Here is a 139,023-nt window from a genome sequence, read left to right as displayed (position 1 = left end):
GATGAGGCCTATCATTCATGACCATAGTTCAGTGCAATAATGAAATGAAATTAAATGAAGTTTCATCAAACTTTATTTTCACAGTACAAACAGTACAGGCACAGATATATTGCACAGTATAAAGAGCTAATGTAAATTGTGCATTATGTAAACAATGGACATCTGTTGGCTCCTAAATAAGGCTGTTCATTTTGGTTTTAAAATGCTGAGATATTTACTGCAGAACTGTAACCTTCCCTCAACAAAATCATCAACAATTTTTGAGCATTCCAGCATTTCACTGGTTCCAGGGGTGCAGATCTGATGTCAGGATTGGGGGGGACACCAACGTGATTTTAATTACGTGTCAGATAGGACTACACAAATACACCCAACAGTTATATGATAATCCATTGATCCACCAAATTGATTATTGAAAAGGCTTCGTTGAAAACAGACACATACGACCGGGAGGAGGCAGGAAAACAGCGGAGAATTGAGCCACATGTTGGCTACGGGCAGGTACGAATGTAAACAGAACGTTGACAAAAAGTCATTGTCGAGCCCGTCAAAAATGTTAAAAATATTAATTCAGACAAAAAAAAAATTATGGAGTAGCAATACTTTCATTCTGTACACCTCAAAACGCACCGTGGACGTATTATTTTTTTAGAAATATATTTTTAATCAATATTCTACATATTCAACCTTTAAGTCTGAAAATACATTTGTTCAATGTTGAATAATTAAGGGTATTTTTATTGGGGGGGACAATTCATGTTTTTCAGAAATTGGGGGGGACATGCCCCCCCCCCCCCGGGATCCAGGGGCGTCAATTGGGTATGCCAAGGTATGGCAGCCGCCACACCTTGGCTTCAAGGGTTAAATGTAGGTGTTTGTTTTATTAAATACATTTATGGAATTACTCTGTGTCTCTTTGTATTGATTATTATATTACTTAATACATATAGAATAACTACAAATGCAAATCAGAACAACATGATTTCACTAGTTATTTTACACTGCAAAAACTCAAAATCTTAACAAGAATATTTGTCTTATTTCTAGTTAAAATGTCAAATTTTTTGTCAAAAAAAAATCTCATTACATTTAAGACAAGACTCAAAAACAACCATTTTCACCTGTTTCAAGTAGATTTTCACTTAAAATAAGTAGAAAAATCTGCCAGTGGAACAAGATTGTTTTGCTTGTAATGAGAAGATGAATCTTGTCCCAGTGGCAGATTTTTCTACTTATTTTAAGTGAAAATTTACTTGAAACAGGTGAAAATTGTCAAATAACAAGTTCTTTTTCTGGTAATGACTCTTGTTTTAAGTGTAATGAGATTTTTTGACCAAAAATGAGACATTCTAACTAGAAATAAGACAAATATTCCTGGTAAGATTTTGAGTTTTTACAGTGAGCGAGAGTGCATTTGAAAAAGTTCCAATTTTCTTGACCACACAGATAAGCTCCATAGCAGACTTATGTGATGAGTATTTGCTGGACGTGTTGATTGATACTCTAGTTAAGTTATGTGACTCGTAACCTTGCCATACCTTAGCTTCCACTGAATTGACGCCACTGCCGGGATCTGCACCCATGACTGGTTCTGTCCGTCAGTGCAGGCAAGCCCGGTTTTCCCCTGTCTCACACATCCATGGTCTCACAGCGTTTTCTACCTGCAAGGCTTTTCCCAGCAGAGAGAAGCAGCGTGGAGGTGCGACAGCGCCGCCCCGGTGGTCGGCGGTACTGCAGGCAGCGCTGCGGTTGCCATGGTGCGGCGTCATCGACACCGAGGACCAGGTACTGAAGCAAACGAGTTTACTAGTCGCTGCTTCTCAGCTTCATAGAAGATAAACTCAAGATATTGTATATTTTAGACACTATTTTAGTCACTTTTTACTTCCTAAGAGGCTGGACGACGAGGCTTTCTTACACTGAGTGGCTCGAGTAGCCTGCTAGTGTTTTAAGCTGGTAGGCTAACATTAGCAACCTGAGCTGACAATAACAATGCGCTAAATGTGTTTTAAAGAAGTGTGAAAATGTACAGGTTGGTGCTAAAAGGCGGCCGGCGGGGGCGATAAAGGACATCCCACCTGTTGATTGTAGTTTTGTTGCCATGTTAGCAGAGATGTGTCTCTCTCAGCACCTTAGCTTCCTGAAGAAGACATTTGCTAATGACTCGTGTTTTGTTATTAATTATACATTTAAAACAGAGGGTGCTCTCTGATCTGCACATGGCTGGAGTATTCGTTGCTCTTTGAAAACAGTTTGACAACAGTGTACCTGTGAACAGCACAGGCCTGTTTTAATCCAGTCTCTTTTCCAATACCGTTGTCATGACACTGGTTTGTTTAATTTATTTTATTCAGCACTTGTGATTAACTGCGTATCTCTCTGGTTTTTGGTTGTTTTTACTGCAGAGACCAGTCGTCAAGTGACACAGATGGCGTAATGAAGACGACAGAGATGATATGATTTATGTGGTAAGTTTAAAATCTTCATATTAGATGGGACGGATGTATATAAGCATGTTTATTTAGGCAGAATCAGTGATAACTTCAAAAGAATCTGTCATCAGATATTTTTTATTTTTCAGAAAGTAATGTTTGAAAAAGAAAAAAGTTATCATGGCAACATAAAGTCTATCCTTCCAGTTTATTTGTTTAGTTGTTTATTTAAAAAGGATCCCCATTAGTCGTCACCATGGGAAGACTATTCTTCCTGGGGTCCACACATAGACATACAAAAGATTAATAATACAATAATACAACTCAAAAAAGGGTGAAAAACATTCACTAGAATTCCTGAAATAATAAATTGAAACAAAAATAAAAGATTAAGTATCCAACCATCCACATCTTAAGTAACAATATTTGCTACTATCACCAGATCTGTTCCACTTTTGAGCAAAATATTTTGCAACGACTTTATAATTTATAATATACCCTTACCTCTATTTATAGTAGTATAAATATACTACATATCATTATATACTCATACATAATAATAATAATTATAATATAATAATTATAATAATTATAATACACTCATACTACTATACTATATATACACTCATAGCCTACAGTGATTTAGAATATATTTACTATTACATTTATAATATACTTACAATTTGCACAATAATCAAATCCAGTAAGGTGATGCCTTCCCAAAATGCTCCCTAAATGTAATTCTTAAACCTAAAATCCATCCATTTTCTATACCTACTTTATCTTGGAGGTCAGGGTCTATCTTAATTGTTTGGATTGACACCAAAATAAACACATCTCAAAACTGATCTGAGTTTAGAGATGATGATGTAGATGTTGGGCAGTGTGGGAGTGTGGTAGTTAACACTCACCGGGCCGGCATGGCCATACTCAAAACAAACTTATGAATTATGAACTTATTGAATTACCTGTAGATGTGAGTGGTTGTTTTTTTTTTCAATTTTTTGCATGTTCCTGTGAATTGTAACAAGGTGAAATGGTCATAAAAAATATGGATGGATCAGCTGAATTAGACTGAAGTAAATTTGATTAAACCAATTTGTATCGTTATGAACAAATCTGTGCTGGATTGTGATGAATTTCAAATAAAATATCAACATAAATTGCAGTGTTATGTACTAAAGTGTTATGTATAACAGCTTGCAATCAAAGAAGGTTGATGTTTTGTGTGTTTTCAAATGAATGTTAATGTTTGTGTTGTCAAATAAACTAACAATGTCAATGCCGACATGATCATTCAAAAGAAAAAGAAATTTAATGGAAAATCAAGTGCAATCAGTTTTTGTTTTTTTTCCCAAACTCGCAAAAGATAATGGTTGAGACAATGAATTCATGTCATGATATTGTAGGTTCGCAAAGTTAGAAATAAGTACTTATAATTCTTTTGAAAGCCAGTTATGTATTTATGTATTGGACCTGCACTGCCTCATGTACAAAGACGCTGTTCCTCATTTATGATGATGTTGTTCTGTGTACTGGTTTTGCCATGGATAGTTGTCCGTCAAGCGATTCTGTTATTAGCAAGGCTTATGAGAGGGCTAGATGTCTGCATGACCTGAGTAAATAATTGTTTCATGAACAATAATTTATTCATCAAGGAAAAAAAGACTCTTTAAGGATAAGATGTCTTTTGCAAGAGTCTCATGACCAAGAAAGGCAGCAGATCAACCAGCTGCAGACAACAGTACACACTGACATGCACTATAGGTATAAGTATATACAGTATATATCACAAAATTCTCAAATATTTTATAACCTCAGTCTATTCTTGTCAAACAAGGATACATCTTACGGTTTGTACTCCTTCCACTGTGTTAGTTCTGAACGATATTTGCTTTCTCTACTTAGGAAGGATGAAAAAAAAACATATTTCCACTCTCACAGTTATTACAGTTAGGCTAAAGTGAATCGTCAATATGCAAGATATACTTCTCATTTTCTCCTCTTTATGTACTGTATAGATGTCCATAGTTCTGTAACTCAGAACTTATAATTTGGCTCCTTAAGAAGTGAGGAGGGCACACGGGTGGTGTAGTATTCTTCACAGTAGCAGTGGGGTTGGATAGTGATACCATGGTGAATCTAGTCTCATGTGCATTGTGGCCAAGTAACCAAGACATATAATAAGGGAAACCTCTGAGAAACCAATTAGCCTCACCGTTCTTTACTTTTTATGTAAGTCCAGAGAATTTTTCTCGTCAGTTGCACAATAGAAACATTAAGGTGAGTTAGCAGTCAAGGGGCTTTTAACGTAAGTCTGGAAGGTCAGGTGTATCAGGACATCCATAAAGCCGCCCTATGTAGCAATAACACCGGGGACAGTGGTGCATAGAGCTGCGGTTACAGGTGAGACTTTGTTACTGCTATATTCAAAGAAAATGTGAAAGTAATTCAAAGTCTTTTATGCTTATACCCAAATGCAGGAAAACTTCTACATGAGGCGGCATGGAATCTGAAAACACAACCGAATCATATAAAGATAACCGGGATCTGAGTCGCCAGTCCCATCGGACTGTAAAGAAAGATTCCCCAGCATCATCCGTGCAGAGGCACAAGAAGAACATTCGGGGGAAGATTAACAGTGAAGATGAGAAAGAAAGTTGTAGTGAAAGCAGATCAAGAACAAGAACGTGGCGCTCTGATCCAGATAAGGATCAGATATCAGACGGAGACGGAAAGAGAAGCGATGGTTCCTTTTATTCGGAGGACTATGAGAATGACACGCCTTCAGAGCGCTCGCTTTCACCGTTCTCCCAGTCTCGTACTCCATCCTCCAGCATGCGAAGAGAGATGCGGGCAAAACAGATTTCTAGAAACCCCCTCTACAAAACAGGTATGAAAAGTAAAGATGTGTCAAGTATTGTCAGATGAATGACTGAATTTCTAACTTCACTGTTTTAATTCACTTTAATGTCCAGGTGATGGCAGTGTAAGGTCAATATAACAAGCTCGTCTTATAAAAAGGAAACATTAGGACAGTTTTTGTTGCAGAGTAATTGTTTTAGGCCAAATGCTTCATCTTAGTGAAATTTTATTTTGTTTTTAATAGATTTTAGATTTATTTTATTTATCCCGTAGGAAGATTTGTCTTCACTTGCAGTACATGTCATCAAGACCAACGATACATACAACAAAGACGACTTAAATGACAGCACAAAAGCGGACAGACAGATCTGTTTAGGGCAGCTATGGCTGCAGGGATCAGGCTTTTCCTCAGCCGAGCCTTCTTAAACTTAAGAGTTCTGTACCTGCGCCCTGAGGGTAGTGGGTGATATGTTGGTTCAGTGGGTGAGTGATGTCTTGTGCTATGGTGTTGGCTAGATGTGAGATGGATTTGTTATTTAGTTCTGTGAGGTTGGCTGTGGGGTGACCGATTATTTTAGCAGCTGTGTTTGTGATGCGTGTGAGTTTGGCCCGGTTGGTGACAGATAGCATATTGAGGAAACATGCTGAACAGTACAGAAGGATGGGTTGAATGATGTTTTGGTACAGTAGTAACAGGAGGTGGGGTGCAGCGTATAGTCCTTTAAGTTTGCGCATGGCTGACAGTCTTTGTTGGCTTCTTTTTTGAATGTCCATGGGGTGCTGATCAAAGGCGAGTTTATTGATTGACTTAGATTTCGGTCAGTCAGTTTAAAAAAAAAAAAAAACATGAGATTCACTGTTTCATTTGGGATTCATTTAATTATAATGTCCATGTGTTTTCTCTTTACTGCCATATTAAGGCGGCTGTTTACATTTAATTTCCTTTTCTTTTTTTTTCTGTACAATCTGTGTTTCTTTCCCCTGTTGGCGGCGCAGGGCGCTGGGGTGTGTCTCGACCACAGCGGCCAGGGGGCTTTCCCCTGACCCTGCAGCATCGCCGAGGAGTCCGCTCACAAAGTAAAGAGTCAACACCGCCTAAAGACCTGGACCTGGTCACCAAACGGATGCTCTCAGCCCGCCTCCTGAAGATCAACGAGCTGCGCAACTCTCTCTCAGAGCTGCAGCACCGCACCGACGAGCTCAAGAAGGAGAATCGTATTCTCAGACAAGTAGGTCTTACTATATAGCCATGTTTGGTTTGGATTGTTGTAGGAAAAGTAATCGGAGTATTTGACCTTTTAAACTCATTTTCTTTATCCTTACTCTCAACACTTGTATGGCTTGAAAATGCTTTCCATGTTGCAGCTTCAGGTGCGTCAGGAGAAAGCCCTGCAGCGTTACGACGACACAGAGAGCGAGATTTCCCAGCTACTGTCGCGCCATTCAAGCGAGATGCACGTGCTGCACGAGAGAGTGAGGCGCTCGCAAGAGCGCGAACGGGCTGCAGAGCGCCGTCTGAAGGACAGCGAGGAGCAGTTGCAGAGGAGCCAAAAGACCATCACACGACTGAAGAAGCTGGTGGACCAAAGAGAGTTAGGAGCCAGAGATGAGCTGAATCGCAGGCTAGAAGAGGAAAAAACACGGGCCCAAGAGGCAGAACGGAAGGTTAAGGTACATTCATTACATAGTGATTATTTGCCCAAATACTCCTATATTAGATTATGTTTGCGATCATAGTAGTAGTAGTAGTAGTAGTAGTAGTAGTTGTAGTGTTTATTTCGAATATGAATCATATAAAAAAAGAAAGAAAATAAGACAATCGTCTTAACATGAGACATAACAAAGTACCGTACATATTCGAAAGGGAGTGAGAAGTAAAACTTATAAACTCTCACCCCCTCTCCTTAAATATGACTAGCTAACACATGCGAACATAACATTATGCAAACATAATTAAAAAAATAAATAAATAAATAAAAAAACAAAAACAATCAAAACAAGACAATAAAAACATTGTAGCAACATAAGCTACTGACTAGTGTAAGAAAATAAGGATAAAAATAGATAAATAAAAAATAAACACTGTATTATTGCACCCAAGCACTTTGCTCATCCCTGTACCTCTGAAAAATAATATCTTTGTATTTTATTTTAAACGGTTTAATATTTGGACATTGCTTTAATTCCATTGAAAACTTGTTCCATAGCCTCACCCCGCTGACTGAAACACAAAAACCTTTCCTGTTTGTGCGTATTAATGTGACATTAAAATTACTTTTGCCCCTTAAACCATATCTTCCCTCATGGATACTAAATAATTTCTGTATATTTGTTGGTAACAGATCATTTTTTGCTTTGAACATTATTTGCGCTGTTTGATAGCCCACAATATCCATAAATTTGAGTATTTTGGACTTCAGGAATAATGGGTTTGTGTGTTCCTTGTAGTCAGCATTGTGGATTATTCTTATTGCTCTTTTTTGCATTATGGTTAATGGCTGTAGAGATGTTTTGTAATTGTTGCCCCAGATTTCTCCACAGTATAATGTTGTGGTGTTGGTGAATTTTTCTTTCTATTTTGTCAGATGGCCACATTAAACTGTTTGTTTGTGTTTGAAGGAGCTGGAGCGAAACTTGGAGCTCAGTAACAGCAGTTTTCAGAGGCAGCTGGTTGCAGAGAAGAAGAAGACCGTCGGTGCTCAGGAGGACATCAAGACTCTGCAGGAAGAGCTGGAGCGACTGACCAACAAACTCAAGGTGCCACACATCTCATTTAACTCCTGGATTATCCATCACATACAAGTTAATCACTCACATGAGGCTTCAACCTGTTTTTTCATCTTTAATCAGGAAAAAGAGAGAGAACTAGATGTGAAGAATATTTACGCCAACCGCATGATAAAAGCCTCAGTGAAGAAAGATACTGAAAGTGGCACCAAACAGAAAGGTAAGTTGAACAAAGACTGACATGGCAGGGATGCTGTTTGGGATTTGTTATGCTCACCAAAAGTATATAAACTCATTATTTCACAGCTCTTAGCAGGAACATCAAAAAGGCAGTACAGACTGAGGACAGGACGCCGAGTCTCGATTTTCCAACGCCTCCCCCTGCCATCAGCGACGCATACGAGGGCAGCGAACCGGCACCTGACGAGTATCTCTCACTTAAGGTGGCACATCAGTTCTTTTTCTGGCTTCTTCTCACCTTTGCTGTCACACACCTCCCGTCTTTCTTACTTTTAATCATATTCCGTCGACAGGAGTTTCACAGGGTGGAGAGGCAGTCAGATGCAGGGGACCTGCCTCCAAACTGTGAAGAGCAGAAAAAGAGAGACAAGAGGAGACATGAAGAGAAGGAGGTGGCAAAGAAGCAAGAGCACAGACACCGACTAACTCAGGAGCTAAATATTGCTGAAGAGAAGGAAAAGAGAATAAGTAACGGTAAAAACAGACCAATGACAAGTAAAGTTTGTTTACAGGGCTTGAAATTCAGTTTTGGAAATTGTGGGGGAATCTTTCAGGACTTGTTTTGCATTAGGGGGATTTATGCACACTGGGTGAACTTTAATAAATTAATTAGCTATACGTTTGTTTAGGAATTTTCTGTGTTATCTTTGCAAAAACTGCAAGAGTCGATGAAATTAAGTGCAAAACCCCACAGTTCTTCACTGAAATTCAAGCCCTCGTACATACATTTCAGTTTCTTTTACAAAATACATAAAGAGAACTTGCTACGGCAACATTCATACGTTTGACTTAAATCTGACATGCTGTGTCTGTAGGTTTGGAGAAGGAAAATAATGAAGAGGAGGAGAGAAAGAGTTTCCTGTTGGACAGGAAGGAAGACGAGAATTACCGGAAGCGTGGCCTTGTCCAGGAGGAGGTGGCAAAGTGGAACCAGGAATCTCTGTCCAATCAGCAAGCAGCAGAGGAAGCACGGCGCAAGAAAGAGCAGCTGCTGGCTAAGATGCGTGAAATAGACAATCAGAACCAGGGAGCCCAGGACTCCATGTTTGTGGAGCCCAGTCCTCCTGAGTCCAGTAACGGCACCAGGGACTATTCTCCACGTCCACCCGACCACAGGGATCCCACTTCTTCCATTTTCAACCTGACAGAAGCAGAGGAGATGGATGGTTTGCATGCTGGAAGGAGGAGAGCAGGATTAGAAAGTGGAGCCGCTACAGGAGGAAAGGGGAGGAGAGTGCTGCGGTCTCAAACTTCCAGTGATGATTTGGCGTTCGGAGGCTACGCGCCTTCGTTTGGACGGCCAACTTCCAGAGCTTCCTTTGGCTTCCCGCCACCTCCAGGCGAAGAGGACAGGAGCTCTGCATTAGAAGCCATAGGAGTGTTTAGTCTCAAAGGTGTAGAGACGGAGAAGAACGGGGACGCGGATAAACGGGACGGGAAGGACAGGAAGCTGAGCCTCATGCAGCAGCTGTTTGGTGCCCAGGCCTTGTTAGCCGGTGATGGTCTGAGTTCAGCCAGTAAAATGGAGGTACTCGATAGTCCTCCTCCGCCGTCTAACGGAGTTCATTCAAGGCGGAAAGGACTCCTCAGCTTCAGCTCAGGCTCCTCCACTCCTCCAGCATCCTCTGTTAACACACTACATGTTGCAGACAGCAGACCTGCTGTCCGTGCCATCGCCTCGTTTGATGATGAGATTGAAGAACTCACTTTGTAAAACATACAACTGCAATAAATGTAGCTTGAAAATAGTCTTGGACGGGTAGAGAGAAAGCAGAGTGAGGGCATCATTGTTCTGCAAAAGATGTCATCAGAATCTCCTATTATTCAATCATTACACCTGTAATAGGATTATCAGTCTACACTAAAACTTTGCATGTTTTGTATAGTTCAAGGTTTCTGTTGTGAATAGATGATTTTTGATCCTCCTTTTGGTCACTTTCTAAAAAAAAAAATGTTTTTTTTTTTTTTTTTATCAAACTTCAATAATCTGTGAGATTTGTATGAGGCCCTGCCATGAGAATATACCTCTGAGTGGTGAGACAATCGGTATCTGAAGAGTACTTGTACAACTTCTATTAATATTATTTAAGTTGGGTCTACATTAAAAGCTGGACACCAGGGCTCCGGCACTTAATCTAAATGACAACTGGCACTAAAATGCTCCACTTTTTTATTTATTCATGTGACTTCTTATCAACATACACTCTTACACATTGATTGAACAATTTTGTAATTAGCTTTTCAACATAGTTGTGTGTTTTGTGTGTGTGTGTGCATTCTGTTTGTATAAAAATAAAAACATTTTTTTAAATTAGTAACGAATTTTCACTGACCAATGCACGCATGCAACAATATCCGTGCAGCAGGAAGCCTGATGGGGATTCCTGTGCTGTCTCTAAGCAACGGGTACATGACGCAAGCGCTCCGCTCCTCCCCCGGCAGCTCAGCTCAGAAACTAGTGGACCACGGTGGATAGAGGGGGGGGGGGGGCTGGCGGCCCGGCTCACGGTCCCCACTGATGAGAACGCTGGCTTCAATGATGGCAAGTTGGACTGCTGCTGCTGCTGCTGCTGCTGCTGCTGCTGCTGCTGCTGGAGGATCCTCACAAGGTAAACAAGCCTTATTGTTCACATGTGATGCTGGCTAAGTGTCTGTCTGAAATCTGCTGCTAGAAAAGCAAGACAAGAGTGAAATAATTACATAAAGACTAGATTACAAGGATATTGCTCAATTAATATAACACTAATTTTAAAACGGAGGATTTGAAGTCTCAAAAAGTTAACAAGCTTACCAGTATACGTGGAATTTAATTCCTTTTTCTATTGACAAAAGTAGATATAAAACAGGTCTAATAAGTTTTAGTTTTATTGAGTATTATTTCTAATGTGGAAACTTTATATCTGCAGTTATGGGAATAAATTGTTAAGTGTGTGGCTTTTCTAACATTGTATTACAAGTTTAAGCTTTACAGCTCCCTGATCTGCATACGGCTGAGAAGAACACTTGTTGACACCGAATGTGTGTAAAAGCGTCATTATTAAAGTGCTTAGTTTTATCATGGGCATGATGATTTACATGGGTAGTACTTGTACTCTGATGTGCATACCGTACGCGTATCAACAGTCCAAGGGCAGGACTGGCTGTGGTCATGTTTGTTATGTAGACATAAATGCTCCAGATACGGGAGCCAGGATTCCTAAGCTGCTCAGCCAGACCAGGTTTGGAAATCTCACATAACCCCAAACCACAAGCTGTATTTTATTGGTGCAACAAAAGGGAATTTGAAACCAGAGAAATCTACGGCTAATGATCGGTCATTTTGAAGAATGTAAGAAAGTGACTGTGATTTTTAAACCCCTTATTATTATGATCATAACTCATATAAAAACATGTATTCTTCTACATGTCCTCATTGCTTTGAATTTCCTATTTACAGTCTAAGTGTACACGCACAATCTTTACAGACTCTACAAAAGCGCTTGCCTCCTTTGTTGCTGTCCTTGAACTGCACAGTCTCGACATCGATTTATTTTAAAGAGTAAGAAGTGGATCCACTCACAGGCATTCATAAGTCAGCTACTTTGCACAGTCAGAGGTCTATTTTACCTTGTAGAACAGCCAAGCCGATCATTAAACAGGCCACAAGGGCAGTGACTTCACTGTTGGGCTGCTGTGCCCATAATGGAATAACTGAGCACAAACCACTTTGTACGAGAACACAGAGCAGAGTCTGCTGTTACGCTTTCATGTTTGCAGCAGGGAGTATTAACAGTCATCATTTTCTACAGTAGTTTTTCTAAAGACTGATATTTGGATTTGTGTGTTATATTTACACAGAGACGGTGTTCTGTGGTCCAGAGTAATTGTGCGTTCAAAGGTGTTTCGTATAAAGAAAATAATTAGAGTGAGAAATTTCTGCACTGGTCATGATCAAGTAACGCAAAAATTGGTACTTGGATCTTTTCTGGCGGCTCGACTTGCAGGCCACAAATAAACAGAGACTGTAAATATCTCATCGCCTGGACCACACAGACTTGCAAAATAAACCACAGCTATTCCTGATGCCCAGAGAGCTGCAAATATCAAAGAATAGTAATACCTACTGGATGAACCTGAAAAATAGGACTCATGTTTCCTCTCTCCTCATCAACTAAACGTTTTAACTTGTCCAGTATCGTTGTTTAAGACCAGAACTCTACAAGACTAATGACCTTTTCTATTAACCGCAGGCTGTTTTGGCCGTTTCCTCCTAATTAGCAATTAAGAGATAAAACATTAATAAAGGTAGGCTAAGTGGTTTCTGGATGACATCACATCTGTTGATCAACCTTTTAAACAGAGCCATTCAAAGTGCCTGAACAAATAAATGCACATCATTAAAATAATAAAACACAAGTACATAAAACAATAAAAATGCACAATAAAATACGAGAGTGGATTATAAAAACTAAAAGCAGCATGATACTTGAAACAAACATACAGAGTGCCAGCTCTCCCTCCCACTCCTTCGAGCAATCCAAGACAAAAAAAACCAATCCTCCCCCTCTTGGTTACTGGCTGGGGCATGTTTGTTATGATTTCAGAAACAAGCTGCCCCCACTCTGTTTCCATTTTATGGAGCCAAGACTGTGTATGAAGACCTTTTTTTTTTTTAAAAAACAAAAAAAATTACTATTACAGTGTACCCACAAAATGGGCAGATAGTGTGGACATATTTACTGAATATGACAAAAGTGTTCTAGATTGGAAAGACCATATAATTGCATACCCTACCTTTAATTTATGATCTTGCTTATACCCACAGTGTTCTGCTTGTTCCATGAAAATAATGCCAGCGTCATCAATATCCATTCCAGCTACCGTTTCCTAGTTCCCTGCAGCTTCTGCAGGTTGGATTGAGGCAATAAAGACTGAAAACAGAAGGTGGAAAATTGCTAATTCGTTTAGAGTGGATGTTTTGTTGATATGGAGACAATTTGTTTCTGTTTAAATGAAAATCCTTGAAGTGTGCTGCCCCACAAACTGCCGAGCCTGGATTATTTGATATTTGAGACGCCGAGTGCTTGATCTGAATCAGTGTAAAGTAATAAGGAAAAAAGGCAGCTCATACTTTGTTATTCTGTGGGATATAATTTAATTAGGTCCAAGCTGAGCTGTAGCCTTTCTGTCAATTGCTGCATTTAGTTAGTCTCTTGCCAGTTGGAAATTGTATCCAGGGGTTTTGTCAGTAAATATTACTGATCTAAAACAACATACATGGAAATATAGAGAGGAATGACTTTCCAGACTATCAGAAAAATTAAAAAAAGAGAAGATACTGCTTGTGTAAAAACACGAGTATAACCAGCCATGACTGAAGTCCAGAGACGTTTATGTTTTGACAATTTTTGCCTCTTAGCAGGTTAACGATGGATGCAGCCTCAGCTCCACAGGTTGTCGTGGACGGACCATCTGGAGTGGAGGAAACAAATTGTGCAGAAGGTATATGTTTGCCTTCAGATGACCATCTTACAACACTAAAAGCTCTGGCAGAGAAGTTAAGACTGGAGACCCGGAGACCTTCTTACCTGGAGTGGAAAGCCCAGTTGGAGACCGATCGCTTCGGAGAGCCTGGAACTGGAAAATACTCAACCCAAGAGGATCCCGATGGGAAACTCGTCTCACACAAACAGCCTGCATCAGAGTCAGATGAGCTTCAGCATCAGCTGCCATCTGGTGTGCTGAAGGGATTTGAGAACATCGATGAAGCCCTTGCTTGGCTTAGAAGAGAACTGGTGAGGCACTCCCTTAAGTCTTTATATTGTCAGTTTTTACATATCAGTTCTGGTTCTATATATTACAGTAAAGTTTTTTATTTCCATTCAAATTCTAATTCATGTTTCTTAAACTTAAAGGAGCTTGAGGCTGTTTTTTTTATTTGCAAAATGTGCTGCAATTCGGTCCCGATTTTCCCGCGCTGGGCTGCGGATGTGATGTCACATGACGCTGCATGCACGTTCTCCCCGTTCTCCTGTGCCGGCTTCACTGTTGGCTGCAGTACCCCCAACGGCCGTCGTGGTGAAGGGTGGCGATAGAGAGTCTCATTTCTTAAAAGCAGCCACAAGCTCCTTTAAACTTAAACTTTATTTATTTATATAGCACCATATCATACATTTGAAAATTGCAACACATGGTGCTTTACATGCAGAATAAAATGACAATCAGAAAACATCCCATACGACCCCACAGAGCAGGCACACCTCCCAGTTTGGACGACCCCCCTGAGGAAACACTGGAGCTAAAAACTAAAAGATGAAAAAAAAGTAAAAAAAATGCCTAAAAGTATAAAATGTTTAGAGAAATCTATACAAAACTTGATGAAGATGAATAATAAATAACATAAAATAAAATGAAAGTCATTAAAAATGGATTAAAGGTTTAAAGATAATAAAAGAGCTAAATAAATAAACACAATAAATAGATGAAAAGACTAGGTAAATGAGATCAGATAAAAGCCAAACTAAAAAGGTGTGTCTTGAGCCTCCTTTTAAAAATATCAACGTTCTCTGCGGCCCTGAGGTTTTCTGGCAGGCTGTTCCATAGATAAGGGCCATAATGGCTGAATGCAGCCTCACCGTGGGTTTTGGTCCCAGTTCGGGGAATGGTTAAAAGGCTGGTGCCAGAGGACCTTAGCTAATTATAATGCAACAAAACTCACTGTCCACTTGGTGGCCCTGATTGTCAGTTGGTGTGATGCAGACAATAGAGGTGCACAGAGTTCCTGCAAGTGTCATCATTTTCACTTTGCTCGATTACTCTGCACATTCAGCCGTGGTTCATACGTCTGTGTGCACAAGAAGGCACAGAGGAAGACACGCTTCACGCAGCATGTGTGTAAAAACGTAGGACTCTGATAGTGGGCCTTAGTATCCGGACTCTGTTCTATTGGGTATTAGGAAAATACAACCTCAGATTAACCTTTTAGAACTTTTTCACCACTTTGTATTCAACTAAAAACTAAACCAAAAAGAAAAGAAATATTAATAATTTGGCCGATACTAAGGTCCCATGATTCAATATTAGTAAGGCGGCCAAACAACTCTTCGATGTCCATGGGACATTGTTCCAGAAGTGTTGTGGTTTGTTCAGATGCATTTCGTGCTTCCTTGTTATTTTTAGACGGAGGAGATATTTCTCCTGGCAACCTTTGTAAACGAACTGTACTTGATCTCTCCCCACTGTGCCGTCAGGAACTTCAACATTTAACATGCTTAATTGAGCATGTAGGGTCATGTGGTTCAATTTGCTGGGAAGACTGATCTGTTGTGAATTTCTACTTGTGAATGATCGTTCTCACCGTTGGATTTTGAAGTCCAAATTGCTCAATTCGTGTTGATTCTCTAAAACCATTGCTTATGTTCTTCCATCTTGGCATTTGGTTAACATACAACTGAATGTCTAGATCAGAAAACTAACAAAAATTGCTGCTTTTATTGAGGTTTTCACCTCTACTGATAACCAATTCATCAAAGTGTAATGATGAAATTTACCCTTAAAGGGGTGCCGGATGGTTCTTTTGCTTTTTGGTTTTATTTTTGATAAATAACTAACTGCATGATGAAAACAGTAATACAGTATTGTTAGTCTAATGTTATAACAAATACTAAAAAAGTCGGCAATGGGGTTATCTTTTATTATGATTTTACACAAAAATAGGATTGGGTGCTAACTTTTGTCGAACTTTTTACCATTTCCAGTGAAATGATTATAAATAAAAAAAGAAGAATGTTTCTGAAAACAAAATGATTCCAACGCTGGTTTTCTTGTCCTCGTTTTCAGACCGATATGCGTTTGCAGGACCAGCAGCTGGCGAGGCAGCTCATGCGGCTCCGGAGTGACATCAACATGCTGAAGATCGAACAGACGTGCAATCTGCATCGCCGGATGCTGAACGATGTCACCTTTGGCCTCGAGGAGAAAGACGAGCTGTCCGACCTGCCGTGCGAGTGTCCTGTGACCCCGGGCCTCGGCCTCTCGTCCCCACTCAGACTCATCGGTGTTACCAAAATGAACATTAACTCTCGACGTTTCTCGCTCTGCTAGACGGCTTTTAAAAAATGGAAAAAAGAAAAAGAAAACCGCCCTAATGTGTCAGATACTAAACCCTGTTTAGTTTGGATTTCACAACAGTGCCACATATCTTCCACAGCCATCTATTAGCTGCTGGTGATATTATTGTATGTTTAGGAATGATAAAAAAGTTTAATAATCTGTTTACAGAAGTATTAATTAAATGTATGTTTAAGTTCAAGAAGGAGTTTCACTTTGACAAGTAAATCATGTTAAAGCCATTCATTATAAATAACAGCTATTGCTTATACACTAACTTCTTTGTCTTTAAAACTTTCTTAGATTTAGCCTCATTTAAAAAATGTTCCCAGTCCACCTTTTTTCCAGCTTTCATCATTTATATCTTTCCTGCTAATAATTGTAATGCAAAGACTGAATATTTACATGTATTTTCTCTACATATACTTCTGTTTGATGCTTTCAGGGACAGTCGTTTGAGTTTGTTCCACACCCTTTATCGTAACTTAAGCCTTTTGTGCTCTCAAAACATACGCCTTAATGATGTTTCAGATTGTTCACTTTGAACTTATTTAATCTTTGTAATGATTGTCAGATTCCACTAGTTTTGGGAGTCATGATGTTCTCCAGTAGCTTTGCTAAAGCCTGTCTCATTAAAGTGAGGTTCTCTTACGCTGTCCTGAGGTCCCGGTTGGGGGACTTTGCTCTAATGATAACTACTGCTTGCTTAAAAGATACACATGGTTTCATTTTCTGGACAGGCACTGCAATTTCCCTCGTCTTGATTTCTTTACATACCCGACGACATGATTATGCAGCTCCTCTTGTGACCCTTGTAATTTTGGACTTGCAGTTATATTTGGAGGCAACCACTTTTTTTTTTTTTTTTTTTTATCCAAGAAACCGGCTTTTAGGGGGGTTGACTTTAAAATCTAAGCATATGAAATGTGAGTACAATCCCAAACTTAAGGCCTTGGATGCCACTCCCTGTGGTTTAGGTGTTCTTTCACTTCAATGAGATGTTTTAAAACAATACATAGCCTTTAACTTTGTCCCATGAGGATGGAGACATGAAAACAGCCACTATATCGACTAAATCTTGTGGTACTGAGCCTATAATTTACTTGGGCATACCTTTTAAACAGGGCTGGTCAAACAAAACATCTTAAAAACACTTTACTTATTGTGTTTTATGTTCATGTCTGAGACATTCAACTAAAACAGGAAGAGAAAGGGTCTTTTATGGGTATATTCAAATTAAAGTGTGCAGTGATGCATGCACAGATCTGCTAGATGAGATACGCCTGCAATTATATGCAGGAGGAATACTTGTTCATAGTTTAATGTCTAATCAAACTATTTCAATCTGAAGTTGTTTTGGATATTGGCTAATTGGTGCGTTCGTTTTACCTCAGAGGTCGGAGGTCACAAGTCAGAATCAAGGGACGTCCGAGGTGACTGCGTGTTGGTTGCAAAGTCTTTCAAAACATCGGACGAGCTGTTGCTCGCGCGTTTAGCAGATAGGTGCTGTTCTGCTGCTGTCAATCACTCTCAAAGTCGGAATCGAGAATAAAGATAGTAGAGCGAGCTCAACACAGTCCAGTTTCAAAATTAGTAAAACAAAAATGCTCACAGGAGACATTAAATTGGTTAACCACGAACCTATCAAAACAGGAGACTGGCTGTCGCCGGCCTTTTGTAGTCATTTTCACTCCTACCTATAATATACGGGGCATTTAACAGTGTCAGAGCATGCTCTTTTGTCTGGAGAAGAAAAAAAAAATGCCTTAGTCTGAAATATAAAGCTTAAAGAGGACAAGCAACTTCTCTCATTTATAAGATACATTTTGGTTTCGTCCCCTCCAGACTGCCAGAAGCGGAAAACAAAGTGGATACGTCTTCTTGTGCTCCGCGCAGTGAGTTTTTATGTACACACAAAGTGGCGTATGGGACCTGGCGGCTACCGTTGCCCTATAAATACCACGCTAGACGACGTCCAGTCTCTCGAGATCTTCTCATCCAGGGACTCTCAGAACCATAGTTACCTACGTAACTTCTGTTGAGCACGTTAGGTTGGAAAGTTAGGAAAAACGTGAACCCTCGCAGGTTGTCACATTCGACTGACTGCCTTCACAGCAACATGTCCACTGATGAAAGTGAACAATAACACGTGTATGCGTGAATTTATGTGAATAACGTCAGACAAAACAGTCAAATGTTGTTGAGTGTTTTGTTTTGTTCAATTCAATTCAATTAAGTTCAATTCAATTTTATTTATATAGCATCTATTACAACAGAAGTTGTCTCTAGGCACTTTCCAGAGACACCCGAGCAATTATTACATAAACAACAATGTTGATGTTTGGCACCCAGTAGGGGAGATGAGGTTTCTCTCATTTAGGGGGCAATCCAGTTCAAGCATCTTACAAGGAACGTGCCCAAATGGAGCATACTGTACACGCTTAGAGCACTCTTCAAGAATTTATCTTTGTGATAGCAGACACTAATGTAAAACCGAGCTAAAGTCCCGATTAAGGCCTAACACCTGAAAGCCTCAATAGCATCTTTAAAACTGGTATCAGTCTTCTCATCTGCAGAGAATGAGATAAAGCACCATGTCTTTTCTTCGGTATCTCTCATTTTTATCTGGCTTCTGGGAATGACTGTTATCATCAGTGCATGCTGAGTAAAGGATCTGGGTTGACTGATCTCTGCATCCCTCTCCATTCATGATTTCTCTGCATGAGCTCCTGCTCTCTATGATTTCTCTGCGGCTGAAAACCCCACAGAGCGTTTAGTGCAAAGGGGTTCCAACAGGGCAGTCTCACATACATTTGCCCGATGAGCTGCTGGTAATCAAAGTGGTTTTTATTCACAAGTTGTCTTTTTTCTTGCTAAATTGCATGCTACTGCGATGAAATGTTGTATGCACACTCAAAACTCTGTTTGCATAAGAAAAGAAAACCTTATGATTGTTTAGAGTCCAGCTCTGCTTAACAGCTGCCCCTGCAATGTTATTAATTTCATGGATAAACCATCTCATATGCAGGCTACTATCTACTTGACAGGCATAAAATCCGATACGATATCAGCAGCTAAAGCATGAAGCCCAAGTACTGTGTGCACATTAAACAATAAGCACCATTGAGAGTAATAATAATATTGTGGATTTGGACCAAAAATACACAACATGAAGATTTGGATTTAGATCTTCTGAATGTGACATTCGCTCACATATGTTTAATCCTCAAGAGCAATATATCCAGCAGGAGTTGCCATCCTGTCTCTGTAACGTAACATCACAGAGAGGGACGTCTCATATGGCTGAGCTGCAAACTCAAGCATGAACAGCAGACAGAAACGTCACTGAGGTGAACCACAAAGCGAGACTGGCGAGAATCCCAGACTGCAGCTCACGAGCCTCTTGTGTAAGAATGTTAGTGCATCTCATCCTGCAAACGCACTGCAAAGATGAGGTGGGTTAACACCATGTCAACATGGCCCAGAAGAAATCTGCCTCAACAGACAAAAATCAGTTGAAAACAGTTTAATGTCTGATGGATAACTTTTTTTTTTTTTTAGATGCCTGCTTGAATGATGTGATATTTCCCTTTCTGTCATTCATGACATTTTGCAAATCTGAAACCTGTCTTCACCCCATGAAGCAATTTATCTGAAATTTTCAACAAGAAGTTACATTATTATTGTTGAATGGTGGAGAAATAATAGCTTTATAGGAAAGAAAAGAACGTGGACCAGCTTGTGGACACATATAAGCATGTCCAGAAGAGGAAAAAATCACTTTTAACACTGACGTTCTCTTGGTGGAATATTCATATTCAGAAAGCTTTTTCCATAACAGAGAATTCAGAAAAAAAAGGAAATCAGCCCATATATTTCTGCATCCAACAGCTATAAGCACATCGTACATTTGAAGCATCATTGTTTCATTTGTTGACACGTTGACCATTAAAAAAATGGTCACACACGGGGACATTAAAAAATGCAGAAATAACTACCGGTAATTGCAAAAATGGGCTCCGTAAATAATGCAATTCCCCCATCACCATGCCTCGTTTTCAGAGAGAACTGTGAACACACACATACAAAGCAGCTCTTTAAACAGTCCATGTTAAATGAATAATACAATATTAAACTGTTACTGAGCCATTTGAAGCCATAATATCAAATTTGTAATCACTGATCGCTGATTTGCTCCCCTGCGGTGATGAGAGCGCTCCGTCTCCCGTGCCAGAGGAGTGCATGATATGAGGAGTTCAACAAAATCAGAACAGTCACTGACAAAAACAATAATATTCAGCTGGATTTGGACACAACCAGGGTGTAATTATCGACAAAAAGCTGAGCGCAGTAATTAAAGGGTTTTCTTTGGCTGTTAAACACGGCTCACGTGCTGGCTCACCAGTTCTCCTGCATCGCCTAACCTTATTATCTTCAGGGCACAAAGAAACCTTTCATTTTTTAAGGGATTTTAAATAGCTTTATCCTGATGGGAAGTGGCACAGTTGCATGTGAGCTGCAGCACAAGGTGCAGACATTTGTCCACTTTGCAGTCACAACAGGTCTTTTAGGTAAATGATTTCCCTGGGAACTTTCTTACCCGTAGAGCTGTGCAGAAACAGGTCTGCAGGCCAGTGAGAGGTGATGCATGAAATATGCCCAGAAAAAGGGGATAAAAGAGGTTTTAAAATGAAAGTTTCTGTTAGTCTGGCCAGCCACACCCATTCCATTTGAAACATTGTCCTTCAGGAAAAGGGTCTGGTTCTGGATCTGCTTTCTTGTGCTTCTGCGTCATCAAATTCAGTGCTAATCAGATAACGTGGACATGGACCTATCCCAGAATTACCTTCATATCCAATAAAAATCTAAAGAATAGCTTATTAAAGTTAAAAAAAAAATCTATTTTAACCTCAAAAGTGTGGAGCCTAACGGATTAAAGTAAACATTAAGTGTGGTCAGATGTCATCTACGTTTATGTCAAACTGTGTAATTCTGCAGTCCTTTTCCATTCAAATTGGACATCGTTTTCATGTAAATATTGCTGTTTTTTTCCCGAAACTTTAATATCTTTCCCAAATAGAGGGAGCAAGAGGTTGATGGAGCACATTGCTTTTAATTCAATAAAGTGGATCTTGCCCTAATTTTGAACTAATTTAGCTTAATCGGCCTCTCACGGAACGTCTGTTTATCTAATCCCGACTGCCGTCACCTTTTCAGTGAAACAAGCAACAATTTATCTAAAGTAACGCCCGTCTCATTATTGTACGAGCAGTACGCTCATGCAGGGTGATACGATCGCAGCAGGGGCTCCAGTCATTGTTGCTGTTAATTGGCAAAGTCTTCATAAAACAGGCGACCCTTTAATGGCCCAATCAGACCAGCTGATCTTTTTCATAACTGCCTGTTTAAATGAGGCGGCTCCCCGAGTAGTTCTCTGTTCAGGCTGAAATTGGATTAATGAGGATTTACAGGAGGCCAATTAGGAGTCCCGAAGAACTGAGAGAAAACAGTTCAATTACACTCATGGCATGTCACTAAGGAATATCGGCGGTGTGTTTATTTATCTGGATATCTCATTCCCAAAGTTCAAACCCATAGAGTTGGAGCCGGAGACGCGACCTGAAGTCAAGTCACAGGTGGTCCAGTCAAACTGTCCTGTCTTCACCACCAGAACTGAGAACATGGACAGTTCCGACTTGCCTTGAGTCTTATTTGCCGGCGATGAATCATATAGAAATAAATCCATTAGGATCGTGCAGTAAACTCCTGCTGGGGAGCTTTACAGAACGGAATGTTCTCAACTAGGAGAGTCTGGCCAGATTTCCCGTCGCGGAGAATCTCAAGGGCAATTCAGCAACATCCAGCGTGATCGCTTTGATGAAACTGCTGAAGTGCATCCAAGCAAAATGATCAAAAGATACTGATGAGATTTAAAAATGACCACTTCTTGAGTGAATCTTAGTGTATTAAAGTAAAATTAAACAGAGTCAATCTCAATTCAAACTGCGTGCTAATGGGAGATGACGACACAGCAGATGAGTGTGAAGTAGGGATGGGCGGTATGGACAAAAAAAATGTATCACGATAATTTCTGGCATTTATCCCAATAACGATAAAAAAAATACCAATACAAAAAGTGTCATCAACGGGAATCTTTCTTTCTTTCTTTCTTTCTTTCTGGCATTTATCCCAATAACGATAGTTGTTTCTTTCTTTCTGGCATTTATCCAAATAACGATAGTCGTTTCTTTCTTTCCTTCTTTCTTTTTGGCATTTATCCCAATAACGATAGTCGTTTCTTTCTTTCTTTTTGGCATTTATCCCAATAACGATAGTCGTTTCTTTCTTTCTTTCTTTTTGGCATTTATCCCAATAACGATATTCGTTTCTTTCTTTCTTTCTTTTTGGCATTTATCCCAATAACGATAGTCGTTTCTTTCTTTCTTTCTTTCTTTCTTTTTGGCATTTATCCCAATAACGATAGTTGTTTCTTTCTTTCTTTCTCATTTCCTCAATTTATAGTTTTTACCGTGAGATGGCAAATTCTTACCGTGGGGAATTTTATTGACGGTTTATTGTGAACGATAAAATATCACCCATCCCTAGTGTGAAGGTCTGTTAAGATCAGTTTTGTGCAATATCATGACACATGCACACAATCTGTGTAAATTATCTGTTATTTAATAACCAAGATTTGCTGAACAACTGTAGTTACAGTTCCTAGTTACCTGCCTGCGTCAGACAGATGGCAGTAGTACTGCAGTGTAAAGGCACATTGACAAATGCGATATCACACGACATAAAATTACCTGCATGATAAAAAGGAAAATCTGAAATGAATTTACGTCAGCCATCATAACGTGGCTTTGTCAAATACAGTCCCCACCCAGACTTTGTTTTTACAGCACTCCCTTGGTCAGTTTGAAGAAGATAAAAAACATAAATGAGTCAACACTGATAAACAAATGATAGTGTAAAACAAAGCAGTACACAAATCTTACTGAAAAATAAAATTATACATAGCATGTTACACTCTCACAGCAACACAAAGTGAAATAAATGAAGAAGTCCTCCAGGTGTATGAAGCTGACCGATTTGTAGTAACACAAAAACCGCTAACTTCAGTGCTAACCTGCTAAAAACAGGAGCACTGATGGATTTTCTGGAGTCTTTGTTATGCTTACTTGAGATTTTTGCTACATGACTTATAGCAGTGGCAGATGCTGCCAATAAATGAGTATAAAACCAAAGTAAAATTTTTAAAAATAAAGCCGACACTGTAAATCTGAAATGCAAAAAGAAGCCAACTAACTGCTTATCGACCACAGTCTGCATAAGTGCATTTGTTGACTCAATAGTAACGAGTTGAGGTTTTCCTTGAGTGTTTGGGGACTATGAACGTCCTCTTGACAATTAGAGGAATATACAATTAAGCAAAGTTTAGGTCAGTGCTAAGGACCGCCTTCATCAGATCCGCTTAGCTCATGCCTGCTGCTTGTCAGTGCACGTCCCGCCCGTTCTCACAAAGCTACCTCCCTTTTATCCACGTCAGGGTGTCACTGCCTCCTGGTCCATGCTACAGCCCAGAGCTTCGATGTCGTTGCTGATATCCGTGATCATACGGTCCCATTCGTCGCCCTCCGAGGTGTCCTGGCCCTCGTCCGAAGCTGCGCTGTCGCTGCTTCCTCCCGCCGCTCCGTTGCCGTTGGTGGTAGAATCCGAAGCGGAGCTGGCCGTACGCCTGCAGCGGCCAAAACTGTCCGTTATGATACCTCGGCCGTCCTTCACTCCAATGGTCTCGAGGAAGTTCTCAAAGTGCTGGCTGTCCTTCTCGGGAATGAAGGGCCGTAATCCTGTCAGGACAAGACGTATCTTTTAGAACTAATGCACATTGAAGCGCATGCATCACTTGTTTTACACGTGATTTAGTGAGTATTGTCTAACTGTGCTAGAACAAAAACAATTTCAATTTCTGGCTAAATTTTGTGCTGGTGATGGAATATTAGCTTCAGGATGCTGTTATCCACCGAGTAGGAGGAATTTCCTGCTGTCCCCATAGAGTTGTCGCAGATTTATGCAGAACTCATGAATGGAGGCACCATTACGGTATTCATGGAGCAGCGTGGCAAACTGCTGGATCTCTTGTGATGACAGCTTTGTCCGTAACTAAAAGGAGAAGAAAAAGGAATAAATATTAGGAAAAAAAGTGAATTATATAAGCTTTCACTATTTCTAATAAAGATTAAATGCCATACTGTGGTCATATAGTCCTGCAACAGCTCTGCAGCTGTGGTACTGAGTTCGCCTTCACTAGCAGTCTTCGTTTGAGGGGATGCTGGGGTGGATGCAGATGGAGAACTTCCTTCTGTATCCATAGTGGCCTGAAAAGGACTGAGGAAATCCACGACTTGTAAGCAACAAGAAACTCAACTACTGTCAGTGAAAGCAACTTAGTGTCTTGATTGGTGACCCAGGAGTGATGTACTTACAAAGGGCTGCCTTCTGCCTCAAAAGCCTCTTTAACATCCACTTTACTTGAAGAGTCATCTTCGAAAATTTCAGAATAGACAAAACAAAAAAATTACATTTGAGTAGTTAGTATAAGTTCTGAAAGTTCAGCAGCTTGAGAAAATGGGGCGAAAATACCTGCAGAAGCCAAGTAATATTATAGTATATTTACATTTCATGACATTTATTAAGTAAAACAAATGTGGTTTTAAGTCCTTACCGCTGTACAGGGACAGGTGTCTGGTAGGCGTAGTTGCTCCGTCAAAAATGGCTCTGTCTAAGAAGTCAATAGTTGACTCTGTGTAAACAATTTGAAAAACCTGGCTGAGCAAAAGACACAACTCCTCTGCTGCAGCCTAAAAAAAACAAAACAGAAAAAAGGTCAACTTGACATCACCTGCGACAAATAAGTGCATCATGATTAGCCAAATTCTGCTTCTTTTCTCTTATTTACTATTACAAGACTTTAAACCAGTTTTCCATTTTCCTGGACTGTCCAAATATCAGTAAATCAAACTTAACGGGATCTTTGCCGATAGCTTCTGTAGTGATTTCTACTGTAGATCGCTTGGGATTTAAATTTATTGTGTGCAGCTCTCACATCTGAAATATTACCTTATTATCAACTGCCAACACAAGCAGACAACAGACTTCCACGAGCACTGCTCCAGTGTCTGATGGGGGACTCAGAGTCTGGGACTTATTGAGATCGGGACACGAGCTGGGACAGGGAGAGCCTCCACACTCCTGGGCTGAAAAACACGGGAGGAACAAAAACAGGGAGTCAACTGTCGATTTTTTTGTATAATTGTACGAATACATTTTGTAATATATGACTCCCAACCTCCATTTCATCAGTATTAAGTATTATTTTAGTTACCACAGTTGCATTTCCAGACAGCAACAGTGGCTGCTTTTTTTTTTTTTTTTAAATACCAGTAGTGGGAAATCTGTTTCTTTGAAAACACATAAATCTAGAGCTAGTTTGCTTTATAAATTACAGTCTGCTTGGAAACATGTGCAGGCTGAGCAGCCTTGTAGACTAGACGGGATGTACCAAAAAGTGAATGTAAGGAGCATTTATGGGTACAAGTCGGGAACCGGCCTACTTTACATATTTCAAGGGTGCTGAATCCAAAAAAAATGGTACCCGAGCAAAATTTTGAGTTTTTGACCTTCTAATTTGCATATCAAAATGGCCGCCAAACTGCCTGTCTTGCTCAGTCGTTGGACCATTTTCCCCAAGTTTTTTTGTAAGTAGGCATTCAAAGATGATGAATTAAGTGTCTAGATCTATAGTCTAGGGTCAGAGCAAGGATATAGTGGAGGCTCAGTGCCTTTTTATGTATATATATATGCAAAATACCAACTTTTAAGGTGAAATTAAGCATTATTTGTGTCATTTTTAAGGCCGACATAAATATTCAGTCAATATCACTCTTAAATGTTACCAGTGTGTATATGATATGTGATGTATTCCATATTACATAATAATTAAGAAAAACACCATTGCAAGTTGTCTGAGAATTCATTTTTTTATGCAAACAAAGCATAATGCTCTTAATTCAAAAATCGAAAAATTTAAGTGAATAGGGAAAAAAAAACATGAAACTTCCCTTGAACAGTTCTACAGATCAGATCTTGTTTCTGTATATTTTCTTTCATGTTTCTAGCTGAATTGCTTTGCTTTCATCTCTCTTCTTCTGTAAGTTCCATAGGTCATTTGTTTTGGTAAATTGTTTTTATACCTTTCTAGTTTGCTTGTGTGCCATTTGTCTTTGGAATTTCATTTTGATTAGTATTTCTTTCTGCAGTCCTTTTCCAAGTTCTTTGGTTACCCATTGCCTTGGTATGCTTGAGGACTACAACTCCACATTTAAACAAGGACATTGGTCATCACTCTGACATGTACACATTGCAGTGCATAACAGCCCCGATTTTCGGCATTTGGCTATAGGTGGCTGTAGGTGGTTGTAGGTGGCTATAGGTGGCTGCAGGTGGCTGTAGGTGGTTGTAGGTGGCTATAGGTGGCTGCAGGTTGCTGGAGGTGGCTGTAGGTGGATGTAGGTGGCTGCAGGTGACCATAGGTGGCTGCAGGTGGCTGCAGGTGGCTATAGGTGGCTATAGGTGGCTGCAGGTGGCTGCAGGTGGCTATAGGTGGCTGCAGGGAGCTATAAGTGGCTGCAGGTGGCTATAAGTGGTTGCAGGGGGCTATAGGTGGCTGCAGGTTTCTGGAGGTGGCTGTAGGTGGCTGCAGGTGGCTATAGGTGGTTGCAGGGGGCTATAGGTGGCTGCAGGTTTCTGGAGGTGGCTGTAGGTGGCTATAGGTGGCTGCAGATTGCTGTAGGTGGCTGCAGGTGGCTATAGGTGGTTGCAGGGGGCTATAGGTGGCTGCAGGTTTCTGGAGGTGGCTGTAGGTGGCTATAGGTGGCTGCAGATTGCTGTAGGTGGCTGCAGGTGGCTATAGGTGGTTGCAGGGGGCTATAGGTGGCTGCAGGTTTCTGGAGGTGGCTGTAGGTGGATGTAGGTGGCTGCAGGTGGTTGCAGATTGCTGTAGGTGGCTGCAGGTGGCTATAGGTGGTTGCAGGGGGCTATAGGTGGCTGCAGGTTTCTGGAGGTGGCTGCAGGTGGTTGCAGGGGACTATAGGTGGCTGCAGATTGCTGTAGGTGGCTGCAGGTGGCTATAGGTGGTTGCAGGGGGCTATAGGTGGCTGCAGGTTTCTGGAGGTGGCTGCAGGTGGTTGCAGGGGGCTATAGGTGGCTGCAGATTGCTGTAGGTGGCTGCAGGTGGCTATAGGTGGTTGCAGGGGGCTATAGGTGGCTGCAGGTTTCTGGAGGTGGCTGTAGGTGGATGTAGGTGGCTGCAGGTGGTTGCAGATTGCTGTAGGTGGCTGCAGGTGGCTGCAGGTGGCTATAGGTGGTTGCAGGTGGCTATGGGTGGCTGCAGGTGGCTATAGGTGGCTGCAGGTGGCTATAGGTGGTTGCAGGGGGCTATAGGTGGCTGCAGGTTGCTATAGGTGGCTATAAGTGGCTATAAATGGCTGCAGGCGGCTATAGGTGGCTGCAGGTGGCTATAGGTGGCTATGGGTGGCTGCAGGTGGCTATAGGTGGCTATAGGTGACTGCAGGTGGATATAGGTGGCTGCAGGTGACTATAGGTGGCTGCAGGTGGCTATAGGTGGCTGCAGGTGGCTATAGGTGGCTGCAGGTGGCTATAGGTGACTATAGGTGGCTATAGGTGACTGCAGGTGGCTATAGGTGGCTGCAGGTGACTATAGGTGGCTGCAGGTGGCTATAGGTGGCTGCAGGTGGCTATAGGTGGCTGCAGGTGGCTATAGGTGGCTGCAGGTGGCTATAGGTGACTATAGGTGGCTGCAGGTGGCTATAGGTGACTGCAGGTGGCTATAGGTGGCTATAGGTGGCTGCAGGTGGCTATAAGTGGCTGCAGGTGGCTGCAGGTGACTATAGGTGGCTGCAGGTGACTATAGGTGGCTGCAGGTGGCTGCAGGTGGCTATAAGTGGCTGCAGGTGGCTATAGGTGGCTGCAGGTGGCTATAGGTGACTATAGGTGGCTATAGGTGGCTGCAGGTGGCTATAGGTGGCTGCAGGTGGCTATAGGTGGCTGCAGGTGGCTGTAGGTGACTATAGGTGGCTGTAGGTGACTATAGGTGACTGCAGGTGGCTGTAGGTGGCTGCAGGTGGCTGTAGGTGGCTATAGGTGGCTGTAGGTGGCTGCAGGTGGCTATAGGTGACTGCAGGTGGCTATAGGTGACTGCAGGTGGCTATAGGTGGCTGCAGGTGGCTATAGGTGGCTGCAGGTGGCTATAGGTGGCTGCAGGTGGCTATAGGTGACTGCAGGTGGCTATAGGTGGCTGCAGGTGGCTATAGGTGGCTGCAGGTGGCTATAAGTGGCTGCAGGTGGCTATAGGTGGCTGCAGGTGACTATAGGTGGCTGCAGGTGACTGCAGGTGGCTGCTGGTGGCTATAGGTACCAAAGTGTGTGAAACTGTTACGATCCTCTTTGCTGTTAATTCACCTCAGGCAAAGGGTCCTCAGTGATGGGACTGACCATGCTATGTACTGATCTAAATATTCAACTTGGTAGGCTACGTTTCATGGTGGTCTCTTTTTGATTATTTTTCCCTATTTACATGGGTTTTTAGAGAATTTAGAGAACAAATGCTTAATTTGAAAAAAAAAAAAAAAAAAAAAAACATGAAATCTCAGACAACTTGCAATGGGTTTTTTTTCTTTGTTATCATATAATATGGTGTACATCATATGTCATATCAACAGGGAAAATTTCAGAGTAACTTTTATTTAATATTTATGTCGGCCTTAAAAAATGACACAAATAATGCTTAATTTCACCTTAAAAGTTGGTATTTTGCATATATATATATACATAAAAAAGGCACTGAGCCTCCACTATATCCTTGTTTGACCCTTGACTATCGATCTAGAAACTTAATTTCCTCATCTTGATTGCCTACTTACAAAAAAAAATAGGAGGAAATGGTCCAATAACTGTGCAAGATGGGCAATTTGGCGGCCATTTTAATATGCAAATTAGAAGGTCAAAAACTCAAAATTTCACTCGGGTACCGGTTTTTTTGGACTCAGCACCCTTGAAATATGTAAGGTAGGCCGGTTCCCGGCTTGTACCCAGAAATGCTCCTTACTTCTTATAAAAGGCCTTTTTTCTGAAATCCGTCTAGACTATTGTGTTCTGCTCTCTTCATGCCAAAGAAAATAATTTCTGATGCAGAAATAGAGTATCCTAAAACATTTTGTGGCCCTATAACACTTATTTTCTGCTTGAACAAGTAGCTTTATAGCAAAGCGTGTACAATCTAAAGTAGTGGTCACAATTTTAAAGTAAAACAAATATAATTACACTACATAAAGTCTGATCTGTTATTCTGTATCATTTGATGTTATATAGAATCAGAAGTGATGATAATTTCATTAATCCCGATCGTTAGAACTGAGGATGTTCAGACTATATCACGGGAAGGCAAGTCAGAGTTTCCAGAAACCTGACACGTCCAAGCATCATCTTAGCAATTCAGAAACCTGCACTACACTATTAACCTTGAGTGAAAATAAAATATGTAGCTACAGTGCAGCCCTCTTCTCTGCAGATACATGTACATTTCTTATGGAAAACATTTCAAAATGCACAAGCAAAATAGTTTGAAACATCTATCAAAGAATTATTTGAGAGGCTCTAACATTCTGTCTCTTGAAACCGTGCTCTCTTTTTTACCTGTTTTTAGCACCACAAGGTGTAGCGAGTCATCCCTGATGTAGGAGACAGCAGCGATATCATGAATGGGAACTCTCAGGATGATGTCCTCTCCATCTCGCCATACGAGCTTGATGTTGTATGCCGATAGGCTCACTACTGCATCCTGCTCTGTCGTCAGTTGGCCTGCCAACTGATGGGACTTCTGAAAAACAGTCAGGGAAAAATAATAAAACATTTAAATTCAGACTTTATTTAAAATTTTCCCTATAATTCATCACATGCACTCTCTGTATCTATATGTCTGCCAGACCATACTGCTTAAAAAGTGTGGAGAACACAAAAGGAGAAAAAAGAAGAAATAAAGTAAAAATATATAGGTCAATCTTCCAGCTCAGATACTTACTCTTGCATTGTCAATTAGCTGCAGAACCTCGGTCCTACTTGACGGGTTCAAGTAACCTGGAACTGAAGTCAGCTGCCCCAAGTACTGCATAGAGCAAAGACACGTTTTGTTTTAGGAAATGAGTTGCACCAAAAGTCACGTAGGAACAAAAACACAACTAAATAGCAGTGAGCAACGACTTAGGGCTGCAACTGTTTAGAGATATTCCTGTTTAATAATAACTGACAGGTGACTATCAAAATGTGTCCACAATGTGAAACCTTTTGAGTAAGGAGAAGTGAGGAGAAGGTTTACTTCTCTGTTACCAGCACTCACTTTGACTTCCTTCTCAATGTAGTCGTTAAGCAGGATGTCTGGGTCGATGCGGTGGTCAGGCTGAGAGAGTGAGACAGTATGGAGGGCCCTGCGCTCTGTGGACTTCTCCAGGGCCTTCTTGTCCCTCCCCTTCTCTCCTTTCAGGAAGACTCGCTTGAATGGGGACACGATGCCAGGCTATTGAAAACACACAGAGAGCAAGAATCAGACTGGTACGTTTAAAATGACTTGTTTTAATATAGCCAACCCCCCCCTGTTTAAATTATGAACCAGCAGCAATTTCGGATTTTGCGGATATATATACACACACATACATACAGACACATATATATACATTCAAAAAGATGTAGTTTTAATGGTCTGACAACAACAATAAGCACTTACAAATAGAACTATTAACTATTACTATTACTCAGAGGTGGGTAGTAACGAGTTACATTTACTTTAGTACGTTTTGGGAAATGTTGTACTTTTAGGAGTAGTTTTGGATCACTATACTTTTTACTTTTACTTGAGTAGATTTGTGAAGGAGAAACTGTTACTCTTACTCCGCTACATTAGGCTACGTTGAGCTGTTACTTTTCTTTTATCCCCTCCACTTACACGTCAATCTCATGACATCACTGAGTGATTCTTTGGGAAAAATTTTTGTTTTTGCATGTTTTGTCACATTTACACAGACTCAAACACACACAGAGTTTCTATGAGTTCATGGGCTTGTTCTAGTTCTGCCTGGTTAAAAAAAAAAAGTACAAAGGCTTGAAATTTTGTGCTGCTTGTGCTTAATTTATTTTTTTATTCTGTTATTTTATTAAAGTACTTGAATTTACTTTAAGATTATTTTAATTCAAGATATTTTTTATTTTGTATTAATTTTAATTTATTTTATTATTTCATTGATTTCATTTGCCTGAAGATGATTATTTTGTACTTTCGTCTGTTTGAATGGTTGTTTTAAAAAAATAAATCAGACGTTACTCAACAGTTACTCAGTACTTGAGTAGTTTTTTCACCAAGTACTTTTTTACTTTTACTCAAGTAATTATTTGGATGATTACTTTTTTTACTTCTACTTGAGTCATATTATTCTGAAGTAACAGTACTTTTACTTGAGTACAATTTTTGGCTACTCTACCCACCTCTGCTATTACTATTAATTATTAATAAATTCATGTGTTCTCATTTTTGTTGTACCCTGTCCGTTCACAGAACTCCAATCAAAAGAATTGTAATCCTACTCATTTCTCAATATGCCGCACACATTTCAGCAAATGTAAAGCAAGTGTAAACACAGTGAAGAGCTAGTACTCATTGTTCAAAAGATTGTAAAAAGCATACCTCGTTCTCCATGAACCTTGTCTTAAAGAGAGCTGGCTACTGAACAGCCACCTAACAGCGCGGCTACAGATGCTGCCCGGCTCAGCTATCACCTGTTAGCTCCACTGACACACTGACAGCTGCCAACTGCCGAGAGATTAGCAGGAAAGACCCAAACTGTTTATGTGAGGGGTGTGACCCCCAAAAAAGGAAGGAAAGTGTCGCTGACTTGATACTCAGGCACAAGAACAGGAAAGGAAGAAGCCACAACTTCCTGTGAAGACACGTGCTTTGACTATTAAGAAACATTTCTGCAGCAGACTTCTCATGTTGTTATGACAACTGCTTCAAAGATGCTGATGACAGACAAAAGCAGCAAATGAAATGCATAATAACTTCATCCCAAAACTTGATATAATGCCACAATGTATTTTGTCTCAACACTCTCAGAACTATGCAATCTTATTAAACTATGCAATCTTATTTATTTATACAACACTGCTAAACCACGGAAACTGAAGACGGAACATTCTGCTGCGTTAACCACACACGTCACATCTGCGATGCCTTTAACGCAGCCGATGCAATAAAGTGAAAAGCACAGACAATATGATCTAACAATATCTAAGAGGTTTACAGTATTATTACAGTTTATTTAGTACTTTAGAGCTGTGGTTCCTCGCCCATGCTCACCAACTCTGGTGCAGTAATATCAGTCAAATGCCCCGTGTGAAACTCTGGCAGGAAGCAGGACCACAGACACAGTGTGAAAAATCTCTTCTGCGTGAGAGAAGTGTGCTACTTTTAAACTGGACCTGTAGCTCAGTTCCTGTGCTGACATTTGATCAAACCTCACACTACAGAAGAACACAAGCAGCAGGACTACTGCATTATTTAACAGTGAGCCACCAGTACGGATAAGCACATTAACATTTTACAATTCCTGCTTGTGAAATGTGAGTCAAAGGCTACTACTGCTGACCCATGTGGCAGCCCAGAAGATAAATTGTGTGTTTGTGTGTGTGTGTGTGGCGGGGGGGGGGGGCACAACTTGAAAAACCTTCTCACAATTTAAATAAAATCATCTGTGACATTATGACTAGGCCTGTGTTGAAAAAATCGATTTCCCAATTCTACATCGATTCTCATATTAATTCCTAAAAATCTATCTATATTTTATTTATTTATGTATTTTTTTTCATCATTACATTACAACTTTTGGTTATTTTTTTGTTTATCCCCAAAAAAGGAATGCTTTGTTGGACACGAGAATAACTGGTGCCATGTTTTTGACTTTAAATATGTTTAAAGGTATGAAAACATTAAAGTGTTAGGTTATAATTGCATAAATTGTCTATATTTCATTACTTTATATACTGTCTTGGGGTTACATTTGCTAAAAATGCTAAAAACCAAATGCTCAAAAATTAAAAACCAAAATAGACCGAAAATGGAACAAATAAAAACGGATTGTGGGAAAAAATAAAACCGATTTCATCCGTGTCTATTTCCTCCCTGGATCTGTTTGATAATTCTGACCCACATGATGTTTCTGAAAGCAGTTCTATCAGCATTCTGGGAGCTGGTTGGTCCTTACAGCATCATTAGCTGCCAATACTTGCTGTTTAATCTCAATATAATACTAGTAGTAATATTTTACATAACTACAGTCATATAATTCATGCAACAGCTCAAAAAACAGTTTTAATAACACTAACCCAAATCAATATCGGAATCGAATCGGATCGAATCAAATCTTGATAATCGATTCTGAATCTTAAGAATCAGAATCGAATCGATTCTTGACATTTGAATCGATCCCCAGCCCTAATTATGACCACTGACGGGTAAACACTGCTTTATCTTAGGACAATGCAATGATCTGCTTGGGAAAAAGCTGCATCCTGGCATTGACATGCATTTTATTTTGCCACTTGGCACCTATAAAAACATTCTGCAGACAAAATTAACATTAATTCACTGACAGGCTTCAGAATCCCACAAAAGCTACTATCAATACACATGCCTGCATTACTGTTTCCCCCTGAATATGACAGCATCACTTCCATCTTCCCCAGTAGTCAGCAGTGAATCCCTCAACAAGTTTTTTTTGTTTTTTTAAAGGCAATCCCAATCCACAGAGACCCCATCCCCACAAACAGCATAGTTAGCATCCCAGTACCAGACTCTCCAGAACACCATAAGATGTTCTTTGTCCAGATTCTGACTCTGTCACAGATCTTTAGGGAGAACAATAAGAACCAGCTCAGTATTAAGCAGGTAATAATGTCATGGCTGACTGGTTTACATGTTAACCATTGACAATACTTTATTTGAAAAATTAATTCCTATACTAATGCTATGCGTAGGTTTCCTGACAAGATCGATGAAGGAGTTTACTTAAATTATCTGTAATTTAAGTGAAAGCTACCTGAGACCAGAGCTTCTTCTGGGCCAAATGCTATCTTCTAACAACACCATGTGGCACAAACAGGAACTGCACCTGGTGGGAGGCGCTCCTCCTTTGAAATAAAACTGATAACTGGACCAAGAATGTCAAAATAATATCAAACCTTTTTAGTGATAAAATGAATTCACAATGATATTAAGTAACCACATTTTCCATGTCCTAAAAATGAAAATGTATGATTACATGCACTATTTATGGACACTTTTTCTTATTTATAGCAGTTATGTAAATGATAAATTATGACTCAAATGGAAAATCCGGTGGAAATTATGTCTTATCAAATTAAAGTGAAGATTATTGTCAATGCTGGAAAAACATTTCCAGAAAAACCTCTGGGCAATTAAGATCTAAATTTCTGGAGCTAGAAAAATAGAATAGAATAGAATAGGATTTGTTGGCCAAGTATGGACATGCCGGACAGGGAATTTGTTTTCGGTTTTTTTTTGCTCACTGAACCGAGATTTAAATAGTTACAAACAGTAATAGACAAATGGCTCTTATTAACATATATACAATATAAAAGTGAAATGTGGAGCAGTATGAGGTAGACACGGTTATTGAAAGGTGCACTGTTACAGCATATGATTGTGGTTGTTATCTTTATTATTAATAAAAACGGTTTCTTCCTGACTGCAGCTGTCCTCGTGAACAAGGCCCTGGACCCCCCTCTCCCCCGTCTACCACAGACTGTCCCCCCCCCCACTCTACGTTACATTAACGTTCTGACCTTATGCGTCACATTAACGCACATGCCAGGTCATCTCATATACATTTCTTTTCCCCCTACAGACTCATCACTCTGGCACTTTAGAACCAACTTGTTGTACATTTTTTCTTTTAATATTATTTGCTCTTTTGTATTGCACCAATCACCACAACAAATTCCTTGTATGTGTTGAACTACTATTTGTAAATTTTTTGTAAATATTATCCATTTTTTGGGGGTTTACTATTTTTTTCTCTCTTGTACATACTCTTTTTCTACTTTTTATATTGCTCTTTTTATTATTTAACTATTTATTGGTTATTTCTATTTTAAATTTTTTGTATAAAGCGTGTGTGTTTTGGCTGCTGCACGACTGAATTTCTCCTCTGGGAGATCAATAAAGTCTTCTATTCTATTCTACTTGGCAATAAACTTCTTTCTGATCTGATTTTGATATTAACATATATATAATTTAAAAGTAAAAGGTGCAGCAGTATGCGGTAGTCATGGTTATTGAAAGTTGCATTGTTACAGCATATGATTGTGGTTATTATTATTATTATTGCACAGTGTTAAAAATAATAATAATAATAATAATAATAATAATAATAATAATAAACAATTCAAACTATTCTCTCGTGGAAGAATGGCATAAAAATAAACTTTGTATCAACACCTAACTTGTGTCATGTGGCTTTGGCTGAGCTTGAGGTGCCCTGCCCTTATTTACCCCAGAAACAGATCCGCCCATGAACAGTAGGAGCAAAAATAAAACGGCAGGTAACCATGGCAACAGTCTGCTGCGCGTTTCCACGTCAATGCCAGTCCACGCAGGTTCAGCGTGGACAGAAGCAACCCAGACGTCCTGTCCTGTGATTGACATTAATAACCTAATAACCACCTCCCCAGTCCTACTTGAGATGTTCTGGTCAAGACTATGTATTTATTTAACTTGTATTTACACAGGCAAGCACTGCTACAGACGATAACAGTCGTTTGTGCTTTAATGAGATATTCAACCTTCACCCAGAAAAAAAGTCAAAATTTGGCGGCAGCTCTTATAAATATTAACTATAAAACAAACACGTCACAGACGTTTATATCTAGGGCTGCCAACCGTCCCTTGAAAAACGGAATCGTCCCGTATTGAGCTGAAAAGGGACGCACTTTGTCCCGTATTACTGAGAAACAAAAAATAGTCATAAAATGCCAATCGAAAATGACATTGAGCTGTTAGTTTTTAGTTTTTTAGTTTATTGTTTTGCACAGTTTTTTAAAAATATACAGGAAATATCAATGATAAACACTATAGGTGCAGGAAGACGCAAAAAACCCAACGGGCTTATTTGAAGCCTCCACCGAAGATATTAAAATTTAATGTGAAGATTAACATACAAAAAACAGATAGTAAAACTACACAAAAGTGATGGCAAACTAATAATGCAATATATAAATAATAGTGTAATGTTGAGCTCATAAGTTATTTTTTTTCTGTTTTAGTACAACTGTAGCCTACAGTCATGGCCTTTAAGGCCAGAAATATGTTTAAGTTTTCTACAGACTTTCTGTTTTCACTTTTGTTATTGCACTAAAAAATGTGCACTATTACAGAACGGATGTTCTGCTTTCTTTCTATCGTTTTATATTAATTTATACAATTTTAAGTTCAGTAGGACCGGTTTCTGTTTATAAAAGATACTTTTTTGTTATTTTTTATTAAAGTGAATTGCTGGATAATAATGTGTTTTCCACGTGTTCATGGCATACACAAATATGCATCTAATTAAATTCAGTCAAATAGTTAAAAAATTGTTTCACTCACAAAAAAAGGGGCTAAAAAAATTCACCACACCAGGAAGAGTGAAGCCTGTCCCTTATTTATGTTTCAGGGAGTTTTAACCCACTTATATCCACTTATTAGGGTTGCCACTTTTAAGAAATAGAAATAAGGAACGTCCCGATTTCAGCAGCGCAGGCGCCAAAAAACATCCCCAAAACTTCTAAACTGCATAGAAATGTGTTTATTTTATATGAAAAAACAAAATGTTTTGATTTAAAGTTTAAAGTGCTTTAATAGCATTGAACTTGCATGACTGTACAGACAGCCAACCATACTAGCAACTGAAATAGCCTCCTATGCTATGCATGTCCACATCAGCCCAGATGTAGAATATAGCCTACGTGAAGAATATGGTGTAAAAGTTAGTTTATTTCAATTATTCAACTAGAATATGGTGTAAAAGTTAATTTATTTCAATAATTCAACTAGAATATGGTGTAAAAGTTAATTTATTTCAATAATTCAACTAGAATATGGTGTAAAGGTTAATTTATTTCAATAATTCAACCAGAATATGGTGTAAAGGTTAGGTTATTTCAATAATTCAACTAGAATATGGTGTAAAAGTTAATTTACTTCAATAATTCAACTAGAATATGGTGTAAAGGTTAATTTATTTCAATAATTCAACTAGAATATGGTGTAAAAGTTAATTTATTTCAATAATTCAACTTAAAAGATGAAAATACATTACATAGTCCCATTACATGCAAAGCAAGATGTGTTAAACCTTTATTTGTTTGTTATAATTTTGATGATTGAATTGTTTGTTGATTTCATAATAGGCTATAGAGATTTTTTTATTTGGGGTTTTCATAAACTGTGAGCCATAATCACCAAAATTATAACAAATAAAGGCTTGAAATATCTCACTTTGCATGTAGTGAGAAATAATATATTTGTTTCACCTTTAGTTGAATTTACTACGAATGAAGTTTTGCAATATATTCACATTTTCCGACCTTCACCTGTATATTATGACATAAATAAATAAAAGCATAATGTATGTCTGTATTGGTTCAAAACGGAACTTTTAATTCCCAATTACGGAACAATTCCGTATTTCAAGGGACGGGTGACAAGTTTACCACTTATAGCCACTTATATTCACTTTATATTCCCTTATATCCACTTATATCCGATTATATTCCCTTATATTCCCTTATATCCACTTATATTCCCTTATATCCACTTATATCCACTTATATTCCCTTATATCCACTTATATTCCCTTATATCCACTTATATCCACTTATATCCACTTATATCCACTTATATCCCACAACCATCTCAAAAGTTTGGAGATATCCAAAGTTTCACTCCTCGAGTCTGAACTGGTTAACCCTCCATATTTACCACACCAACCATCATCCTCATCCCAGTGGCGCTGGTCAGCGGACACATCTCTTTAGTTCAGGTTGTAAAATGAGTTATTACATTAATAAACTTTATCACATCTGGCCACTGAGCTCGCTAGCGGTTAGCCCCCTGCGGCTAGTTAGCATTCAGGCAAAAGTGCGTCCAAAACCCTCCACTCACCTTTTTTACTTTCTTCACATCATCCTCCATCGCTAAGTCAAGATCCTCGCCTTCATATCCACCTCAGCTGGGGGATCCAGGCGGGACTAGAGACGTGAATACGGAGGTTCTTCTGTGCCCTGACAGGGCTACTTTAGCCTAGCGCCGCTAGCCGCAGGAGAACTCCGGGCTGGAGCACAAACGCCGTCATAGTTATTATCCCCAGCTGCCGCCGGAGGACGAAATTCAACCCTGAACAGAAAGAGACGTTTCTTTACGCTCAAAGGAAGCAGGGGAGCGGTCTGTGGAGGAGACAAACTCGGACAAGACAGTCCAAACTTTTCAACCGTGCCGCCATTTTGGGCGTTAAGTTCTCGAGCAGCAGCAGCTGCAGAAACATCCTCACTTTACAGACCAAAACAGGAGCTGAACATGCTGCACTTTACAGACCAAAACAGGAGCTGAACATGCTGCACTTTACAGACTAAAACATGCTGCACTTTACAGACCAAAACATGCTGCACTTTACAGACCAAAACATGCTGCACTTTACAGACCAAAACATGCTGCACTTTACAGACCAAAACATGCTGCACTTTACAGACCAAAACATGCTGCACTTTACAGACCAAAACATGCTGCACTTTACAGACCAAAACATGCTGCACTTTACAGACCAAAACAGGAGCTGAACATGCTGCACTTTACAAACCAAAACAGGTGTCGTGCCAAAAAGTGATTGCTTGCCAGAATCTGATTTCTCCCCTGAAAATGGGTCTGTTTACCTGCCAAAAATTGATTGAAGGCCAAATGCAGTTAATGAAAGGTTGTTTCTAGTAGCCTACTAGAGTACTAGAGCTCACAGGATTGCTTTAAACTCTTTTAAAGGACCATTACAACACAAAATATGCATTTTCACCTGCAAAAAATTGATTGAAGGCCAAATACAGTTAATGAAAAGTTGTTTCTGCCTAAATATGACTTGATCTCATTCTTGAGCTTCATAATCTGAAAATCAAACCAAAACCATGTTCAGGAGATAAACATGCTGCACTTTACAAACCAAAACAGGAGCTGGAGCTGAACATGCTGCACCTTACAGACCAAAACAGGAGCTGAACATGCTGCACTTTACAAACCAAAACAGGAGCTGAACATGCTGCACTTTACAGACCAAAACAGGAGCTGAACATGCTGCACTTTACAAACCAAAACAGGTGTCATGCCAAAAAGTGATTGCCTGGCTGCCAGAATCTGATTTCTCCCCTGAAAATGGGTCTTATTACCTGCCAAAAATTGATTGAAGGCCAAATGCAGTTAATGAAAGGTTGTTTCTAGTACTAGAGTACTAGAGTTCACAGGATTGCTTTTAACTCTTTTAAACTTTAAAGGACCATTACAACACAAAATAGGCATTTTCACCTGCCAAAAAATTATTGAAGGCCAAATACAGTTAATGAAAAGTTGTTTCTGCCTAAATATGACTTGATCTCATTCTTGAGCTTCATAATCTGAAAATCTGACGTTTTAGCGCTATCGCTCAACGGGCTGCTGTGCGCGCTCCCGCGGCCAGAAATCAGAAGAAATCAGATTCTGGCAGGCAATCATTTTTTGGCACAACACATGAGCTGAACATGCTGCACTTTACAAACCAAAACAGGAGCTGAACATGCTGCACTTTACAAACCAAAACAGGAGCTGGAGCTGAACATGCTGCACTTTACAGACCAAAACAGGAGCTGAACATGCTGCACTTTACAAACCAAAACAGGAGCTGGAGCTGAACATGCTGCACTTTACAGACCAAAACAGGAGCTGAACATGCTGCACTTTACACACCAAAACAGGAGCTGAACATGCTGCACTTTACAAACCAAAACAGGAGCTGAACATGCTGCACTTTACAAACCAAAACAGGTGTCGTGCCTAAAAGTGATTGCCTGCCAGAATCTGATTTCTCTCCTGAAAATGGGTCTTTTTACCTGCCAAAAATTGATTGGAGGCCAAATGCAGTTAATGAAAGGTTGTTTCTAGTTCTAGAGTATGTAACCTCGATGAGGATGAGCCGATATAACAGGGGCTTCAATTAAAAGGCCAAGACGGTCAGCGTGGGTCAATCTGCCATTTATTTTACATGACTAAAACTCTAAAATACCACAGTCAATGAAGGAAAAGAAGATAGACAGACACATCACGGCTGGGGAGCCAACCACTCACTGCCTAGGACGCTGGGAGTAAAGTAAATCAGAAATAAATGAAAGGTTGTTTCTAGTTCTAGAGTACTAGAGCTCACAGGATTGCTTTTAACTCTAAAGGACCATTACAACACAAAATAGGCATTTTCACCTGCCAAAAATTGATTGAAGGCCCAATAGAGTTAATGAAAAGTTGTTTCTGCCTAAATATGAATTGATCTCATTCTTGAGCTTCATAATCTGAAAATCTGACGTTTTAGCGCTATCGCTCAACGGGCTGCTGTGCGCGCTCCCGTGGCCAGAAATCAGATTCTGGCAGGCAATCACTTTTTGGCACAACACATGAGCTGAACATGCTGCACTTTACACACGAAAACAGGAGCTGAACATGCTGTACTTTACAAACCAAAACAGGAGCTGGACATGCTGTACTTTACAAACCAAAACAGGAGCTGAACATGCTGCACTTTACAAACCAAAACAGGAGCTGGACATGCTGCACTTTACAAACCAAAACAGGAGCTGAACATGCTGCACTTTACAAACCAAAACAGGAGCTGAACATGCTGCACTTTACAGACCAAAACAGGAGCTGGAACTGGACATGCTGCACTTTACCAGAGGTGTCAAAAGTATTCACATTCATTACTCAGGTAGAAGTATAGATACTAGAGTTTAAAAATACTCCTGTAGAAGTTGAAGTATCAACTCAAGTGTTTTACTTAAGTAAAAGTATAAAAGTACGGGTTTCAAAACTACTTAAAGTATAAAAGTAAAAGTAATGTAAGGAGGAAACAAGCCATTAAGTACAAAAGCCATTGAAAATGAATGCATCTTAGTATAATGCAAATATATTAAAGAACCATATATGTGTACTATTGAGCATTAACATGTGTTTCCGAGAGCAGAAGATATGATGACTAGTTGCCTATAAGTATTGTAATGGTGCAAAAAGTCAAACTTCAGAGGCATGTTATCATTTATCCTAACCTTTATTGGAATGTACATCCAAGTTTAGTTGCAGGAATCTGAGGGAACGGATGTAAGAACAAAACTGGACAAGAACATCTGCGCCACAACCAAATTCACTCTATCCGGATGGAGCAATTTAACTGGATAGTTTTTTTTAAAGGCCGAAATTAAATAGAGTAACAAGGCTGTTTTTAAAATGTAAGGAGTAAAAAGTAGAGATAATTGCTTGAAAATGTAAGGAGTAAAAGTAAAAAGTCGTCTGAAAAATAATTACTCCAGTGAAGTATAGATAACCAAAATTTCTACTTAAGTAAGGTAACAAAGTATTTGTACTTCGTTACTTGACACCTCTGCACTTTACAAACCAAAACAGGAGCTGAACACGCTGCTCTTTCCCTGTTAAACAGTGACTGCCCAGATTTGAGGAGAGTCTGCTCACCCACTTTAGTCCAGGGGCCAGAACCCCAAATTTCACTTATCTGTACCACTCAAGGTGACCAAACTTACTTGTGATTTTTGAAAAGATCCATGTCTATAGACAGTACTCGAGTTGTAAAAAAAAAAATCAGGGGGGATGGTGGATTTTATCATATGGGGACAGATAATTTGTGCTGATTACAAATAATATAATATATTACAAATAATAGCACTGACCAAAACACCTGCAGAAATACTGCAGGAATGACATAGCAGCAGTTAAATGCGGCCTTCTGTAAGCTTTAAATATCCACTGGGCTTACATCAAATACATCCAAACACAAAAATAAAGAACAGTTTTCTGAACAAGATTTTTTTAGCTTGTAATGAGAAGATAAATCTTGTCCCACTGGCAGATTTTTCTACTTATTTCAATTGAAAATTTACTTGAAACAGGTGAAAATTGTCAAATAAGTTATTTTTCTGGTGTTATTTTTCTGGTAATGACTCTAAATGTTGAAATGGCAGTAATACCACATTCATTGATGAAATGACATAAGGGATGGAAAGGGGGGGTAGCAGTTTTACAGGGGGGATGATTTTGACCGTTTTTATTTCAGGGGGCCATCCCCCTTCATCCCCCCTCAACGCGAGTACTGGGTATGATAAATTATCATAGGGTTGCCACCCGTCCCTGGAAATACGGAATTGTTCCGTAATTGGGAATTAAAAGTTGCGTTCCATATTGAACCAATACAGACCCATATTATGCTCTTATTTATTTATGTCATAATATACTGGTGAAGGTTGGAAAATTTGAATATATTGCAAAACGTCATTCGTAGTAAATTCAACTTAAGGTGAAAAAAATATATTATTTCCCACTACATACAAAGTGAGATATTTCAAGCCTTTATTTGTTATAATTTTGTTGATTATGGCTCACAGTTTATGAAAACCCCAAATAAAAAATCTCAAAAAATTAGAATATATTTTGAAATCAATAAACAATTCAATCATCAAAATTATAACAAATAAAGGCTTAACATATCTTGCTTTGCCTGTAATGAGACTATGTAATATACATGTATTAGTTTCACCTTTTAAGTTGAATAATTGAAGTAAATTAACTTTTACACCATATTCTTCACCTGTAGGCTATATTATACATCTTGGCTGATGTGGACATACATAGCATAGGAGGCTATTTCAGTTGCTAGTATGGTTGGCTGTCTGTACAGTCATGCAAGTTCAATGCTATTAAAGCACTTTAAACTTTAAATCAAAGCGTTTTGTTTTTTATATAAAATAAATACATTTCTATGCATTTTAGAAGTTTTGGGGATGTCCCTTTTTTTGGCGCCTGCGCTGCTGAAATCGGGGTGTCTCTTATTTCTATTTCTGAAAGGTGGCAACCCTAATGATAACACTTCCTGAGTGGCAGCTGTATCATAGTTATCAGCTCATGAAGTCACCCACCCCTTCAGAAAATTACATTTTAGATGCTGGTGCATATCCTGGTTTAGACTCATGTGCAGGAAATCTGTCAATGTTTCACAATATTGTCTTTGGTATCATTTTAAAGGGGACCTTCTAAGCATTCATTCAAGCTAAGATGTGAATCTTTCTGACCAACATAGATGTCACTGCAGCTCTTTAAACTATAAACAACACACATTTTTACACAATTTTCGCTTAAAAGATATACTATCTTTTAGCCCTGTGTTATCTAGGAACAACAGAGACACAAAATACAAAAACTGGAATACTCACAGGACCATAAGGATTCAGGAAATGTATAATATACCCCATACAGTACTATATCATTTTTGCAGGTTATTGTGAGCCTTAAACTAGAAGAGCATCATTAGGCTCCTATAAAACTATAACAGCCACTAGGCTGATGTCACAAACTGGTCTTTATCATGCAAATACAGGATGATACAGCTGCCACTCAGGAAGGGGTATCATACCAAAATATAATTTATATACATGGATATTTTCCAAAATTATAAGCAAGTTTTGTGACTTTGAGTGGTACTGATATCTGGTCTGGCCCATGGACTACTTGTGTTCTGAGGTTTACCTGCAGGGTTGTTCACTAAAATGAACATTAATTCACTGACAGGCTTCAGAGTCCACAAAAGCAACTATCAATACACATGCCTGCTTTGCTGTTTCATTGTGTGATCATTGTTTGTAAACGGATGAAGCACAACTTCAAAAACCATCTCACAATTTAAAGAAAATCATCTGTGACATTATGACCACTGACGGGTAAACACTGCTTTATCTTAGGACAATGCAATGATCTGCTTGGGAAAAGCTGCATCCTGGCATTTACTTGCATTTTATTTTGCCACTTGGCACCTAGAAAAAACATTCTGCAGACAAAATTAACATTAATTCACTGACAGGCTTCAGAGTTGCACAAAAACTACTATCAATACACATGCCTGTAGGCCTATTACTGTTTCATTTCGTGATCATTGTTTATAAAGTTATGAAGCAGCTATAACTTAGTAGAATTAATTAGTTAAATTATAAGTGTTGTAATTTGTGCATTTATTATTTGAGAGAAGAAAGAGATGACTAGAAATGTCTGTCAAAGCAATGTCTTGTCACACACTGATGCTGTTTCTTTGGACGACAATATCCCACTTCTGAGGGAGAGACAGATGAGATAAGTGGTGGAAACAAGATGGAAACATCTGTACAGCAAGAGGATGTGGAAAGGGAGACGAATCACACACTGGGTTGGCTGCACATGAGTGCCGGGAAGAGAAAGGCAAGCTCTACACACACACTGAGTAACTTAATCGCTATTGACTTTTTCCATCTACCTGTTTGTGTTTTCTTCTGTTTGTGTACAAACCCACAGGAAGAAATCTGTGTGAAGTATTCCGCTTGAGCGAACAATTGTCATCTTTGATTTCTTTATGTGCTGTAGATGTGTTTGTTTATCATAGAGATGAGATGCATGATAGGGCATCAGTGTGATACATGCCAGCTAATTTTTGCTCAAACATATTCTTTGTTTGATGTTATTTCTCTTTGGATGTTTCAATATCACTGTTCAATGATGTTAAAATCCTCCTGGGTAAAATGGTAATCGATAACTTTGTATTTTACTGACTTTTTGTATGGGATGAACTTCACCTCAGTCACGTACAATAATTCCCACTATACTGCCGTCTATCCCCGGTGTAGTTGTGCAGAGCTTTAAAGCCACTCTATGTAGAAATACCACTTCTGACTACATGGTGGAAGCATATCACAAGAAAGTTAATGTATATAATGCATAAAACACAGACACGACAAGGTGGTATTAGAAGATGTACCAGACCCACTCATCACCATTTTGCCAACAAAACACATCTATATGCCCCCATGTGGTCTGAAGTGTTACTGCCACATAGAGTGGCTTTAAAAAGGCAACATTTTCACACATTTCTTTATTACCTTTGCAGGAGAAAATATGCCTATTACACCTTTGCTGGTTATAAAAAAAAAAAAAAAAAAAAAAAAAAAAAAAAAGATACACCAATGAATATACACTACTGGCGGATTGCACTTTCCAATACTATATTTATTTTTCTCTTCTGGGATGAACAGTCTGATATATGAATCTACAGTAAGGCTTAACATTACATTTTCAGCGTAATATTTCTCTTTTCATCTAAAAACCAAAACATACAAAAAGAACTTTAGCACCATATGTCATTAATAATATTCATATTGTTGTCAAAAATAGGGCATGAGTACAATACTGGACATCAGTTTTGCTTTTTTTTAAGACCGGGGAATCCGTGAAACAGTTTACTTACATTTTATAGTCAACCACAACAAAGAAATCCCTTCTTTATATGTTTTCAATCACAACATAGGTGGCATGAGTCCACTTTTATAACGAAGCTACATTTTGTAGCAAATTCGAAAGCTAACATTTTGCCAATTTTTTTTTGAATAGCCCAGATAAATGTTTTAGCTTAGAGAGTATCCTGATAGAGTTGTGAAATACACCAACAAGCTAACACAATCTATAAATTGATAGAACATAAACAAAGCAATATTTCCCAACACCTTTGATAACAATTCCAAAAAATTAGCAGCAATTAATATGACAACTATAGTTGTTTAGTTTGAATATCAAATCCATTTTTGAACAAAATATTACAGCCAATTCTACAATAACAACAAAAAAATAGATACACACTGATTAAAGACATATAGATGACAGGAATTTACAACACAGCAATCACATTCTATATATATATTTTTTAACCAAATCCCAGTAGCAGAAGTACATTTGTGCTCCTGTGCCTTTTTGCTAAAATAAAAAACAAACCAAAAAACCTGATGCATTTTGTCATCTGCCAGTTTCATTCTGTCAGAATAAAAGAATAAAACAAAATCCCAGTGCAAACTGAATAATTTAAAATTAAAAACAATTCTAATGTAACTGTTTTCTGTCTTTTTGTGGATTTTTTGCAGATTGAGAAATAAAAAATAAATAAAAAGAAGAGTTTAAAAAAAATGGCACCATTGATAGTTGAGATTTGCTGTAAACTGTGTGGATCTGAGGTGCTGGCTGCAGAGCCTTCTGAGACTGCAAGTATGTGAGGTGCAGGCTTTCTCAGTCAACCGAAAGGCTATGCTCTCCGACAGCCGGCAAGTGGACACTGTGGCCCACGGCGGTAGCACCGTTTCAATGTATTTATTCAGCACCAGGTTAGTAACAAATCATAAAAGAAAAAGAAAACAATTTTCTTTTTTTTAAAAAGGAAGAAAATGCACCGATTTATCACCCAAACTTATCGCCCCTGCGGTCAAACGGATGGTCTTGACACATAGAATTAAAACCAGGTCAAACACTACAGTGGACTATTGCTACACATTAATGCAGAAATCAAAGATTCTTCTGTGCAGTTGAGAACACTTCATGCTGGATGTCGAGGGTCACCTCACAATGATTTCTACAAGGCATGCTGGGTGGTGGAAGAGAAACCAGAAAATGAGGCTATTTGAAAGTAAATCGACGCTCGAGCCTTGTCTCATCATTCTCCTGTAAGACATTTCAACATAACAGATTTTTGCACATTTTGTCCTCATTTTTTTCAGTGTTGTACTCCAACTGTAGACTTTATTGTTGTGGCCAGAAGATGTACCGTTCAGAGTAGACACAAACAACGTAGAAAATGTATTTCTTGGCACTAAAAATCATTCATAATTGAAACAGAAGACCATCTAAAGGCATAGACAAAAGTACCAAACAATCATTGACCAAATTGTTCAGTGTCGTGGCTAGCAGGCATTATGACTCTGCAAACAAGTAATGCTTCTGAACTCAGTTTGAACTGTAACTTGTTGAATCGACTGGGGTTGTAGTGAATCAGATGTTCTTATACTTAAATAATAAGATGTAGAAATAACATTCAAGTTTTGAAGCTGTTCAGTATTGCCTAACTTTCTCTCCTGTGACACCTAATAGAACCAGGAACAGGGTTTCACACGGCAATCCTTCTGTGATACTGTGAAATTCGGTTGTGACTATGAAACAGTACAGTCCTGCAGATGACATCTCGGGAAGGAACTGTAGATTTAAAAACATCAAATAAAAACAGTGTCAAAGTAGATGAACCTGAAAGAACTGAGAACCCAGCTTCTTCTGGTGTGGGGTGAATGTTGTTTGGTTTTGTCTTCATCGCTGCGTGCATGTTGGCACATGAAGCAAGTAAAGAAAGACACTGACATTGTTGTTGTTTGCAGACCATGGCTGCTGTGGCTGGATAAAAGCACCCAACGTGACAAGGCACAACAAGGTTTGAAATGAACAAACTTGCTGTTCAAACGCTCTTGTTGTGTGTTGTAGTTATCAAGGGATGTGACGTCGCGTAGGTAACCTGGCTGAGGCAGTTTTCTGAACTTGGGTAGGATGTTAAGTGTGGCAGCCTGAATACTACATTATACAACATAGAAAATGTAGCCTAGCTCCTAGATAACAGGGAAAAAACAATATAAATAAACATATAGTCTGGCGTCTGTCTAATTTGGGAAAATGGTGGTTGTTCTGTAGAAATATGTAAAATATACTGAGCGCTTCATAAAAATTCAGATTTCTTCATAGACTTTTTCTAGAGTCGAAAATCGATTGGCTTAATAAACTGTCATCACTTGCTATTTGAATGACACGGTTATGCAAGCATAAATACTCTGTATTTTTACGACAATTAAACACCACTGATGCAGAGCTGTTGTACATGATCTTGTTTAGGATGCTATGAAATAACTACTTTGCCCTCCTACAAGCACACACAAACACACACACACACACACATGCACACACACACACAAAAGAAAAGAATGAATCACAGTGTATTTGCACCTGATTTGGACAAGTATCCATCTGGAAAAAGTTGAGCAGTGTTCAGAAAGGATGCACTGCACGCCAGGCGGCCAACTACCACCGAAAAATCGGCTCCTAATCCCGTAAGTAAGGATGAATGATCATTACAAATAAAACACAATATGCAAGTCATAATTTAGTGGTATAATCCCAACCAAGGAATGGGCCAGGATGTAATATGCTAATGAAAGAAACATATGCTAAAACAGAGAAAAAAAAAGAAAAAAGGAGACCCCTTGAGGACATGCCTGGGGATGAGAACTGCATTGAGACACCCCTGAGTCAGCTGGTTCAGTGGTTTCCTGAGGAACCCCTGTATTGGCGGTTTTGCTTAGTTTTTTTTTTCTTAGTTTAACAATACATATTCATTATTCACTCATAGACTACTAACATGGCTGTTTATTCACTACAACATAGAGGAATAACTCTGGCTACTATGGTAAACAGTGAGCAACTTGGTTGCATACGTGTGAGCCTATAATTATGGTGTGTCAGTTGTTTGCGCCACCCTAGCTGACCCAACAGTTCTCAATTCCTCAGGGTTGAAGACTGCTTTTGAGCTGAAGGGTGGCAGACCCTGGGTATTGAAGCTCTTGCTTATGGCAGTGTACCTCATTGCATGTTCTCATGTCAGGATATCTGTTTGTTCAGCCTCAACCCAGTTATCCAGTTACCAGACAGCATTACAGTGTTTTTGCGGGAGTGTGCCAAGGCCCAGCACCATAGAGATTGGAAAGAGGGTGGAGCAGCAACCAAGGATGGAGCTGAACAATCGGCGAGAGAACAGAATCGCGGGAAAGGGCTGAGGACATCCATGTGCACACACCCACAACCAGGCAAGCGTACTTGGATCACAATTCGTGCCGTTAGGTCGTCACACCAACACACACAGGGAGTCTTCCATGATCTAAGCCAGTCCCTTTAGCAGACTCTGTCCTCATGTTCTTTTTCCATCCCTGGCAAAAAAACCCTCTTTCACCTTTTCCCCGGACATACTGGACATCATTTTACAGTACGGTGTTTAGCAGGCACATGGGGCCGCAGCTTAGCAGAGAGCCAGTGAGCCGGGAAAAAGGAATCTCTGTGTTGTGAAATGCTCTTGGGAATCCCCTGTTGGGTGCAGTTGTGGTAATGCTTCATACTAAAGTTATGTCAAACACTACAATGTCAAAAACAACAACGAAAAACAAAACAAAAAGACAGATTTTATATTTAGATGAATCATTGCGGAATGCATTCATATGTTTTTTCGCGTGGATTGTTCAATAGCCCTCTCTGGAAATCTTGGTCAAACTCCTTTGACTTGGAAGGCATGGTTTTTTACACATCCCGCCATGTTCAAACGCTAGAATCTACTCTTTTAATCGTATGTTATTCTTCTTCTTTTGGGTAGAATCATCTGATCACCGTGGGTGTTTTACTATTAGACAACTACAACCTCAACTAAACAACCACACCTCATTTATTTTTTTTCACTGTTCCTTTATTTATTGATCGAGACTGAAAGCAAAAAGGAAAGAAAAGGACTAAGTACCCCCATTATTCATAAACTGTAGATCTAGGTTTAGTAGAAATAATAAATAATGTAATTGTCATTTCCTGTATCGTTTCACCACGTGGTTATGGGGGATTTTTGGTCTATTCTTCTTGACAGCATCATTAGCTCATTGATGTTTTGGGGCATTTGCGACTGCATAGCTCCGTTACGGACACCCCAGAGCATGTCACTTGGGTTTAGGTCGGTGCAAAATGTTGTTTATTTTATTTTACAGCCATTCAGATGTAGATTTTCTGTTATATTTTGGATCATTGCTCTGCTGCATGATCCAGTTTTGACCAAACCATGGCTTTTGGATTAATGGTTTCAAATGTAATTTTTTTTCTTTTCAGAACATTTGAATATTTCACACTTTGTTTTGTGTGCGAAACCACTAATAACCGGAAAAGTGGAAACTTTTATGAAGTTTATTTTCTTAACTCTTGGGGTGGACAAAAAAAGGGGAGGTGGCTTGTGCGTTTCAGGGACCCCCCCCTTTCATTCCAGAACTGGTTGCAATCAGAGAATTTCTAGAGCATTCTAATGTTTAATGTATGACACCATAAACAGGACATGGAAGAAAACATCTTTGTCTGCATGGTTTGGATGCATTTTTCTTTATTCTAGTAAAAATGATTGAGCTTAAGGAAACTTTTTGTAAAAGTTTAGTAAATAACTGGCACAGACAAAGATGGACCATTGTTGTTTTGCTTTTACTGGCACGCAGGGTATGTCAAGGGTTATGTCGAGGGTTACGTTATGAGTTATGCCACACTTTATGTGTCACGTGCTTGTTTTTGGAATGGAGCCATGGTGTATGTGCTTGGCCCTGTTTGTAAAAGCATACAGTGTAAAATAGGTGGCACATCATTACATGAAATTGAGAGAAAATCAGTCTGCAAATACCCTAAGACTGAAAGGTACCCATGACCCGTGGTTGTAAAACAACCAAAAATCCTTCACACTTCCACTACTGTGCCTTACAATGGGTATACAGGTACAGTGTTTTTTCCCTGTGGTCTCATCTCTCCAGAGGACATTGTTCCAAAAGTCTTGCGGTCTGTTAAGATGCAGTTCTATTTAGACGACAGACGCTTGCATGGTCTGACCTCGGCGTAAATTTTCCACAGTGTTTTCCAATTCTGAAAAAACGTTCTCTTTGTAGAGCATTGAACTTAAATTGTTTGGAAGTGTCTGCACACCTACCGATGATGGGTCCATTGAGCGCTGATCAGCAGCCTCTGACCTCATAAATCCTATGGAAGCAGTAAGGGGGTACTTAGTATTGCCCATGTGATATATATATATATTTTTTTTTTGCCTTTTTTTCCCCTAAAATAAAAAGTGTAATAGTAAAAAAGGCTATATGTTGTTTTTTGATGCTGTAGTTGCCTCATAGTAAGATTAAAAGTTTGGATGATTTTATTATGCTCTCTCCCTCTCTCTTTTTCTCTCTGTCACACACACACACACACACACACACACACACACACACACACACACACACACACACACACACACACACACACAAAACAAATGTAGGATTAAAAGAAGGGATTCTAACGTTTCAACAAGACTTTGTACACTGGTGGTTAACCAGAGATTCAGCCAGGAGAAGTGTACGTTTATAATTGCCTAATGATGGCACACTTCATTAAGGTCTCATTCAACTGGTTCATTGGGGCAAATAAATTAAAAAGACAGTACTTTAAGATACGATTTGGCTTTGTTTCAACTGCCCAGCAGGTGCCAGAACAGTTGCCCTATACATCCATAAAGGAGTGTCGCCTCTTTGAGGCCACACAGATGTTAAGGAGTATACCTTTTAACACTGCAGTATTTTGTAATGTATAAAAGTCTGTGTTCTGGCAAAATATAGTTATGTCAATGAATATAAATATGGACACAAATACACACAGAAGTATAATAGCATAGAAATATTATCTCAAATTGTCATATTTCTTTTCAAGAAGTTATAAGTCTTTTCACCCAATAAGCATATACTATTAATTATTCCTAGAGCATTTTTCTGAACAAAATAGGGAGGTTGCAAAAGAGTGTACTTTCCAGGATTCAAAAGGGAATGGTGGAGGAATCTTTGAAGGTTGTCTTTGCATTCAAAAAGTGCATGTTAACACAAATTTGCACCCTTTCACTCTCCAGTGATACCTTAAATCTTTTCTCTATTTTTTTGGAATGTTATTAATGGTATTTTCTACTCACCAATTTATAAAATGTGCTTTTTCTCTAACTACTTCTACTTTCTCATCTCAGGTGGTTGTCTTAAGAATTTGTGCGGTCACAACTATTCCAGGAGTGACTGAGTAAGGCATGCTGTTGCAGCTTCCCTCCACCGGAGGGCGGTCTGCATCGCAAAAGTTTTTAGTTGTGAGCGAAACTGATTGAAGGCCTGTGTGCTTTCTTTCCTCCCTTGTATTTGCAATTTTCATGCTGGACTTTGAACAAAAATAGTGGCCACAGGAGCTCGCATAAGGAAAATCCATTGTGCATGGCTTCTCTTGGATACATCTTTGATTGTGTTTGTGTTCCTGTATGGATAGAAATGTCAGTGTTTTTTTTTTGGGGGGGGGGGGTCTTTTGAATTCAGGGGATAAGGGTCCAGTGAACACTATATTATCTTTCAATGGTTTACATACAGAATGGCAGTAAATGTGGGGATGTGCAAAGACCTGCCCCCTTTGAGACGCTCCTCCATCATTCCCTCCACAATTTGCACCAGTCCCACATCACAGGGACATACAATATGCCCTTCACAAGTATTCACAGGTTAAGTCACCAAATACAGTATTATGCATTACCACATTTCATAATGAAACATTCATATGTTATCTATACACTCATACAGAAGCCTCCTCTATTAGTGTAAAGAGGTTTATATGAGACATCTGTATATATATCACATGAGATACTGTAGGTTTGTAATTTTCTCTTTGTTTTTCTTTTTCCAAAAATAAATCATGACTGTGTGTTCAGACTGTCTTAGCAGATATTCACACGTCTTGCAGGAAACAGACCGATCATAGAGGAGAGAACAAGAGAGCCCAATGCCCATTGGGGTAATATCTGAGGGAGAGAAAAGAGGGGAGGAATGAAAGAAAAGTATGCGGATCATTGTGTGTAGAAGGTGGCGACGGAACTGTATCAAAAGCCCTCAGAGGGAGGACTCGTACTGCAGGAGTTCATAAAGAAGAGGGCCGTCCCTATACCTGATGCCCACCGCATTAGGGCTAACATACTGCAGCACATTTATGGTCCTGCGCAGGCGCCGATCCACAAAGTGCGCATCCCAGGCTGGGTAGCGTTTTCTTGGCATGTCTATCTTGATAAGTGGACCCTCAGGCTGGATGGGCCTCCCAGCCGCGTCCACGGGCTCTGTAGACCTCACTTGGAAAACCGGAAGGCAAGTGTCTGTGGGTGTTTCATCTGATTCCATGTATTCCCCCGCCAGACCCCGGGTAGGGGTGGCCTGGGAGCCACGTGGCCCTGGGGTGGGAGCCATTGGCTCAGCTTCAGGCGGTAATGGGAGGCCCCACAGGAGCTCAGCACAGCAGGAGCTGGCCAACACCCTCAGCCGGGGGCCCATGGGGTGCAGGACTCCATAGTAAAGAACCATGCAGGCCACACCTGATGCAAAGCACAGGAAGACGCCGCAGAGGGCAAAAGAGGCATAGGCGTCGGTGGTAGCTGGGTCACGATACGCATACCAAAGTGAGGTGAGGATGGCATTCTCCACCAGGACAATGGCGTAATAGGCCACCATTCTGTACCGCGTCCGGCCCTCACGCACATTGAACCAGCAGAAGACGTAGACCACGCCCACCACCATGTTGAACAGTACTTCTTCCCATTTGGACATGCAGAAGTCGGTGCCGCCATGGATAACCCAGAAAGCCATGGCACACCAATGGAGCACCACAAAAATGCCAAAGTAAATGTGAAAAACCGAGGCAAAAAGGGCAAACGAGAGCACCCGTGAAGAGATGGTGAAAAGGCGCCAGAACAGATGCACCAGGGCACCTCGATAACTCATGCTCTTCTTGTCGTCACGCGAGTCTCGCAGGAGTTTGTGGTAAGAAGCTAGCACCCAGGCCAGGGACAGGAGGGAGGACATGGCAGAAACACCTGGGAACAGAGACGGAGACAGAAACGATACAAGCAGAGAAAGAGCAAGAATGAAACACGCTGACACGGATGGGTTGAAAAGATTCATTTTTGATCTATAACTATAAAGTTTGACTCATAGAATAATGGCTTCATCTTGACTTGGCTTATTTCAGCTTACAGTAAAGAAGACTTTTTATTTCAGCCAAAGCAATCCATCACCTATTTGAAAGTCATATTGTTACTGAGATCATCACACATCATCCAGACAACATAGTCCTCATTTAGTGCAGCGGTTCTGTTTCCTTAAGACATCTATAATAGCAGAGGCAGAAGACGTGTCAGAGGAATAACCTGCTGCAAGAAAAATTATAGAGGATTATCTGCAGAGCAGCAACATGGAGCCCCTCAGCAAATGTATTGATGGCATTTCTATAGACTCTTCGGCCATGAAGGGTATCACTTGTTATGATTGAATTTTTTATTTTTTTGTTCCTCTGGGAACTGTATTTCATGAGGAACTGGAGATGTAAAATTGGTTTCAACAACACCAGTGATGAAAGTTGGAAACTGGATACACTGGTGAAAAAGCTGCTCACTGTAAAAGGAGAAATATCTGGTCAACACAGGTGTGGATTAAATGCCTCATGAGGTAACCAAAGCTCAAGTATGACATGTAATGCAGAGGCGTGTCTTAAATTACACACTAAAACTGGGTTCAAGCGTTGGCCGTGTGAAGCTTTAGGAAACCCCCTTACACTGCAGCCACTCGGCCTTGGTGCTCTGGATCATGATGCAGAGCTGCAGCACCAACTGAGGGGCGCTTTCTAAGAAGGTCTCTAGCAGTCGCAGCATGTTGACATCAGCATACTCGTACATCATAGCCCAGTAAAAACGCCGCTGGTTCTCCTTTTGCCGGTGACTTTGGATGCCGAGGTACATGGTGCGAATGTACCTACAGAGAGAGCGGACAGAGAATTAGATGTTTCAAACATTTATTTCTTTGGTGAATTTCATTACATGACTTTTCTTTTTCTTTTGTAATACAACAGCATGTGAGACGGGTATGTACTGTACGGTACAGGGGTGCTTTTCAAGCGCACTTGTTGCACAACCATCTCTGGTATACTTTAACATTGTGAATGATCTCATTAATGGTATCAGTGGCTGTATAATGCAAGAATTGAAAAGCTGTTACTGGGTGAAAAAACATTCAAATCTGCAAACGGCAAGAAATGTGAAAAACCCTTTCTTTTGTCGAGTTTGTTTCCATAACCGTTGTTAGAGTGGAAACATTTAGGTTTTCATGCCATCTAACTATTCATGTCATCAATTTTCTTTGGTTGATTTTGTTATCTGAATATTATTCCTCATCTTTCAAATTAATTTAGTGTACCTGCCATCTTCATTTTGTATTATAAATGTAGTCAATAAGTTTTTCTCTAGTTGCACTTGGTGGACTACATGTAAGGAACAAAGGACATGTTATGCCCCTTTTGCACTGGTACCACCTCAGCTCGGTTCTACCCGTTTTGCCCTTTTGCACTAGGGCTGAGACGGGTAGAGCCGCTCCAAGCCGATACTCTCTTCTGTAACCATTCCAGCGAGGTTCTATACGGGGCTGAGCAGGGACTATTTCTGACGTCACCACCCTCCGCGCCACTGATTGGTCGGGGGGCGGGGCTGTCAGACGTTTGAATCAGGAAGCAGGAGTCAGAGCGAGAGCGACCCGCGGCTTGCGGCGATTTTATTATACAGCGCAAAACGTCTGTTTGGTGATCCAACTCTGAGGTGCAGATGTTCATAAACCTGGTGACTGAAGAGAGAATTAAAAAAGGGATGTAGACGGGCTGTTTTACTCTCAGCCGCTCGCGGCTCCAGCTGATTTCTGATCAGCGCCGACATGAACAAAGCGGTTGCGCAATCGAGTATGTCACAGCAGCTTCACCCCAACCTGCCCACTTCTCCCCTGGCTGTGGAAAAACAAACGGGTAGAGGCGGGTAAAGGCGTGACGAGCCGAGTCGGGCCGAGTAAGTCCTAGTGCAAAAGTGCCATTAGAGACTAAGACAAAAGGCTGGGGGTTGTAGTTTCTTCTCCGGTGTCACCGCAAGTAGTTTTTTCCCTTTTCTGGCAGCACCGGATTGGACGGGGAGATGAGCATCCAGGACCACTCAAACATGAGAGCAGGAAAGTCTAAACCACGCCCTCTCCACCTATAGTATAAATCTTTACGTTAGCCATGCGGTTGGGGCCTTTTTGCTTTCGAATTGCATTTGACGATCAGTCAGTGTTAAAGCCTTGATATCAAGTATTCTGTACAATAAAGGCTTCTGGTGAATTTGAATCAAATCAGTTCCTCCTTCCAATCTTTGAACACGCAATGAGTTTTTTTTAAATAGAGTTTTGACACCGCCATGTGGCAGTCACGCAAACGTCAACTTCTTATTTTCTATTGTCAGTGGCTCTTTTACCAATTTTGCAGATCAAAAAGGGACAGCACACCAAATGCTTAGAATTTTTCTTTCAGATATAAATTCATCCAGTAAAATAAAATGAAAGCCAGTTACTGGCTGGTTTCTAACCCCATAAACATACTTTCACTTCTCAAACATGCTAGCAAAAGCCCATCTGTGGAGAAAACAGTCAAACCAGAATAACCATCATTGTAGTTTGTAGTTATCTTGACGGTGACTTCAACTAGTGCGTACTGGCTGGCAGCGGCAGGGTCTATCTGCCTGAGCCGGCACAGTGGCCAGATAAATACAGTCCTTGATGTGAAGGCAGTCAACCGAGGACAACGGAGTAGAAGGGACAGAAATAGACCAGACAGTCGCACTCCCCAATACAAACCGAAAGGCCAAGGATCTAAATCCATTTCCTAAGCGTGAGACACAAATTCCCAGCAGCATAACAAACAAAGCAAGAAAAAATATGTATGAGTGGTTCTCAACATAATTAGCTCTTGCATTGGCTATTGAGTAAGAGATTAATGCTTTAATTGAAATGAGGTTGATATCAGTGCTCTGTAAAAAGTATGCGTCGTCGAGTAGGGCCTGATTGCTTTGGGTTATTGTTTTAACTCGGATTTAAGCGTTTACTTGTCTCCGTTTTCCTCGCAACTTTAATGAACTCACCGGATTTCCAGTTAAATGCTACAGAACAAAAACTGCCATGTGTTGATGTTCCATTCTGTTTTTCTAAACTGCGCTCAACAAGTAGCGGTTTCCATGTAATCTGTTTTGCTGGAATTCAGGGAAACTAATTCAAATATAATTAGCCTGAAGCTTGTGGGACACTATGAAAACACTTTTGTTTATTTATTTGTTTAATTTTTTGTTGATAGGGAATGCATTGGTATGGATACTCTGAAGATTTTTAGTACTGCTAGTGATAGAGCTATGCTCATCTTATCACATGCGTGTCAGGTGCTAATGCTGCTCATGTAAGGGGAACTCAAATGGAGAGGAAGGCCTGATTGTTCAAGGATATTTAGGATGATGCTCTTCATGACTGTGAATTGGGTCAAGACAGGCGGACAAACTGGGATGCTTTTCTTTTCTTTTTTGGGATCAGTCGCTCTGGGCAGGATGAGCCACCATTGTATCCAGAGGTAAAAGCTGGCTTTCCATGACATTTCCAGTCAGCCTGGTAAATGTCACATGGAACAAGTCAACCCTGCTCCCTCACTAATAATATGCTGAAGAAACCAAGGCAGACCCTTTGTCTCCATCCCCCGTAGTCTGTTTTCTGCCGGTACATCATATATATATATATATATATATATATATATATATATATATATATATATATAGAGAGAGAGAGAGTAGGAGAGAGTTTTTTTTATTGTTTGCATAGGTTTTCTGTTCTCTGTTACTCCCTCTGAGTTTAATCAAGGCTCAAAATGGTTTTGACAGCTATTTAATATAAAATGTGTATGAATATATAAGAGGGCAAAAGTAATTTTAATGTCACATTAATACGCACAAACAGGAAAGGTTTTTGTGTTTCAGTCAGCGGGGTGAGGCTATGGAACAAGTTTTCAATGGAATTAAAGCAATGTCCAAATATTAAACCGTTTAAAATAAAATACAAAGATATTATTTTTCAGAGGTACAGGGATGAGCAAAATGCTTGGGTGCAATGACACAGTGTTTATTTTTTATTTATCTATTTTTATCCTTATTTTCTTACACTAGTCAGTAGCTTATGTTGCTACAATGTTTTTATTGTCTTGTTTTGATTGTTTTTGTTTTTTTATTTTTATTTATTTTTATTTATACATTTTTTTTATTATGTTTGCATAATGTTATGTTCGCATGTGTTAGCTAGTCATATTTAAGGAGAGGGGGTGAGAGTTTATAAGTTTTACTTCTTCTCACTCCCTTTCGAATATGTACTTTGTTATGTCTCATGTTAAGACGATTGTCTTATTTTCTTTCTTTTTTTATATGATTCATATTCGAAATAAACACTACTACTACTACTACTACTACTACTACTACTACTACTACTACTACTACTACTACTACTACTACTAATATATATATTATCCCACGTTCTAGAATGTATATAAATATATATATATATATATATATATATTATATATATTACATTGGCATTCTTCATATACAGTACACCAAATAAGATGGCATTGCACCGTCCCTATTTGTATTTTTACGGTTTTGCTGTTCCACATGTATCAGACTCAACTACAAAGGTGCTTTTGATATGATTCTTGCACCTTGCTTCTAGTAAGCCGCATGAAAAATACAAGAGAGGACTTAAATCAGAGCTGAATTAGCTGAATCATTACCTCAGTAAACACTTTTGCAGTATTTCCTAGTTTTAGGTCTCCCTACAGCATGTTGTTAATTTTGCTGATTATGTTTCCATTTATATCGAAATAGATAATAAAGCAAAGGCTTGATTAGCGTTTGCAGTTACTGTCCTACAGGCACGGATGATGTTCCTGAGTTCTCAGCCACAGATAAAGCCTTGATCATCACAATTTCCAAAGACCTTGATGGTGTCAGCCAGAGGGATTATCTGTTATCTATGACACATCCACGTTACAACACGACACAGTGCAGTGGGCTTTTACCTCAGCTAGTTGGGCACATAAACGTGACCTCAACCAACCTTAAAACATGTCTTAGCCTTAAAGGTTCACAGCGTCGTTACAGAGGGCAGATCTTGTGGTAGTCAATGTTATCTGACTATAACCTTGTTTTGTATACAAAACTGGCAAAGAGTGGTTAAAAAAATAGCTCACAATGCCTTAGTGTTTTGTAAATATAAAGAGATGCAGTTTTCTTAGCTGAAATTTTGGTATTGGTATCCCAAAAGTTTGGGCTATTTCAATCGATCCGTGCCATTCCCAGCCATGTCCATCGGGACAAAGCATGTTCTGTTGGGGCAGAGCTGGGTCTGTGTCATGACTTATACGGGAGCATCTAAAATATTCAAAACAACCAAAATGGTTGCTGTCCCATGATTCATTTCTCTTATTAGTTATATGTCTATTTGTGTATTTCCTGGTTGCTGGAAATAATGTTGAAATCCAGAAAAACAGATTTACTCTTTATATCAAAGAGAAAAATTGTGTATTTATAATCAAACATGATAGGTTTAAAATGTTATCCCCACACCCCAGTAACACGGACTGCTCTCTTTTTATCTGGAAATCTATATAACAAAGTAATCTTGGTTCTCACAGCAGCTATCCAAATAAAATCCATTCGAAGAAGAATGCAACAAAGGAGCAGGTGACAGCAGGTGACAGCAGTTGCACGATTTTCCTCGTAATATCTTTTGTTTTTTTAAATTACTCATATCATTGACTATTATTACAGGAGAAAATTAGTGGGAAGACTTTTTTTTTTAAATTACACCTACTAAAACAAGGTAATTAAAACTCTTTCATGCAGCTACGTGTTAACCCTCAAAATCCTTTATGTGTGCAGCGCTTTTCAACAACAAGCCTATTCATAGTGCTTCACATAAAAAGTGTATAACTGCAAAATGTATCAACAACAATACAATAAAAGGCCGGGGAAAATACACGATAATAAAACCACTAAATGACTAAATAAAACAAGGTTAACGCTAGTAACCAAGTCAATCAAACGCAGTGCCAAAAAGGCAAATCTAAAAAAATTTTAAGAGCTGTAGTAGACTTACAGTTGTTCAGACTGTTTATAGAGTTAGGGCCAGAAATATTTGGACATTGACAGAGTTTTTATGATTATCCCTTTATACACTACCACAATGGATGTAAAATACAACAGTTAAGATGGGATCAAAGTGTACACCGTAAGCTTTTATTTAAGAGCTGTTACAAACATATCTAATGTACCATTTAGGACTATTTTGGGCCAACTACCTTCATTTTCAGAGGCTCAATAATGTTTGGACAATTGAATGAAAAGAAGTAAATAGGCTTCTTTACTTCTTTTTAGTCCAAAATCTGTGTACGGTCCATTTCATTGTTACTTCTAGACAAATGAAGCAGGTGAGAGGTCTGAAGATATCAGGTACTGAGTTTGCTGTTCGCTGTCCAAGAAGATCACAATAAAAGTGGAAGAGGCCATTGTTAGGCCGAAAAACAAACCCCAATACATATCTGTTAGACAGCAAACACATTAACATTTGACCATGAAAAAGAAATGTTTGAAAAAGAATGAAAGCAGCTCAACAATTCAAAAGTCCTGGAAGACCGTGGAAGAGGATGATTGAAGAATCATTCCTTCACATCAACAGAAGGCAGGAATACCAAGAAGGTGGGCGTAGGGCTGGGCGATATATCGAGATTTTAATATATATTGATATATTTTCAAACGCGATATGGTACGAGACAATATTGTTTATATCGATTTATTTTTTTTTGTTTTTTTTAATGATTTTGATATAGCTTATTTTGTGACAAATTTTACTTGAATGTTTTATTTGAGATTTGCACAAATGTTTTGTTATTTGCACAACTGTCAACCTCAGTGGAAAAGTCTGCCTGTTACTGTCTACATCGTATTAATTGCACAGTGTATTTTAATTTAATTGTTATGCAGGAAAGGGATATTTGTTTTATTTTATTCAAGAAGCATTTTTATTCTATATATGCAGGCAGTTTATTTTTATTTCATTTGTTTTATACATTTTGATATTGTGCAGACCTCTGTTAATAAAGGTACCTGTGTGACATTTGGCACGAGGCTTTGTATTAAAACTGACTGTTTTTTTAAGGGTTTGCCTCAGAAAAAAATGAAGCTAACAGAGATGCTATGCTATAATGCTTTGGGGGAAACCCCAAATATAGCACAGAAAAAATATCGATATATATCGAGTATCGCCATTCAGCTAGAAAATATCGAGATATGACTTTTGGTCCATATCGCCCAGCCCTAGGTGGGCGTGTCATTGCCAAATTCTACAATCAGGAAAGGCCTTCATCAGTACAAACAGAACGGGCTTACAGCAAGGTGTTCCATTGGTAACAGATTAGATCAGATTAGATTAGATCCAGATTAGACTCCCAGAAGTCATTAAAAAAAATCCCACGTTCTAGAATCGGATTCTTTGGACAAATGACAGAATGAGGGAAGACAAAAATATGGAGAACAAGAATTTGTGATCCAAAACATACTGTACCACGACATGCGTCAGACACGGTGCAGGAAGTATTATGGTATTTATTACACTGGTGTTTATTGATGATGTGACTGGTGACAGAAGTGGCCAGATGTCATCCGAGATGTACAGAGCTGTACTCTCTGCTCACATTCAGCTAAACGGTGCAACACAGATAGGATAGCGCTTTGGATCTGTTCTGGAGCCTCCGGAGCTGATTGTGCAAAGGAGGATACTTCATAAAATGAAGAAGATTATGCACACCCTGAGCATCCTCTTCACAACACAGTGATTCAGCAGTAGAGTCTTCAGTCAGAGTCTTCTTCAGTCCCGTTGTAATAGACTGCTACAGGAGATCCTTCCTCCCCACGGCAATAAACTTCTACAGCGACTCTTTGAATAGACTTAAATCATGACAACTGCAGCAATTTATTTCCCTTCGGGAATTAATAAAGTATTTTTGAACTGAACTGAACTCCACTAGGGTTGTGCATGAAGGAAAAATATCTTATATTATCTAAAAAGTGGCCAACTATATATTACCTTTGTGTTGGAAAAGCTAATGAATATTTGTACAAAGTCCAGAATAATGGCGGCGTTTGCTGTAAATCTCCAAAGTGAGACCAAACGAACAGACTGAGAATGTCGCTCATACTTTACTTTGGAATATTCGTAGATACTTAATATAAAAAAGCCTAAAATTTGATTGAATTTTTCTTTTTTTTTGAACATTTGTTATTTTTAACAGAATACATGCAACAATTAATTCTTATGTCTGATAACCAAAGGCATAAAAAATAAGTGAAAACTGACTAATTATTTACATCCGCATTTTTGAAAGCCCCCTCTTTCCATTTTCCTTTGTTATTCCCTTAGCAAAGCAAAAAAAAAACAAACATGTACAGTTAAACGCTTCAGTTACAGGGCTGTCAGAAAAATCTGTGCTCACTTCATCACGTCTTCAACACTGCAGCGCTTTTATTTATGAGAATCTCACACACTTCCTGCGATTGTGATGCACACTGTTAACACTCCCGCTGTGCCTTTTTGAGATGTAGTAACACAAATAGCTTCAGAAAAACAAGCACACACACACACACGCACAGAAGAGTGCAGATACACACACGAATGCTCAAACATACTTGCTTGTCAGCGCTGCAGGTAATAGGGGATTTCCCTTCTATTTCAGATGCATCTGTCGGATGGATCCCGCTCTGTCTTCCAAACACACGCGCATGCACCCACACACACACACACACACACACACGCACACGCACACACACATTCACCCACTCCACTAGGGCTGTGGTCTCGATGCTTCTCTCTCCCACTTCTCTTTGAGCTCCATAGCTCCTCCACAGGGCTCTTCATGAATTATTTGTAGCAAGATCATAGCGATCATTCACGGCTCGTTAGGCAGCGTATGCACGGCCTAACAGCTCAACACGGTGCTGGGGTCAGGTTTCAAGTTCAGCTGTCTGCCATTGTGGTTATGATGCAAGCAACATCCCACTACCAATCACCACCACGGCCAGAAACTGACTAATGAAAGAAAGACATCTGCTGTCAGGCACAGATTGAGATACGTAGCAGTAGCAAGAGTGTGTGTGTGAAAGAGCAGACATCTTGAGATTGAAGCAGGTGGAATGACCAATACACCATGCGGCCGGCTTGGCCACATTGTTACTCCCTCTCCTCCAAAGTCATTGACCGATGAGTCATCCAGCCACCCTTACACTAATCCCTTCAGTAGGAGGTAAGATGGACCACGCACGCACACACGCCACATGGCCAAGTTCAACACTATCTGTCTTCTAAGTCATGCTCCTGGGAAGGCTGAGCAGCGCGGCCTGCATTCATATCTTGTCATAAGCTGATTCATAAGAAGATCCCAAGCAGTATTACAGCAGCACGACGCAGAGCTTACACATTATCTGTAACAGGTGGAATCTGGCAGAACACAGAGCACGGAGGCATATAACATACACACGGCCTGGGGGTTTGTGAAAAAGCGTGTGTGCATTTATATGTGTAAGGTGGAGGCACTGCCAGCTGCAATGAGTCACCCTGAGTCACTCCGAGGGGCAGAACATTCACTGTCGATGAGGTTTAAACCTAATATACTGGGAAATTTACATTTCTTTTGCTTTACTTCTGTTTTTCCATCTCTGCATCTATCAGCGTTCCATTTCTGTGCCTGTGTTTGAGCATTTTTTCTCTTTTTCAGGGCTGATTTTTCAGAGAGAATTGCAGCAGGGTGTTTTTGGGAGGACAAAAGCAGTTCGAGCAGGTACCGATCTAGCTTAAGACCACACTGGGTACCTCTTTATGTCGTACAAAGGCATTTTTACCACATCAAAACCCTAGAAATTCTCTGATATGGAGACCTTTTACATTCTTTTCTGTCATGTTCCCGGCCAAGTTTTCTAAGACACTTGCAGCTTAAAGTTCTGTAGGGGCGATTTACAGTATTTCTTGTAGCTTTATGCTTTCAAACATAAATTTGGAAACCAACTGCACTCTGACAAATGACCAGATTCTCTGTATCCACGAGCACATAGATGGCAGTACTGGGTACACACAGGTAGCTGTCTATGCCATTTCAGTACATGATCTTTGTAGCATAATCTTCCTACTTCGCCAGGGTGAAGTCAGCAGTATTGGTACATCAGCTAACAGAAAACTAGCAGAGGTTCAGGAAGCTGCATCGCAGATTTGCCTGGTTTTATCCTCTCTGTAAGTGTCCATTCAGAGGACGCAGTTTTAGACATGATTAGTCAATCACAGAGCTTGCTCACGCGTCTGAGGCAAATTGCCATGTGGTCAGCAGTCGAGAGTCAGCAGTTATTTGTTATGTGATTATCAATCACATAACAATCTTGCTGGCTCGGCGTCAAGCCATTGCCGTTGGCTGAGGCATATTAAACAAGACAAATATTTGGAGCCATCTGAGGGAATTTTTATTTTCATTTCATTCATTTTACATTGGAGAATACCCCACGTTTAACGCACGGATCTAGCGTGTTGTGTGCCCCTTTTTACATTGACCGGCGCGGGTGGCCTGTCGATCTGCCCCACGAATAACTCAGCAATATCAGTGAATGGGTCTATTTTCATACATAAGGTGCACCAGGTTTTTAGGCGCATGATAAAACATGTTAAGCAAAACTAAACAGTCTGGTCAGTCGAACTTTATTCAACTCATTCACAATAACTCAGAATATTGTTCAGTTGTAACTCATATAGAAAAATACACTCCCATTTAAACAATTTTCACAAATCCACAAATAAAAAGTGGCGGAGGTAAGTGTAGTACTACGTCCTGTTCTCTGATTGGTTCATTGTTGCCAGTGATAGCAGACACCTGAAGTTAGGGCCAATCCCAATACACCCCCTACTTTCTACAACTAGCCCTCACTCACTACCACTAGCCCTAAAAATGAAGCCACAGGCGTAGGGCCCTTGTAATCTTCTCTAGGGATTGGGACACCACTCGCTACTTCACTGCATGGTTTATGTTCAGGTACGTAAGCGACTGCGTAGTTACGTTTGCACATACGTCACACCATATCAGGAAGCCGAGAGCTAAAAGCTGTTTTAATTTCCGCTGTAGCGCTGTTAATATGCCACTTTATTAAGTTTTAATATTTTTTCAGGCGTAAAAGTAACTGTTAAGATCCCCAACTTGGGCTTTATCCAAATAACGCCTGTTAAGAAATTTGCCCCAATGTTTTCGGGGATGAGAAGAACCGTCTGCGATTTATGGTTCCGCGTTAAATCGACGCAGAGCCTACGGCATAGGGTACGCTGCGACGCGCACCGTACGGCGTGCGTCGCCGCATAACCTACGCCGTAGGCTCTGCGTTGGTGTAACACAGAACCATAAATCAGCCTTTATTCTGGCGAGATCTGAAGATACAACGCAACAACGACCAAGCGAGTGATTATGTACATTCACTGAGTGAATATTATGAAAGTAAAATATATATTTCTCGCTAGAAATGTAATCAAAACGCATTTTTATGCAGAAACTAACTCAAAATATTGATTTTATTCACTAAAATTTTGAAATGTAGTGTGAGGTTGGAACAACGTTGTATTCCAACATTTGATTATACAGTAAATGGATTATGATATAGATTTGAAAATTGGGTTTGACGCTAAATACCCAACGTTGACTTGACATCTAACTAGATGTTGGATGATGGCTGCTTACCAGCACTACATAATTAGTAATCTAACGTTATCTGACGTTACAACCCGTATCCAACCAAGGATCAACTTTAATGTGTCAGCTGAATGGTCCGACAATCAATCAAGCGGAGCGGCTTTGTCGCTACCAAAGTTGCATTTAGACATTTTGACTGATTTTTGAGCCCAGTGTACCACATAAAATTGGTTCAAGGTCAGTAAGCACCACAACATTCCTACACAAAGCACACCTGATTATAGGGGGACTGACGATTTTTGAGAAAATTAAGGATTTCAAGTGGGCCTTATAGTGCGGAAAATACGGTATTTGAATGATCATCTGCTGCTTTCTACTTCTGTTGACTATAACGCAACAGAATGTAGACGCAGTCACAATAATGTGCCCAAAAAATGTTTTTTGTCCATCTTCTTCAGTCTTCTTTTTCTTTGTTCTGAAGTCTTGCAGGACGAGTTACTAAATATGGTGAGAGATACAGGAGAGTACGCTCATAAAAAGAGAAACTCTGTTCAGTGGAAACAGCAACAGCAGGAAACCACTTCAAGATTTTTTACTCATCATCTCTTCTTTTATTCATGTTCTACATAAATCATATCACAAAAGGCATTTTTTGTTTAATCTCTTGAACCATTCTGAAATGTTTGTTTTTCAAGTGGTTATACCTCATTTTCCACATGTTTTGTTGACAAAAGATGAGTTAAGATGGTCATATTGCTGTCAGATCATGTGGTGTGTGACCGTGTGCTGGGGATAAATCACATAGTGTGAACAGCAAAATGACTTCAAAACTCCAAGTTACACAGCAAGTTTCTAATAAGCAGCCCAACAATCTACAAACCCTGAAAGTCACACAGTCTCAACTCGCCTTCAGTTAAAGTATCACAGCCCTAGCAAGAGCCTAACAGTGATATCGGGTTTTTACAGTGCCTAAGAAAACTATTATTGCAGAAATATCCTCGACTCTCCATTTCATATAAGTGAAAACTGAACTCAGAGTGCCTAAAGTTTAACAGTTATCCGTTGATCCAACACTAGATTCCTGTTTATCCTCCTTTACTTGGGTGTAAAGCCTCATATGGAAGGCTCCCAGAGTTAAAGACCAGGTGCTGCAGGTGAGTCAGACATATTCATAGAAACACACAATGATCCGTGATCAGCGCCAGTTAGCCGGCTGCTACACAGAGGACTGCTGGAATGTAGAGATCGATCTGACAGGAAGTAACCTGAAAGCGATGGGAAGTGGCAGGCCGTGATGAGAGATTCTGTGTCAACTCCGCTCTGCCTCGTCAGTTCTTTGAGCTTGTAATGGTTAATCAGTTTAGGCATTTTAACTAAATATTATCGCTGTTGTTGTAACAGGTCATACATTCACAACATTTTATGTGGTCTGTTTGGAAATTATGATGCGCATTTTGCCTTTCAAAATCCATCCATCCATTAATTTACACTAATCCGGGTTCAGGTAGCGCAGGGGAGCAACGTAAGCAAATGTTCCCAGATCTCCATCTTTCAAGCCATTTCCTCCATCTCTTCTGGGTGAATACTGAGGCGTTCCCAGGCCAGTGGAAAGACCCGGGAACTCACCACTCAAAGAAAAAAAAAGAGTAAAGTGATTCATTACAAATCTTTAATTGAAAAAATGAACATTAATTATGTTTTTTTGATACATTTCTCTTTGGTTTACCCTGTTTGCATATGACTTTGTTTTTCTCACCTTCATTTTTTGTGACTAATGTATAAAATACGCACATTTTTTTTCCTTTAACAACCTGTATATAATAATACGTTGTTAAGTTTTTATCCTGCTAAATAACTTAGTGTTTTAAAATGACCAAAAAATATTTCTAAGTGGGTTTATACAGTTTTGGATTACAGTATTCCATTAGGTGTGTTATGATTTTTTATTTATTTAACATGTGCAAGTATAATTTTTACAACTGCATATCCTCAAAGCAGACAAAGTTTCGCGCCCCCCCAGAGATCTCTGGCGCCCCCCCAGGGGGGGCCCGGAACCCAGGTTGGGAGACACTGCTCTAGTCCACACAGTCCACATCAGTCCAGATGCTGCACCGATCAGCCTGCTGATCACTCCGTTCTTCACTCATTCGTGAACAAGACCCTGAGATGCTAAAACTCCTCCCCACAAGGCCCCAGTACGAGCTGAAGATCTTTATTAGATAAGGCCAACAAAACAAAGCAGTAAAAGCAGTGGTTTTCAAAATCTAGTTAATTTAAGTGGGCTTTATTTAGTTTCATCCCTAAAAATGAAGACCAAGCAGCCCATGTCAAATCATAGGGGCCGGTTTATTACCCTGTAGGGTGAACACATGGAAAGTTGTGACACAAAGAGAAGTACAAAAGTACGAACATAACCAAAAAATAAATAAATAAAAAAATGGATTGCTTGCAGTCACTGAAAAAATAAGTTCCACAATGACTTCTGCTCATTGAACACAACCCGGCTCATCCTAATTAGACCTTACAGACATGAGTGAATTCACTGTTTTCTGAAGAAGCCTGAAGAGCACTGGAAAAAAACAAATCTGAATTCTGCAAGCTGTTTCTTCAGCAACATAGATAACGTTTCAGTCTTGAAATTAAGCCCTCAAGGGCGCATTTATCATATGATTAAAAAGCTGAATGAAATCAATTCAACGGTATTTCTTGCAGTTCAGATGAATGAACATTGCCGTTTTCACCAATAACCTGAAAACACACATTCTGAAAAAAAAAAACCTTGAAAAAAGCCCTTGCTTCCCATATTTTTTGATGGTTTGATTGCTTTGCTCATAAGCAGCTACTTTCTTTGATACAAAGCAAAGTACAATATTTTTTTGGACTGGACTTATATATGAGCAAATATGAACAGAACCGACATAAATACATAAGTAAACGGATTGAAGCTTTTTTGGTTTATATTTTGCTTTTTTTTCTAAAAAATACATGACTAAGTCACCTTAATAGCCATTTCTGCTATAACTCAACAGTAGAAGATATTGTTACCAACAGACACTTTTGAGACCTGACATTAAAATGCATTCAAAGATAGATTCAGATCCGATAACTCCAGACACATTTGAAGATCTTCCGGGACACTTTTATCCAAACTCTCTTCGTAGCCTGGACAGGTAAGCATCCTGGGACGGATTTAGGGATTGAAAGCTCATATGACTTCACCAGTAAGCCTTTTCTTCATGTTTGTGACAGATCTTTTGTTATATTATATTTACCCAGAGTTTTACTGCAAATACAATTTGTGGAATAAAGTATTGAAAAACAAGACTTATCCTATCTGGGTAAACATTCTGATGCAAGGTGTGAACATGCACAGAGCATTGGCTACTTGTGATCAGACTTCTCAGGACACATTTTAACTGAACCGGACCTATTTCTCCTTTGGCGTGACGTGGAATTGATTACCCTAATCTTGGATACTTCATCTGAAACTGTGGTGTTTGTTTGGATCCTCTGTGCTGCTTTGAGGATGTCTGCCAAGCTCCACATCTAAAGCCTGGTCTACTGTCAGAATCAGCATTATTGGACAAACATGAACGCATACAAAGGAATTGACTCAGTTGTTCTTTTTAATAAACCGCACACTGTTGCTATAAACAGGTAGCATAACGATGACTAAAACGCATGAAAAAGTCAGATTATTTCAGTTTATGTTGCCCAAAAATTGGCAGCAAGGGGAATTGCAATTTTTGCAATGATTTATTTATTTTATTTGTTCAAAAGCAAAAATGTTAAAAACAACTTAAATGGAGGAAATACGCATACAAATGCAGGTTGGTTTCTCAGGTTCAGACCTTTGAATACGTCCACTCCAAGGAGCCAGCTGATTGTTCATAATCATACAGAGATGTCAGATGCCACGCAGTGCCACTGGCAAGGCTGACCGCCTTATCAAGCTGTAGTCAGGGCTGTCCAGCAGTGACGGGGTGGGGGTTAAAGGCGTCTTTTTCAGCAATCTTGAAGCGTAGCTACTGAACAACAAAAGCAGGAACCCTGTTAGCCATTTTTCCAGTGTTCAGCTCATACAATCCTTGCGAAGGCAGGTGTGTTGGCACAGCTCTGCATCTCTGTTGACTGAGAACAATGTTGATTCCCGGAGACGGTGTTGGTTTTTGCGATTGGTTGGGGAACATTAAATACCTTACCCCACAGAAATTGATTGCAGTGCAGCTCCACGCTAGGCCAAGAAAGAAATCCGGTCTCTTATGCTCTCCTGGCTGTACGTTTTCTCATCAAATTCTCTAAAATAAACTAATTAGGAGTCTTACTAAATTGTCCAACTTTACAAAAATTCAGATGTTGAAGAAAATAATGTCTTGTGTGTCATATGGCAGTCCTCCTTTGCTCCTCAGTCTGTGCAGCGCGAACACAGACTCCCATCATGTATATTAGCTTTCCTCTTGGCTGTACGCTTCCTCTTCCCCTCTCTGCACACCAGTCATTTGTCACCATTAGCAACAGTCCTCAGGTACCCCAAGTCATTGAGCTTTGATCATGTGACCTTGTGCAACCACTGAGATGACAGAAAAGCATGAAGAAGACAAAGTAAAGGTTATTAAGTGACCTTTTTTTGATAGAGAAGGACAAAAGTAAGAGTTATGAGGAAGGGCCAGAGAAAGAGGTCATGTGACGAATGGCCTGCTGCTTTCAGATGGATGATAGCCAGGGATTTATTGTGATTTAACAGCATATGGTGTCGTTCTTCAAGAGAAGACAAAAACGGGATATGGATCAGTATCTGTGGATTCGTTGTCACCTCTACAAAGATAATGTCTTCCATTGGAAATACAGGATATTGATCACCTCAGCTGGGATTTAGCAGGTGTCAAGGGTTTCTAGATGTAGCCTGGCTATACAAAGATTAAGTCCTCTGGCTTTAACTTTGATGTCCAATGGGCAGTGCCAAGAGATGCAGAAGAAACTTCCTCTGGATTCTTTCAACAAAAGACATCCAAAGTGGCATGCAGTGGGGCAGGAGCGCTGGTGAATGACTGTTCTCGATTGTGCAGTAAACGCTTGTGGATCCAAGATGTTAAAAATTCTACTACTGGTACTATCCTAATTGTGGCTCCAACAGGTTCCTGTAGGTTCCCCGCTGCAATTGGTTTGGTACATTCTGTACCGTTAGAAATGCTTCATGAACAGTGGGAGACTGGAGCCTTTCCACGAGAACGGGTATGACCGGCCAGGCTGTTGCACATGTGCGTGCAAATATAAAGAAGGAAGATCAAATAAAAAACATGGCTTTATTGAATCAAAATTTCAATTTGGTGCTTGAATTTAAGGCTACACGTGCAAATGTCACCAATATTATCAATAGGGGATGATACAGTATAACGAGAGAGATTAAAGACCACTGATGCATGGGTTTAAAGAGCAACGTCCCCAAATCTTCCCTTCAGTTGCGTTCACAGCCTGCTTTTCCCTCAATGTAGTGCCCAAGAAAGTCTGCGGGATAACCCGTACACGTTATCAAAGATATACGGCTTAATATAAGACAAAGAAAAGCTTTGAATCCTCACAGTTGAATAGGTAAAGATCAGTGGAGGATGTTTTATACACACACACACACATATATATATACCGGGTATATATATATATATATATATATATATATATATATATATATATATATATATATATATATATATATATATATATATATATATATATATGTATATATATATATATATATATATATATATGTATATATATATATACATATATATATATATATATACATATACAGGGCCGCCGCCATGCGACCGCACGGGGCCTCGCGCTATGGGCCGTTTTTTTTTTTTTTTTTTTTTCTAATTTTTCTTTTTTTTTCGTTTTTTTTTTTTTCGTTTTTTTCCTTATAAATATCAACAGTCACGTTCCATTACAGACCTAAATGTGTACTAGTCTGTGCATATCAATAAATATATGTGCAATGATGTGCTTGCTGATTGATGTCCGTGCGTCAGACCAAGCGAAGACACAAGCTGCTCTGATCCAGACGGGTGGAGTGTGTAACAAACTGTCACACAATGTCGAGAGAACGAGACAGATTCAGGAAATTTCCATCAGGGGATGAAAAAATTAAAAAACTAAAGAAAATGGAAGAGTTTAATGCCTCTCTGAAAGGCTCGTTTGATAAATTTGTTACAAAAATCACGATCCGACCGGGTCTCAAGCAGCCGTGGGGCCCCGCGTCGAGGCAAACCCAGATGATGATGAAGCAGGGGAAGGTATCCAGTATTTTGCTAATTGGAGAGTTAAGTTTGCGCATATAGACACCCGATCCGACCCGAAAAACCCAAAAATTCTGCGCGCGCGCGCGCTTTTGCAGCCGCCCTCTATCGGTCAGCCATTTCGCACAGGGCCTCGCAAATCTCCCAGACGGGTCTGTATATCTATATACTGTATAACTGTAACCCTTCATATGAAGCTAACAATTTTAGGTAACAAAGGGAGACTGCATTTGACTTATTTGATTTCTTGTTTTTAAGCCCCAAATGAAAGTGTAGGTGCAACATGCTGGAATAAGCTGTCCTCCCCATTAGGGATGGGAATCGTTCTCAGTAATTCGATTCCATGGAATCATTAACCTGCCTAACGATTCTGTTTATAGGTTCTGCCAACATCTGACACATTTGAGTGATGACGTCATGTATACGCTTCGTTTTTTGGCTCAGAATGTTTTCAATATGGCGTGGAGGCAGAAAGGCACCAAATTTTGGTTATATTTCACAAAAAAAAGGACAATACTAGATCCAGTTGCAACAATAGACAGTATATAACAATGGACAAAGCATTACGTCACCTGACCCATTGGTTTCTGAAGATGAATCCCGTTTTCCTTCGTACAAAGCGCAGCCATGTCATTCAGCAAGCCCTCGGGAACGCGCCCACTGCACATCAATCACAGCTCCTTCAGCCAAACCCTGCCCAAATATCTGCAGATCTGCCCTCAGACCTTTACAGCGGGATACGTTTGATATATTGACTCAACGGTGAAATCAAAAATGACCATCCCGTTTACCCGACACTGGGTTCGTACAAATGGATAGTTGCTTCGCGAAGGTGGCAACAGGTGCAGAGCTTTGATCACATGATTCACATCAACACCCTGAAGCATTTTCTGCATAAAAACGGTTAAAGTCCAAAAGTGTATTTATGTCACAATGTTCCTGTATTTTAGCTTAAGCCAGCTTGGATTTAATTGAAGTTGAGTGCAAAATATTGGTGCTTACTTGAAATTAAAGTGTTAATGTAACGTAATGTAAGTCATTTGCATTTGCACTGTTGCTGGATAAGAATCGATAAGGAGCCGAATCCATAAGCAATATCAATAATGGAACCGGGACCGGTACATTCTTAACAATTCCCATCCCTACTCCCCATTGTTGAGCTTTGCAGCCTTACCAGCGTTGAACTCGGAGGCAAACATAACCGACGGAGGCAAAAATAATCTTCAGCCGCTTTGTCATATTTATTTAAGACACTTGTACAATACACTTTCTTCTGTGGTGAACTCAAAAACTGAACAGAACAAAACCGCGCCTGGTCTGTGCGTGATGTACGTGATGTGGGTGATGACGCAGCATGAGCCCCAGGCCTGTACACTTGCGCCTCAACGTGGTAAAAACAAAACACTGCACCTCAGCAAAAACAGCAGTACAACTATACATTACCAACTGAGTACATACATAAAAGCGTGTTTCTTAACACCCATGTTCATTTATTTCTGATTAGAGGATGTTTGGATGTTATTGTCTGTTTAACGGTGAAAGTTTCAGCTGCAGTGGTATTTATGAAATAATGAAAATGTGACACTGTGGTGGCTGGTTTCATGGCTCTAAATATCAAGTGCACTGCAGAATATTTACCCAAAGCATGGGGGGGGGGGGCTGTTTAGTTTAAATATTAGAATAGGAGCCCCTTACAGTAACAGCAGTCTGCTCCTTTGTGGTCTTCTGCTATCTCTGAATATTTGTACTTTTTTATTAAAGACAGAAAGAGAAAAATCCTGACAGCCTGAAGTGAAATCCTCTTTCTCTCTGCGTCTCCTGCTGTCTGTCTTTCCCCTTCGCCACCCCTCCTGCACTGTCTTGGAGACGGCTCTTCCACGAGAGCAAGGGCAAGATTATTTACGGATTAGGAAGAAAAAGGCCTGACCCACTTGCCTTTCAAAGACTAGCATCCAAAGAGAGCCATGTGGAGGCAGGTTTTCGCTCAGAGTCAGCACTTGTGTTGTGATGCGCTATACACTTGAAGCTGATGTTTATTGCTTTTAAGACCATAGTTAGTAGGGCTGGCTCATGGTGTTGAAATTCTTCCCTTAATTACCAACCGATAGCAAGTGCTCTGTATTAATCAGCGTGGTGCCAAGTAGCTTTTACCACTACTATACTGAACCCTCAAAAAAACTCATAATCACCTCGAAGCGCAGTTTTATTTTTCAAGGTTTGATGAGTTCGCTCGCAGGTTTGGTGGCATTTTGCATTTTTCAAGCCCCAAAGATAACAGAAGAATGCGGGCGAGAGCCAAGTCAGCACATGGGGAGGAAAGGGAGAAGGGGGAAATTGCAAGGGGGTGGGGGGGCTCAGACAGAGATAGAGAGGAGAGCCAGTGGAGATAACCGCCGAGAAAGTGGAGGGGAGCAGATGAGAGAATAGAGAGAAGTGACAAAGTGATGTAGTGTGAGAGGAAGAGGAAGGGGGAAGAGAAGCAGCGAAAGTGGCGAGACAAAGACGCAAAAAAGGAAAAGGGACTACAGGTAGAGAAGAAGCCGGCCAGTGAGAGGAGAGTGAGACAGAATGAGACCCGGGAGGTAAACTAATCACCGAGCACGCAATGCAATTTTCTGGCTCTGTGCCTCCACCCCACCGCACTCCTCCCTCACGCACCCCCTTCTTCGTCTTGGGGTCTCTTTTTATTATTCCGCTCACACGCTGTTTCTCCCTCATCTATCTATCAGGCTGTACCATTTCTATGCTCCCCCTCCACTGTTTAGTACTGCTCTGTAATCCCCTCTGGCTCTCAGACATGTATGGAGAACCTCTGGCCATCAGCATTTTTTTTTAAAAAGAAAAAGAAATGTTGGAGATGGAGAGGTTTTGATTTTTCTATTAAAACAAGGCTCATATTATTCTTTTTCTTTAGGTGTTATAACCCAGCCATGTGATGGCGATTGTGCATGACATGGCGAATGATGGGAATTACTACGAGTAATACTTAAAAAAAAGCCTCTGTCTGCATTCGGATATGCATGCGTGTGCTTCCCCCGAGGTGCGAGCATTTAGGAAACGTTTGATATCTCTGCAGCAAAGGTTTGAAAGTGTCGAGTCTCTCTCCCGAGAGCAGCAGCGCCTGCCTGCCTCACAGTTTCGCAGCGTCTTGATGATGATGATAGATGTTCACTCCAGACATGCAAATAAAGGAGGCGGCTCCTCAGAAGTGTGCATATGCTCTCGCTCACAAACCCACGCACACACGCACACTACACACTGCCACATTTATATGTTTAACTATGATCAAGTCATCCGCGGATGTATCAATCTTCCTCTTTTGGGAATACACCCCTGGGAAAAATGCAGTCTGCCCTATTTTTCGCAGACACAGTGACTGAGGAGGAAGATTAGTCACATTACAGGCTAATTTCAAAAATAGGAACCCTTCGGTAAGAGTGAGACGCGAATGCGTGAGCGAAATGCAATCTCATTATTGACATGAAGCATCTCACCTCATCCGTCAAAAGCGACACCGCTGTCGCATCCTCTGGGAGTTGCACACAAACGCAACCACGCACACTTAAATCCGAGCGGAGGGACGCACAGTCTGCAGGATTGGTTTCAGTAAGGCGATCAAATTTTCCCTTTTATATGACAGTGTCATTGCCCACGGACAAACACCAAGCACAAAATCCTACTTGAACACTTAAACACACAGCTTTAAAGGACTGACAACGCAGGCTCACACCAGTGTTCACACCAGTGTTCACACCATCACACAGTTTTTCTTACAGGAAGCTCTAACCTGAGGGGATCTAGTGACACCAAGCATATGTGTGAATCCTCAACTACCAGTCACTGACTGGCCCGGTGAGGAAAACCTGTTGTGACAGATCGAAAAATATCAGCGGTGCAGGATCAGGGAAGAGTCAGACAGGAAGTGAAACAGACAGAGAAGGCCACCAGTGCAGGTACTCCAGGTACTCTAGCCATGGTGGGTTTCCTTAAGGTCACAGACGCACAGCGTGAGAGGATAAAGTTACTAATTGTGAAGGAAAAAAAAAACATACAAAGAGATTTCTGCAGCATTTACTCTCCAAGCAACAGTCTGTTCATGATAGTACTTTTATCTATGTGCAAAGTAAAATCTCCTGGAAATCTCCTGGCTCTGCTCTACCTTTCCAGGTTGGAGGATGGTTAGACAGAGGAGAGGAGGAAAAAGAGATGGGGGGGATGGGCCCAGATCAATACAGGTATCCTGAACCCTTCCTTTCTTCAGTGAATTTATGCAAGGGAGGCTGGATGCTGACGGAGCAAAGCTCAACTCCCGGACACTGAAGCGAACCCGCCTCCACCCCTTTTTCACTGCATGGAGAAACAGATTGCCTTTTTTTGCACAGACGCGAATGTCACTTGTCATCAATAAGAGCAGCGAGTGCATGATTGCAGTCGCGTCTTACTGTCTGCGCCTGAGGGAGGTGATGTGTTCAAAGATACAGCCGAAACTTTACCGTGTGATAGGTTGACATTCTAACAAAAGACAGTGGTGAAACATTACCAGAAAGGATGTCAAAAACCACATTGTTTGACCGTTAAAAAAAAAAAACGTATATGTTTGAGATACGGAACATGCTGGACTGTGGATATGAGGATTCTGGGCATGCCGGGCACTAACGACCATGTTTTTATCGTAAACCTTCACTTGGAACCAGTTTATAAATGTAGGCTTCACTAGGAAGGAAGCCATCAGTCAAATGATGCCAGTAACATGATTCCTGCTTAAGTGAAAGTCAATGCATTTCTTCAACTATAAATGACATTCATTAAAGAGTTGGGCTTAGCACTTTTTCTGCATTTGAAGATGTAATAACATTTTAGGCAAGAATATAGCTAATAGGTTGATTGGAGCACTCACCAGTGACGGATAAGATCTCCATTCTGTCATCTGTTTTAACTCTGTTTCCTTTCCAGATGACTGAAAAAGATTATGTTAGATTACCGGAGTCCATTGTGGTCGTTAAATGCCAAAGTAAGACTCAGGTTTATATATGAAAATGGCTGTCCAACCAGTCTCTCTGTGTAACTCCCTTTGTCGCCCTATGACTAAGAACTGCAAAGAGGCACTCCACGTTACTAAATGGTGATGCCACAGTGGTCCGTCAGCCAGCCATGATTCATCAGCATCACAAATGAGCAAGAAAAAGAAAAAAATAATCCAGAAACCGAGCCAAACCACCAAGAAGACGGTATGTCCACATTACTCACAGCGGAGACCAGTCAGTGTTTACAACAGAACTGTTTCTGAGAAACAACTTGACTATTTGCTTTGGTTGTAGCAAGGCTGCTGATCGCCCCACTGCTGCCATGAGTTGCCATATTAGCCCATTCTACCGCCTTTGGGATCTATTTTCTTGTTGCCTGCTGCCCTACACACAATAGTCACTAGCTGGGCTAGTTTTAACACTGTGAAGAGATTCAGGGCATTTTGGGAAATCTTCATTATCTTCATCATTGTACAGACCGAGGGGGGAAATGGGTGTTTAGATGTATGCAGACTTTGAGACTTTATCCGGCACTGTATGATCAATAGTGCACCATAGGATGGGGAGAACCTTCGAAAGTCTTAGGGAATTCAGTTCAAATCAGTCGAGTCATGTTTCAATTTGTTTTAAGGGGAAGGCTGTCTATCAGTGTGTTTACATGACATGACAAGAAATAGAATTACTCCATTAGCTGGACTGAAATAGTCTTTTTAAAATGCGTGTAAACATCTTGGTCCAACTGAAATTGAACAAACTTCTCATAGTTGGACTAACACACCCAGATAATGCAAGTGAGGTTGAGCTAATCCCTGTACGTGAACGTTCAACTGGACTGAAACTGGCTTACGGCCTCCACACATGCTTCAGAGGAAGTATAGAAGCCAGACAGGTACTGTATCATGATGGAGTCTGACTTAATTTGGTAGGTAAACTGATTCCCTTCGCATGACGAAAGGAGGAATCCAATTTAACATCTACGGCATTATTTCAACTTAACTGAAATCTCTAATGGGTGTAGCTAGATCACTGCATGAGTGACTTACACATGTGTGCACGTATAAGCCAAACATGCCTCTCTTCAAACTGTTTTTATCATATTGTAGTTTAGTTTATACTTTCTTCAACTGAACCCTGCAATAATAGCAACGGCAACACTCTTCATGTGAATTGGCATTACCCCATGGCCTTAACAAATACAGATTTTTAAATTTGCCAGATGGCTTTATATTTATGGAGCTTTGTGGATGTAGTGAAGGAGGACATGAGGTTGGCTGGTGTGAGAGAAGAGGATGCAGAAGATGTGGTGGATGGAGACGGATGACTTGCAGCGGCGACCCCTGAAGGGAGAAGCCGAAAGGTAAAGAAGAAGAAGAAGCATGACCTTATGTTCAGATGCTAGTGTATGTTACACTGTCACCGCAACTGCCACGACAAGCTACAGAAGTTTTGACAACATCCAGTCGTACTTATCCGAGACCTGAAAGCGCTCGTACACTGGAGGACCTGAACGAAACCTCGCTTCCCTCCATTAAGGCTTGTTCCCTGTCGCCTGAAACACAAGTTGGCCATTACGGAGCACTTCAGGCTCGGCGGACAGAGAGTGATAAAATGAGAGAACGGGTATGTGGTTGTTTCAAATGTATGTGTGTGTGTATTTAAGTGCACCTTTGCCTATAGTGGCGGCAAAAAAATGAAGAGGTAAGGAATGTCAAAGTAAAAAAAAAAAAAAAAAAAAAATTTCAGATGGAACGTTTTGTACAAACACTGTACAGAAATTAAAACATTGTTAAAATGTGTTTGATTAAATATATCAAATATCAAATTACATCCAGTTTACCAAAAAAAAAACCATAGCAAGCAAGTGCAATACCTATTAAAGAAAGAAGAAAGGGTGTCTTTTATGGGTCTGTGTTTCCTAAATAGTTCATATGAAGGCAGTTTGTTGTTATGAAGACATAAAACTTCAGTACTTGATGGTTCTGACTGTTGCTTCAAACTTCTGGTTCCAATCCCAGCTGGGTCTTTTCTCTGTGAATTTTGTTTGTTCTTCATGTACTTGTTTGGCTCCGATTTCCTTCTACAGTCCAAAAAACATGTATGTTGTGCTAATTGGTGATTCGAAATTGTCCACAAGGTTGAGTGTGTGTTTGTTTGTCTACATGCAGCCCAGCGATGGACGGGGGACCTGCCCGGGGCGCACTCCTGCCTTTCGCCTGAAGACAGCTGGGATATCATCCAGTAGACCCTTGTGGCCGTGAACAGAAAGTCAGCCAGCATGTTCTCGTGGGCTACTTGAGTACAGAGCAGCCTTGGATTTGAAATGGCATTAGTCGCACATTCAGTATTTCAGGCTTCTAATGGTATGAGCACATTGTGTGGGTCTAATATAGTTTTAGTTGCATATGACCATCCATCCATCCAACCATTTTCTATTCCCATTCTTTCCTTTGCAGGGTCACGGGGGTCTGCTGGAGCCTATCCCAGCTCATTACAGGGGAGACGCAGATAGGGTTGCCACCCGTCCCGTAAAATACAGAATTGTCCTTTATTTGAGAAAAAAATGTTGCGTCCCCTATTGAACTAATACGGGACGCAATTTGTCCCGTATTTTTATTAACGCCCCATACACACGTCTGTCACACACACATCAACACTAAATTTAACAATAATGAACAAAATAAAACACAGGAAACATTAAGGCCAGCAAAATCTTTGTTTGTGTAAATTAACTTTTAAACCACATTCTAGTTGAATTATTGAAATAAATTAACTTTTAAACCATATTCTAGTTGAATTATTGAAATAAATTAACTTTACACCATATTCTAGTTGAATTATTGAAATAAATTAACTTTTACACCATATTCTTCACCTGTAACTATATTATATATCCTGGCTGAGGTGGACATACGTAGCATAGGAGGCTATTTCAGTTGCTAGTATGTTTGGCTGTCTATACAGTCATACAAGTTCAATGCTATTAAAGCACTTTAAACTTTAAATCAAAGCATTTTGTTTTTTTCATATAAAATAAACACATTTTTATTCAGTTTAGAAGTTTTGGGGCTTTTTTTTGGCTCCTGCGCTGCTGAAATCGGGGCGTCCCTTATTTCTATTTCTGAAAGGTGGCAACCCTAGACGCAGAGGTATACCAGTTGGCAGTCTATCACAGGGCCACGTATACAGACAGACAACCATGAATACTCACAGTCACACCTACAGTCAGAATCATCACTTAACCTAGTATGCATGTTTTTGGACAGTGGGAGGAAGCCTGAGTAGGGGAGTCGAGCCCGGGAGTCGAACCAGGAACCTTCTTGCTGTGAGGCAACAGTGCTAACCACTAAGCCACCGTGCTGCCTGCATATGACCCACCACAGAAAAGTATTTGAGCCCCAGCTAAAAAACAGATAGATCAAGGATGGATGGATGGATGGATGGATGGATGGATGGATGGATGGATGGATGGATGGATGGATGGATGGATGGATGGATGGATGGATGGATGGATGGATGGATGGATGGATGGATGGATGGATGGATGGATTTTACTTTTGTTTCTCTTTTGCATGCCTCTACACAGCTTCTTTTCTAATGGTGTGTATAAAGTCGCCCTGCAGTCCGGCAGTAATTGAAAGCACAATTTAAAAAAAACAAAAGTGGACGAAGGCAGAGAGAGTGTTGGTGGGAGCTGAAGGCTCCTGGGAGCTGCTAAGTGATGGTAACTGAACTCCAACATGTTGCAGTCTGGGAAGTCACCTGATGACTCAGCGGGAGGAGGGATGGGAAGAAAGAAAGTCAGAAGAAAACCTGGCGTGTAATGTAGAGGCACCATGCCAAGGTTTCCATTTCATTCACAAAACACTGAGCATGTGCAACCCTAGGCTGATTCCCCGAGGCTATCCCCTGGCTTTTATTTTCTACAAAGTCCTGCATTACCTTGTTATGCAGCATCCCTTTGGATGTGTGTAGAAGATCAGCCTGCCAAACTCACGATGCTTCGGGAATCCCTGGCTGAGTTTAGTGTTTTCCAAGTCAGAGAGGGAAATGAGTCATCTGGTAGGCTGTATACTGATTATTTTTAAAAGTCTTTTATGTTCTAAAGAAATGGAGGAAAATAAAATAAATAAACTCTTCCTAAATCATGATCATTAGCCAAATAGTATAAGGTTAATAACGGTTTAACTGCTGTGTTTTGCTAAATCAAACGACTGTGTGGTAAATCTGTGTTGTGCTGGATTTAAAAAAAATGGAAAACTGCGGTCAGGATTATTTATTTATTATGTATTTTTTATGGTATAAATATTCCATTTGTCATGAAGCTGCTCAAGTAACCCTGACTTTTGAGTAATTTTAGTCAGAGGAGCTGATGTGTTTGACTGTTCATCATTTTTGGGAGGAAAATAGAAACTAAAAGCTGATCAGACACTGTTATAGTATTTTGGGTTTTGTAGGCTTTATGTATGAAATCTTCATAAATCTGTGAGTTGACTTGCACATAAATCAACTCAGGTTCCTTGTTCGACTCCCGGGCCCGGGGGTCTTTCTGTGTGGAGTTTGCATGTTCTCTCCATGTGTCAAGGTGTGGATTAGTTGAGGACCCAAAAGCAGGAGAGCAGGAGGCAGGAGTTCCGAAAAAAAAAGGGTTTATTTAACAAAAACCAAAACCAAAAGCGCTGCTGAGCGGGATCAAACAAGGCAGAACAAAAACAGGGATCCATAAACTAGAGGAGAACATGGAGGGAGCAAACAGTACGGACCGACAGGGAGCAGGGGAAAGACAAGACTAGATATACACAGGGGATAACGAGACACGGGTGCAGACAATCAGGGCAGATGGGAAACAGGAGGGACAGAACTGATAATCAAAACCTGGGGGAAGTGTCAAACCCTGACACCGTGCTTGCGTGGGTTCCCTACGGGTTCTCCCACAGTTCAAAAACATGCATAGTAGGTTAATTGATGGTTCTAAATTGCCCGTAGGTGTGAGTGTGAGTATGCATGGTTGTATATGTGGCCCTGTGATGGACTGGCGACCTGCCAAAGGTTAACCCCCTGCCTCGTGTCTGTAATGAGCTGGGATAAGCTCCAGCAGACCCCACTGACCCTGCAAAGGATAAAACAGGTATAGAAAATGGATGGATGGATGGATGGATGGATGGATGGATGGATGGATGGATGGATGGATAAATCAACTTGAAACTCAGAAAGTGAAATCATACCGCGGTAACTGACTCTGTGAAGTAAAACTGGTCAAGAGGTTTACTTCAACAAGTTTAATTTAATCAGAAAACTGATCTTATAACAAACATTTAGAGACGTCTGAAAACGTCGGGAAAGTATACTATTAATGATCCGAGTAGATTTTAATGCGCTCAAATCAGACTTGTACTCGTGTCACCCTGATGGTTTTTAAAGAGCTATGGGGTTGGGTTTTTTTCACAGTCAGCCTATATGATCCTATCCTCTCGTCTATCACAAATATCACGTATGTTCATACTTCACACAAAATACCTTGGCTTATTAATTATATAAGTTGATATTTATTTGCAAATGTCAGTTTTATTAATAACAACCTTTGATCCTGAACTCTATGCTATTACCTTAGAAAGTAAAAGATGGAGACCACAAATGTATCAAGTAGCCTAATTAACATGATTTAAAAGTTGATAACATTAATTGCTCAAAATAATTAGTTTCCTGCTCAGACTTGTGTGTAAAGAAATGTCCCTTTTAGCATTTATCAGTGTGACTGGATGCACTCAGGTTACCTTGCTTAAATGATTTATCTCTTGAGTTTTCCATTCAATATTCTTAATGTGAATACAACCACCTGTTACGTTTGAGTTACCTGTCTGAAATATTTTTTAGCCTACATTATCTTCAACCGTTTCAAATATTTCTTTTTTGCCACCATGACTGCAGCTTTTTTAATTCGGGTTCATCTACGCATTCACTGGCTCTGAGATTTTCTCCACCATCAACTCTTTCCTGTGCTTCAACAGCCTTGTTGCACTTTTGTCTGAATATGTGGTTATTTTCATTATTTGATGGAACTAATATGTTCAGTTCCAGCAAACTGAATTAAGAAGATCACTTCCGCTTACTATGCGTTACCATGGTGAACCACGGTATCTGCGCTCCAATGATTATGGCTTTTTATAGTCATGGGTAACTCAGAGTCAACATACAGTACTCAGAGTTGACTGAGCTTCAGAGTTGACAAGCTTCATAAACTGGAAACAAGTGGGAACCGTCTGCACCCACACCACAACAAACATTGTCAAAGATAGGGGGAGGGTTTGTTCGCATCCACATGAACATGGGGAAAGGAAAGGCTTCAGATGTATTTTCTTGGAGATATCATGGGAGAGAGAAGAAAGGAGGATCCTGATTTCAAATAACAACAGAAATGGCATCAACCAGAAATTGCTTACCCTGCCTTTAAGCCAGTTTTCCAGTCTGAAAAGAAATGCAACAAGAATATGCTCTACACGTATAACTGAGCAAGGTCAATATTGCAATAGACTGAATGGACCTGAAGCACATATCCCTTTCGAGACTGCCGAAAGTGGTTGACACCACACGGGTTTGACTGAATGAGTTATTTTTTGATTCACATTCAAAATGTAGTAATTCAAGGTATGAAGGTCCGATGCATAAAACTGTATAGTTTCATCATCAGTAAAAGTGTGTATATGGACAGAAGCTGAAGTACATTTATGCACCGTTATTACCGTTTTTGAAAAGCTGTCCATATGCATAGAGATTTGCTCTCTCTTGTAAATCTCAACTATTGGGAAGTTGTTGCCGTTTTTGATGACTTGTAAAACTTTAGTTTCTTAAGTGGGCTCAAAATGTTGCCTTTTTGAATAAGCATAAAATGCATAGCTTGTCCTCTTCTGGCAATCTTTAAAAACTCTCCGTTCCCCTGTACACATAGCAGTCAGCCAAGTCAGTCAATGGGAACAAATATGGAGATTATTATTGTTTGTGAAGTGATGTTACTAACAATTCTGAAGACTTAGTGGGTGATAAACATGTTAAATGCAGCAAAAGAGAAAGAGAGCCAGTTGAAACAGGATTTAACGACATGCAGCAACAACTTGCTGACAGCAAGCAGCACCGATGCTGTTAATGAAGATTAAATAAGAGACAAGATCAAGAAGTGAGCTAAAGGTAGTTGGCTTGATGAAGGTTTATAGCGCGTTTCTATTTACATAATGCTGGTTTGCAGGCCTATTCCTATTCCAGTACGTTTTCTGTGAGTTCATGTAGTTTGTACACCAGTATATCTATTTTAAGATTGCTTGTTCTGTGGAAGATATAGATTATCACAGTAGCTCAAATACGTTTTTAAATATTTATATGTGAAACAATTATAGAAAATTATCACTATACTTGCAGAAGAAGCTCTCAATGATAACATAAACTATCTGGAAAAGGTGAGAAGGAAGCAACGACTCGTAATACATAATCCATCAATTCAATTACATTTACTGGTGTTTCATTTATGAATACTTTGTTATCCAGCTGCATAGTAAAGGCGCGTTTCCACTAGCAGAAGTTCAGGGACAGGAACCTCTAACAGGGCGACCGTCTCCTTGGCCCCTATAGTCGCGTGTTTCCACTATACTGTAACGCCACACAAGAAGCTTTGACTGAAAAATAGCACCAGGTGGCTGTAATGTACATTTTTTGCCGTTCAAAAAACGTCCAGAAGAAGAATGAAGAGAAGAAGAAACACGTAAACAACGAATGCTACTTGCTTTGGGTTTTTTTTTTAAACATACACCGCAACCGTAGAGATTGAGATTAAAAGAACAACCCCCCGCCAGATATTATATTGGATAATATATATTGGATATATAGACCCTTTTTCAGCCTACGTCACATAATGTTGCGCACGCATGTTGCCAACAGAAGTGGCGTTGTTCTCCAGCAGTTCTGACTGAAAGCAAGCATTTAACAAACTGTTCCCAGCATCAACATGTCTGGTTGTTGCGTACACGGTTGTACGAATTGCTATTCCACCGACGGACTAAAGTTTTATAGGATTCACAGGATCACGACCATTTCAGAGCAACCGGTGCTCCTGCGGCGGCTCGTACCTTCAGGGACAGCGGGACATCGAACTCTCTGGCCCGCAGGAACTTGAGGAGGAAGCGGTCGTAGAAGCCGGCGGGGTCCCCGGACCTGGGGGGGTTCCCGAGGACCCCGCACACCCGCTCCGCCTGCCGCCGCAGGCTCTCCAGGGCCGGCCGGAGCCGCTCTGGATCCTCCGGGAGCCGTTCCAGATCCTCCGGGAGCCGCTCCGGGAGCTCGGGGATCCGCTGCCCGCTCATGACCTTCTCAGTCCGGGTTCGAGGCTCCGCAGCTCCGCGGTGAAGGGGAGGGACCGCCCCGGGACGACAACCCATTTGGCCAATTGCTAACGTCTTCAACCCACTCATTAATAGAACACGGATCTGGAAGTCGGACACCATTTGTCAAAGTCAACTTGTTGTTCAACTTGCATAGCTTGACACGCTGTTCATCTCCGCTATCTTCTGTTGCCAAAATGCGCGCGCATACATTCTACGTCATCATTGTTTACAAACAGAAAAAGGGTCTATTGGTGTAATATGACAGCATGACCTGAACCAAGTCGTCGTCGGTACATCCATTGTTTTTTTTCATGTAATCTAACTGCATCAAATGTACTCGTAGTAAAATGTCTCTGGTCAAAATGCTTAAATGATCACGTGAGAGGGCTGAACATAATTTCCTGCTTTTAGAATACCCAATCAGCAGAGACCACCCACCAAGTAGACCTCCGGGACCGAAAAACGGCCCTGTCCTACTACAGGACCGTTTTTTGGCCCCGTAAAGGTTCCTGTAGGCCACATTAAGGGACTGTTTCTGGTAATGGAAACAGGCGCAAATGGCCAGGCCCAAAGATCTTTTCAAAGTTGTTTGTTTCTGTCATTAAATTAAATCTGTTAAAGCTGACTGGGTCATGCAGCTTTCCATGGAGATGATCAGCCAACACAGTTGTCCAGAGGAAACATGTTTGTTTTCTTAAACGGTGCTTGGAAATCTAAATCGGTGTATGAGTCAACTGTCATCTGGTTCCAGAAAATCTGAACGATCTTCAAGCATTCATGCTCCCTCTTTGAATTGCTGTGGAAATGTATTTCAACGTGACCAGAGTAGCCATCTTGTGCATGACCGTTAAGCACAGCTGCTGCATCCACAATTAAATTAAAGATTTTAAAGGGGGAATTTATGAAGGAATTACACTTTACAATATTTAAAAATCTAATAAATGAATCTACATACCGTACAGACCAAAAGTTTGGACACACTTCCCCATTTGTTTGAATAAGAAGGTGAGTCCAAACTTTTGGTCTGTACTGTATGTAGCCTATATATTTTTTTTAAAACACTCACATTGAACACATATACGCTGTGATTTAAAGAGCCACTGAAAATATTGTGCTGACAAGTGAGGACAGATCTTTTGAGCACCTGTCACCGTTATTGACAGCGCAGAGAGACAGAAAATGGGATCAAGAGAAAGGGATCTGACAGGCAGCAACACATCAAATGCTGCAAAGAGAACATAGAGCCTCTTTATATTTAATGCCATTAAGCTACTGGCAATGTAGCGCATACTACACGATCTTAAGCCCACCTTGCCCCAAACTGGCGGACTGGTCAGGGGCAAACTGGTGAGCAGTTGGCGGTTGACCATCAGAGCACAATCTTTATTTGTGAAAAGTTCAAAGCGGCATCAGACTCTTGCTGAGCCATTTCATACTGCTGATGGACATCTACTACGCCAAGCAACTCGAGCCGTTGAGGACTCCCCGTTTAAGATACAGCCAATGAGAGAGCAAGGAATGGGCCCACATCACCGTGAGGAAGGTAATCCATCAAAGAGCGAGGAACACGCTGTAACCTTCAACAAAACATTAAAGGAGCTTGAGGCTCCTTTTAAGAAATGAGACTCATTAGCGCCACCCTTCGCCACGACGGTCGTCGGGGGTACTGCAACCAACAGTGAAGCCGGCACGGGAGAACGGGGAGAACGCGCATGCAGCGTCATGTGACGTCACATCCGCAGGGCAGCGCGGGAAATTCTGGTCACAATTGCAGCACATTTTGCAGCACACAGCCTGTTCAAGGCAACGGAGATATACGCTAGAGGGCTCATTCTTTTTGGTTTGGAACGCTTCATCTGACATTATTACTAGAAAACTTAAAACATATACGAATTTTTTTCATAAATCCTGCCTCAATCCTGCTGCATGCTCCTTTAACACATACTTTCAGTAGGTAGCTTCTTTTTCTACATTTTTCTCTCCCATTTTAGCAAATGAAAGAATGAAGGAGGATGTAGAACTTGCTGAATTCCTTCAACATTGGTAAGTAGGCTGCAGCGTTGAATGATAATTTTTTTATATTTAAGTTATAATTCTAGGTGTTGCACCGTGGGATCACACTGCACTGTATTTCCACATGCGCTGTTGTGAACACAGAATAGTAGTAAATATTTATTTCGGTCAATCACAAACAAAAATGAAAAAACAACAAACAAGATAACACAGGTTTTTCCCTGGTCAACATTGTGATTTGACCGAAAAGGTCTGGGCTTGAAGCATAAAGCTTATCTTGCCCACCTTTTAACAGAATAAAATATACAAAAAAAACAAATGAAGTATCATAAGTCTACACAGAATAATAATAATAGTAATAATAATAATAATAATAATAATAATAATAATAATAATAGTTATAATAATAGTAATAATAATAATAATAATAACAATAATAATGATGGTGATGATAATAGTAATAGTAATAATGATAATAATAATAGCAATAATATGATAATAATAATAATGATAGCTCTGAAAACAGAAAGTGAAAAGATGCTAAGGAAACCGGCAAAACCAATGTAAGTTGTCATTTTATCTCGTGCATGTGTGCATTCTTCATTGTTTGTTTATTGTGTTTCTATATATGTGTCCATTACCTTTGCTTTGAATAATATTTTGTATGCTTTTATTGAATTTGCTAGTTTAAGGTCATTTTCTAATGAGTTCCACAGTTTTACTCCTAAAACAGAAATACATCTTCCCTTTGCATTTGTTCTAACTGTTGATGTGTCAAACATTGCAGTTCCCCTGAGGTCGTGTTTGCCCGCTCTTGGCTTGAACAGTTCCTGCATGCAGCCCGGAAGTAAATTGTTGTAAGCCTTGTATATTATAACAGTGGTGTTCAGATTGACTATGTCTTGGAATTTAAGTGTATTGTTATGAATGAAAAGCGGGTTTGTTGGTGCAAGATACTCAGCCAAGTTTACAATTCTAATTGCTTTTTTTTGTAAAATATAAATGGGTTGAGTTATTGATTTGTACGTATTCCCCCACACTTCCACACAATAAGTCAGGTATGGGAGTAGTAGGGATCTGTATAGTACTTGTAATGATCTTTTATTTACAATACCTTTCATTTTATATAATATAGCTATTGTTTTAGATAATTTTCTTTTTAAGGTATTAATATATGGCTTCCATATGAGTTTTTCATCAATAGTTATTCCTAAAAATGTAGTAGTGTTTGTTTGTTCTAGTTTTATGTTATTAATAATTAGGTTTATTGGAGCATTTATCATTTTGTTGCCAAAAACAATGAATTTGGTTTTACTGATATTTAATGATAGCTTATTTATTTTAAACCATTTATTCACTATGTTGAGGTCCTTCTGTACTGCATGCAGGAGCTGCTCCAGATCTGTACCAGACAAGTACAGGCTTGTGTCGTCTGCAAATAAGACACACTGCATTTTTTGTAGGGCTTTACATATATCGTTTATATATAGGATAAATAATTTTGGCCCTAGTACAGAGCCTTGAGGAACTCCAAAAGTTATTTGTAAGGGTTCCGACTCGACTCCGTTTAGGCTAACAAATTGCATTCTTTTATCTAAATAGCTTTCCAGCCAAGAGAGGGCAATACCCCTGATTCCATATCGATATAATTTTTTTAATAGTATTTTATGATCTATTGTGTCAAATGCTTTTTTTAGGTCAATGAAGACCCCCACAGTGTATTGTTTATTGTCTATTGCTTTAGAGATGTTTTCTACCAGTTCTATAACTGCCATTGAGGTTGATCTGTTGGTTCTGAATCCATATTGGTTTTTACTTAGTAATTGGTGTTTTTCAATAAAGCTATCAAGTCTTGCTACAAAAAGTTTTTCTAGAATTTTAGAGAATTGTGATAAGAGTGATATCGGTCTATAGTTTGTGTATAGTTGTTTGTCTCCACTTTTGTATATTGGTACTATTTTAGCTATTTTCATTTTATTTGGAAAGATACCTGTTAAGAGTGATTGGTTGCAAATATGGGTAAAAGGTTTTACAATAGTATCAATTATATTTTTGACTAAAGTCATGTCTATATTTGTATTGTCAGTTGATTTTTTATTTTTCAGATTGTTAACAATTTTCGATATTTCTTGTTCATTTACACTAGCAATGAAGATGGAGTGTGGATTCTGATCAATGAGACCTTCATCTAGGCCGTCATTTTCTCTCAGGTCCTCAATCTCCTTTGCTAAATTTGGTCCTACATTCACAAAGAATTTATTAAATTCATTTGCGATTTCTTTTGTGTTTTCCTTTATTGTATTATCCTTTTTAAAAAACGTTGGGTATTGTGGTTTTCCTGTGCCTTTCTTGATTAGACTGTTCAGTAATTTCCAGGTACCTTGAATGTTGTTTTTCTGTTGTTCCAATAGTTTATGATAATATTCCTTCTTACTTATTCTTAATATATTGGTTAGTTTGTTCTTATATTTTTTATATCGTGTTTCTGTTTCATTGGTTCTTTGCTTTAAGAAGTTTTTGTATAGTAGATTCTTCTTTTTGCATGCATTATTTAAGGCATTATTTAAGGAATATACAGTATGCAGTGGCTGAATCTATAAAGTTTTCCAAAAATTTGCCCAACACAAAACTATCAACTGTATGTTGGAGTAAAGCTGAAACTGGAATATTAATGTAGTTTTATTTCATTTCAAATGAATGCATCGAAGCACCTGAATAACGAATAAACACTGATAAGCTTATCCTATTTTCATTTATAAAGTAAAAAATCTGTAGAGCCTTCAATGTCAACCCGCAGTAGGAGTTTAATAAAAAAAATTGCTGTGTCATTTAGAAAATGAAAGATAATGGGATGTGGTCTTCTAGTATTAAACGCTAGTTGAAACACGGCTGCAGAAGATGGTGGAGAGGCGAAGATCAGGCGAAGGAGAGGAAGCGAAAGTAGGACAGAGATGTGTGGGCTTGGCTCTGGAAGGACAGTGGCTCTAATCAGGACTGAGCAGCTGTTATTACTCCAGCGCTCTCTCAGGGAGGGAGGGCAAAACCCTCATGCTTCAACATCAAGGGAAAGTCTCAATCACAGTTAGAAATAACACATAGCCTAAATCAGAAGATGAAACAGGATTTTCTCCTGTCTTGCTACATCAGTATTGTGATGCCTTTAAATTGTTGCATATTATTAGTCTGCAGGAAAACCATCTATGAGTCTCACTCAGACTTTTTTCCTGCCCATCATGTTTTGATGGAGACAAATAACGACCAAGTAGCGCATCACATATTTAAATATGTTACTGGTGCTTTTCTCTTTCTTGGATTTAACATTTACACTCCAGCAACCTGTCAAAGTAAAACTGCCTTGTCATGCAGCCTGGTTGGTTGTCTTTCTCAAAGCCTTTCGTCTTGTAATATTAGACAAGAGTGTTAAGTATGTAAGAGGGTGGTAAATCCATTTGGTCATTGTGACGACAGAAAGCTTGTAAGGCTCTGACCACCTCACCGTTGCTGAAACACGTGTCACGCAGTAGTTAAAATCAAAGCCCTTTTTCTTCATGACCTGACATTGTGTTGGCCCTGTCATCACAAAATACTTTTGAAACTCAAACTTTTTCCACATCAGCCTCTGGAACAGCACACGGTTTTTCAAGCAAATCAACAAAGCTCAATCCTTGTGGGCCCTGCAGCAAAAACACCCAGAAAACACCTCATGCTGAAATATCAAATCGTAAATGGGAAGCGACAGTCTCTTGAAAACTCAGCACTTTGTGGAGAAAAGCAAGCTGTCAATATCACTGCACATAAACGTGAAAGAGACAGAGTGACAGACACATGGTGACACAGATGGAGAAACAGAAGGATAAGGAGAAGGAGAGAGATACCCTTGACATCTTTGTCTCCTCCACTTTGGACTAAGGGGCTTGTCTCTAAGCAGGGGATGCCGATCCATACATAAAGTTGACAGCTGAACAACGACACAGTTTGTTTCCATTTGCATCCACGAGGACGTGGAAGGTGAATATCCTGTGTGATACCAAAATGATTCAACGTATGGAAGGGTTTTGCTTTTTGCAAAAATTGAAATGGCCGATCAATGATCAGTGAATTTCAACAAAAACACAGCTTGGAATTAAAACAGTATCTTTTCAAATTTAAAGTTTTCAAGCTGTAAGATTAAGACTTTAAAATATTAAAAGAATCAAGCACTTGAATGTTAGTCGTTCCTTTGGGCCCGATTTACTAAGATCCTAAATAAAGAGTACTAAATTGCGTGTGCACTGAAAAAGTTTGCACGTGCTGTTGTTGTGTGTTTTGCGGGTGATCAACTGATTGCGTGCGCAATTGATAACAGGTGCAAACCTCAGTATTTAAATGAGGTGTTGCGCGTCTTACGGTTTGCGAGCGCAAAATGAAATTTGACGAGTTGGAGTTAGAGATATTAGTGGAAGAGGCAAATTGTTGTGCCGTATTCAGCACCCCTGCCGTGAAAAGCACCCCCTCGTATATTCAATGATAAGTAGACCAAGAAAAAAAACAACACACTGACACTTCAATATATTTATATATACACACTCACACAAACACATACTTAGGAGTTTATATTATATATATTTACAAATATTATGGAAGACAACACAGTAAGCAGGCTATTAATTAATGACATCAATAACCTTTTACCCGATTTTTGTTATCTGTGACTGTGATTGTGGGAAAGTATGACTATTGTGGAATCCATGAGCGCATTTAAACATGAATCATTAACACAAAACTGGACGCTAAACAGAACATGACACGGAATGAGAATATCATTTTTGTCAGACGAGGGGGTGCTTTTCACGGCAGGGGTGCTGAATACGGCACAACACCGGGGTATGACAACTGCAGAACAATAAGAAACACTTTTTTCTCCATGAAAACACGTGATTTATTTATTATCACAAATAAAAAAAATTAATGTGCCTCCTGTGGCAACCTTTTGCTGAATAATACTCGATTTAACATTCAAATAAAATATTTCTCCTTTTGCATGTGGAGAATCCTCACCACAAGTTGAGCCATCCCCACCCCAGTCCTCAAATCAGGCACCAACAAGCATCCCTACGTAATGCTGGGCAGATTAGCACCTTCCTTTCGAACGTATTAAATACAGACGCAATCACAATCCCCGCAAAAACTTTCAGGCTTCGTAAATCTCATTGCGCGTGGTAAATGGACATATTTGCATTTTCCCCTCCCAGTATTTAGCGATTTCTGGCGGGTACGCCCCATATTGATTATTCATCAGGGCAAAAGTACTAAATGAATAGTGTGCGCTATTTTGCTCATTTGAGAGGCACAGTCCTCTTTGCACGCTGTTAGTAGATCAGCTTGCACATTGGTTTGCGTGTGATGTCAAGTTTGCACACGTTTTTACACACGCAAACCTTTAGTAAATCAGGCCCTTTGTGTTGATGGCAGAAAACCACTGAAAATACCTCTTAATACCACTTTGTCCCACTAGAGGCGATATAAATCATTCCAGCATTCAGTCTCCCCTCAAACATTCAAATGAAGAATAGGAAATTGTGCTGGCTGAGGGGACATTTACTTGCATGTCAATCATATTGAGTACCAAACGGCTGATCTCACAGACTTCCCCCCCGGGGGGGGAAATTGGTGAGTAATCGGTGGCTGCCTTTTGGCGCTTGGCCAATATGTGTGAACAAGTCAAAGGGGCTCCCTGACAATCACTTAGCTGTCTCCGACCACTGACAGATATCTCCAAGAGAGAAATCTGGAGCCACCAGGGGGGACTCCCCATTCTTTCTGCGTCATGACACCTCATTTCCCACCTGTTTGTCGACAAACCATATTTTGGAGAGCAGTCAGGTGGCCGTGTTGCAGTCTGCTGGGCTTGTATGTGTTAATGATTTTCCAAGATAGCAGCACTCACAAGATGCCTTCAAAGGGAAATGCACATAGTCCATTTTTTCCCTTTCTCTGAAAACCAACTTTTGTGCAAAAGTATTGCTTTAGGCTCCAGCAGCCTGGGTTTTCCTTGGTATCAGATCAAAAGGAAATTCTATAACATTGCAGGAACCGAAGCTTATATGAACCTCTTCTTGACTCTCTCAGTAGCCTCCTTGATTAAATCGCAATTTTGTTCTCCTCTTTTGATAAATAAGTCAATCCTGGTGACCTTTGTCAGGGTCGCGCGGTGATCTAAAAATATAACATCTGAGAGTGGATAATTAACTTGCGTGCAGTTGCATGCTTGTGCCTGTTTGCACCCAGGTCACCTCTGCAACTCACATTAGGCCGGATCAAACAGCTGCATCTCACAAGTCTGTGACACACTTTCATCAAAGGCAGCACACAAGAGAGAAATCTCTTCAGAAAGGCTCAATATGTTACGGTCGTCTGTTTTCCTAAGGCATGCTGGGATATGAGCAGCAGTATAAAACAGACCATGGTAAACAAACAGATGTACTCGTGTTAAGGGGCTGAGTTTGAAAGATAAGGAATATGTGAGCAATGTATCAACTAAACAACAAAAACAGGCCTGTCTATACAACAGAGATGTATATAAAGATGTGAGACCGTAACATCCAGCTCAAACATGACAGCGGCTTACGTTCACTTAGCTTTTCTTGCTCCCCTACATTCGGCTCTACGCTCTGCTACGTTTTGTGTCTGAGATCAAGACAAGGCAGAGCTGTCTTTAAATGTCCCGTCGAACAACACATCACGGTCCAGCCAGCTTTATGTTTGAAGCGCCGTGAACAGAGCATGCTCAGTGGCTCCCGATCAATAGGAGCCACTGGAGTGGCGGCTCCGGTGGCAGTTGCTCTCTATGAAGCTGTGCAGTGACCCAGAATCAGAGCAGGGGCAACAACTGTTGCAGCCTGTTCACAGCTTCTCAGAAGACGTGTCCAAGAACTGTCTTCATCTCCATCTAGGTCTGTATTTAAGGCAACTAATTACTGAAGTAAAGAAAAAGAACCTTGAGCTCAATTTACAGTTGCTAAACCAAAGCCGCAGAGTCTCGACACTGATGACAGCCATAAACTAAATTGTATGTTTTTAGAACTGTTAATATATTTACCAACTGTTCTCTCAGGGTTTCTGTTTTTATTGTATCACAAGGACTGTTTTTGAACTGTGATAAACTATAGAATGAAACATCAGGAGTCATAAGTTTGGGGGAATACATACACAACAAATATCAAGCCTTTGTTTATTTTACAGAAGAGAGCAGTACGGATCATACATAAAAAGGAGGCAAGAGAACACACCAATGGACTCTTTATCAATGCAGGATTAATTAAACTTAAAGATATTGTTGAGTTACAGACTTTATTGGTTATGTTCAAGGCAAAAAGAAGAATATTGCCTGAAAATATACAACGTTTTTTTGTGTTTAGTTCAGAAGATAAGGACCATAGGAGGAAATTTGATTTTAAACATCCGTTTGCACGAACTACTTTAAAACAAATGTGTATTTCAGTATGTGGTGTAAAATTATGGAACTCCTTAACAACTGATTTAAAGGATTGTAAAAATAGTCACCAGTTCAAGAAATTGTATAAAGACAACACAATTAGACAATATGAATTTAACGGGTAAAATATCTTTTGTTGTTTTTGTTTTTATATTGTTGGTGAGTTAGTGTGTATGTTTTCTTATTTTTTTGTTTTGTTTGTGCATTATTTCTTTTTTTTTGGTATTATATAAGTAGTGATTGTTGAACAGACGGACAGACCATCTTCATATGAATTGTTTTATTTTTTTTTTGAGAAAGGGGCTTGGAATATAAGGCTTTGTTCTTCTTGCCCCTTTTCCATCATGGAATGGAACATATGTGAACTATTTCCATGATTATGGAATAAATTAAAATGAAATGAAATAAGCGAGAATTGAACCCCCCCCCCCCCCCGTAATGGACCCACATCCTGCAGGTTGAAGTACAGATTTTTTTCAGAAGTTGTAAGCCTGGAGGTTGTCCGTCAATTGGCAAGGCAGCAATAGGAACTGTTTAGTTTTGAATAGATCAATTAATTGAATGTTTGTTGCAAATGGAATGAACAAGTGATGGCGTGTCTTGTTACAGAAATATTGCAGATGGAGCAACCAATGTAATGCAACAAACTGAAGGAGTTTCCTCCAGTTTTATTTGCACCTCTGAGCCGTAGGAATATACCCACATCACAGTCAAGCAACCACTCAACACCAACAATTACCTGCCTGGTGCACCCACTCTCATTCGTTGACCTTCGATTGCAGAGCATGAACGGCATGTTTGCTTAGCAAGAATGAAAACAAAAAAGAAATATTTTTTTTCATTTTCACAGTAGTCTTCTCTCCGGAGCAATTGAGAAAATATCAGGGGCTGCAGCTTCGGATACAAGACCTATTAGCGCCGGAATGGCTTTAATGAGGTCAAATCATGGCACGTAGAGACTGTAGAAAGATGTGATGGGAAGACTTAAAAGTACAAACTTGCAGGAAGCTCAGTGGGCATTTATAAAGCCTGGAGACAGAGATCAAAACCTGCATGCACAGTGCAGAGAGGCTTCAAAAGTCTCTTTCATCGGTCCTGTGGTTGTGACCCACTCTAAACATGTCTGCACTTTCGCTTTAATCCTTATTATCTTGCCTTCCACTCTCAGCCAACCTACACTTCCTTGTTTATTATTTTTACCTTGGATGCTCCTACTTTCCTTCCACATGTTTCATCTTTCTCTCTCAGTCCTTTTGCCCAATTTTTTAAAGCATCAATCTAAGATGCTAGTAAGAACACAAGGGAAGGACGGTTTGTCTCTCATCTTATCTCGAGGCTTTTTTAGTGATTTTTACAGCAACCAATTTTCTTCTCGTTGTCAAAATACCAGGTCCTCGTTTCCAAAGCACATCACGGCAGTGGACAGCCTCTGTAGTCATTGACGAGCTCAACGCGCGGTAGGAGGCAAGAGTAGATTTTGTGCACATCTACTAAAAGTTAGAAACTACTCATGTTTGGTACAACGAACATCCAAGTTTCACAAATACCAAAACATGTTTACATTTTATTCAGCAAACTGTTGACGCACCGGTTCGTTTGGCTCAAGTTTCATGAATGAGGACCATTGAATGCTTCACCTACTTTTTCAGGACTTTTGCCATGTTCATCAGTGGGATTTATCTGCAGGCAGATCAATCACACGTGCAACCTTCAGAAATCTGTAGCAAATGTTACACTACACATGGTTCTGTAAATATTGGTTGTATAGAGTGTGCATACTTTTTTTTATTGGTGTAGCCTCTATTTAATTTTATTCACTTTTTTGTTTATTCCTTTTTTTATTGAACCTTGGGAGACAGTCTGCCGAATCAAATCCCCCCTTTGTTTGCACAGACATGGTCAATAAGGTTGATTCTGTAATGAAATGTCTTTACCTGACAGATCAGACCCACATCTAGAGAGATGGAGGGTCTGAAAACAATCCATAGGGCCTCCCCATCCATGGGCGGCACCTGTTAACGTCCAGGTTACGTCCCTGCTCTGTTATCATCATGTTAGACCTGCCCACAGACTCTCTCTACAAGGAAAGACTGATGTGATAGGCTCCCCATGACTTCAGGGCATATTTAATGAGCTCCAATGGATGGTGTCTAAACATACCTAGCAAATTTAAATTTGGTACGTCTAGATGTCAAGGCTAGAAATGTCTGTAATTAAGTCCAGTCACCCGATGGACAAAACAATGTTGTAGTTTTCAGAAACTTTCAGGGTTGTTAAAAAATGATGTGATGAAACAGAGGTAGCCCCTGGCAGGCTCATATTCCACATCTTTTTTTATGGTGGTAAAACCTTAAATGTGCATCATTGTAATAAAGCTAATGTAGAGTCTAATCTCATCACCAGTCATTCCAGTTAATTAATACATGTCCCAAATTGATATGTATCCAAACTCTAGCAGTTTCAACTCTGTAACTATGAAGCTGAAGTACTTGTAAACACATTTTACTTTTTATTTAGTGCTTTTATTGTTGTTATTTTTGTTTTCAGTAGCTGCTTCATCAGCTTCAGGAAACAACACTGCTTGGGAAAGTTTAGGAAAATATGACTGAACAGATAATTGACTATAACATGCCTTCATAACCACATTATCAAGAAGCCATGGACATGGTCATCCCGGGAATATTTATGAATCAAGGGAGATTCCGTTTACTTCCTCTTAAACCATATCATTTTGCTATGATCCTTGTTCTTTTGGATGGTAAAAACTTAATTTTCTATGTACTATGTACACAGTAATCTTTAGGGGTGGGCAAAAATATCGATATGGCAATATATCACGATACTTTGCCGATTCGATATCCAAAATTTGCTTTAAAAAAAAAAGTATTTATCTTTTCAAATAATAAATCATGTTTCAGATGGGTTGTAAATCCAGTATAACTTTTTTGTATACGTGGGCTTAAATAATATTGTTAATGTTAATTTCATATTATGTAAATAATGTGAAAAACATATGCAAATATGTTGAAACTTTAGCTTGTATAGTTACAATAAAATGGCATGGATAATTTGAATTACATTGTTTTGACTTAGTTTGTCCCATGAATTATCACTATAATCTGATATACCTGCAACTCGGATTTTAAGATGCATAATGCCTTTTACAGTTTTTAGTGAACTATGTATAACATCGCAATATATTGCAAAATTTGGATATCGTATAGTAATGTGACTCAAGTATTGTAATGTGTATCATATCGTGAGGTCCTTGGCAATACCCACCCCTAGTAATCTTACATGCACAGTGTGCGAATAAGTGCTGTTTCAATGCAAAAGTTATGTTGGGCTCTGAAATGATAATGGTAAACTTCCTGGACTGCTTTACCTGTATTACCACCATACTACCACCAGAATTTGACTCTTTATCTGTCATGAATTACAAAGAAATTGAATCCAATTTTCCTTCCTATGTGTTCAATGTTAGGGTTCAATTACCTGCCCATGACACTTCAACATGAGACAGGACTGAGAATCAAACGAAAGTTACGCCTGTAACTACGGTTCTATGAGTCCCGGATGACCGCCAGGCGGTGCTGTAAGCACTGGATATCTCCCCCTCGCGCATGCGCATGTCGAGTACAATACCAACAATGTCACGTCACCCGTGACCCCTGCATGACCCCCGGAAGGGTATATCTTCCGGCGTCAGCATGGGATCGGCTCCTAGAATCTTCTCGCGAGAGCACGAGGATTCGGAGTGACCGGCAGGCCTGGCGGTCATCCGGGACTCATAGAACCGTAGTTACAGGCGTAACTTTCGTTCTATTTCGTCCCTACTGACCGCCAGGCGGTGCTGTAAGCACTGGATGACGAATACCAACAATGTCACATAGAATCCCGGTCACATACCTCACTGATCAGGGGCAGAAGGACCCGGGAGTAGAACCACGCCCAATGGTTGGGGAGTGGCGACATTGATCCGGTAAGACCTGGAGAACGTGTCTGGCGACGTCCACGAAGTCGCGGTGCAGATGTCCTCCAGAGGCACCCCCTGCAGGGCAGCCAAGAAGCTGCGACGCTTCTGGCCGAGTGGCACCTCACCCCCACTGGTAAGGGGCGGCCACTGGCCCTGTGGGCGCGCTCGACGGTGTCCACCACCCAGTGGGACGGCGCTGTCCAGAAACAGCACGCCCCCTGTTGGGGCCACCATGGCAGAGAACAAGCTGCTCCGACCGTCGCACAGGCGCGGTAGCATAAGCAGCAAGGGCCCGTACGGGGCACAAAGGGCTCGGCCCACTCTCTGCAGGACCTAGGGCAGGAACGCCACGTTCGGCCACAACATAGCCCCTGAGCTGACTGACAGGGCATGTAACTCATCGACTCGCCGATGTCATGGCGAGGAGAAAAGCTATCTCCGTAGAGAGCCACTTCAGGCCCACCCGGGCCAAGGGCCCAAAAAGGGTGGAGAAGAGAGGGCACCTAGCACCATGGGCAGGTCCCACACTGCTCGGGGGTTTATATTCATGTTTATGTTCAGGTTCTCTGGAAAGCATCTAGAGACAACATCTGTTGTATTAGACGCTATATAAAAATCGAATGGAATCGAAAACTGGGGCCTTTGGGCTCCTCGGGGGGGCAGCCTCAGAGCCCCCCTGAGAAAGAGAAACCAGCCGGTGGCACCCCACGGTGGCATTCTCAACCAGGGCATGTTGCGATGAAATGACCGCCACATGCACCCTTAAAGTGGACTGAGCACGGCCACCATCCAGGAGGGACCGAAAGGAACCCCAGGATCGTGGCCACGGGGCAAAGAACAGGGTCCTCTGCCCCGTCTGCACACCAGGCAGAGAATCTCCCCCACTCGCACTCATACCAGAGGCGGGTGGGAGGCACATGGGCATTCGAGATGCCAGCCCTGACGGGTTCAGGACAGCTTGACAACAATGGGTCGGGCGCCGCAGCGGCCAGACTCAGAGCCAAAAACGACGGGGTCGGGGTGCAAAACCTGAATCCCCGGCTGGAAAAGACGGTCCCTCTGGGGGGCGTCATGTCGTGTCGCAGCAGAGCCTCCGCAGCAGTGGAAACTACGTTTCCCCGGTCGGAAGGGGGCCACCAAGAGGAGCCTGTGAGCCCTCTGGAGGACCCTCTGCAAAGGCGGCTTGCGCCGGGAGAGGAAGTCCGTCACCCGGTTCCTGTCTCCAGGCAGGAACATCGCCCGAAGGCCGGGCAGGCGAGGAGCTGTCCACGCTAGGAGGCCCCGGGACACCTGCAGCAGCTGTGCAGAGTCGGGGCCCCCTCTGGTGGCCGATCAAGGAACAGTGGACACACTGTCCGACCGACCCGGCACGTGCCTCCCCCACAGGAGTTGCAAAAAATGTTAGTGTGAAGTGCAGAGCCCAGAGCTCCAGCACGTTGATGTAGCGCGTGCGGACCCGGGAGGACTACTGATGACAGCCTCCCGGCAGGGAGGGGAAAGCGCCTAAGGGCACACCCCTCAGCCGGAATGTCCCGCCTCTTCAGGGTGCAAGGGTATAGACACACACCCGCGAAACCCTGACCAGCCTGCGCCCGTGCCTCTTGGCATCCAGGCGAGGCTGTCCAGCCACATTGCAGGGGGCGTAGCGACAGCAGGCCCAAAGGTATAAGAGGGGCAAGGGTTGCCATCACGCACCTGGTGAAAAAAGTCCTCGGTGACAGGGAGAGCCCGCACAGGAGCACCCTGAACCGACAACGGTGGCCCCGGTAGGCGAGCCCCCGGAACCACCGGTGACGTGCCGCGACCGGCACGTGAAACAAGCGCCCTGTAGGTCCACAGTTGCAAACCACTTCCTCCTGACCAACGCAGAGCATCTGCTGTGGTCAAGCCTCCGGAAGGGCAGGACCTTCATGTATTCGTCGAGGTCCCTCAAGTCCAAGATGGGACGACGTCCGTCGTCTCTCTTGCTGACGAGAAAGTAGCTCAAGTAGAACCCCCAGGCCGCGGCGGGGGGTCCACCGGCATGATGGCGCTCTTGGCCAGTAGGGCGGGCAACACCTGAGCCCGAGCCGGAATGTTTGCCGGGTCTCTGACGATGGTCATCTCAACCCGGCCGGAGATAGGAGGCCGGTGTCGGAACTGCAATACGTACCCCCGGGCTAGGGTGGAAACCACCCGGGCCCCAATGAGCAGGCAGCCCAGTAACCGAGCTGCTGCCGGAAAAGTAGCTGACAACCGGCTCCGTGGCCTTAGCGCCGTCTCCCCCGGGCTCCGGACGTCCCGGGGGGGCGACGGTCGGGATCAACGCCCCGACGCTGGTGGGACGGTCCGCGCACAGGGGGGCGAAAGTCACCAGCAGGCTGACTCACAGACCGCTGAAAGCCGCGCCGGCCGCCGTGGGCAGGCGGCCGGGGGCGAGGCCCGGGGGCCGGTGAAGGGCCTCCCGGTGTACAGGAGGCGGCCCCACCCCTGTGAAGGTACACCAGCCGCTGCCTGGTCTCATCAGCCAGGGCGGTGCGGTTCAGAGCTTTCAGGGCAGTTGCCTCAAACAGCTCCCCCGGTTCTGCCGGTGCCTGACGAAGAACCCTACGAGCAGTCTCCGTCAGGGGTGACTGCACCAGTCAGACATGACGGCGCGTGTGCACCAGGGTGGACATCAGCCGCCCCAGTTCCCTCGTTTGGGAGGCAAAAAGCCTGTAGGGATATGTCACACATGTCCTGTGTGGAATCATCCACCTGTGCATCCTGCAGGGAGGTGGAGAGAGCCAGTAGCAGATGAAAAAAAGGGTGTTCCCCAGCCGGCCGATGCGTGCCGCTGTTTCATAAGCCTTACGAATATGCCCATCAGTAACCCTACTCTGGGTAGAGGGGCACTTGGGATCTGGCTTCAGAGCCTCATCAGGAGCCACTATCAGTGCTGCAATGGAGGGCTCGATGGGGGGGGCATGTGGTGGAGACCAGCCACAGCAGCGTCCTCCATCGCCGTCAGAGCACGGTCATCAGCCGGCTGTGACATCTCTCCAGCATGAGTGCAGCTCCCTCAAAAAAATCCAACGAAGACGGAATGTGAATTCCACCGGAGAAGGATTGCGCCTGTGGAAGGCGCTAGAGGCCACCTCCGCACGCGGTGCATTCGGCTGCAAGTGTGCCAGGGCAGTGCGGATAATGCTCTGCACGGAGGAACAAACCGTCCCCTCCCGAGAGCTCTGGGCAGATGAGTGCGAGGAGAACCCCGAGCGCTGTGAGGCCGGGTCCCCTGATGACACGTTGAAGTGGCTCGCCGAGGCTGCAATGGAGATGGCGTCCTCCGGCAGCGGCGGTGGCGACCCCAGAGCAAACTCTGGCATGGCAGGTTCCACCTGGCCAGTACCAGGTTGCAGATTGAGGAGGGGCGCCTTCATCTGCTCCATGTCGGCAGCCAAGCGATCTACCTTCGAGGAGAGCTGGCTCGTCATCCGCCGTCGTTTGGGGGCCCCCACCACTCTCTTTGCCGATCGCTTCAGAGAAGACCCCGGCTGAGATGAGGGGAGGCTGGCCAACGGCCCCGCTGCTCAGGGCCGAGGCACGACACGCAGAGGTCCTGGTCATCCGCAGGGTCCAGGGCGGCCATGCACCCTGGGCATGAACGCTCCATCACAGCGACCGGTGGGAGAGGGAGCGGACACGCTGCCGTCGCCACGGATGTGCTGGCAGGAGAGAGGAGCGGACACGCTGCCGTTCACACGAATGTGTCGGTGGGAGCGGTCACGCTGCCATCACCACGGATGTGCCGGTGGGAGAGGGGAGCGGACGCGCTGCAGTCACCACGTAGGTGTCGGTGGGAGAGGGGAGCGGAAACGCTGCCGTCACCACAGCGAGCACGCTGCCATCACCGCCAATGTGCCGGCGGGAGAGGGGAGGGCCACGCTACCGCCAATACGGATGTGTCGGTGGGAGAGGGGAGCGGAAACGCTGCCGTCACCACAGCGAGCATGCTGCCGTCACCACCAATATGCCGGTGGGAGAGGGGAGCGGCCACGCTACCGTCAGCACGGATGTGTCAGTGGGAGAGACGAGCGGCCACGCTACCGTCAGCACGGATGTGTCAGTGGGAGAGGGAGCGGACACGCTGCCGTCACCACGGATGTGCTGGTAGGAGAGACGAGCGGACACGCTGCCGTCCACACGAATGTGTCGGTGGGAGCGGTCACGCTGCCGTCCACACGAATGTGTCGTGGGAGAGGGGAGCGGTCACGCTGCCGTCACCACGGATGTGCCGGTGGGAGAGGGAGCGGACGAGCCGCCCTCACCACGTAGGTGTCAGTGGGAGAGGGGAGCAGAAACGCTGCCGTCACCACAGCGAGCACGCTGCCGTCACCGCCAATATACAGGCGGGAGAGGGGAGGGCCACGCTACCGTCAACACAGGTGTGTCAGTGGGAGAGGGGAGCGGAAACGCTGCCGTCACCACAGCGAGCACGCTGCCGTCACCGCCAATATGCAGGCGGGAGAGGGGAGGGCCACGCCGCCGTCACCACGGCTATGAGAAAAGGCAAAAATAGGCGTCTTTACTCAAAAAGAAGAGAACAATCCTCTCTCGTTTCTTTCCTTCTTTTTTTTTTTTTTTCAAAAGAAAAAAATAATCTGCAAGGAAAAAATAATGTCACATTAATAAAGTGGGAGAGGGAGCGAAACGCTGCCGTCACCACAAATGAGCCGGTGGGAGAGGGGCGTGGCCTCCACCACGGCTGTAAGAAAGACCAAAAAAGGTGTTTGTATTGTTTTCTCAAAAGAAAAAAATAATCCTCTTCTGTCTTCTTTTTTTCCTTTTTTTTTTTTTTCAAAAGAAAAAAATAATCTGCAAGGAAAAAATAATGTTGTCACATTAATAAAGTGGGAGAGGGAGCGAAACGCTGCCGTCACCACAAATGAGCCGGTGGGAGAGGGGCGTGGCCTCCACCACGGCTGTAAGAAAGACCAAAAAAGGTGTTTGTATTGTTTTTTCAAAAGAAAAAAATAAACCCTTTCTGTCTTCTTTTTTTTTTTTTTTCAGCAGAAAAAATAACTGCACAGAATGTTCAGGTGTCGGGCGCAGCCAACAGCTTACCTTCTGTCAGCTGGGCCAGGGGGGGCGGGGCGGGGAGACGCCGCCGCCGCCGCAACGAACACCAATAAATACCAATAAATACCGCGCGCCCACAGCCTCTCGGAGGACGACAGAGATCGTTACTCCTACCTTACGGCACGAAGCTGCACGGGGGCCGGCGGTTTTAGGAAAAGGAGGAAAGGAAGAAGCTTTCACAAAGCTCCTATTTCCGTCCTGTACTTCAGACGCGCGATGCGAGAAGAAATAAGGAGCCGATCCCATGCTGACGCCGGAAGATATACCCTTCCGGGGGTCATGCAGGGGTCACGGGTGACGTGACATTGTTGGTATTGTACTCGACATGCGCATGCGCGAGGGGGAGATATCCAGTGCTTACAGCACCGCCTGGCGGTCAGTAGGGACGAAATAGAACCCCTGACATTTGGGTTGGAGGATGACATATGCTACTAATTGTTACACAACGATAACTGCACCTCCTTTCTCTAAATATCAGTCTGGACATATGTGGTACACTCAAAGTTGCTTCCACTTTTGTGGCTTAAAATCAATATGTCATAGAAACTGGATTTGGAAGTGGGCATGTAAAACAGCTCAGTTCAGTGTCACCCAGCTACGGTCACATTATGTACTGACTATATACATATACCGTATATGTATATATGTACATGAAAATACATAATGCAGTTTCACAACGATCAGGCTGCACTATTCTTAGCCACCTTACTCTTGAACCGCGGGTGCTATTTCCAGAACTTGTGTGTTTAATCCTTTTAACCCCAGATCATTGTGTCCCTGGTCAACTCCCTCTGTCTCTGCCAAGCTGCGCACGAGTGAGCGACTGTGAGAGAAACTGGACTTTCCAGAGAGAAGCAGAGAGCTGGAACAGTAGCAGCTCTGCCTCGGGCTCTACGCTCAGCTCTTTTAACCAGTTCTCAGAGGAAGAGCCTTTAAACAGAACGATACCTGACAGCTAAAACAGAATGAGGGAGGCCACATAACGGTGGAGGAAGCCACAAACTTAGATGCAGAGTCACAAGATAAATGACATGGTATGTTCACCATGGAACTGCAAAGTTATAGTAGTCCATATAGTTAAAATAATTAATAAAGCCCATCTTCCTCCTCATCATCATCTGCAATGGTCAGCAGTCTCTTAAATGTTAGAGTTATACTGTACTTATTTCACTGTCTTGAATAACTGGAGACCAAAGCTGTTCAATATTGGAGTTTTAATGAAAATAACTGGATTATTTTCAACACATACTCACTATGATATTATATTGATGAATTCAACATAGTATACAATGCATATCATATAAAAAACAGTACAACTTATTCAATAGAAGAGATATATAGCCCATTAAAACTACATTAAGTTATTGTCCACAGGCAATATGAAGCATTAAACAGAGGACAGCGCAGCTCTGTGGGAGGTTTTTGCCTCTCATCAACCTGCAGAGCAAGCAGGTTAAGACAAAGCATCTTGTGCAAAACACCAACTTGAGTTTCTGCCCACCCTGACTCTTACTGAGTAGAGCAGACCCCTGCTGAGTGGCTCGATGGAATGACACCATCTGCAGAGGGCTCAAAAAGCCCCTGCACCTGGAACTCGGCAGAGGGTCCGCACTTATAGCGACAGGATGCTAACTATAGACGAGTCCTGCTCGCCTGTAGTTATAAATTAGGGAGAAAACAGTGACAAGAAAGAAACGCATAGTTGCAAGAGATGGAAGTTTTTCAACATCTGTTTGCAATCCTATCTGAAGGCGATATGGGAGTTAAGCGGTGTGTTTGTGCATGTGCTTGTGTGTGCAAGAAATGCTGCATTGTATACGTCACAGTCTCCAGGACTCCCCGGCTTTCTCTCTTGTTCAGTATTCCTTGCACAAATGTCAGAGTGATTGCCCAGGCTGCTGCTTCCTTGGTAGTTCTAACTGATTCGACACCTTGTGGGAAAGCGTAAGAGACAAACATCTGGGCGACTGGAGAAAATGGAGAGAGTGACGAGGAAGAGGGCAGCAGGAGCCAGTGGGATGAGTCAACAGCGGTACAGATCCAGACCACAATGCAGACACAAACTCCGTCTGGAAGCTAAAGAGTGTTGCTGTCACTTAGATGCTCATCTGAACCTGAAATCTACCACAGAACCTTGAAGTCAACACAAACCCCCTAGAAGCCAAAATCCTAATGGGAGAGGAAACAATTAGCAATGATGCTCGGAAAAGTGCTGCGACAAACGGGCATGCAAGACTCCAACAAGCATCTGCTGATTGACGTATTACACTTAATCACCACTTACTGTTGCATCTAAGACTTTGGGAGAAGCGTCCTAGTATAAAAGCCGTCATATAAGACAGTCTTCTTATATCTCATCTAATGGATACCACCGACTAAAAGCTATCGGAGGAGTAGCCACTTGCAGCCCTCTTGTTTCCATGGTGATTAAGTATCAATCAAGAGATGGTGGGGCTTACTCCATCTGGATTTAACACCCACAAGCACAGGCACTAGGTCTCACCCTCGACTTTTTCAAGCTCAAAGTACAGTAGAAAACAAATGCAAACATACGTGGGTGGAGTTCACCGGCTATGTCACAGAAAGCTGTTTTTTTGTACTTTACATATCAGGAAATTAAACATTCAGTGTAAAAATTATGCTGTAATCTAATTTTACCTCAGAGGGCTTATCTATTTATTTCTACACACAAGCTCTGATTCATTTGTTTATTCTTAAACCTGACTTTCCATACATAATCTTATTTTTTTCAATTTTTTCCACTTGCTGCTGCTCCTTCTTCTTCTCTCTTTGTTTCTTTGGCTCAGACAGCGTTACTGAGTCTCAGTGGTGCAAAGCAAAAGTGACCTCGAAATTGACTGCTAATACAACTGTCATCGCCTGCCGCCTGCCAAAGCCCACGGGGTAGCTCTGGGGGAAGGAATGGCAGAGGAACAAGCGACAGAGGGAGAAAGGCAGAGAGGAGCGTGGGAGCAGAACCGTGGGATGCAACAGGAACGTGGTAAAGGCCATCTTGCAGAGAAAGCAGAACAAATGTGAAAGTTGAGAGCATACAGATTGACAAACAGAGTGTGCGACAGAACTTATGTCATGGGCTGAGGAAGCGTTACAAACTGCTAAGACCTCCGTGAGCTTTGACACAGCAACGCATCGCAGCACTGTGGTTAGCAGGTCAGACAGGTGAATGGTGGACCCGACACCATTTTCCACTTTAGCAGACACAAGCAGGTCCTACCACTGGCTGCCTTTGTCTCATTCAGTGCAAAATACAGTGTTGCATAGTGTTGTAATTGTTGTCACGAGTACATAGAATGCTACCATAAAAACATGTGCTACGGCTTGACCAAAAGTTGGTCGCTTTAGAGATCAAGTGCCAACCATCGGATCTAAGGTTTGATGCAGTTCCTCAGCTGGCCAGTAGACTCATCACCATTGACTCCCATGTTCAAATGTCCAACCTTAGATCAGAAACAAACATATTCACAGCCTGGTTCAAAAAGTAATTTTGGTCTCAATTGTTTGATTTCACACCCCTGACAAGTCGGAGGGATTTGACATTTTTTTGTACCACGTCATGAGAATTAATGAAAAGAAATACATTTATTTCTAATATGATTGGCTGATGGTCAGCTCAGCCCGTGGCTAGCCATTATCCCTGCCTTATTTGTAGGGGTGGGCGATATGACCTAAAATTAATATCACGGTATTTTTCATCTTTTGAACGGTGACGGTATAATATCACGGTATTTTTTGGTACGTTTTGGGAGGAGTAGCCTGTCCTGTCCCTTTATGTGAATAAGGTTAATATTTTTATAATATAATAAGTAAATGGTAGTATCCTTTATATTATATTTATTTTTATTATATTATATTTTAAATATTTAGTAAACTTGTCTTAAAATCTAATACTGAACCTCGGTTGGGCTGGTTGGACAGCGGGTGGTGGAAAATTTCCCTTCATTTTAAATCCAAAACTTGACAGGTTTATGCCATGAGTATTCATATACAGTAATCCCTTGTTTTTCGAGAGGGTTACGTTCCAAAAAGAACCCGTGATAAGTGATATTCACATAGTAGCAACCCTTTTTTTTTATAATTATTATACAAAGCTTCAAATTGCGGAGTTCAACACCGCCTCGCACGTATTTCCCTGCTCTTCTGAGCCGCTCCATCCCGACTCGCGCTGCAGCGCCTTTTTCTTCTAAAGCCCGCGGTACAGGTGTGTTTTTTCGAGAGAAGAACATGGTTATGGGTATTTTTTTGTCACTCTTTTTTTCTTCTGGGCAAAAAGATTCTTTTAAACCGACATTCATTAATTTTTTCTCCATCTTGAAGTCGGTGATTCTGGTTGAAACACCGCTCTGCGCTCCGCTGCCGTCAAAGACCCGCCCAGCTCTACTTCTGATTGGCTGGTGTTAGTTTGGTTGAGCGCCAGAGCTGCTTTCCTCTCATTCCATTGGTAGACGAACTCGGTTGACTCAACCTTTTTTTTCTCTCAAACCTTTTTTTTTTTTTTTTTTTTTTTAAAGCACTCAAACTCGCATGCCGAGAAAAAAAACTCCGTACGCCGGAATACTTTAAACCCTGCATTTCTTACTACTCTTGTCGTAAGGTGTAGCAGCAGTACACGATGCCTGCATTGAAAGCTGTGTGGTCTTGGGACGTGCTCCGCTGGTGCTGCTCAGCAGCACCAGCGGAGCAGCGGTCCCAGCAGCAGCTGCTGGTCCCACTTGCGCTCGTTTTGGCCCGGGTTGCCTCTTCATATTCACGGGCGTGCGTGTTTTTTAAGTGATGAAACAGGTTGCTTGTGTTTCCACCTCTTGCTGTCACAACACGGCAGCAAACCTTGCATATCACCGACGTTTTTAATGCCTTATTTAGGCTTATTATTTTATAATTGATTTATTACGGTATTGACGGTATTGCAAAATCCATGTCGTGGCGCAGTGTCACACCGGTGATGACTATGACACCGGTGTACCGCCCACCCCTACTTATTTGTAATCATCATTCTACTCCCCTTAGCAAAGCAGTCAGCAGGTTGTACTAACTCAGCATTAGCTAAACGCAGCAGTTAAAATGTGAAACAGGATATTCTGTAAACGTCTGCCAACAGCTCTGCAACTATTTTGGCAAAAATCGGCTGAAGGAGCTGGTAGCCACAACTAACATTAATTGCTGTGCGGGGGCCATGTTCCCCTCGGCTTCCCGGTCAATATGAAGCTCAATACGAAGAAAAAGAGGCTTCAAAACTGCTTTTCAGAAACCACGTTACTAATTGCTTTTACAGTCTGTGGTACACTAGTCAGTTGCATGCTGGGAAACTTTTCAGAGGTAGCACGCCACTAAAGCATTTTTACATACTCCAGCCTGCAATAGTTTGGACCATGTACCTTTTACAAGGTGTGAACACATTGATAGATGTATTCAGATCCAGTCACTCAGGAAACATTTGAATGTGGTCTGGGACGCCCATGAACACAATCTCTTGATCTAGATCATGAAACAGATTACATCAGATTAAACTTGATTGGCAAATTGTCGGGTTGTCAATAAAATCAGTTGATCTGGGGCATATCGCCAAATGATCACCACTTATTAGTTATTAATCAATAAAGACTTCAATAAAGACTAAACACTTCACCACACAGATCTCTATCATTCTCAATATCTCAAGATGTCAGCAACTCCAGGAAAAAATTTTAATCATTCAAAGAAAAGATGATGACGAAGAATCGCAGAAACATGAGGAGAACAGTTTAAACACAGCGAGCAGCTTACACTGCTTGTCTCTTACTAAAAAAAAGTTAGGCTAAAAGTGGCTTGAAAAAAAATAAAGGCAAGAATTGCTTGGCTTCTACTCACACCAGTAGAAAAAAGTAAAGTAAAAAGCCATGTGTTTTTGGTGACAAACGTGATCTGGAGAACTGATCAGATTGTTGGGAAACTGAGCCACTGTCAGATTGTGAAGTGTGTGGTCGTTTGTCACCAATCACTCATCACATACGTTTCAAGACTATTGATTACAAGATGCAAGTCTCAAGTCATGTAGTGTGTACAGCACAGCAAATATGCCAGTGTTAAAAATCATGTAGTCTAAAGTCATCCTTAGATGATGGGTATTGGAGAATCCATCAGTCCCACATACGCCTCATAAAACTATTCATTTATTTTCTAGCAGCATTCCAAACCTTTCAGGTTCTCTGCTCTTGTCCATTAACGTCATGTTCCAGTAGGCCACTTCTCATCAATTGTCCACTATTTCCAAGAGGAAACTAAAGTGGATTCAACCAACAGCCCCTCTAAACGTGCTGACTTCTCTCTATCATTACAGGCAGCATTTAGATTTGATGTGATCCTTTACCTATCCCCCATCTTCTCATCAGCCAACACTTCCTGAAGAGAGCTTCTGGCTGAGTCTGGATGCAGCTATTCTTCTGTTTCCAATCTCAATAACTATACGTATAGTGTACATAAAGAGTAAAATAGAGGGATTCTGCTTTTTGTTAATTTTTACTATGCATGGCTGGAGCTGTTTCAAATGAAAGCAGCGAATTGCCCCTGTAGTGCAGCAATGGTCTGACTGGTCAGTGCTTTGCTCTGCTATAAATCTAGGTCACAGTTTGCAGCAGGGCATTACCTAATTAACGGCTCTCAACACACACGTCTACGTTTCAGCTCTACAACTAAGCAGCATGTAGACGGTAAAAGGAAAATTGCAAGAGAGAAACTTCACAAGTCTGGTAAATAAATGGGAAATTAAATATTTAAGTCGATTTAATATGACTAATTTATGCTAAACACACTCAAGGCAGATGTTTGAGAACACCCCCCCCCACCACCACCTCATCCCCACTGCGAAAATTCATGGGAGGGAAATAAAGTTTGAGAGATGGAGCAGTGAGAGTAAAGGAAGAGAGATTCCGGTGTTGTTAACTAAAAAATGTGTAATTGTGCACATGTTACTGTAAAATAAAAGATCTGTGTTGTGGATATTGAACTTTAGATAGATAGATATGTGTTTATTGTCCTCGTGGGGAAATTTGTTTGCAGCAAAAGACACATGGCAATTTGACAAACATAGCATAAAAACAGGGACACAGAACAGTAACACAGTAACAAGTGCTTCCACTTGTACATGGTATTGCTCAGCCAGCTGGGGTGATATTTCCTAGCAATATTTAAAAGTTTAATGGCTTAGGGTATAAAGGACTTGTTTGACCTGTTTTTAGTGAACAAGGGGGGGTAATAACGCAGAGCTGATGGCAACAGTTTAAAACTGAAGGTAAGTGGGTGCCTCTCATCAGCCACAATGGCCTTTGCCTTGTTTGTTACCCGTCTCTCATCTGTATATGCTTTTGAGGCTGGGTAGGGTGGTTGTTGTTACTGTCCTCCTAACAGACCTCTTTTGTACCTCAGAGTCATTCCCAAACCATCAGATGATGCAGAAAGTTAAAACACTTTCAATAAAAGCACAATAAAACATGTGGACCATTTTGCCATTAACATTAAAAGACAATAGTTTCTTTAAAAAGTACAGTCTTTGTTGGGCCTTAGTGCACAGGCAGTCAGACCAATTGTCCCATTTAAGTTTGTGATCAAGCACAACCCCAAGGTACTTGTATTCTGTCACAGACTGGATCACCTCTCCGTTGATAAAAGTTGGCTGAAATGAATTAAGCGATGAGTGTTCATCCATATTGGCTTCAAAGTGAGAGTCTACTTTTGTTGTTTTAGGGTGAACACAGACTAGGCAATTTATACTGTGCCCAAGCTCGATTTACGCTTAAAGGGGACCTATTATGAAAAACACGTTTTTTCTTGTTTTAACATGTATAAAGTGGTCTCCCCTCACCCTGCCAGCACAGGGGAGACAAAATACCATGAATTTCTGCAAGCTCTCTGACCCCCGCCGGACAGAGTCCCCCAGTGTCACGTGGTTTTTTTTGAGCCGATTAGAATCTGCTCCCGTCGTGACGTCACGACGGGAGCAGATTTCCATAGGTTCAGCCTCCGCTGCTGAAACCACGCCCACAACCAGCTCTCTACCCCGGCTGGAGCGGTCCATCCTTCAGCCAGTCGGACGCGGCGCCGCGGCGGAGCGGATCCGGGTTAAATCATCCAGGTTCCCGGGTGATTTGGGAGCTGGGTCCTCGGGGGTCTGTCCCAGGCTGGACCAGCTTCACTCTCCGAGATTTTCAGGCAAATCTGTCGGTTTGATCCCCGGTAACGGGCGATGCGCCGCAGAATGCGCTCCGGAGCCGATCTGTGCGCCGGCCGTGGGGTTGCGGCGCCCTGTCGCGCAGCATCCGCCGGGCAGATCCGGCTGAAATTCCGCTGGTCGGTCCCCGGTAGTCCCTGCTACCAGTCCAGGCCGGTTCCTGCGGTCCTGGCCGGTCGGAACCGGTCAGATTTCCCGGTTAAAGCCGCGGTGATGCGCGCTGCTCCAGCAGCACTGCTCCCGGGCGCCCGGCGTGGCTCCGGGGCCAGCGTTCAGCATCCGCCGGGTAGATCCGGCTTAAATAGTGCATAAATGTTATTTATATACAACTCATATTTTATTTTTTTAACAATAAAGTTTCCATTTGTGAAAATTCAGTGTTGTGATAATTTACAGGCTCGGGCTGCTCTGGCGGAGCGAGGTTTATTCTCCTCCCCTGCTACACGTCATTCAGGGAGCCAATCAGCACAGAGCCTCATTATCATACCCCCCCCTTCCCTAAAAATGAGGCGCAGAAAAAGAGGTTAGAAGCGGTAAAACTAGTGACAGGGCCCACAGGCTGGATTTATAATTTGTGTAGAAAAAACAAGCTTTAGATTGTTTTTAAGACATTCAAGGCCTGTTTAAAATATACATTAAATGCCATAATAGGTCACCTTTAAAGCCTGGTTTGTTTGTACACGTGTGAGTCCAACTGTACCATAGTACAGTACGGATGCACATGAATGTTGATGAATGAAAGGAATGTGTGCATGATGTGTAGTTGTAGCGGTTCCTTGTGACGATCATTTAACAAAAATGCAAAGATGTGAGAGGACCGTCTGAACAGAAAACAAAAATGAAAAAAAGCCACAAAGTCAGGAGTGCTGCCATCATATTTTCCATAATGTTCTACATTGACCTAATTATCTAATCGCATAAACAAGCGGGTGCTTCATATAACAATGTGATGACATGTGTAAGTAACGTGAGTACAGGCCGGCAGGGGATTTGGGAGCGATGGCCAATTGTATCTGGACATGGCATGGTACAACCATGGATGTATTATAGAACTGGATGAGATATCATTTCAATGGAGTTTGCTCAGCCAGTGCATACGCCGAAAAAGTTCCTGACTTCCGGGTTTACTTCCGTGTTATGCGGCCCATAGAGCATGCGCAGTCGAGTCACCTCCCATGATGCTCTGGGGCCTCCCATCATGCCCCGGGGCAATGACGCAAAAATTAATATAATATGTATTAATATAATATATTAATTAATGTATATTATTACATATATAGTATTACATATATTATTAATGTATTAATATAATATAATTACATAATATATATTAATATAATACATCCATGGAGTGCACGGACACGGCTGTGACGTCAGCCGTGACGTCACGCCCAGAAAGAGACTTTTCTTTGACTTTTCTGGCCGTTATAAAACATTTTTGACGGATATAAAGTCCATGACTTAAAAATATAGAATACAAAGATTAGTAATTGCCGGTGATTACAGCTGGAGGTGTCCTGTGAACAGTTTTAGAGGCTTCTCTTTTACTATTGCGGTCTATGGGAAAAAAGCTTTCTGGGCCACATGGGATTTTTTGTTGCAGTACCGCGGCTGGCCACTGGGAAAGATCGGCGTGCCTTCTGAGTGTGAGACCCGGGGGCTGGGTACAACTTGGCTAGTGAGAGGGTGTCCTTAAACTAACAAGGAAACAACTGCTGATTCAGTTTCCACAAATGCAATCTGCTATCACAGCTAGTGATCTAGGAGGTTTCAGAAAGATGATGCAACAAGGGGAAGCCATGATGACAGAGCAGGGCCAGCCCATCATCATCCCCACATCTGAAAATTACTGCAAAGCCCAAACAAAAAGCTCTGATAAAACAAAAGACAACTGACCCGATCTCTGTGACCTCTATACCAGGATAAATGAACAAAGTATACTGCAAGTCATAAACATGACATTAGTAAAGTCAGCTCACATGAGCTTCCTAATACTGGAATCTGTCAAGATGTGTCATATCTGAACGGAAATATGTTGAAAAACAGCACATTTAGTTAGTCTCTGTCACAATGTAAGAACCAATCACTGTTTCCTGTGATTGGTGAGAGACAGGAGAAGCAGACGAAAGGACAAAAGCTCAAACAGAGATGTTGGCTGGCAGGAAAATAGCAGTTGAGCATGAGGAGTACAGGAAGAAGCAACGGATGGACTGGCAAGGGGAGCAGGAGACACAAGGCAATTTATATTTATGCAAACTAACCTGTTCAGAAGTTCAACAGAAACAGGTGGAAACAATCAAGAGAACCCAAGTTGGCGCCCAAGGGGCAGGTGGGAAGGTACAGCCGGACCGAAACAACGAAGAAAAAAACAATAAAACAACAAAACACACAACACAGACACCATAAACTAGCACAGCCTCACTGAGTTTGACAAATGTTTCTAACAGGCTTTAAAGTCTTTTAAATCTGTAAACCACCTCTCACCGGCTCTTGTACCAGATCATGTGGTCTTGTCAACTGATTAAATGAAGAAAAACAAATGAAAAATGTACAAATGAATTACATTCGCAAATAATTAATCGCTTTCTTACTTTAAAACCGGATGACATATTCAGTAAAATACAAATGAATTCAGAAAGTCCAACGCAGAAAAAGTGTCAGATAATCGAATGCAACAGAAGCATTTTCTTACGACTTCTTTCTCCTCTCCCTATCTTTCTCGCCTTAAGTCACACATACAAAGCATGCATATATTTTACGCTTCCTGGTATTTCCTCTGCGTCGCCTCAAGCTTTGATGTGATGACTGCTTTCCTGTTTTGAGAGACTTTAGCAAATTAATGATTTGGCTCAATTAATTTCACAGTGTCTCTGGCAAGGACAGGTGTAAATGAAACCTGACACATCATATCATCATCAACAGCCCAAATCCAGGTGAGAAACAACCCCACAAGCTGGAATATACACACCAACACGCACAGTCATCTAAGGCGTTAGAATAACTGTACAGATATGATGGAGCAACAGTGAGCAAAACGGGAGATAACGTCCCTCCTGAAAACTCTGATGGTAGTTATGCAACTATCTTTAGATTTATCTCTGAACCCATCAAGCTTCTACAAAGATTGTGCCTCTGGGAGCATTGTCTAATATATCTGATTAACAGATATTTTCTTTCCGTATTTATGTTTCAGTCCTTCTTTTGATGTGGATACGTTTTCGAAAGCGTATACAAAGCTACAATTTTTTACAACCAGGAAACGGCAAACGCTCATTTCACTGCTCATTTGATGACATATCTTGAAAAAGAAAAGTACTTTTTTTTCAATGTTTAGATATGACCTGGAAGCCCCCTACCACAGTATGTCCTAGGAAGACAACAATGGAAAACGTCACTTTGATGAAAAGATGTGGGGGGAAAAGCCTCAAAGTCCTCTTCTGGCTTCCAACTCGGGAAAAGAAACTCCAAATAAATCAATAAGCAAAGCAAACACTCTTTATATTTGACACCACGGTTTCATCCTTTTTTTTTTTTTTCCAGACGACCTTCATCTCATTGCAGATGAGCAAAATTCCCAGGCCACTTTTTTTTCCTGCTTTGCACTCACATAAATGTTAAGCTTATTTCAAAAGGCTTCATGATTAAACATTCAGCTAATCTTGTTTTGCTCTACATTGAACTCCACAGAGCATAAATCCATTTACTGCAAAACGTGAGGGAAGGCATATACCGGAAGTGGGGCCGCTGTAGATTTTTGGGGGTAAAAATAGCAAATGTAAGTGTCGAGAAGCATGCTTTGCATGGTACCACGCGACAAGGCTAAAAATGTGTAAATTAGCCATATGGCTGATCTGTCTTGTGAAATTTCTAAATTTACTGTAAGATGATGCCCTGTGATTTAGATTATGTTACAACATGATCGAACGCAAGACATAATATTGGCTACAAACCCCGGGTAACTGTTGACTGCAAGAGAGTTTATTGACATTAGTTCATAGATAAATGAAAAGCTTACAGTGCAAAGCACCGGAGCTGAGCAAGAGAGGGATCAATAAAGAACTTGCCTCTGTCTCAGCTCACAGCCCAGAAAAGACTATTATTAATCAGACTATCAAACTGGAGAGGGGAACAGACACCAAATGCTAAAATAATAACAAGCTGTAATGGCAATGCAGCGGACACTGGCGTAGGTGGGCCGGGCTAAAAAGGAAAATAATTCCATGATAGTTTTTATTCGTCCATTAACTTTACATAAAATGCAGTAAACAAAAGCTTACAAAAAGTTAGATCAATTGTTGGGGGCCGCCCTTTGCAGTTCTCCTTGATGCTTGTGAACAGTCTTGTTCAGGTGGGTTTTTTCAAACATTTTGCAAGGATTCTGTTGTTTTTCTTGATATCCTCCATTTTCTTGTGCACAATAAGCTTAGGCTTCAGCCTACACCTTTTGGTCGGTTTATTCCTTACTTCTTTTTTTTTATTATTTCTTTCCTACAAAAGGAAATTAAATGCTAAGTATTTATCAATGGAAACTGATCGACAAAATAAACTACTTCATCATCATCATCATCATGTTATGGCACTGCTTACTTTTCTAGCTGTCGTATTAAGTTTTATAGGACCCTCATTCTTTTGTGTGCTGTGTCCTATATTGCAGAATTAAATGGGGGCGGTATTAACAACTTCCCCAGAATAATTGTAAAATGAATAAGAATTAATGCATTAAAAAAAAAAGAAAAGAAAAAAAAGCTCAATGTAGATGGAGTACTTTCGCACCATACTTCTTTTTTCTTCTTTTCCACAAAATCTACATGGTGTCAAAGGAGCTGGAGTAGTAGTTTTAAAACTGTTATGTCCCTTAAAGGAATACTGGACTAATCCACTCAGTCACGGTGGCTGAAAATATCTCACTGACTCCATTTCATCCTCAAACCGCTGCAGACGCACAAAGTGGAACAATGTTCAAACCCAATGTTGACTATTCTATATGGCCATTCTCATACACTGGAAATCATACTACATAAACTACAGTATATTGAGGTATCACCAAATGTAATCATTAAGGCTGTTTGAGTAAATCCAAGTATTGGGGTGAAAACATGAATTTGGATTATTCTTGTATAATTTTTCATTTCTTTAGAAAAAGAGTAATTCATTAATTGTGTCTGGATGATATGGTAAGATGACAAAAACAAAACAGAACAGCAGTTCTTACATTTACTTGGTATTTTAATTTCTTTTCAAACACTATAAACTCCAGATATGTTATTTTCTCTTTAGCTTCCTTCTGTTAATTAATGTACATCAATTTTTAAGAATCGCAGCCCTGTATGGAAGTCTGAAAAGGTGTTGTCCATAGATAGAAACTGCCTCAATTCTTCAATCATAAGATACCAAGGAACCCAACCAAGGTCAGACAGCTTGGAGATGGGAGGCCTGTCACTGTTAAAGGTCTTCGGGATCATCTCAGTTAATCAACGGAACAAAGGCAGATTTCCACAAAGGAGAAAGTTCATAAAACCAATCAAACATTTCAGCCTTATCCAATATTTTTTGAGAGTTCTAAACAATATAAAGGGGAGGCTTCCTAGCACTATTCATTTTAGCTAAGGATGAAATTGTTTTTGAAAATTTCAGAGGATTATCAAGATTGTTTTTGGTTATGGAAACGATAAGCATTTGTTGTCTTCATAGCGTCAGTGCATTTGTTGCTTATCTGTGTAAAAAGCGACCGGTTGTTGTGGTCCTTTAGCTACTAAACTGAAGCACAACTTTGGAGACAACAAATACTTATATGCCTTTCTTTCTTTTGATTTGATCCTTTTTACCCCACGTGGTACAGTTTGTCCAAGTTTGACTTTACACATTTTGTGGACTCCAACCATATTGGCACCAAGATCGCGACGCAAAGACACACTGGAGGTCTCCTCTTTATTCCACCTCCGCTCTCTCCTTGTGCGATCTCTCTGATGCCACGAAGGTGCTATGTTGCATCCCCACTGTGCGGTTTCACAAAGTTTTCTGACGGTCTGCCATCTGAAGACGAAGCCATGGCAACAGGAGTCCCAAATCCAGTGACAAACTTTATAAAACGTTCAGGCAAGCACGCTTCTGCCCCTCCAACATTTGTAGGGTTGGTGGCGTTTGTACCGATGTCTTTTTAGTTTGCTTGTCTTTAGAACATAGTTTAGTTTTTTTTGACTTGGCGTTTTAACGATCCCCACAAAGTGCTGATTTCGTCCTCTGCACGGACTTTGCAGCTATCATCGTGGCTCTGTTACACCTTTCTGGATCTTTCATTCACACAGCCCTTTTTCACCCCTGTTACAACTGTTACTACCTCTCAAGCCTGCGCAGAGGTGGAACGGACCACATTTGTGGATGTTGCTTAACTCTCCTTTTTCCTGTTCAACTTTGTTTTCAAAGAGCAAAACATTTTGCCAACTAAAGTTGATGAACGTTGTACTCATCGGATTAACACCTACGAAATCTACCCTTCTGTAGAGCCAAACGTCTCAGCCAGGCGTCAGATGCTTTACACCATACCATACGAGATGAGTGGGGTGCTTATCAATATTCGTCGTAGCCTAAAGCGAAGGAACATTTACACACCCACTTTACACGTCATGCATGAGTAGGAGGCAAGTCGCTGAAGTTTAAACTGACATTGCTTCTTTTCTGTGACTTAAATCGGTGACGTCTTGTTGTCTTCGCCGCGACACGCTGACAACAAACCCCAGACTATACAGTGAAAGCCGCAGTTAATATTGTTGACACTGTGCAAACAGACAGTGTGCATGGAGCCTGCAAAAACAAAACAAGAGATAAGGGGAGAAAAAAAGAGTCAAGCAGAGGAGGATAGAGGAAGGATATATGAGAAATGGGTCATGAAAACAGTAACAGAGACAGACAGGTAGATAGGCCGAGGGACATGACGAGCCAAAAACATCAAATGAGTTTCAACATATGAAGAACACTTGAAGTGGCGGCGCTGTAGGACACCTAACTGTCAATGCTTGCCTGCTGAGCTGACGAGCTCTGTCATGTGATGCTCTCAGGTCCATTTCAGCAACCAAATGAGGCTCAAATGAACCAAATGAACTCAACATTGTCATATGACAAAAAGAATAGCTGCCCAGTCAAAATTACATGGAAGAACACAGGAAATACTGGTGATGGATACTGAGCAGAAGGCCTGAATATAGACTTTCCCATACGTGAGGAAAACCTGAATCTTTTTCAAGGAAGAGTCTGACATTTCTCTAATGGACCTTTTTGTGCTTATGATAAGAGCTCTTGGGGAACATTAATTCCACATTAAAATGTGGCTGCTTACTAAGGAGCAAGAATCAGGAGCGGGTTTAGCATGTGTTTTCTTCATCACTTCTTCTCACTCTGATGTTAACACGGTCTCTCAGCGCTTACAGAACCAGGACAACATGTGTACTCTCCACAGCAGCACGAACTTGCTGAAACAATTCCCCTCTTCTGGCTTTTGGCATTTCTCCATATCCTCCGTTTCTCAGCGAAAGCTCCAAGTTCACTGAGCGGAGCATCACCATGCAAACGCGAGAATGAGCAGGGAAGGCTGCAAAAGGCACGAGCACTAAGAGGGCTGTTCAATTATTTATAAGCAGAGATTGTCTGTTTATCAAACTGATGCCAGGAGCATCGGCCGTGATTGAGCACAGACAATGGTCCTCATTCAACGCTGCGCATGCAGAGTTCGGGAGATGGATATAAATAAAGTAAAGGCGGCGTCAAAAAGAGCGGAGAAGTGCATGTAGAAAATCGTGAGCATGTGTAATATTTAAGCTTTGGCTTTCAACAACTAAGAAATACAGAATTCACTAACTGTTTATGCCCCTATTATAGATGCTTTATGGTAAAAGTTACAGCTCTCAACGAAAGTAATAACATACAACAACAGCGAATGTGTTCATTTGACCGATCCCATCCTCCTACACTGAACTGTGTGCTGGACGTGTATGACTATCTTATTAGGAGGGTTTATTGATCAGAGTCAGGCCTGGCTGACAGCTGTTCACTGGGTGGTCTTTGTTGGACTAAATGCTTGTTTATTGACAGGCTGGTGCAAATAAACAATGGGATAGTGCAAACAATATTTTTTTTCCCTTTGTCAGATTTTCTTCAATTTTTAGGGGTCCATACAGTAGATTATTAATTATAATGATGTATCCAGGCGTGGGACGTTTTTTAGGAACACTTGGTATACTTAATCAAATGGTAAATGTATGTTAGCTCACCATTAACTTTATGTCTCATGTAAAATGAGACTTCAGAATTGTGTCTTCATAGTCCTCCCTAATCCCTTTAAAAGCTTATGTGACACTGGTTCATTCTTGCTCTACTCATGTTCTTGTGACATCTGGCTCCCACAAAGTCATCATTCTGATACATTTCATTTTTAAGCTGATGACCAAAAGTTCTCACTTCATTATAATATCATATATACGTATTTGAACTTGGCATGATCCAAAAACTGTTCTTTGAATTAATAAATATGCCAAAAAAACAAAAAACTATTAAATATTTACTGTTTTGGCAGCATCTAAACAGCTCATCTTCGCAAATTGTTAAATACAGTGAAATAGTGTATATTTCAGTGTTGTTTTCCTCAAATATTTCCAAAAATAATAATCTACTCTAAGTATTCAGGAAAAAGATTCATCCATATTTTAAGTGAAATAAGATCTTTCATTTGACCTTTTCTCCAACCACAATCTGTGTGAATATGGCTGAACGCTTCTTTATATATCCAAGCTTAACACGATTGGCTTTGAAACTTTGGAGACAACAAATACATATCTGCCTTTCTTTCTCTTGATTTGATCCTTTTTACCCCACGTGGTACAGTTTGTCCAAGTTTGACCTTACACATGTGGACTCCAGCCATATTGGCACCAAGATCGCACGAGTGACTGGGACAATAAGGACAATACAAGATTTCAGTGTCCTTTTGGTACGTGACAGGAAGGGGAATTGACCCGTAGCCCACCCAACTCTACTCACTGATCCACAGCCATCTGTAAAATGAAAACAAAACAATGAAATGAAAATAATCAATTAGTTAACTTTAGATAAGAAGAAAAGGATTTTGTTAACAACGCAGAACTCTTGGGCTCAGGCGCCTTGTGATCGCCTACAAATCAAGTGGCGGCCCCGCACCGAGTGCTAGGCAATGAAATTGTACATGGGGCGGGGGATTTTCAATGTACGCAGCTCATTTGTGTAGTAAAGATTAGGAAACTTGATTGGTTGTAGATAGCACAGTGAAAGCACCTCCCAAACACAACGTGACACTCCTGTTTGAGCATACGCTTAGAGCACAAGTTATTTACTTATTCACAACGCTACATCTATCCTGTATATTACTACATAACACCAAAAGCCATCTTCACTTTCTCCTCAAGCTGTTATTAATGTATTTATTCATATTTCTATTAAAGTTCAACACCATACCTTTTCACAGTATCCACTGATTTGATCAACTGGGTGCATTCTTGTCAACAAAGCATTGAGTTTAGCTGAGTTAAGCTATGAGTTTAAGGGAAGTACATGTCATATGGGGTGGGTGGGGGGGGGATTGAAGCCACAGGTTGACTAGTGAACTTAAGCGTATCTGTTCCCTGCAGAAATGAGGTGTTTTGTCAGTGAGCGAGGGAGGAGAAATGAAGAGCAGGATGTGGTATATCTGAGAACGAGCTCCTTGGGGAGTAAAAGATGGGTGGTATGGCAGAATGAAGGAGGCAGGGAGGGAGGAGGAGGAGGTGTTGAGTTGTAGTGGGGCAGGAGCCAGATGCTCCAGTTTCCTTGACAGAAAAAGAGGTCAAGTGCAGCTTTATGTGAAGGCAACACAAGGGGGGAGCCATAGATATAAAGAGAAGGATGGAGGAGAGGGAGGTAAGCATGATGACTTTAACTAGTGGTAATGGATCCTGTTCTTGAGCACGCTGTACATGAAAGGTCTGTTCTAACTACAGTAAATGAGGAGGGGATAAGACTAACAGAGGGACACACTGTGAGATTTCTCCTTGCAAGATAAATGGAGGCTTTATGGAGAGCCTAAGTACATTAATAAGTGTAAGCAAAGGACAAAAATAAAAACGTGTTAACTTTGCAGGGAAGACAGATGGTAATGCCGTAGCTTAAGCATATGAGCAGCACTAATGGATAGAGAGAGTATACAGAGGGAACGCATGATGATCTCAAATAGTACTTCTGGGAACATGAGCCTCACCTATTTCTGAAGTAAAAGGAGGCATAAATATATATTTGGGATGCAAGTTTTTGGCTGGAGGCTTTCAGATGAAAAATAGCCTGAGCGATTTCAGCTCGCACCAGGTACGCTCTGGACCCAGGTAATGATGATATGCAACAGAGCAATGTGGAGATATACAATTCACACAACAAGTGTGGTTTTTAGGACTTGTGGAGGAACCATCAAGGGGAAAAAAGTGGCATTTAGATTGTTGTTTATGGAAGAATGAAAATAACAGAGCTATAGGGAGAACTGAGAAATGAAATGATGTGGCCACTACGAACAGAGCACACTGAACTAATAATAAACTTTGTAGTGAATAAATCCTCTATCGTAGAGGGCCATGTTCCATCAGCATGCAAACTACAACTCCAAGACAGAAAAACAAGTGCAGGCCTGTTAATATACATGAATAAGCTTAAATGAAATATACTAACCTTTTAAAATATCTTCAAATCTTCAAAGATCTCAAAAGGTCTATATCCAATCATATATAAAATAAGGCAACAATTTTTGTAGTTCATCTATTAATACTTTCTTTGAAGGTCTAATGTACAATATTATAAAACCACTTGGTGTTGAAGGATCTAAGTCAAAAAAACAATCAATAGTGAATAGGTGCATATTCAATCAAATAGAGCCAAAACAAAACCTAAGTTTGACCCCACCAAGCACTGAGTAGATCGCCTCATTCACGTTGGCAGTTCATTACGGTTAGGTAACGCCTTTATTTTGCTCTGCTCTGGGTGGAACGCTGCAATATTTCCTCCGTCCGTTCAGCCTTGGGAAGTGACGTGACCTTTCAGTGAACTGACACTGAGGAGGGAATATTGCGCCTTAATGGTATCCCTGTGAATGCACATATTCACTCTCATTGTGGAGAGTGGAGGCGGAATGAAGAGGGGATCTGTGCGTGACAGTTGCTTCTGATGCTGTGAAACCACAGATAAGTGGAGTATGCATTATTCTTTTTTAAAGGGAAATCTACTTTATTCATCTTAGAAAAAACCTAGAAGTTTGCACACCCCATACTGCAGAGCAGAGACCAGCAGGTCTTCTCACTAGTTTTTTGCTGTATTTGCGTTGATGTATGTACTCATGTCGTTCTGATTTGCAGCTAAAATTGATTCTAGACAGTAGAAAGTGTCGCTGTGGTCAAAGGCATTTCTCATATGTTCAATTAATAATTCATATCCGGTTAAAAAGACCATAAATACATATGAATATTTAATATAAATGTTCATTAATAGGATATGTCATAATTTCATTACATTTATGTAAATATATTTCATTTATTTGGTTAAAAACACAGAGGTAAGGGGGGGACATTTTGTTCCACTTGTCCACATTGTTGTTTGGGGACAAGGTTAATTGACCCACTCGAAGAGTCAGATGAAGCACTGAACATGTAATGTCTGCAATAGATGAATCATAAGAAGTTTGCCCAGAAGATAAAATTATCTTTTCTTACAAGAAGAAGCGCTAAATAATCATTTTTAATCCCTCCGAGTTAACGCAGCTGATGAGGTTTGATATTTTGTTGTTTCTTGTTAATTAGTTCATTATGTAAAGGTTAAGTGACTTAGAAGTGAAGCCAATTAAGCCTTAAATTTTATATCTAGGCAACGTGTGCTTTATTTATTCATTGAATGTGTATTTATATTTATTTTATGTAAGTCCTTTATATTTTTCGCAAGTTAATTTAAGTTTCATGTTGTATTTACTCAGTTCTGACGGCATTATTGAAGCATATTAGGGCTGGGCGATATATCGAGATTTTAATATATATCGATGTATATTTTCAAACGCAATATGGTACGAACAATATCGTTTATATCGATTATTATTATTATTTATTTATTTTTTTAAGATTTTGATATAGCTTATTTTGTGACAAATTGACTTGAATGTTTTATTTGAGATTTGCAAAAAATCTTTGTTATTTGCACAACTGTCAACCTCAGTGGAAAAGTCTGCCTGTTACTGTCTACATTGTATTAATTGCACAGTGTATTTTAATTTAATTGTTATGCAGGAAAGGGATATTTGTTTTATTTTATTCAAGAAGCATTTTTATTCTATATATGCAGGCAGATTATTTTTATTTCATTTGTTTTATACATTTTGATATTGTGCAGACCTCTGTTAATAAAGGTACCTGTGTGATATTTGGCACGAGGCTTTGTATTAAAACTGACTGTTTTTTTAAGGGTTTGCCTCAGAAAAAAATGAAGCTAACAGAGATGCTATGCTATAATGCTTTGGGGGAAACCCTAATTATGGCACAGAAAAAATATCGATATATATCGAGTATCGCCATTCAGCTAGAAAATATCGAGAAATGACTTTTGGTCCATATCGCCCAGCCCTAAGGCATATGAAATCTTGTTGTCCAAATAAATAGCTGTCAAAACCAAGAACAATTATGAGCCTTGATTAAACTTGGAGGGAGTAACAGAGAACAGAAAACCTAGGCAAACAATAAAGAAACTCTCTCCTACTCTCTTTCTATATATATATATATATATATATATATATATATCCTCAGAAAGTTTGGTCCATATTGACATGATAGCATCACGCAGTTGCTGCAGATTTTGTAGGCTACACATCCGTGATGCGAATCTTTTGTTCCACCACATCCCAAAGGTGTTCTATTGGTTTGAGATCTGGTGACTGTGGAGGCCATCTGAGTCAAGTGAACTCATTGTCATGTTCAAGAAACCAGTGAGGATTCGCGCTTTATGGCATGACGCGTTATCCTGCTGGAAGTAGCCATCAGAAGACGGTACACTGTGGTCATAAAGGGATGGACATGGTCAGCAACAATACTCATTTAGGCTGTGGTGTTGACACGATGCTCAATTGGTACTAATGGGCCCAAATTGTGCCAGGAAAATATCCCCCACAGCATTACACCACCACCACCAGCCTGAACTGTTGATACAAGGCACGATGGATCCATGCTTTCATGCTGTTGATGCCAAATTCTGACCCTACCATCCGAATGTTGCAGCAGAAATGGAGACTCATCAGACCGGGTAAAGTTTTCCCTTCTTCTGTTGTCCAGTTTTGGTGGTCCTGTGTGAATTGTAGCCTGTTTCCTGTTCTTAGCTGACAGGAGTGGCACCCGGTGTGGTCTTCTGCAGCTGCCCATCCGCCTCAAGGTCCGACGTGTTGTGCGTTCAGAGATGCTCTTCTGCATACTTTGGTTGTAACGTGTAGTTACTTGAGTTACTGTAGGAAAGCCCTAGAGTTCAGCTTATAGTTTCAGTTCGTTCACTGATTGTGTGCTGTTACCGGCCCTTTAAGAGGTGCAGAATGTTCCGGAGTGGGAAGTCTGATCAGTCTGTCTGCTGAGAAGCTGTGTAGGGCTGTGTGGATTTCTTGTGTTTGGAGAAGTGTGTGTACCTGACTAATGTGAGTATTTATGTTTAAACTGCTCTATTTATGTACTAAAGCTTACGTAGAGGTTGATCTGTATCTGCAGGAGTTTCTTAACAGTAAATTAGTTACAGTGAATTAGCTACATTAGCTGTGTTAGCCTGCATGTACTGGCTGAGTTAGACATGTGCTCCTCATTTGCAATGTTCGCACAATTGATATTCTTTGTTGACAATCTAGTTTGTTATGTAAAGGAGTTATTTACCTAATTTGAATGCACTTCATTTATATGCCTGCATGTAACATTTCATGTTTCATGTCAGTTTCATGTGTGTTTTCATTTAGTACATTGTATTGTTATATTGTGTTTCACAGAACCACACTTTCTTCAATTAAAGCCACATAAACCTGACGCTCTGCCCCGTGATTTTCTAACCGAAGTCACACAGCCATAGTGTTCGCCTGCTCTGTTCAGCGCAACTGTTGAGGCCCCAGACCTCAACAGTTATGGCACTTTTGCACTAGGACTTACTAAGCCCGACTCGGCTCGTCACGCCTCTACCCGCCTCTACCCGCCTCTACCCGCCTCTACCCGTTTGTTTTTCCACAGCCAGGGGAGAAGTGGGGGGGTTGGGGTGAAGCTGCTGTGACGTACTCGATTGCACAACCGCTTTGTTCATGTCGGCGCTGATCAGAAATCAGCTGGAGCCGCGAGCGGCTGAGAGTAAAACAGCCCGTCTACATCCCTTTTTTAATTCTCGTCAGCCACCAGGTTTATGAACATCTGCACCTCAGAGTTGGATCACCAAACAGACGTTTTGCGCTTTCTAATAAAATCGACGCGAGCCGCGGGTTGCTCTCACGCTGACTCCCGCTTCCTGATTCAAACGTCTGACGGCCCCGCCCCCCGACCAATCAGGGGCCTGTAGTTTGATGACGGCCCCGCCCCCCGACCAATCGGTGGCGAGGAGGGTGGTGACCTCAGAAATAGTCCCGGCTCAGCCCCGATAGAACCTCGCTCGAATGGTTACAGAAATAGTATCGGCTTGGAGCGGCTCTACCCGTCTCAGCCCTAGTGCAAAAGGGCAAGATGGGGCTGTGGCGGGTAGAAGCGAGGTGAAGCGGGACCAGTGCAAAAGGGCCATTATAGTTACTGTTGCCTTTCTAACAGCTCGAACCAGTCTTGCCATTCTCCTCTGACCTCTGGCATCAACAAGGCATTTTCGCCCACAGAACTGCCGATCACTGGATATTTTATTTTTTTCTGACCATTTTCTGTAAACCCTGGAGATGGTTGTGCGTGAAAATCCCAGGAGATCGGCAGTTTCTGAAATACTCAGACCAGGCCTGGCACCAACAACCATGCCACCTTCAAAGTCACTTAAAGGGGACCTATTATGAAAAACACGTTTTTTCTTGTTTTAACATATATAAAGTGGTCTCCCCTCACCCTGCCAGCACAGGGGAGACAAAATACCATGAAATTCTGCAAGCTCTCTGACCCCCGCCGGCCAGAGTCCCCCAGTGTTACGTGACCTTTTTTTGAGCCATTCTGAATCTGCGCCTAGGGTGACGTCACCATAGGCGCTCATCTCCATAGGTTCAGCCTCCGCTGCTGAAACCACGCCCACAACCAGCTCTCTGGCTCTGGCTGGAGCGGCGGTTCCTTCAGCCAGTCGGACGCGGCGCCGCGGATCCAGGTTAAATCATCCAGGTTCCCGGGTGGTTTGGGAGCTGGGTCCTCGGGGGTCTGTCCCAGGCTGGACCAGCTTCATCCTCCCACATTTCCAGCCAGATCTGTCGGTTCGATCCCCCGTAACGGGCGATGCGCAGCGGCTGTGCTCCGGAGCCGATCTGTGCCCCCACCGTGGCGTTGCGGCGCCCGTCCGCCCGGCAGATCCGGCTGAAATTCCGCTGGTCGGTCCCCGGGAGTCCCTGCTACCAGTCCAGGCGGGTTCCTGCGGTCCCGGCCGGTCGGAACCGGTCAAATTCCCCGGTTAAAGCCGCGGTGATGCGCGCGGCTCCAGCCTACTTCCTGGTTCCCAAAGCGGGGTTTCCGACTAAATTGTCCAGGTTCCCGGCCGCTTTGGGAGCAGGGATTTCTGGGGTACGTCCCAGGCTGGACCAGCTTCACCCTCCGAGATTTTCAGAGAAATCTGTCGGTTTGATCCCCGGTAACGGGCGATGCGCCCCGGAGCCATGCTGGGCGCCCGGCGTGGCTCCGCGGCCAGCGTTCAGCATCCGCCGGGCAGATCCGGCTGAAATAGTGCATAAATGTTATTTATATACAACTCATATTTTATTTTTTTAACAATAAAGTTGCCATTTGTGAAAATTCAGTGTTGTGATAATTTACAGGCTCGGGCTGCTCTGGCGGAGCGAGGTTTATCCTCCTCCCCTGCTACACGTCATTCAGGGAGCCAATCAGCACAGAGCCTCATTATCATACCCCCCCCTTCCCTAAAAATGAGGCGCAGAAAAAGAGGTTAGAAGCGGTAAAACTAGTGACAGGGCCCACAGGCTGGATTTATGATTTATGTAGAAAAAACAAGCTTTAGATTGTTTTTAAGACATTCAAGGCCTGTTTAAAATATACATTAAATGCCATAATAGGTCTCCTTTAAATCACCTTTCTTCCCCATATATATATATATATATATGTGTCTGTACTTCCCTGATATGTAGTTTGTGGACATTCACGTACACATATGTGCATGATCTGCATACCAGATTTCTGTCTGGTACCCCATCTGTCTATGTACTTGATATTCCTTCATGCTCCTGACTGTGCGTTGCCCAGTGTGGAGACATCAGGCCCTTCAGATTTCCACAGCAAAACACCGTTTTGCTCAGGAGACAGGCCTGAGGCGGGTAACTCAAGCATCGTCATTAGCTTTTCATTCCAATGCATGCACCCTGCGCTGAACTTAAGAGCTCTCTGCAGTAACAGACGGTGTTGTTGCCTGCAGAAATGGGGCTGCGATGAACTGAACATGTTGGCTGCTTATTTCACTGTTGTTGTACCATAACACAGACTTGTTGGCTTTTACACTGTTTCATCATCTATGGAAAGCATTTGTATGCTAACGTGAACGGCACACCGAACCCTACATTTTCTAGCATTGTTGTGGAGTTCAAGAACCCAGCCTAAATCCATAAATCTGATGAAACAAAACCAAAACCAAGCCATCAAATCCCTTTTCTATCCCATACCATTCTCCACTTATTGAATACCAGCAGCAGATATTTCTCTGCCATTTATGTCTGTGTGTTTACCCTCAGCTGCGATACGTTCCCAAGGAAAAGTGGGCTTTTGTTGCATTTTGATGGGCGCCTCTGTCACGTAATTGGAGGTTTTCTTCCGAGAGTTGTCTTTAAACGTCCGTCCTCCGTTATCTTCACTAATGAGGAAACGAGCAGCGCTGCACTTGATGTGTTCCAGAGGAAAAATGGAGTCTGTAAATAACAGTCAACAGGGCTGGATGTGTAACTTAATAAAAATAAGTGTTTTCAATCTGTACCGACATGCTTTTTTTGTAATCTTCTTTTACTCTGAAGAATGAAAAGCATCGGGGGGGCCTGCTCCTCCGTTGTCTAATTGGATCCTTATCGCACAAAATGAACTTCGCAAACATCTTTTTATGCTCCTTTGCAGTAGTGTAAAATAATCAGATGTTTTTAAGGGGATTCCTCTACTAATATATTTTGTCAGCCACCAGAATAGGGAAGCTAGTAAATCCGAGACATCTGTCAGCCGTTTTCCTTTATTATAAAAATATCCCAGTTCCTCCACTGTAGGAACAAGATGCTCCGCATTTTCACCATTTTAAACTCTCAATAAATAATTACATGGACTGTCACCAATTCATCCAAGCCTCGTCTTACCCACTTCCACCCCGACAGCTGCTTTTTCCTCAACAAGGCAGCTGGTTGCATTGTATCATCTCCTCGCCTCGCTCCACGGCGTCAACAAACCTTTTTTTTTTGGCAAATGCAAGCCGCCCAAACAGCCAAGAGAGCCTTTTGTCGACTCCTTTACAGCGTGTATTAATATTTACCAGGCACAGAAACAGAGCCCGATGTCAACCAAGGAGACATTTCTTCGTACTGTTCAGTGGTGAGCCTGCTCTTGTACAGGATTAAAGCATAATCCAAGCAACCATATTTGTGGAATTAAAATATTTTCCATGACTGCGAAAGGGAAGTCCCCCACTTTTCTGGATTCTGATGAATTCCTGAAAAGTCGACATGTTTGCATGAGTCAAGTAAAACAGCAAGGACAAGAAGTTAGAAAAAACATAAATGACTTGGCTTAACCGCTCGGTTTTTTATTTCATTCCAATCCTCCAATTGCCATAATTATTTCATAAGTCATACACTGTCGGAAATTTTAATAACATTGTATTCAAATACATACTGTATACTTTAGTATGGCTTCGGTTCCTTTTGCAGCTACAACATTTTCTTGGAAAGCTCTCCACAAGGTTTTGAAAGGTTTCCATGTGAAACGGTGCCCATTGATTCTGTAGAGCATGTACGAGGTTGGGAACAGATGTCAGACAAGAAGCCCCGGCTCAAAGTCTCCGCTCCAGCTCGTCCCTGCGGTGCCTGATGGGATTGAGGTCAGGGCTCTGTGTGGCCCTGTCAAGGTCTTCCGAACCGAGCTCATCATACCACATACGGTCTTCAACGTTTGAGGTGGATCAAAAACACACATTTTATGCAACATCTTTTAACAATATCCGTTCTTGTCTTAGGACAACTTAGATGAAATGCTTTGATGCACTTCAAATATTGACTACTGTATTTTACAATCCTGGCGTCGGAAGCTTGGCCACAGTCGTGTTGGATTAGAAAAGGCCCCTTCCCAAACTTTTGCCACAAAATTGGAAGACTAACATTGTCCAAAATGACTTGGTACACGAAAGCAACTTATTAAGTTCACTGGAGATAAAGAGCCTGAAAAACAGCCTCATATCATGATTTCTCCTCCACCAAACTTTAGAGTTGGCACAGTGTGCAGTCAGGGATGTAGAAATCCTGATACCCACCTAGACCCCCCCAAAAAAGAGTCTGATTTGTCTCTATACCACCTATACCTCCACCAGTTCCTCCTGTGCTTGGCATTGGACTTAGTCGTGTGAGGCTTACATGTAGCTGTTCCACCATTGTAGGGCCACACAATTTTGCGCTTAAATGAATACTATTCAAGGCGCTTCAGGTCTGCTTTAATCACCAGAGTGCTGGAGACTCTTCCTGCATGTGCCTTAGCAGTCATTGGTCTTACGATTTGTAGCCAAGTCGGTGTTGTTCCTAAACACTTCCACTTTCTAATAACATAACTTACAGTTGACTGTGGAATATCCATCCATCCATCCATTTTCTAGGCAAACCTAATCCCATACAGGGTCAGGGGGGTCTGCTGGAACCTATCCCAGCTCTTTACAGGTGAAAGGTAGGGGGACACCCTGGACAGGTCATGTGGAATTTTATCACTGACCTTGTCATAACGACCCATTTAGTGTCAAATATGTTTACATATACACCCCCCATCGCTGAGAGCTGGATTTTATACCCCTGTGGCTGTGGGTCTGATTGAAATAACAACAACAATAAACTATATTTATGTAGGAACTATCAAATATAGACCAATCAGATGAAGGGGGGGCACGCTTTTTGGCGTCTATCGTCGCAACGGTAACGTTTTTGACTGAGAAAATTAATGCCCATCGTCGCAGGATAGAGACGCACATTTTGATGTATAACACACCTGGACGCACGTTACGGTTCGGGCGAAGAAACGGCCAAAGAAATGGCATAAATTGCACGAAAATGACACGATTAATTCAAAATGGCCGACTTCCTGTTCGGTTTCGGCCATGGCGCCAAGAGACTTTTCTTTAAGTTGCGACATGATACAGGTGTGTAGCGATTTTCGTGCATGTACGTCAAACCGTATTGTGGGGCTTGAGGCACGAAGTTTTCTAGGGGGCGCTGTTGAGCCATTAGGCCACGCCCATTAATGCATGCAAAATTTGGTGACTTTTGGGGCTCGTTTAGGGGGGCAAAAAGGCCCTCATTTCGTCGGAAAAATTTAAATAAAAACGAGAACAATTCCTACAGACACAATAGGGCCTTCGCACTGTCAGTGCTCGGGCCCTAATAATTGCCCATTGAAACCAACAACAGATTGCATTGGAACTTTTGTTCAATGTGGAAGGGAAAAGCTCCTAATTAACAGGTGTGCCTAAGTACTATAGTTTATATTGTACAGATAGCCTTTTCACTGTTGGTTAAATCCCTGCACAACACACATACAATGATACACACTATCGTGTATACACAGCCTTTTATATTTAGAGAACAAAATTCCACACATGATCATTAAAAATATCAAGTCTTTGTGATACAGTCAGAGCTTCAGAAAAAAAGATTATTAACCCACTTTAACACTTTCTGATCTCTTTCCCTCTTGGATTTGCTCCCAACAAAGCGTACAACACTGTTTTTGCCGGGAATTCCCTGCAACAAAAAGCTTCCAAATATTTCCATGTGATCTCATTCAAGGGGGAGGAGATGGACACAGTCCTCTCTCAGCAAGACACTAATTTGGGTTTACACTGATTAAGCTGTCCATCGCACCGCCAGGAGACAGCGGTGCATGTGAGATCCGCCGCGCGCCGGAGTGTATGTGAGCAGAATCTCTTAACGGCATTGGCAGAGCCGGTGATTCACAGGTAGGAAGGACATTAAAGAGACGCCGTAACTGGTGGCAGAGTGGGATTACAGATGGGATTCTGTCAACAAATAACAAGGCGATAACTGCGGGACGAGCAAGGCGATTCTGCCATCAGTTTCGGTCCTCAGGTGCACAGAGGAGGAAGGAAAGAAAGCAGCTAATTGAATGGAGAGTAAAAAATAGAACTGCGAGGGGAGGCATGATGAGGAAGCGTTTTTGACTCTTGTCAGCACTTAAGCTTGTTTGCCATATTAATGAAGGAAAAACAATTCACAGAATGATGCCGTAGCAGCTGGCCATGTCTAAGAAGTGCCATCCAGTCATAAAAAATAATCATCTATACACCATAACATAAGTAAATGCATTATATCTCAAAATGCTTGCATTAAAAATGAAAACTAAGTGATGTGGAGTGGACCGTTATCCACATGGTGTCAGACGCTGTGATATGTATGCCAGATTTTGGCATCCTCCTGTTGTTTACTAATCTCCATACCAACTGTTAGCCCTATGGGTCTTAAAGGTTGTGAACTCCAGCTAAGATGACAAGAGCAGCTTTTGACCCTCAACTCAAAACCGGCAGCTTAGCTGGTCATGTCCAACGGGACAAAGCGGCCTGACAAGGACTCCTGGCCCCCGGCCTCGCGCTGTCACGACATTCACATCAACAGATTATGTTTCATTGACGTCCTTATGAGCAAAATGTATTTATTTAACTAAATTACACCAATCCATGGATTTGCTGTATTTTTTTCTTCCGTTCCGGGTCAAGGGGATGCCGAAGCTGACGAACTTCAGATGACCTATGATGCTAAACTGTTATCGGATGAGAATATGGGTACAACGTGGACATTTCACCAGTTCACCACAGGGCCGCATGGAGGCGTAAGAGACAAATAACCACACACTCACTACATACAATTTAGAGTCACCAAACTATCTTATATGCATGTCCTTTCGGCCTCTGGGAAACAGCTGAATAATGATTTTCTCCAAGAAAATCCACTGCCCCAGCTACTTAGGGGTCACTGGCCAGTCTGGTCCGACACCCGTGTGAATGTGTGGGGGTTGTGTCTGGGAGGACTTCTGACATAAAATTTATGCTAAATCAATATGCAGAGCTGCTATGGAGACCCTTAGAGGGAAAAGCCCAAAGACGTGTCTTTGAACTAGAGAAAAGAAACCGCAGCAAAAACGCCTCACAGAAGAGCCTCAGCTGAGAATTGAACTGTATAAAAGGAACTGGACAAACCCTGTGTGACAACACCAATATGTTATCTGAAAACGCTTCTGAAGCATCTTTTTTTTTTGTCTTACTGCATGCTGCCATGTTTGTAGGAACTGCCACTGCTGAACTCCGATTCATCCAAAAATGGGCTTCCCACCCAAGCCTGGATTTACCTGGATTTAGGCATTTCAGCTTGGCGGGTTTAGCTTAACTTTTATAATTCTAAATGGTCTTCCTTCTACAATTATTCAGGGTTAAAAACGTATTATTGAATTTTCTTGTACTGAACTGATCGAGTCTGTCCAAACATCCTCATATCAGATGTTGCTACCAGAACAACATCCGAAGTGAGTTCTCCTGAGCTGCAATGAGGACGTATAATTTTACCTGATGAGGTACATACAAATGCATCCCCTGTACAGTTGGCATGAATGTCAAATCAGCTATGAAGACCAAAACCGCTTTTTGAACCAGGCTGTAAATATGTTCATGTCTGCTGCAATGTTCAACATTTTAATGCCAGTTTCATGGAGATTTACTCGCTTTTGGAGCCAGTACCACTGAGCCCCTCACTCATTATATCTAAATCCTGTAAAATCTGAAATATTTATGTAAACTAAATCTGTTTAAAGGAAAAATAAGAAAACATTTTTACATTTAGCATTTAGATTGATGGGGGCAATAAGGAGGCATGTTGAGGCTACAGGGAGAAATCAGCTGCTGACTCATGAGGGTTTTCTCTCATTTTCGGTCCTTGGTGAAAGCTGTATTGAGCTACAAGTTGAAGTAAAACAATTTTCATTGCATTTTCTTGTGGACTACAAAATTATTCCAAGCACTTTTCCAAAAATGTTGAAATCCTCTATTTTGTACAACCACATTTTACAATGTAATGGCAGACAACCGAGATTAAGCATACCAGTGTAGCGCAAAGAAAGTGGATTGTAGGAACCATTTATTTGTTTTTGTGTGTAAAGTACTGAGGTGGGCATCCATCCATCCATTATCTATTCCTGCTTTTTCCAGTTCAGGGTCACGGGGGTCAGCTGGAGCCTGTCCCACCTCTCTGTTCATGCAAAAGGCAGGAGTACACTTTGGAAAGCTCGCTAGCCCATCACAGGGCCACACATGTAGACTGACAACCACGTCTACACATGGATTGTTTTTGGATTGTGGGACAAACACCTGAAGAAAAGCCTATCAGGCACAGGGACAACGTGCAAACCTTCACATGTCAAGGCCTGTTCCACTTCATCTTCTTACTACATGAAATAACCAAAATAATAATTTGAGCCACATTGGAGTTAATAAACTTGAGCCAATACAACTGCAGTTGATCAATATAACAGCCTTCAAAATCAGTCAATGAGGAGAGGATTTGCTCCTTAAACCCATCTTGACCTGGGATGCAGCAGGCACTAAATGTATCTTCAGTGTGAGGGACAAGTGTTATTTCCAAGCACCTTGTAGAAATTAGGTTCATTTCAAGGGGAAAATGGCAAGCTCCATGAGAAAAATGTATAATTCAAGGCCTGTGGCCATTTTTTCTTCCTCCCCTCAGAAAAGGTCAGTGAGTTTGAGTTCAGATTTTACTCCTGGTCTCAGCATGTGAGTAATTTAGCCCGTGGCACAAACGTTCCCGTGCATCAAAATACAAACACAAATAGGAGAGCATTTGTCTGGAGAGAGAGAAGCACAGGCTGCTGCCAAATACAAATACTGCAATATGATCAGTGATCAATCTCACTGTCGTGGAGCGCAAAGCTCGTCTAAATGTCGACGAAAGCCTTTTAAAACCGAAATCATCTGACCCCTTTACATTTTTCACTCCGCTCTCAGAGCAGCCGTCATGCGTTACTTTTTCTTTTTTTTCCCCCCCCTTCTCCCCCCTCTATTAAAAGCCAGCCACTGCGTCTGTCTGCACCAAAACAACTCGCTGCCCACAAGCCGTGGATGAGTTACGCGCGCCAGTGTCACATTTTACTACTGTAGCCTCTGTACATGTCACATTACGCACAGAATCGTATACACCTCGTCTACCTCCGCGGTCCCCGACGCAGCAATGTGTTGGGAGACATTTGGAACAAAAAAAAAGAGAAAAGAAATAAGAAAAAAAAGGCGGGTTGGCGGACTAAATCTGTCGAGCGTCGCAGAGGAATCGATGACATCATGTCTGTAGGGGGAAGATGTAGTTTTGTGAGCCGTGAAAACAGATGCTCGTCTGGCCGCTGCTTTGGAGAGTCTGGTGAGGGGAGGGCGAGGGAGCGACGCGGCAACACACACACACACACACACACACACACACACACACACACACACACACACACACACACACACACACACACACACACACACACACACACACACACACACACACACACACACACTTGCACAATAAGCTCTCGGCTACTATACCTTCCCCTCTTTGAACAAATAGCTGCGTTCCCTCCCCACACAAGCGCAATGGCGCACTGTGCTCAGATATTGTGCCATTTCTGTGCAGATGTGGCGGGGTTGGTGTGGAAATGTGTCCTAAAGACGCAAAATGACACGAGATGTGTGCGTGGAACTGGATTTTAAATGCAGATATGTGTGCATGAGGACACTGATATATTTATTTATTTATTTATTTATTTATTTTATTCACCCCAGTCATGTACACAGGCTCGGGTTAAACCAGGTGACAGTCAAGCGGAGGGTAGAGGGAGAGGCAGTACTCGAGTTGAGGGGGGATGAGGGGGGATGGCATCCCCCCTGAAATAAAAACGGTCAAAATCATCCCCCCCCTTCCATCCCTTATGTCATTTCATCAATGAATGTGCTATTTCAACATTTAGAGTCATTACCAGAAAAATAACTTATTTGACAATTTTCACCTGTTTCAAGTACATTTTCACTTGAAACAAGTAGAAAAATCTGCCAATGGGACAAGATTTATCTTCTCATTACAAGCAATAAAATCTTGTTCCACATGCAGATTTTTCTACTTATTTTAAGTGAAAATCTACTTGAAACAGATGAAAATTGTTATTTTTTCCAGTGATGAGTCTTGTTTTAAGTGTAATGAGATTTTTTTACTAAAACAAGACATTTTAACTAGAAATAAGACAAATATTCTTGTTAAGATTTTGAGTTTTTGCAGTGATCCATTTTACTTATCCTGTGAAGGACAGAGGCATATTGATAAGTTCAGAAAACTGTTTTTTATTGTTGTGTTTTGATGTATTTGATGTAAGCCCAGTGGATATTTAAAGCTTACAGAAGGCTGCATTTAACTGCTGCTATGTCATTCCTGCAGTATTTCTGCTGGTGTTTTGGTCAGTGCTATTATTTGTAATATATTATATTATTTGTCTGTATTATCTGTCCCCATATGATAAAATCCACCATCCCCCCTGATCTTTTTATACAACTCGAGTACTGGGGAGAGGAGCTGGAAACACTTTGCTCTGAAGGAGTTCACCATGAATCTTTGACGGCTGCTGGAGTCAAAGTTGATCTTACCTCCACACTTGTCCCAGCTGAAAGATGTGGATGACGGTCTGCCAGAGCCAGACAGACAGGCGACAGCACCTGTCTCTCTGGAAGCTGGCTAGGGCTCTGCGACTGCTCAGTCCCTCCACGGAGCCCAGTCCGCCCCCGGTGTAATCCTGCACAAACCACCTGAAGCTCAGGATCTGGACCAGCACCGAGGGCACCAGCACGAAGAACAGAGTCAGGCCCGACCACAAGAAGTTCTGCTTGTGGTAATAGTCGACGGCGAGCCACAGATCGGAGCCCACGTCCCAGAAGAAGACCAGCAGCGCCAGGATGATCCACAGGCAGTCCAGCCAGAGGCGCTCCTCCTGCGGGGGCCGCCCCGCCGCATCTCTCCCTTTCCCCTTCCCCTTCCTCCTGAGGTAATGCAGGCAGGCGCTCCGGCAGCCCCAGTAGCAGGACGAGGTGTTGCAGCAGTGGCAGATGTGGAAGGAGCTGCCGTCCCGCGCCTCGTCCTCCCCGGTCCCCACCACCTCGTCCAGGTTGTGCAGCTGGGCGAACCCGGTGACGACCCCGCGACCATCGGATTTCGCTGCCATCTTTCCCTCTGATGTTCCCACCTCTTGCGGCTTCCGGGGCTCGTGACGACACTTCCCTGACACCTGTTTTGCACCCCAAGTGTCAGCAGAGCCATCTATAAGCGGGGTGACAGCGTGCCGCCGTCGCAAGTCGCCGCGTCCCCAAATAGCGCACGGAGCGCAGGGAGCGCACCGCCGACGCAGCGCATCTTTCCTGTTCCCTCCACTGCAGAGCAATCCCTTACCTGGTTACGACAATCTAATCTGCAACTTGGAACCAATTATGTCGCACCTATCTGTGTCCAGCTGCGATCAGAGCACTGTCTTTACGCGTGCTTGCCCATCAGCTGCTCGGGTGTTTGTCCTCTGTGCAGCTCGCCTGCCTCCAGCTGCAGGCTGAGTCCCAGGAGCAGACCGTCCGCCCCTCCGCTGTCCCACGCAGACGTAATCCATCCCCCCCACCAACACCCCACCTCTACCCTTTTCTCTCACACACACGCCGTCTCTCCCTCCCAGCTTGGTTGCCATCTAGTGTCTCGTTTGAAACTCTCAAATTGTGAAGAGGAGTTCATGATGAAGATGATGAGTGCACGCAAAACGCCTCTTCACCCGCCGAAGAGAGCGTGCTGAATATTTGAGTCAGTCTCTGTGACACAGCTTGGAATGACTCTTGATGTAGGCAATCCAGCAACAGGTTTCACTGTTTTGTATAAAGATGTGCACAGAGGTGGACAGAGTACTCGACCCCAGT

At 41.5% G+C, this 139,023-nt stretch overlaps 4 protein-coding genes across 8 annotated transcripts; 2 read left to right on the top strand and 2 right to left on the bottom strand.

The window, feature by feature from the left end:
* Positions 1-4,920: 4,920 nt before the first annotated feature.
* On the top strand, positions 4,921-10,225 carry lca5 (lebercilin LCA5). Its single transcript, XM_061746591.1, has 8 exons — positions 4,921-5,325; positions 6,294-6,526; positions 6,663-6,968; positions 7,917-8,054; positions 8,148-8,244; positions 8,331-8,467; positions 8,558-8,738; positions 9,080-10,225. Exons 1-8 carry the CDS (start codon positions 4,938-4,940, stop codon positions 9,976-9,978), a joined length of 2,379 nt encoding a protein of 792 aa, XP_061602575.1. The 5' UTR covers positions 4,921-4,937; the 3' UTR covers positions 9,979-10,225.
* A 518-nt stretch (positions 10,226-10,743) lies between these two features.
* Positions 10,744-16,437, top strand: fam167ab (family with sequence similarity 167 member Ab). 2 transcript variants are annotated; one of them, XM_061746855.1, is made up of 3 exons: positions 10,744-10,873; positions 13,666-14,038; positions 16,083-16,437. In XM_061746855.1, the coding sequence occupies exons 2-3, from the start codon at positions 13,673-13,675 to the stop codon at positions 16,344-16,346; spliced, it is 630 nt and encodes a 209-aa protein (XP_061602839.1). In that variant the 5' UTR covers positions 10,744-10,873; positions 13,666-13,672; the 3' UTR covers positions 16,347-16,437. The 2 variants fall into 2 exon arrangements, with proteins under 2 accessions (XP_061602839.1, XP_061602838.1); XM_061746854.1 differs by having other exon boundaries at positions 10,768-10,873; positions 13,663-14,038.
* Positions 16,438-23,015: 6,578 nt separating this feature from the next.
* Positions 23,016-39,053, bottom strand: ccm2 (CCM2 scaffold protein). 4 transcript variants are annotated; one of them, XM_061706949.1, is made up of 10 exons: positions 38,701-39,053; positions 30,829-31,005; positions 30,514-30,597; positions 30,129-30,312; positions 25,476-25,612; positions 25,081-25,216; positions 24,842-24,899; positions 24,608-24,743; positions 24,380-24,518; positions 23,016-24,205 (listed from the first exon to the last, which is right to left on the bottom strand). In XM_061706949.1, the coding sequence occupies exons 1-10, from the start codon at positions 38,728-38,730 to the stop codon at positions 23,901-23,903; spliced, it is 1,386 nt and encodes a 461-aa protein (XP_061562933.1). In that variant the 5' UTR covers positions 38,731-39,053; the 3' UTR covers positions 23,016-23,900. The 4 variants fall into 4 exon arrangements, with proteins under 4 accessions (XP_061562933.1, XP_061562935.1, XP_061562936.1 ...); XM_061706951.1 differs by having other exon boundaries at positions 24,452-24,518; XM_061706952.1 differs by having other exon boundaries at positions 24,458-24,518.
* Positions 39,054-51,679: 12,626 nt separating this feature from the next.
* On the bottom strand, positions 51,680-138,666 carry xkr6b (XK, Kell blood group complex subunit-related family, member 6b). Its single transcript, XM_061746754.1, has 3 exons — positions 137,722-138,666; positions 55,087-55,283; positions 51,680-54,349 (listed from the first exon to the last, which is right to left on the bottom strand). The coding sequence occupies exons 1-3, from the start codon at positions 138,291-138,293 to the stop codon at positions 53,379-53,381; spliced, it is 1,740 nt and encodes a 579-aa protein (XP_061602738.1). The 5' UTR covers positions 138,294-138,666; the 3' UTR covers positions 51,680-53,378.
* Between the last annotated feature and the right edge of the window lie 357 nt (positions 138,667-139,023).

The sequence above is a fragment of the Cololabis saira genome, chromosome 18, assembly GCF_033807715.1.
Source record: "Cololabis saira isolate AMF1-May2022 chromosome 18, fColSai1.1, whole genome shotgun sequence".
NCBI lineage: Eukaryota > Metazoa > Chordata > Actinopteri > Beloniformes > Belonidae > Cololabis > Cololabis saira.
The sequence above is the reverse complement of the archived record's forward strand: the minus strand, read 5'-3'. Positions and strand labels throughout refer to the sequence as shown.

Excerpts from the sequence above, each read along its gene's own strand:
- lca5 (XM_061746591.1), top strand. The coding sequence starts at position 4,938 with ATGGAATCTGAAAACACAACCGAATCATATAAAGATAACCGGGATCTG. Across the intron at positions 5,326-6,293 it reads AAACCCCCTCTACAAAACAG|GGCGCTGGGGTGTGTCTCGA; the intron begins GTATGAAAAGTA and ends TTGGCGGCGCAG. Across the intron at positions 8,245-8,330 it reads AAGTGGCACCAAACAGAAAG|CTCTTAGCAGGAACATCAAA; the intron begins GTAAGTTGAACA and ends ATTATTTCACAG.
- fam167ab (XM_061746855.1), top strand. The coding sequence starts at position 13,673 with ATGGATGCAGCCTCAGCTCCACAGGTTGTCGTGGACGGACCATCTGGA. Across the intron at positions 14,039-16,082 it reads CTTGGCTTAGAAGAGAACTG|ACCGATATGCGTTTGCAGGA; the intron begins GTGAGGCACTCC and ends CCTCGTTTTCAG.
- ccm2 (XM_061706949.1), bottom strand. The coding sequence starts at position 38,730 with ATGGAGGATGATGTGAAGAAAGTAAAAAAG. Across the intron at positions 30,598-30,828 it reads ACATTGAGAAGGAAGTCAAA|TACTTGGGGCAGCTGACTTC; the intron begins GTGAGTGCTGGT and ends TGCTCTATGCAG. Across the intron at positions 30,313-30,513 it reads AGCTAATTGACAATGCAAGA|AAGTCCCATCAGTTGGCAGG; the intron begins GTAAGTATCTGA and ends ACTGTTTTTCAG.
- xkr6b (XM_061746754.1), bottom strand. The coding sequence starts at position 138,293 with ATGGCAGCGAAATCCGATGGTCGCGGGGTCGTCACCGGGTTCGCCCAG. Across the intron at positions 55,284-137,721 it reads CAGCTGGGACAAGTGTGGAG|GTACATTCGCACCATGTACC; the intron begins GTAAGATCAACT and ends CTCTCTCTGTAG. Across the intron at positions 54,350-55,086 it reads CAAGGCCGAGTGGCTGCAGT|GTGTTTCTGCCATGTCCTCC; the intron begins GTAAGGGGGTTT and ends CTCTGTTCCCAG.